The sequence below is a fragment of the Onychostruthus taczanowskii genome, unplaced genomic scaffold, assembly GCF_017590055.1.
Source record: "Onychostruthus taczanowskii isolate IOZ18803 unplaced genomic scaffold, ASM1759005v1 scaffold31, whole genome shotgun sequence".
In the NCBI taxonomy this organism is placed as follows: domain Eukaryota; kingdom Metazoa; phylum Chordata; class Aves; order Passeriformes; family Passeridae; genus Onychostruthus; species Onychostruthus taczanowskii.
The window spans coordinates 5,639,965-5,784,143 of record NW_024500461.1 but is presented as its reverse complement, the minus strand read 5'-3'; the positions used below and the strand labels follow the sequence as shown (position 1 = coordinate 5,784,143).

Genomic DNA, 144,179 nt, shown 5'->3' with positions numbered 1-144,179 from the left:
TTCAGCAATCAAGTTCATTAGTCAAATGTGCTGATTAGTTCTGTCACTTTGTTGTTGCCTGCTGTCCCTAGCAGCCATTTCAGTACCACCTCTCCTCACAGTGCTCTGTTGCTGAGGTTACTGGAGGGCCTTGGGCCTTCCCCTGCTCCCCCCACCCTTGCTGCATCTCCCTGAGAATTGTCTTTTTCAGGATTTCACAGTTGAACATGGGATATTACCCTACATGGGATGCCTTCATTCCTGGTCTAGTGCCAGGTGAGTTTGCCCTTGTCTCACAAGTCCAGTGAGGTGTTGTAAGGACGGACTGGTCTTCCTCCGCAGCAGTGACCTGGTTTTCAGGCTCGTACTGGCTCAGTCAGCCGCAGCAGGTGTCCCCAGCTGGAACCTTCTAGCAGTGCTGCAGATATGTCAAAGTGTTACACACAAAAAATTCCAGCCTGCTGTCTTTATCTGTGAGAGGATGGGAAGCAGATATTTTGGCAGTTGTCAGACACCCCTACACCTCCTCCTGCACTTGCCCATCAGCCGGCACAGAGTCAGAAACCACTGCTGCTACTGCCAAGATTGCACACCTCTCTTTCCAAGAGACAGCCATCACCATCACCACCAAGCTATGCATATTTGCCTGGTGTGGACTCACCATGCAGGAATGTGCCATCTCACTGGAGGTGATTGTACCACCTAAAATGTGCATTGGTCAAACGAGGTACCTGGGGGAAGTGTTAACTTTCTAACTGGAATGGCCAAGGTGGTCAAAAGGACAGGTAAGCAGAGAAAGAAATAACTCAAGGTCATACAGCATGTTAGTAGCAGAGCTGGGTGAGCATCCTCCATCCTAATTATCAGGCCTTTTTCCTTTCACCAGTCCTATTGTGGATTCATGTTTAGGTTCAGCGGGCTTACGTCTGCTTTGGATACATTTTTCCAGGAAAGCATTGTCTCTACTTACTTCAAACTGCATCACAGGGTTTGCACTTGTTGTGGCCACTCAGCATCTTGACTCTGGTGTTAAAACTGGCAGAGGCAGATAAAATTCTTTGTCAAAGCTGACGGATGGAAAAAGGTGGAAAGCCAGCACTGAATGCCAGCTCTGATAGGAGGCTGACACAAAAGAGGCTGAGGAATCATATAGGATTTCTGCCCTGGTTATATCACGGGGAATGTTTTTTGTAGATGCTGAAACTGACGTGCACTGTGTTTTGGCATATGTTTGTCAGTACCCTTATTTTATAGCCTGGCTGAAGGCTCATTGATGGATGACAATCAAGAGAGTGCTTTTTATAGGTGTCAATGTCCGACTCAGATGTAATTTCTGAAAGGAAAAGGTATTTGGGGTTGGAGGGATGTGATGCACTCCCAAAGCCTTTTGTAAAAGGTGCTTTAATGATTCTTTGTACTCTTCCAAAAGGGGAGGTATGTGACAGATGAATGAGGAACATCAGCTCTCATAGATTTAGAGTCAGCAGTGACTCCCGTAAGTGAACAGTAGTTATAAAGTGGAAGAACAAGAAAACAGAAATTTATATACTCTGTGTCCAGGGCTTGGGCAGTGCTTGTCTTACCTGGTGTTCTGGAGAATGATTTCTTGTCACAGCTTGACCAATTTCTTAGCTGGTCTAGACTGAGTGTGTTATAAGTGAACCCAAGTGTAGGCTCTCTATTACTCCTTAGTAGCATTCTCCTTTGTGGGACAGGGACCTCAGGGCTCATGGTCACTCCACTTCAGGCTGTGCCCTAACCAGTGGGGTGCTTTCCAATGATACCCAAACATGATGGGCATAGCTAGGTGCTGGTAACAGGTTCCATCAACACTCCTCCAAACTGGAGGAGTGATGACCCAGATCCAGGATTCATCCAGGGTATCCATATGGGAACACAAGGAGATGAGGCCAGAGACAGGGTTGGACACAAGACTGCAGTGTGAATCTGAAGTCCAGACAAGAGGCAGGGCTAGAGGCTGCACTCCTGTGGCATCTCTAGCTCAGGGATTGATGATTCTGGACTGAGTTGAAATGGAGTCCTAGACCCTGGGAAGGGTGGTGGGAGACGCCCCAGGTGAGTTTTATCAACACCAGTAAGGAATTTTGGTGCACCTAGGACCTTGACAAAAAAAAAAAAGTGTGCTTTTGCTACAGGTGGCCTCATGTGCAGTGACTGTCCAGGTTTACCAGAAGGAGGAAGTCATTAAATGCTTTCTTCAGGAGAAGTATCTGGATCTCAGTGTGGCTGCACTTTCTAGCTGTGGGGCTGAAGGATTTGCAGACTCTTGACTCTTTCCCACATTTTTGGGAGTCAGGACATGTCAGTTCAGCCATCTCCAGTTCTGAGTCTTCTGGTTGGCCTGTGCTCTCAGTAGCAGAGATTCAGGCTTCCAGTTGAGGTATCTGGGGACAAGACAACAGACAGGCTGAAAAACAAGCATAGGGATTTATTAAGCACAGGGACTTCACTCTTTACATGTATTAAGGAGCTGTACATATCTCTGAAAGAACACAGGTCCATGAAGTACCTTTTGTGGAAGTCTGTGGCAGAGACAAATATAGAATCCATTTATTCTTGGAAGTATTCAGCTGTGCACTGATCCTTTCTGTTCTGGAAGATATAAATCTACTTTACTACATGCTTTACAACTTCTGCAGAAGAAGAAGCAAGCCTGAGGAGCCAATAGTGCTCTCTGGAAGACATCTCTGTGTAAGATCTGGTGTGCATCAAATGAGGTACAGGGTCTTTGCAAACCAATGGTATGTATTCCTGCAGTATACGTACTGAAAGTTCCTGAAAAACTCTATTGTAAAGAAAAGATTGCAGGAGAAATGAAGATAGGGTGATGCAAACAACTGCATGATCTCCTTGTTCTTTTCTGCAGTCTCAGATTTTTTTTTTTGCTGTGACAGGTTTTTTGTGTGCCACTTCACAGGGCTTAAGAGGAATAGAAAATGTTTCATAGTATAAGCCCTACTTAATGAGATTTTTAAACACTAAGAAGCATCTGCACCAAGATGGCAATTATATGGATACCCTGTGTGAGCCATCTGAAGCCTTTAGGTTAACTGGACATGGACCCACCCTTCCTGTGTACCCTCTCCAGGGTGTAGGGAGGTTGTTTGCCTGTGTCGTGTTTGCTACAGCAGAATTGTGAGACGCCTGCTCTGAAGGGGACCACATCTTAGAGGGCTTTGATCCCTCTGCCTTGTGTAGACAGCTTTTTTCCTCTTTGCTCTGATCTTTTTACTCCTCCAAAACTCAGTCCTTAAGATTCCTGTCCCAGGCTACCCTCCTCCATGTTTCCTCTCCTCTCATGTATGTGAGGAAAAAATTCTCTTACACCAGGCTATTCCCTGTTAAGCTTCAAACTTCTGTCTCCAAATATGGAGATATAAAAGCTCCCAAAGAAAAAGTTAACCTTTGTTCTTTAACATGAGCAAAATGTGGGCAAAGCAGACTTTTATTTGGATTCATTTTTACACATTGTTGCTCCACATTATGACTGATACTGCCTCAGAGCAGATGTCCAGATGGAAAATTTAAGCTACAGAGATGGAGATCTGGTGAAGTATTCAGAACTAAAAAAAAACTACCATTGAATGGGAATTGTGAGACAATGCTAATTATAGGTGTGGCAAGCAGCTGTAACAACCAACATGGCAATTTCTGCTGTTTCTCTCAGTGTTTTGCAACCCTTTGCACTTACACTCTGTTGCCTATTTTAGAGCAAATGCACACCAGCAATTCACAACCAGGTAATGCTTGTAAACATCTGGAACAGAGATGATCCTAAAATGGGAAGTAGAAGAAACACTTTTCCATGTGGCTGGGATGCTGTCTGTTTCTGACCTCTCTAATGAATGGAATTTAGAGAAACCAATCATTAGAGGGAGGAGAGGAAGGAAACTCAGGGGAGAAGGTGGAGCAGGACAGAGTGCCAAAGTGTCAGAGCCAGGAGAATCAGTAAGTGCACAGACAAAAGTAGGACCAAAGATTTACAGTAAGCAAGAAGCAGAGCCAGTGTGTGAATACAAACCAGTATCAGGATAAGTAATGACTATGATTTGAGATTAATAAAACTACCAACAATCATGCTTGGTGGTTCTGTCCTGTTCAGAGAAGCTGCTTTCTATATCTGAAATTATGACAAGGAAAATCAGTTGTTATTTTTGAATGATAAGTATTTTCCCTAAATAGAAAGCAGGTGGAGGAAGTCTATCAATGAATAACTGGACTGAATCTATCCACGAAGTATTGAACTGAAATCTATGACTCTAACATAAAAAGAAGAAAACTAATTTACATTTTTTATCTTTGGATCTATTAGTGCATGAATCCTGCCAAGTATATTTGCTCAGCTCATCCCATCTACCTCTACTTTCTGTGTATGAAATCCCTGAGAAGGTTCTGAAGGTTTTTGGTGAGAAGAGGTTTCAGAACTCAAAGACACTGCGTGTAGCAGCTCATAAACCTTAGTTATGCAAGATTTACGATGTGGCAACAGGTAGTAATTTAATATAACTTCACTGGTTTTAGTATAGTTCTGTAATCAGAGCAGTATTATCAGACCGATGGCATGAACAATAAAGACAGGCATAGTTTTGTGTCAATTGTAATTAACAGTTGTTCATTCACTTTGTCGGAATATTCTGAGTTGGAAGGGACACAGAGATCCTCAAGTCCACCTCTTAAGTGAACTCACACCCATGGCATTATTAGCACTATGCTCTAACCACCTGACCTAATCTCAACCCACTTCCATATGTAGTAAAAATAGATTGTACTGCATCTGGATGGAGTAGGTAGCATGACAAAAACTTGTGTGGATGTGCTGTATGACAGTCACTCTTAAAAGAGTTTCACAGTTCATCACAGTAGTAAGGTAAAGAAAAAGTGGGATTAGGAGTGGTTTGGGGGGAGGAGAGCAGAGGAAAGGGAAAGGGAGGGGAAGGGAAAAGGGAAACAGAGTGATATATTGTAATGACAGTTACATTCCTTTCAGAAGCTACATTAAATTTTGTAGTTAATGTTTTTTCATGGCAGAAAGTAAAGTTTCTCTTGAATAGAAACCCTGTGAAAGTTATTTTTAAAATGTTCATATTCAGAGCAGAACAAGAAAAGAAATTAGGGAGGACTATGTGGGAAGGGAATCCACCCAGGTTAAGGGGCAGTTGTGGCCTTTGGGAGTCTTTAGCTGCCTCCGAAATGATGGAGTTATGCTTATAACTAGAGCAAACACAAAATTTAGAGCAGAAGTTTCTATGTCTCTCTTCATTAAAAAAGGATAAATTTCATCCTAGTGAAGAGCTGTGCATTATAGCACTGTTTTTGAAATCTGTCAAACAGGAATGTCTTACAAATCTGAAAGGGTTCTGAACAGTGGAGATCTTGGAAAGGGACAATACACAATTGGCTTGACTGCATTGTTACAAGAATCTTTTGCTGGCTTTGGTGTAATTCTTGCTCTGACAGTAAACCATGTTTAATATCCTGCTTGCACATAGCATTGATTTTCAATTCCAGGAAAAGAATTTAAATAATCTTCTATGATTCTGGAAAAAAAATAAATTTCTGATATTTAGGTTGGCTAAGCAAATGGAAATATTTTTAAAATGGTTTCAATAACTTTCTGTAAGATAACAGTTGGCTTTCAACTGATAAAGCTGGGTAATTAGTCAGTCATGACTGAGATCAGAATTATAGAGCTGAAAACTGTTGTTTAATTAACATTCTTCCACATCTGGAACTTTACTAAGACAGTAAATAGTTCTGATTCTTCCTGAAAAAATAATGGCTGAATACCTGTAAAATCCATTATGTAATAATAGAAGTGCTAGCATTACATTATAGCAATTGCATTAGCAGTTTTGGGGAGCTGGCTTTGCCAGTCCTTTTTGGACTTTCTTGGGAACTTTTCATCTCAGGCATCTCCAGCTGTGAATGTTTTGTATGCTTTTCCTCCCACAGTAAGTTGTAGTGGCTTCACTGAAATAAATTAAGTGCTGTTTTGAAGTGAAGGGCCTTCTATTCCTCAAATATTTTATTTTTGCAGAGCTTTGGACAGATTGTCTAGTATGTTTAGGGAGTTTTGATATTTTTTTCCTACTTCAGACACGTAAAAGGAACTCTACATTTCTTCCTTTACAGCTTAAGGTGCATCAAGACATCTCTCTGTAAGTGAAGCACACACACTCCTTTTCTGTGGACTGTGCTCCTGATTTGACAAAGAACAAAGGTACTTGGTGGCACACTTACCACTTCACCTTTCATGTCTTGAAATAAGGAAAGTATCTTTGGTTGTGATCTAAACAATTTTAAGAATTAGCTAGAATGTAATTTCCTAAATGCAGGAAAACTTTATGATCATGCAGTTCTGAATAATATTTTGCTGTGATAAGTCTCCGTGATTTCCAAAATCAATGTGTCTATCTTCCTCATGATTCCTTCTGGTGCAGTCTTGTTGCTGCTCCAGACACTAAAGCTGTTTTCTCAGAGCCATCATCATGCCATTGTTTCTGATAGTTGCTCAGCCTGATGTTGCAGGTGTAGAAGTTGTGATTTCTGTTATCTCATTTCAGGTAACTGGATTTGTGAGTCCCTTTTGATTTTTTTTTTTAAAGTAATTTCACAACTTAGGAATTATTCAATTGCTAGTAAAGATGTCATAATCAGAGAATACTTTGTGTTGGAAAGGCCAGATCATCTAGTTCCAAACCCACTGTTGTGGGCAGGGATACCTTCCATTAGACTGGGGTTCAACCCGGCCTTGAGCACTTCCAGGGATGAGCATCCACAGCTTCTCTGTGCAACCTGTTCCACATCCTCACAGTAAAAAATTTCTGCTTAATATCCAGTCTAAACATACCCTCTTTCAGTTTAAAGCCATTCCCCCTTCTCCTATCACTATGTGCCCTCATAAAAAGGTTGTGTGGACAGAAATTTAGTTATGTTTTTGCCTGTAACTTTGTAGAGTGATTAGTGCTTTAAAGATGTACAAAATCGTGGATAAGCACCATATTAAGGATTAATTTTATTGATTACTTCCTTGTACAGTTTTCTTACAAGGTGTAAATGGGAGCACCTACTGGACCACATTGTAATGCCCTCCCACTCTGCCTGCCTACATTCTCTTCTTATAACAGGATGAAAAATGAAGAGAAAGCAATTTGTACACCTTTCCTTCCTTGTAAGCTGGATGCCAACAAGTGGCTCTGGCTCTTTATACACCCCAGGTCAAGATAAGACATGCCAGATATGCCTACACCTGAGATTTACAAAACACTGCTGGTTCCCACAGTATAGACACAGCTTGAAAGAATTCTTTGAGCAGATTTCTGTGGTAGCAAAAGAGCCAGAAGCATAGGTATCTGGATTGAATAGGAGCAATCAAAGACTGGGGAAATAAAATTTATTTTACATTGAGTCTATTGTAATATCAGGCCCTCCTTCAGTTCCTTCCTTTTATCTATTTGGATCAAGGTTTCTGGAATAATTTCATGCCTTTTGTTTCACCACATGAGGAAAAATATGAAAAGAAGAATGCTCAGCTCAACTCTCTATCAAGGGCTTATGTTGAAGTCATTAAGATATGATTCAGAACACTTTGTGAAAAGTATACAGACCCTGAAATATAATGGAAGCAATACTTCTAAATTCTCAGCAAAGGCTGGGTTTATTTATGTCTTTTTCCAAGGTGTTGTGCAACTATACAAGTTTGCTGACAAATCTTCTGGTAGGGTTTTGCTTAGTTCTTAATTATCAAGAACAAAAATACTTACGCATGCTTACAAATGAGGCTTCTGGTGACCCTCACTTTCTGTTTTGTAATGTTTAAAATGCAGTTTGAATGTTTTGAATTTTTGCTTAGCAGGATAAGAGCTGCACCATAACTCTTTTAAAAATAGTCTTCATAGCTGAAATGTTAATTAAGGTTTCTATTTTGGATGTTGAGATTTAAATGCTTCCGAAATAGCTTTACATGGAGCAAAGTAAGAATTAGGACAACGTGAAATATGTCCTGGTGTTGCATCAAAATCAAAATATGGAGTGCTACCAAGCCTAGACTTGTGTGGGGTGTGTTGTATAGTATCCATGGGATAAGATAGGTTCCTTGCAAGGCAGGAGACAATTGAATAAAACCCACTTTCTCCCATATTAGCTATTTACTATTAGGAAACACTGCATATTGTTTTTCATAGCTACACTTTATGAAGTGCATATTATGATAATTGCCAAGTGCTGTGATACTTCTTCTTATTTGGTAAATCTTGTACATGTGGATGAGATATTATTTTTCCATGGATATGTTTATATGAATTCCAGCCAGTGCCTCTACCTAGAATACTATGTCAACGTAATGCAATGTTATGTAAGTTTTGTTTTGGTTCTTATATGCTGCACATCACAGGATTGAATGTCTTCCAGAAGTGCATTAACTGGTGGAATTGTCATCTGCTAGATATGTTTTTCTCTCATTCATTCTAAAGAGAAATTCTGTGCTCTCTTTATTTTTGGCCTCTTTTAAAATAGTTATATTATCTGTGGTTCTGTATGTGTGTGTGTGTGACTCACATTCAGAGTAGAAGATGGTGAGCTTTGTGCTGGAGATAATTCCAGTGGAAAACTCATCCAGAAATCTGAAACTGGTCTGAGAGAGCCCTGTTTTCTGCAGAGCTTTTCTTTGGAGAAGGATAATCATGGTGCACCTGCACAATGAAGCTACTGCATGTTTTTCCTCATCCTGTCTCTCTCTGCAGGCAGCCATTCAAATGAGTGTCTGGGGTCCCAAGCATCTGAATCCCTCAGGAAGAGGGATGTACTGAAAGCAACCCTGCAGATTAAAAACAGGTCTTAGACCTGTACCCATCCAGGAGTGGTTCTCACAGCAGCTGAATGTTGCCTTTGCACACTTGCATTGCTGTCTCTCTGCACCATAGAGTGGTGAGAGTGATGGCTGGACCTAGGGTAGAGTGCTCTCATGAGGAGCCCACGTTGGAAGCAGCATTTCTGTGGGATATCCCTCCTTTCCTTTCTTCCATTCTTTTTCAGGCTGAAGTCTAACACTGGGTCTTCAAATTCAGATGTTAAAGCTGAAGCAGTGGCTGATATTTATCACACAAATATAAGAGTAGCTCAAGCCCTTTTGACCAAGCATTACTGCTGTGTAATTTTTTATCTTTAGGATTTTTCCCCAGTTGGATATTGCTTTTGAATTTAAATAATCTGTGTTTCTCTTAGGAACTGAGCTGTCTGGAAAACATGTTGATCAAATTCCAACATAGTTTTTCCAAGAGTGTTTCTTTTGTCTTTTGCTAGCTGCTTCCTGCTGCTGTTTATCCAAAACCCCACCTGCTGTCAAGGGCAGTGGTGGCCGTGTGAAACATCTTCATAGCCATGAGGCAGCTGTACCTATTAGGCTTAATTTCTGCAATGAATTTCCAAGGGTATGTAATTTAAAACCCCCTCTTCTTCTCAGCCTTCCTACCGCCACCAGTCATCTCATTCTATCTGCAAGCAGTGATGGAACTAGGTTGCCAAGAACTTGTGAGGTTTGCTTTCTCTACACCAAGTTTAGCATAATGAATGTATGACTTGCATGAGAAGGATAGTTTTTCTGTTTACCTGACATATCACATAACCCTGGAATTCATCCTCTTCATGAATAGCAACAATAACTATTAATTTTTGTATATTTGAGGAAAAAGGTGGAAAAAAAGGGCAATGAAGACTAAGCTTGGGAGGGATGCAATAGGATGATACAATTCTTTAATAAATATTTCAAAATTCCAAGGCAGTCTGAAATTGGAAGTGACAAGCAAGAAAACTCATGATTTCCATATGCTGTGTATGTCCAGAAACCTGTATCAAAGGGAAACTGAGAATATAGTTTTGTATTACAGTACTCTGTGCTATATTTGCATCAAGCAATGAGAGAAGAAAAGTAAACTGAATTGTTTGAAGCTACAAGTGGAGGTCATAACCATTCCAGAAGTACTTTTTTTTGTTGTTTTTTTCAGGTCTTTTTTGTTCAGGAGATCCTCAAGTACTGTACTGTGGAAAAATAGAAGAGTGTCAATAATGGATTTGAACATAAGCTGCCAGCAAGCTGGATGAATGGTTTGCCTGTCATATTTGCTGAATGTCCTGAAGTATCCCTGACAAGGTTTTAATTTTCTGCTAGTGTAGACTAATTTTATTTTGAAAATTAGTCTACACTAATTTAGACATTACAAAAATTTTAGCCTCCAAACTGTATCCACAACTGAAAGGATCTGTGAGGACTAATGTAACAATTTGTTCCAAACAGCTTATGTACCTCTTTGTTTCTCTTGTCCAGCATCCATGAACAAATTTAAGCTTTAGAAAGCTTTGAAGCAGTCATTACAGTTGTATTTGGCCAATGGATTGCATGGACTGCTCACCATCTGTGATATGTGTTCAGTACAGGCAGCCCAGTCACTGTAAGGTTAAAAGTGTGGCCCTTCAAAGGATCCTGATACTGGCTTAAAAATCATGATACTGTGGAATTTAGGGGGCAGATTTTTTAAGTTGCATTTTTAAAGTCACACTGTCACTGTTTTCTGATCAAATGCAGTCATCTTTATCAACACATTTTTCTCCTTCCATTCATGTGTCCACATTCCTTTATCTCCTGTCAATCAAGTATTTGAAACTGTTTTTTGCAGCATTCTGTTAGAACAGGGTGTTGGGACTTGTGACATTTCTGAACAACTCGTAACTGAGAACTGTATTGAATTTAGTGAGTCTGTTTCAAGAAGGTTTTCATGTTATATCAACAGCTCCAACACTCGTTTACCTGGCTTTCCTGCAAAAAACACCTTTTTTTTTTTTTCTCCTGGGGTTACCACTAGATATCACATCTGGTGTCAAAGTCTGTGAGACTTGCGTAGGCCTGTGAAAGTTTCTCAACCTCACTTAAATAACATTTAACAAAAATATACATTTCATACTTGGCCCTGGAGAGATGCCATAGTTAGATGACAGAGCCAACCTATGAAAAGGGAGTCATGATGCATTCCCAAAGGACACATCTTGTTAAAATAAAACACAAGGAAAATGAGAACATATCAAGAATAGTCTCAGTATTTCAAAGGGAACATGGCATGCCAAGAAAAACATTGTAATCTTGCTTCTGTCTTGAAAGAAAACTTAGAAGCATTTTGAAAGCTTTTTACTTCAATTTGGTGCTGGTTTGGGTTTTCAGGCTTACAGAGCTTCTTTCTTTTTTTTTTTTTTTTTTTTTTTAAATCTAGATGCAATATAGAAAATACGGGATTAAGAAAAAGCATTCCTAATTGGAACAGTGTGAAAAGACAAAAAGCCAGGATGCCTTGGAAGAGAAAGAAGAATGTCCTAGAGAAGAATGTCCTAGAGAATGGATTAAAACCATGGAACATCTACATTGGGTGCATTTATATACAAAATCAGACAATCAAATTGGTATTGGTTGAAAAACTGAAAAAGAAATTAGTGTTCCTTGCAATAATGATGATAAGCTGGAGATGAAAACTCTTGTTTTAGTTACCTGAGTTCAGGAATAACAGTCTTAGCTGCAGTTTTGTCTGTAGCTGCTGTTCTCTCTTTAACAGAGAGCACTACACAGCAGCTTCTGCTGGGTACATACTGTATGTTCTGCTGAATATTTTTTCTTGGAGCAAGTATTAGTGGAATAGGAATGGCACAGAGTTGGAAAAATAGCAAATAAGAAGAAATGTTTTTTTCCAAACCACATTGTTATGAATAAGCGAAGAGTGCGTGATTGATAAGGAAATGGACATGAAGAGTAAAAGGGATAATGCTGTACAGGTTTAGGTGACATCCAGAAAATATAACTGCTTTGGGCAGGGTTGAACTATGAATGAGCCAAACTGAGCAGTGCTCAGAAAGGAATATCAGGGCTTGTATTTCTGGTCAGCCTTGTGTTGCCATCTGTCCTTGCTCTAAAGAGCATAGAAACTCTTAACCTTCATGTGTACCAGCTTAGGCCATTACCTGAGCATGTTTTGTTTTGCTGGACTTTGGTATTCCCACTAGTGAGCAGGAGTACAGAACTCTGGAAAGTGAGTCTGTATAAGTAAAAGTAACCTAACCCAGCTGTAAAGCAGGAGGGGAAGGAAGGACATTGTATTCTTACTGCTTCTGTTGCAACGTGCTGTCCACTCTGGTCCTCTTGGCCTCTCCAGTTTCCTATTCTTATCACCTTTGGCTCCATTTATTTGGTGGCAGCATGTTTTGTCTCTCTGTGTGTATAGTTTAAGCTGCAAACCTGAATATTATTGTATGGATTTGTTTCCATATAGTTCCAAAGATTAGAGGAATGGGTTTTAGATTTGGGTTTTAGATAGTGATGCTTGTGATGGTCTGGGAGTTAGAGCTGTATGCTCAGCCCCAGTGGAGCAGGCAGCCTAGGACACTCCAGACCAGCCATCTTCAGCACTGTGAGACTATCTTGTCCTATCTCCATCAGGGTTTTTCAATGTGCCAGACAAAACAACCAAACCTTTGGAAGAAGGCAGAAAATGGAATTTCAGTAAGAAGAGATATAACCAAATGAAAAGTTTCTGAAAAACAATGAGTTAAACACATGTCTGGAAATTACCTAGCTATTAAAAAAAAATAGACCTCAGATGTTATCTTGTTTTTCTAGAAAATGTCTGAAGTTTCTTAAGCTGCCTGATGGGAAGCAGTGACCACCTAGGATCCTGTAGGCTACTGTGTCAGGGGAAAATGTAACTGCCTTTTATGGATTTATTTCATTCTACTTTTCATATTACTAGACTGTTCTTTGCACTGGGCATGTTTAAATTACATTGGTCTTCAGAAAACACACAAACAAACCAAACAAAACTGGTTCATTAATTTCGAAACCATTTATTTGAGAAATAATGTATGAATAAAGGCTGTCAGATCAATGCAGTATTAGATAAGGAAGAAAAGACTTTTTTTACTTGCGTTAGATGCTTAGGGCAAGCATTCATGGTGTTTGAGGCAGCCCAGCTGATGAATCCTGTGGCCCCAGCCACAACATCAGCTAACCAGGCTGCCTAAACTTCTGTAGGTAGCAGAGAGTGAGAGCATGAACAAGGCAACCAAAACCACCTGAGTTAAGACAGTCCTGATCAGTGAAGGAACTTCTCCCTCTCTGCTGGATATGGTGAGAATTGCATCTGTATTGAGTGCCTAAAACTAGGTGATGCCGGTTATCCTTTCTGTATCGCTTTTTAAACAGCTAAGAGATTATCTTGAGTCTTCTATGAACTGCCATGAAAACACTTATTTTGTTTTGTTTTAATTTCCCCGGAGTATGTTTTTATTTCTTTCAGTTTCCTAAATTCTCCTTACCTAGTTTTTATGTGGCATTCCTTGCACCATGTTGTTAAGATCATCAGAACACTTCATGATTTATCATAGGTGCATCAAAACTGATGTACAGTGGGAAATATTGCTTGCTAAATTTAAACATCAAGGTGAATTGTTATTTATATGCAAGATAGCTTTATTGTTATGATCATTTATTTATTGCACTTCTAGTGTACTGGGAGCTTTGCAGCACATATTGCTAGGTGTGCTCTCTGCCCTTTGAATACTGCTATTTTGAAATTCACCTGAGGGTGTTTAATCTACTCTTGAAGCTTGACAGATTATATTCTTCTTTATCTTTTGAAAGTGAGAAAAAATGTAACCACCATTCTTTGCAAGCATCTGGAAAAATGTATATAGCAGGTGTGAGTAATTGCAATTTCCTTTCTCTGTTAATCACACTGTGTAGGAATATATACAGGTTTTATGATCTGATTGCCTTCTTCATGCAGTGTAATTCACCATCACAGAGATAAATACTGCAGGGAAGGTACTGTGAAAGGTAAAGTATACATTCTTCTTCAAGGTGGTGCACTTATCTGCTCAATAAACCTGGTTCACTGCTTCCAACAGCTATAGCCAGGCATGAATAATGTAATTTGTGTCAGTCTATAGGGACCTGGCAGCAGAGGAATTAGGACACCTGGCCACAGAGCCAGAGTCATGAGTACAGGCTGTGCTCCAAATGTGTACTGACAGTGGTTCCCAAGGGATCCTGCTTTAAATGAAGGCTTAGTCATGCAGGCTGGCAAGTGGAAGGTGGGCAGAGGTGGTGCCAACAGCCTCATGATGGTCCTTGCTGCTGCTGCATGTTTCTGGGCATGCTTTTAATTGTATTCACCCAGGACTCAGGAGAATGATGGATATGTTGTAGGCATATATCACTGCCCTCTTACAGATGGACTCAGTGGTAATCAGGAAAATATTCCTGAATGCCCCAGCAAGGTGTATGGTATGCTTCAGATTGAGAAAGTCTCTGTGTATCAAAGGGAGACAGCCTTAGCTCTCCCAGGGGTAAGATGTAAGAGCAGTGTGTGCTGTTACTCTGTTAACACAGTGATTATAATTTTCTGGAACATTATTCCAAAACTAACAACAATTCTTAATGTGGCGCTGGATGTTCTGTTGGGCCCCACTGGATGCAAAGGCATCTAGTCAACCAGTAATGTCTTTACTAAGTTCTACTGCACAGATCCAAAGCTTTCTCTTGCTGAAGATGGCCACTTGATACACCCTTATTTAAATGCACAGGCTGTCCTTGGAGCATGTTATGAAAGCAAAATAGATTAGGAAGATGATATTATTTGCAAACAAACTGAATAACAGTATCAAATCTGGTGGGGTAGCACTGTGCAGTCAATTGAAACCAAGACTTAATAAATTCTCTGATAAGGGAAAGAGGATATTCTCCTTAACTGGCAGTAAACTTCCCTGCCTATATTTTTGGTCTGCTACTGTTTCAGTCTTCTTTAAAAAATAATTATATCAAGCTCCAGCTCTATTTTATGTTTGTGAGCTCCTTGTCAATCTCTTGGGGTCTCTTGGAGCTCTGGTGCCTATGCTGGATGTGGCTTTGATCTCCACTCCTAGCAAAGAACAGCTGCTCCTTTTCTCTGTGCCTGGGCACCTGAGGTGTCCATCATTCAGGGGCAATTACATGCTATAGCTCCCAGTCTAGTGAATTATTGAAAAGGGAAGATCCTGCTGCTCTCCCATGCTCTTTTCATACTCTTCAAGCTGCATAGTTCCAGCTTCACTGTCTCTTCACTGTCCTCTTCACTGTCTCTAGATCTAACTGTATCTAGATCTAACCTGATTCAACTTGGCAACACTAAATAAAAAATAATTCCAAAACAAAAGCAAAGCATAGGGTTTTTACTGTTTAGGAAGTTGAATTGGCTTTATTGTGCCGATAGAGCATCATAAGTTACACAAGAGAGGAGCTGAAGCTGTGTGTGTGGGAAAGGGGAAACAAACAAGGAAGGGGGAGAAAGTGCTGGAGCGGGACTGTTTCATCTTAAAGCAACCAGCCGTTGCTTTAAGCAAACAAATCCTCTCCGTTACACCTCTGGCTATACTCATATCATCCCAACACCTCTCTGTCTCCAGGCTTCCTTCTGCCTTGCCCGTGATGTTCTGCTATTGCCATTTTACAGGAGAAGGCACAATCAGTGGGTCTCTTGACCTGGCAAGAAATTGAAGTCAGGTGGGTGACTAGAGGTGAGTTTCTGAATCACTGGCCATTCCCCCTTATCAGAAGGGGGAACCAATCTTTCATCCTTCCTCTTAATTCCTGCTCTTATATGGTAACTGTTGTTCTGCTTATGTGCACACAAGAGTGTTTTAACACTGCACTACAAAGCAGAGTTTTGGTATCTTTTGCCTGTCCTTTCATCCATGAACTATTACAAATAATCTGCTAGCCATGGGGCAGAATGAAGGTTGCCTTCATGTGTTGCTGCCCTGCTGTAATCTCTCTAGTTAGCTGCCAGAATTTTCTAATTTCTACGATAAATATGCTAGTACTTGGTTATCAAATTGCAAAACCCTGTTGAGCATATCCATATCCAGGAGTGCTCCTAACTGGGGTTTTTATTAAATTTTTCTTTGTATTCAGGACTACTAACATGAAAAGATATTATGCTGTTTGAAAGCTTCAAGCTAATATACACCAAAGATTAGCTTTCTTCTACATAATAATCATGTGGCACTTAAAAGTCACTGTGCAGACTGTACATGACACTCAGGGACATGTTTAAAAGCAGTGTAATCAGCTTTCAGTCTGGTCTTCCTCTTTGCATGCATTTAGAGTAGTCAGACAGAAATATTCTACTCACTGGTCTTGCAGAGTTCCCTTTAACTACCCACTTGTAGAATCTTGTTAGTGACATGGTACAAAGGCAGAAAACAGCCCATATGACATCTTTAAAATGAAGAAACACTGGAGTAGAATGCTTCTGAATGATGATATATTAACTGCATTTCAGATTAGTCCCAAATAATTTTTATTTATTTACATTTTGAGGTCAGTAACCTCTTCTTCTTGCGGAGTTTATGCAGACAGACTGCACTTTCCTTGTTCATATTCTGGGAGTATTTTTGTGGTATGGAATACTTGGTATCCATAATACAAGCTGTGCTATTTAGCTGTGATTAGTTACTTAAGACATTTGTTATTATTTCCATTACCTAATTGAAGGAGAATAATTTATAATTAGCAGGGTGAGTTTGGCTTTCTGAATAAGGCAGTAATTTGTGGGATGGGATTTAGCAGGAACTGGAATTAGGACATTTTCCCTTTCTGTGATTATACAGGTCTTGTCCTTAGAATCAGTGCTGGAAAGTGATGTAATTCTTAACACTTTAGGAAGGGAATAGCTAGATTTTACATACTGTATTCTATTTAAAAAGGAATGCAGCTCTGCAGTTGATATTTACTGTGAGAAGTATTGTCAGTACAATTTGGTTTATGTCAGGGTGTATACAACATGCGCATTGTGTCTATCGCATACTTGGATATCTTTGAACTCTGGGCTGTGGCTTTTCAAGTCGCCTGTCAATTTGAAACTGTAATCAGTGATAGAACTGTAGACAGAGGCTAAAGGTTTGGCACAGGGTTCTAGTTAAAGCCACTCCTTGCTCTTAAGGTGGCTTTTTGGTACCTTCTGTTCTATGGTACATGTGGGGAAATGAGTTGGGATTTTTGACAGTTAGGAGCCAGGAGCTTATTGCTACTTCCACTTTTGTTTGGACTGGAAGTGTTTATAAGGATACATTTAATGTTGAAGTCAGGGTGATGATGAGAGTCAGGACTAGTTGGAGGCTTCTGCTAAATCTATACAGGAATATTATACTCTGGGTAGGAGTATTATCTTTAACTCTGGACAAACCAATGTCATTATGTTGTTTAAAATATTATTTCAAGCTTCAGTTTTGGATTGATTTTAGTAAATTATTCTTTGATGTCTGAAGTTGTAGTTCAGTCTGTATTTGGCTTTCAAATTTCATTTTGAACTCTGACCAGTTCACAAATGCAATTTGACTGAGATTGAAATAAAAAGTGACAGGGCAGTGCATGGAGCCTCTCACTGGTCAGTGATGAGTGTGAGTGTTTGAGTATTGCTTGGAGGGCAGTTTCAACCTCCAATGAGCTTATACAGAAATGGTAAGTTGGATGTTGCAGTGAATTATCTTCAGCAGGTGCTTGCTACTCGTCATGCATTACACACAGGGACTATTGTGATCTGGTTTCTGTCTCAGGTGTCTGCATTAAATACCTGTTGCTAGATGGAATTAATCAGGTCTTTTCATTTTTTTTTTTGTGTTGGCAGTAGCACTAATGAGGATCAATTGCCTTAATTTTCAGCAATCTAGTCCTTGTCTGGAATTTCCTCAGATTGTTTTGGTCAGTGATTGATTGTCTTGTCAGTTATTTTAAATAATGTTTTGAGTCCTTTTGGCAAATATGAAGATACTGTGAAGAAGGGAAAGAAAACTGGAGTGAAGGTAGGTTAGTTCATTCCAGCTTTGTTCAGGCTTGATCTAATTCTGAAGCAAATGCCTTTCCACAAAATTTTGGGTGGAGACATCCCAGATTCTGTAGCCAAGCCAGTCTGGCTATTCCTGTTGGAAAATTTTATTTATTTCATTCTTCTGTTCAGGTCAACTTTCTGCTTGTTTCTACTTTCTGACACATGTACAGACTCACCTGGTTCCTATACATTTGATAGAATTTTCCCAACAAGTTCAGGTATGTGAAAATATTCAATAAGCAATACTTAATCACCCTGTCCCAACCCTGAAGAGGAAATTGTAGTGGTGGAGGGTCTTGAACAGGAATCGAATCTTGCTTATCTGAGGGTTGGTATTAACACAGAATTCATTAATCTGCAGCTCTGGTTCAGGCAAGCATTTTCATTGCTCTTTCCTCCTCCTTTTCCTTCATCCTCTTGGCTGCTTGTCCTTGTCTGGCTCTTCTTCCACAAAGGTTGTGAGTATGACTACTGAATATGTTGGACTGAGGAACTGTTCTGGATAGAAAAAATTATTATGACATTGGCAGTACAGATTATATTTCAGCTGATTCACTTTCTTAGGAGGCTACACAAATGTTTGTGCTGGGAGGACAGGATTGGAGGTGGAGTAGGAATGGCTTCAGCTGGCAAAAGCACCACTGCTGCCAAAGCCTCAGTCCCAGGAAAGTGCTGTGAAAGCAAAGGCAAAGCTGATCAAGTGACCAGATATGGTGTTGGCAGTAGATCTACTTGGAGCAGGGTGTTGGACTAGGTGAGCTCCAGAGGTCCTTTCCAACCTTAAATATTTTGTGGTTCTATGATTCAAGCTTAAATCCTGTTTCAGGCATCCTTTGACTCTGTCAGGCATTTGCACACATTTCATTCAGCACAAATACAAAGCTAATAACAAAACTGCTCAACAGAGGTAGAGGCCCTCTAAACATTTAGTATGTTCAACATAGTAAAAACTAGATCACATCCACACAATTTCTATTTATTGAGAAGAACTTTTATTTACTCTTTTCTGCCGTATCCTAAGTAAGGATTGCACTATGCAGGCTGTTGTATTTTGATTTGTTACAATTTATTAGTTGTAAATGTCCCCAGCTCTGTAAATGTTGTGAAAGCTGAAAGTGTGATATCTAGGTACAAACAGCAGGTAAACCTGTACCTTCACCTGTCAAATTTTCTGTGATACCTATGCCTGTTCTTACCATAGCCAATGACAAAGCAGGCAGTGCCTTCTGTGGTGTGGGACTATCCTTGAAAGCTCTGGTATCATCTCTCAGGATCAGGGCCACAGTGTAGTGGTAGCAGGCTGTATAGTGATGTTGAACATATGCCTGTTTCCTTCTTCCTTGCCATGAAGCTGTTGCTGAGAGCTCTTTTCCTTTCCAGGTGTGTGGCCTCATGTGTGAAATGCAGAGGGAGCAAAAGAGAAGGCAGGCCTACTCTAGCTGCAGTAATGCAGATATCAAAGAAAGTGCTGAAGTCCATGGTTCCCATCCATCTGGTGTGTCCCCCTGGTATTACAACTCTGTCAGCCCCTGCTATTTTCAAATGAGATGATGTCCAAAAAGACCGCAACATACTGCACAAAGAGATCCAAGGTCAAAAAAGGAGCTCTTTGTCCAAGGCTCAAAGTGATGTACCATGATTTTTCAGCAGCCTGCACAATATCAATTAAAAAAACTCCATAAAATTCTTTTTAGTATGCATGAAAGTAAAAACAGGACATCTAATGCTAAAATGTAAATATAATGTGTATTATTTTGCTGTGTGGTTTGCTTCCTCCTGTGGCTCTGCTTCCAGATGTTCATGGTGGGAGAAGATCACATGTCCTGACCAGCCCCTGTCTCCTCTGAGTGGGGTGACCAGGCTGTGGTCTCAGCACCTCCACTTGTCAGTGATGTCACTGGTGAGACAAAGCAATCCTGAAGGAGAACTTGCTCTTTTAAAGGAAGGCAGGGAGCCATTGCACGTTACATGTTGGCTTGATGCATACTGGTTATTTGAACTAGAGAGGGTAAAATACCTTAGGCCTGTTGCTCAGGCTTTATGAGTTTATTTGGGTATTGCTGATGGCTTGCTGTCCCCAGCTGTGTGCCTCACCCAGGATGTGCAAGGTGCCTCTGAGTCAGCTGCTGCATCACCTCAATTTACATCATGGTTGTGGTCTGGAGTATAATAGGGCTGATTCATGTCGATTCGTCAGCAGTTCAGATCTCTATACAGTCTATGCTAGACAGAAACCTGGGACATTATTTTTCTCCTTTTATCCTATCTGAGGTATTCCTACTCTTCACCACTTTTTGCCCTTAGCTAAGCTTGACTATGGGGGGATTCAGTGTTCTGCAGTAAATTGCTGGAAGTTCTTCCTTCCCCTGCCCCACCCTCACCTTCCCCTCATTTCAAGAGACTGTCTTCAGTTGCAGAAGCACAGTATCAGATGGGTCCTGCTGTGCTGCCAACCTGTGTGTGTCTGCAGGGGGCTGCCCCTTCAGTTCTTGATGGCCCATTGAGGCAAGTATTTGGCAATTTTCTTTGCCTTTTTCCCCCCCTCACTCAACTGGGGTCTAATTTGTTCTTGTTCTTTTTATGAAGAACAGTTCTTTTAGAACATTATGACACAACAACATTAAAAGTATTGCAAAATATTGCTGTATTTTCTGCACAGCAGCTTTGGACAAAGCTCACAAAATATTGTGTTATTATGAGATGCAGGGAAAAATAATGCCTGTTACACAGGTGGCTTCCTTGCTACTGTGAATGCTCCTTTCTGACCCCCTGCTGTTTTTTGCAGGGCAGAGGCACCCTAAACATTTCTCTAGCTCACCTAACCACTTTCCTCCTTCACCCTATATACAGCCTTTCATTCCCATCTCTGCTTCATCCTGCTGGCTTTGGCCCTGCAACTGTGTGCCAGGAAGTGGATTGAACCCAATCGCTGAAATGATCAAAACTGAAGGGAGCTCCATTTCTGAGGGTTATTTATACTCCTGATGGCTGCAGCAGGACAGCACCATCATCCAGTTATCAGGCAGTGCCTGGCAGAGACAGTTGCTCTGGCTGGATAGAAACGTTTCTGGTGGCTTTGCCTTGCAGAAGACTGTTTTGTGGAACTGCTCCTGCCTGACAGGGGCCTGTGAAAGGAGCTTCAGTGTAGTAAGAGTAGGGGATCCAGAGGATTGGCTCAATGAGGCCTTGAAGAGGTGGTGGGACAGGGTGAGAAGAATGGGAAGATAGGTGGAAATGAGGGTATGAAAACTCAGTGCATCCAGACAAGGCTGGGAGTGCTGTCAGAATGGAGACACGGTTAGAGGAGGCTTTACTGGGGAGGGAAAAAGCTGTGCACCAGATCAAGCAGAGGGGTGTTGAAGGGGAATGTCATATTTTCCTAGACAGGTATAGCTAGAAAAAGCTCTGGCACACTTCCAAGCACATTGACTTTCAGCGACATGCAGATGAGTTCATGTTCCTGAAAATCTGTCTGCTTCCTGTCCCTTTAATTTAATAAGAATAAGACCTGCCCTTACAAATATTGCTTTGGTCATATTTTCAGCCCATCACAGCTCCAAAAGCCACAGGAGTACAACCAGAAGTAGAGACAGAATGATGTGTAGAGAACTGGCAGTTAGCGGAAAAATTCAAAGACAATTCTTCTTGCCAACTTTCCTAAGGATATGTTAAAAACAGGCCTCTAACTTCCTTAAGCAGTCTCTGCCCAGCAGTAGATTTTATATTCTCTGGGCTCCCTAGAGTTCAAACACCTTCAATGTCTAAAAATGTTCACCTCACAGTTCTATAGCTGAGTCCCTCTTGGCTTTCATCAAAATTAGCAGAGCTATCAAAATAGTAGATATTATGAGAGTTAGTCCTTTTCTGTTACTTTTCTGCACATTTTCCCCTGATCTTTACTGCCTGATGCTAAATATGCCCACCATTTGTGTGAGAGCTCTGTCCCTGGACTTGCCGTGGCACAGACACTGTGTGGAGGAAGTCCCCTAGCCTATGGTAACACACAGCCCTTGTGTTTTGGGTTAGTTAAGGGTAAGCAATGGTATACAATTTCAGGGAGGATCACTGGTTTGCAATCTCTCCAGGAAATTGTAATGTTCACTTAGACACTATCCTTAGTCTGAATATGTTAAACCCCTGGTGAAAAGATAGCCACAATTTAAGTTAATTGTACAGTTACTGGAAACAATAAGAGTTCTCTTTGTAGTCAGTCCTCCCACTCATGGCATCAGCTGGTTTTGTTTCCCTGCTATCTCATACCACAAACTAGTGGGGAGAAAACAGTAATTCTGGACTCTTTCTTTTTTTTTTTTTTTTTTTTTTTTTTTTTTTTTTTTTTTTTGGTGGAGGAGGGAACATGTCTGCCTTCTGTGCAGCTTTATTCACCAGCAAGCTTGCACTTAACTCCAATTTTCAAGTGTCTCACAAAAGATTATCACATGGGTCCTGAGAAATATCAGCAGTGGAACTGCCACTTTGTTGTGAAGAAAACAAGACAAAAAAGAAGTGAAACTGAGGGAATTGGTGTCAGGACTTTCTGTCTCTAGTTTTAGGCTTAGTTTGTTAAAAACTGTTAAATGGGGAGGTGAGGTATGTTCAAAAGGCTTTTTGATAAAATGCTATCCAATGGTAATGCTTCCATATTTTTCTCTCCCATTTACACCACAGGGCTATGGAATAGGTAACAAGGTATCATTCTGTTACACCAGTCCTTAAATCTTGAGAAGGAGAAATAGGCTGTTTGCCTTTGAAGCGTTAACAGTTGACTCCAAAGGATCCTTGGGCTGGTCATTGATAGCAGAATGCTCTTCTTCAAATGGAAGGACGCTGTTTTGGACCTTAAGGACTTGGGCACCAATGCTGGCAAGAGTTAGATATTGCTGTGCAAAGAACTTCTCCCTGGGCATTCAGAAGGAATTTTCAATAGCTCTGCATGTTTACTCCCCAAAGCAAGAATTTCTATGGAATTTCTATGTGCTTTCTGTGGACAAATGCTGGTGAAAGCAAATGCCAAACCATGGCACCACATTAAGGCCAGAAAAACTGCTTAAAAAAACAGATCGTTCCTCTTCCTTTTTCTCAGTCAGTCATCCCTATTCTTATGGAAACCTTCTTACAACTGCAGCATAAGCATTTGTATGACTTTGTGGGGATCTATATTGCAAAAATTGCACATTTTTTCCCAGGGGCTGTTTTTCATCTGGATCAGTTCCTTGATCTGGTTAACCATGAAGCCACACAAATATTTGTGATGGCACAGTACAACAGATGATCTGGGAGAAATTGTGGGAGTGGGAGAAAGTGGGGAATGCTTTATTGGTAATCATGTTCACTTAAAAGAATACCAAACTGCAGCTTAAAGAAGTAAGGAATAGCAGTAGGATGACACATCTGAGAAGGGAGTTGAAGCATGTGCATTATTCTTCAGAAATGAAAACACAGCTTCAAATAACAAATGGTGTCATTACAGGGGGTGAATATCAGCTGACACAGCCATTTCCAAAAGTTGCAGTCTGCAGGCAGGGAGACTTTTCAGTATTTTGGTCGGTCTGAAACTTCACTTTTAGGGAGCTGGGAAGCAGAAGATGCAGATGGTGGATCCAAAGGGCTGAAAAAGCAGTGATCTGCATGTAGATGACCCTGTGCCTCCACGTGATCCACAAGATCTGAAGTGAGATGCTATGTGAGATTGTTTTGGATAAATATGCTGGTGTCTCTGTGTGTTTGTGTGTGCACAGATGGGTTCTTGCATGATGTTCTTCTCCTGAAGGTGCTTATTGTGGGTTTCTTTTGAACTGGTTTGTCACCAGGAGAGCATTGCACACAGATTTATTTACTGCTATTTTCTTAAGAAGCTGTGTTACTTGCAGCACTCTTCTGGGCCCTGCACTCTGCAGTGGCACAATAGCCTGTCCAAGTCCTCACAGAAAGATGAATGGCTCCTTGTTCCATGTTGCTGGTGTTCATCCTGACTTCTGTAACTTGGCACTTGGGCTTGTGTGGCTTTGGGAAAGGACCCTTTCTGTACGTGCCCATACCCACCAAAACTGACTTTGTTGAGCTTTTGATGGCCTCTGACATTTGCTTAAATATGTCTGAGTTCTATGCCAAAATATCCTAGTTCCAGTGCATTCACATTGAGAGGAGTGAAATTGAATAAATGTTGTTTCCTGCTTTCTGAAGTTCTACTGCGTTTTATAAAACCTTTCAGAGATTTCCAATCCAGAAGGGAGCTCACAACATGCTTCACCATTATTAAGCTAAAGCAGTTGCCAAGTCTATTCAGAGCCTTACAGCTGCATGTGTGCTGAAATGCCTTTCTGGACAGGGGTTCAAAATGCTGGGCTATGTCAATGCTGCAGTTTCAACTCCCAGTTTGTATCTTTTCTTTTTCTATAGGATCCAAGGTATAACTTAGACACATCCAAGCTAATTTTGGACATGTTAACTCAGTTGTGTACAGCAGTCTAGTTAAGGGAGCAAGGAGTTCATAAAGAATGTCCTGTCAACAAATCAAGGTAGATTAAGCAGCAATGAGCTCCATGGTGCTTCAGATTTATGATTGTCCCTGGTCCAAAAGACAAAAATTTGGTTCTTTCACATGGTTAAGTATTTTGGGGGCTGTCATACCTTTACGTTGTGAGGAGCTATGCTTTTTGAATACCGCTGAGATAAGTATTCCCTGTTTACACCTGCCTTTTAAGAGATTTTCTAGCCCACTGCTGCATAGTCTCATAGTTGTACACAAGGTAAGAGAAGGGGTTTGTGCTCTGTAGTCAGTGTTGTGGGAGGATGGACTATGTTCAAGTACTTTGATTCCAGACTAAATGCCAAGTCTGATTTAGCCTGGCATGTCTTGTGCTAGTGTTTCCAGGGACACATGAACCAGTTCCTTTCAGAAATGTTTTTTAATGAATGAAGTTCTGAATATCCAAGTGACACTTCATTATTCACACCTACTTTATTTCAGTAGATGCTGTTTCAGTCAGTATCTCCCTAGCTTTTAAGTGAATAACATCATTATACCTTCACTTTTTCAGAGGCTCTCAGGATCAAAGATGTCAACTACACTGTGATCTTCATTAGAAGGGAAAGACAACAGGGAGAGGGCTGGCTGATGCACTGAAAATATCTTTTAAAAGATCTTTGTCTCTTCAGACCATAATAATGGAATAATGACTCTCACTGGGTAATGGATGCAGGGTAAGAAGCAGAACAGGACTGAAATCAGACAATTTGGTAGTTTTCTTCTTTTGTGCATGGGGAAGGTGTTTTCCAGATCATTATAAATGCTTTGTTGCCCCTGCATTTAACTACATTGTAGGGAATTTGATGGGAAGAATGACCTTGGAATAGGTTCACAGTTCCAGCTGCTGCAAATTTAAGGGCAGGATTGTTGGCTTATAAAGCTATGAGTGAAAAATAAGCAAAAGTTAATCAATTGCAGGACCAGAAATATGAACCACTTTTTAGTACTAATGTTGCATCTCTGCATAACTATATCAGGGCTGAGGGCACCCCCATTTCTGACTAGCCTTGCCCAGCCCTCTGGGGCTCCCCCCACACTGCCTACAGCCCAGGATCCCATGTCAGCTCCCTGGGGCTGTTGGTCTCTGCCCTAGTGATGGGGCACAGCAGCAGAGGCACTCTCCATCTGCCCTGCTCAGCTGTGAGTGCCCCAGGCTAGGACCACCATAGGCCTATGTCCCCACAGAGTTACCCAGTGCCTGCGGCTGGGACTCTCTTGGCTTTCCTGGTGCCTCCCCAGCAGCTCTGTTTTGCCATCTCTCATGGGAAGACCTCAGCCTTTGCAGGGCCCTGACAGTCAGGTTGCTTTTGCTGGAATTCAGCCAGCACCTTTCTGAGTGCTTTTTTCCTGGTGCTCTGTCAGATGCATGAATACATCTGAGCTGACTAAAAATATTCTTATCTATTATTCAATAATCTCTTCATCTTTCACCTTGCTGCTGGGGTGCTTTGTAAAACTTTAACAATAAGCTCATTTGATTGAAGTGGAGATAAGGAGTCAACTCATAAGTGCAGATTTTTGCTGGAGAATGATCTGTGAAACCCATGTGTATTTGGCCTGTCTGCTTATTTCAAGACCTACAAATCCTACCATAGGTAGTGCCTTAAGAAGGGGGTGCTTGTTTATTTCCACAGACGTTTCAAGTATGTAACACAGGACAAACATGTTCATTAACCTTTATTTAAAAATATCTACTACAAAAGCACTGAGCTCTAAAATCCAGGAATAGCAAATGAGCTATTCACCAATATGAAGCAATGCTCTAAACAGAGTATTTTCATCAACATACTTTTTTTATTTGAATGATTCTTTTTTTATCAGAATATTTGGTGAATGTATTTGACAATGTTGCCTTAAAGAGTTTATGACAGCCACATGTTTGGGGCTGGAAGAGAGGGAGGAAGAGAAGGTTACTAACCTGAGAAGATATTGCAGACCACAACAACCTTTCCCTCTTGTCCTGCGTTGGCTATTATGACACAGTTCTGGTTTTGGAAATATGTGGTTTCTATTTATGCTCCTGAAAAGAAAAAGAAAGGAAATACATTTTTCAACAACATTGTGATAAGAAATGCCTAGTCTGCACATGTGTGTGCACTATGCACAGGTGGTGGGAGAATGTCTGTTTCATGAAGACTTCTTCAGAAGTGATAAGGGAAGCCTATCTCTAACCCAGGCCATGTGTGCTCTGAAACACTTGTCCTACCAACCTCAGAAAACTACAGATACTACTAAGTATCTGAGGGGTTTGCCCCAGTACAGATCTGTGGCCTTCTGCTTTTGCCATCAATATGATAGGTGTGATAGCAGTGGCTTTTCCATGCTTACTGGAGAATCTCTTTCACTTGATCTATCCCTCCAGGTTTCCTGTGTAAGCAGTGCTGAAAAATAATCTATCTATTTTCTCAGGACTTCCTGAAATCATGGTCCCAAAGGAAGGGAGGGTTAAAAGCATTTTTTAAAAAAGACTTGTTAATTAAAAATTAATTAAAATATCTTATTAAATCTCTTTGGCCTTAACTATACTGAGGAAATATACTGATCTAGTACATAACTTGCATAAACTACAGTTGTGTTTAACACTGTAAAAGCATGTCACAAATTTCTGTCCTTGCTCATTCCAAGGACAAAATTATGTTTAACATTGGGATAGTTAGAAAACAATTTTACCTCATATATTTTAACGCTGCATTTTTCCTGTATAGTGTTAAGCTTAGTTATTCTAATTTGTCTTCAGTAATGTGTTTCTAATTTTGTTGTTGTGGCTGTTGTTCCATAAGGGTATTTGGAAATGAGATTCAGCATTTAAAAAAAATGCTTAGATGTAACAGACTTCTAATAACGAAATCAATGAAAAGAGTATTTCTAACTATAAATCCTGAATATCATACGTAAAGTTGCTACTGTTTGTTGGGTACTGAGTTTTCCATTCCTGGTGCATGTAACCACTTATTTCTCCTGTGCGTATTCTGTGCACATCTGGAAATCTCCATTCAGAAGGGCCAGTTGACATGTTTTCCACAAAATGTATGTCAGAAGTGCTAGAATCCACAGGAAACTTTTTAAAACAAAAGGGCTATGTGGCCAGTACAGTGTTATGGCTTTATGACCAAGAAGCTGGTTTAATTTGGAAGCAACAGCAGAAATTTCCTTTGAGATAGAAATAAGTGCAATTTTTCTTTCACTTATCTGGAAAAGTTGGCTTACTCCAGATCTGGAAGGAGGGGAATGTATGGCTAGGCAGGATTCAGGAACTTTCCAACAGTGGCTGTTCTTCACCTATGTGCAAAGGTGATCCATATCTTGCTATGTATTTTGCCTTCTCGGGAGATGGATTTTTCTCCTGGGGAAGCTCTTCTCCATGCTTCCTTGTTGACAGCAGCTTGTCTGCTCTACCTGTCTCCCCAGCATTTTTATTTGAACCATTGAGGGTATCTGGAAGGAAAAGCAAAGTCCCAGACCAAGAACTTTGGAATGGCCAGTGCTCACTTTCCCTGATGGCCATAGCATCAGCAAAGAAGGATCAGCAAAGGTGTCATTGTGGCCTACACTTGCAGATTTTTTGATTTGCATACCTGTAGATTACTCAAATAGGATAATGTGTTTAAAAAAGGATTATCTTGCTGGATCTTGTTTTCCAAATATCAGCCCCCAGCAAATTTTACAGCTGATATACAATAGCCTGATAGAAATATTTATGGTGGAAACTCTGCCAGCTCTTTAATGCCAGCAACACCACGATCACTTAGTCACTGGAGGACTTTGTTGTCAGAATGACTCTTTCTTTTGCAAATGACAATATGTTTGGGCAATATTGCTTGGTGCTTCTAAGAGTAGAGGCTCTGTGCTTGTTGGTGGTTAGCCAAGCCCACAGGTCCTGGATGCCAATGTCCCCATGCAGCTCTGCCAGGAACAACAAGGGTAGTCTCTCGTGCAGCACTTTTCATCTTCAGGTGGGTTCACAGAGGCTGTGGGACTCACTGTGGGCTGCAGAGCTCCAGTGGCAGCTCTTCTGTGGCTCGAGGCAGGAATGATCCTGGTGGTACGTGGGACACATGCTGCTTGTCACTCCACATGTTTCTTGGAGAAAAAGCAGCATGTGCCCGAAGGCAGGACATGCAGCACAGCCCAGCTCAGGCACTCTCTGCTTGCCATGGCTGGCTACCACATCATGCCTGCCTGGAGACAGGACTTCTCTATCAGACTAGATAGGCAACGATATCTTTATTCAGATATTTTTAATGGAAACACACCCATGAAGCATAAGGCTTCCTAAATTCTTTTGACTACTCTGTGTGTGACTGTGGGGGATTTTCTACCTCCTTTGGTCTTGATTTAATTTTCCAGACTTGGAGCACTACTGGTAAAGAATGCCAAATATGTAAAATTATATCGTGTGTCTGAGTAGCATTTAGTGTCCTCATGGAAAAAGTGTTGACATGGCAAGCTCGTGACAGGGCACTCTGCCTTTATGAAGCTGCTGGACAACCTTTCTGTTGATATGCCCTTAGGAGATGTTCAGAAACAATGGTCTCACATGCTGGTATGGACAGAAACTGTCTAGAATTTGGATAAAAAGGCAAATAAATGTATTTACTGAGCCATTCTTGGTAACACAACAGCTTGCACAGTAATATATTTGTTATCATTGGCTTGATTTAGCAGCAGGTTATGTTCAGCACATAATGACTAAAAACCCATGAAAAATAATATTGTGATCTAAGACCACTGAGCTTTAGCTAACATGGTACATTGCCTGCTTTCAGTTAGGCTCAATTCAATGAAAATTAGTGCCAGTTGTGTTTCATTAGTACACCAGAAAGAGAGCTGTGTTTTTGTTTTCCAGAAAGCTGCTGAATCACATCACTGTGCAGAGTATATTCCTCAAATGGCCTTTCTCTAATGATGAAAAAAAAAAAGGCAAAAAAGAAAGCAGCAGCAAACCTGTATTAAAAGTCAAGCGATGAACCATATTATGAGGAAAAGTAATAGTATCCTTTTATTATATTTCTCATGCTGCATTGCCTTGGAATTGAAGGGCATAGTGTATTCCTTTTCTCGTTTACTGCTGCATGGCTTGTGCTTAACTATTTATGTTGCAGTGCTAAGACCTGCTCTTGTTCCCCAGGAGAAACACACTAAACTATTATTAGACCTAAGTGCATAGGAGGGAAAGCTTTTAGTACAATTTTTTATGTATAAATATTGCATACTTTATACCCATCCTTAGACGTTTACGAAAAGATAAGTTATCTGATAAACTGTGGATTGTTGTGATAAGGCACGAAATGATGACACAGACACTGCTGCTCTCGAGGGGAACAAAAAAGAAGAACCTTTATTTTCTGACTCCAACATTTATAGTTTTCCAAAGGTGACAGTGGATTGGAGGGTGACAGTGCCACCTCTCCAATGCCACTGGACAGACCAAGGGTCCATCAATTCTCTCCGCTTCCATGAAAGAATGCAAAACATAGGTTATTTACAGAACTGTGTGTGAGAAAGTTTGTTGAAAGAATGTAAACATCAGAAGGCTTAACAAAGTCTTACAAAATCAAGGCGACAGTGGATGGCCAGTCTTTCTACAAGAAGAACTCACAGGTGCAACATGGTGAAAAATGCATGTGTGTTTGCCATGTATTGTGCTCTGTTTTTTATTTCTGATTGTTATTTTTAATTTGAGAATGCATGTACTGCTTGGTCAAGCCTTGAACAGGTGTTTTTAGCTGCTAGTCCTTTGTCTCTAAGACTGAAACTGGGTTGCTTTAATAACACCAGTTATTAAAGTTTTTGTTAAGTTTTTTTTTCGTCACAGCTCCCTATGTGTTAGAAAAAGAAAAAGATCTTATCCTCTGGGGTTTTTTTTACTATAATAAACACAGTAAGGTAGAGGCTTTTGGTACAGATTTGCTCAGCAAACACAAACCTGTCTAGGATGAGCCTTCTGGGCTTTACAGCCATACAAATAACTACCAGCTTTCTGGACCTTCAATACAGGTATACATGGCTTAAAGAATTAAACATTTTTGTGTATGCACATATGATTTCAAATACACATAACATACAGTTCAGTCACATAGCCTCTACTGACAATAACTAACTATGGCATTTCTATGTACTCTGTCTTCTGAATTGGCTCTGCTTAATACTGCTTCTCTTATGTTGTCTGTGACATGGTTAGCCTTTTTTGAGTTTTTCTTTTTGTTCAACAGGAAATGCCAGGCTTTTCTGATTGCATCTTTTCTTGTCTTCTATTACTGCTCTATTACTCTGGCTGTTAATGTTGGAAGATGAAATTCTGCTCAACTCCCAGGCAAGCAAATCTCCATCCTGCAATGTGCAGAGAAGCTGCTGAAATGCTGGGACAGAGACTGGGGGAAACACTAAGAAATTCCTGACTCCCTGTAGGGTACAAAGTGTGAACACAAAGAAGAGGGAGGAGGAAGAAGGTAGGTGTGAACCTGCAGCTCTCTTGCCCATGCCCTGAGAGGCAGCTCTGGTGCTGCTCCCCCTGTTTGCAGGGCAACTGCTCTGGCCCTTGCATAGGGCTCTACTTAAGACATTTTCCTCCTCTACCTTTCTGTTTCCTTTCTCTCAGGGTCATCACTTAAGGTTGTAAACTCCTTTTGCTGAGGAAAAGAAGGCAGCCTGCTCCCTCTATAGGCTTCTCTGGTTGTTGCTTTCACGAACCAGCCATCCAGGGGATCAGAGCAGCATGCTTTTGAAGACTGTCAAAAACGCTCAAGTGAGATGTATTTTGCATTTATTTTAAATTTAGAGATGGTTTTTGTTGTGTAAATGTGTGTTAATATGCATCTGTGTGTGTATGCACATGTGTGTGTGTGTGTACATATGCCCACACACATTCTCTAACACCTGTCTATATAGCTACTTTTCCTGCAAAAGTCACATATGGAGCTGTTTTACTGTTTAATTGTAGTCTTTTTTTTAGAGCAAGTGCATGATCCTTTTTCTGTGAATTTGCTGTTTGCTAATGGTTTATGACAGCAACCTCCTGACTGCATCTTACCCTTATTAGTGGAAGAGACACCATCTGAGCCAGCAGTTCCATGAACTCAGGCATGCTTCCTCCCCAGTGTCCTCTATCCCAACTGCTTTTCTCTCCTCTTTGTCCCAGGACTTGGCCTTCTCAGTTGCACCAGCACTGCAATTTCTGGCATCGTTCTGGTAAGAAAAGCAACCTGTATTAAGAACAACTCTGTAAACAAAAAGCCTATTAGTAATTTGGATCAGCTCAGTGACCTGATTTACAGCACAAACCCAAAAACAGTTGCAGAGAAGCATGAGTGTGAAGAAGCAGCCAGAGGCAAGGCAGGGATGGGACACAGACGTTCCCAAGCTGTCCTTCAGCTGAAGTCCCCCTTTTGTATAACTACAGCTGCCAGTGTACCTTTGCTCTGGCACAGATATCAAAGGGAATTCCCCTGCACTGCCTGAAGTAACACTTTAGGGAAAAACTGACACATTGGTGAGTTATATATTAACCATTATAGAAAGTGGCAGCGTGACACGGCAGCGAGTTACTGATAAAAAAAAAATAGCAACATTTCCATTATGCAGAGCATGGGCAATAGGTCCTAGGAAAAAACGACTCAGCTCTTTCCACTAAATTATACTGTTTTCAATTCTTCCATATTTTCTGAAATGTGAATATATTGTTCAGATGTTTTCAATGCTAAATAAATGCCTCTGGCTGTTTCTTGTGGGTTGCTGAGGGGAGAAGGCAGGAAATGTTTTAGCTAAAATGATGCAGCTATTTCCAAGGAAGTGTCAGCAGAGTAGCATACAAGATTTCAGGAGTTACAGAAAAAAATTAATTGTAGCAGTCATTCAACACTGTGCTCAGTTTTGCTTCCCAAGGTCTGACCTTGCTCTATGTTCAGCATTATCAGAGATCTGCTGCAATGAAGTTTAGGTTCTTATGTCTCATAGGACACAAATTAATTGCTTTAACTTAAGTTTAAAAGCAGAACCTTGCCAGAGATGACAAATGGGAGTATTATATATCACCAGTTAAATGACTAATGTTTTATTTGTCTTTGAAGTTTCTGGTGGAAGCTGAAGCGTAATGGTGAAAGAAAAAATAATTCAAGTTACATAATACCTCACATATGGAATTGATAATGCTCTGTTTTTATATGGAATACATTACTCTTCAGTGGTTATATACATATATATGTATATATGTATATCTAATGAAGATTATTCCATTTGGTGTCCAAAATGTGCTGTGCATTTATTCAGGAGTCTCAGGAGATTTAAACTTTTTGACTGAAGATGAGATTTTTTTTTTTTTTTAATAGAAGATCCTTATTTTGATCAATGTATTCCAGTACTTAATGAAAAGAACCTGTCTGTGTTTCAAGTCAATTGTTTGGTTTTCAAGAGACATTTTTTGGCCTTCAAAACCACAAAAATGATTCTTGCTTTAGATCAAAATACCATCTTTTTGAATTGAAAAAAACCCCAAACCTAACCACTCCCACCCTTTATTTTCCTTTTTTTTTTTTTTTCCCCCTCAAAGCACTTATTTCAGGAGTAAAATATTTCTTTAAAGTTGTATGTTTGGAGTTGAATTGCATGGAATTTATGTAGCCGAGGCTTTAAGCACACTTACATAATGAATAATATAACCAAAATCCCTAAGGTCTTTTTATCAGGAGCCCAGCTAGACAGGCACTTAGAGAGACCCTTTTTCTATTCCCAGTCCTATGGGAAGTATACTCTGCACTTGACAAGGTGAAATAAAAGGGATTCAGATAACAAAAGGATGGTAATAAATACTAATGCATACAGGAGGGTTGAGAGTAGGCCATATTCAGGGCAGGATATTGCTCGAGTGTGTTTGGGAAGGGAAGTACTGACAGGGATTTCCTCTCCACCCCTTAGATCTGCTAACATCTTCATGTGGGTCAGGGTTGCCCTGGCATGTGGAGGCTACATCTCCTTTCACCCCACCCTGACCTCTTGAAGAAAACAGAGGCATGAGTTAGGGAAATTAATTATTTTGCTTAAATAGCTGGTGCTGGCTGCCAAGGAGGCAACCTGTGACAGAGGAGAAGAGCAGTAAAAGGCAAAAAAGGTAGTCAGGATTAGGTCAAAAGAAAGGCAAAGCCAAACCAGAGAAAGAAACATTTTGGCAAAGACTTAGCCTAGGGATGAGTGAAGCAGAGTTTTGGTGGGATTGATAAAATCCAGGATACAAGCGTCCTTAAGAATAGTGTGATTGTTTGGATGCAAGGGCACTGTATGTGTACTAGCACTGCAGATACTGACCATCTCTAGGCTGGTGCCAGAGGTCTGTCACATACACCAATTTGGAATTGCTGCCAGTTTTCTGAGTACAGCGTGTCCAGATGTTTATTACAAGTCTGCAGTAAGAAGCACACCAGTTATGCTTGTGTCTGATATTCAGACCCCAAGAAAAGGGCAAAGAAATGTAGGTCTTCTATGTGACGATTCTGATCTGTCTTATCAGAAAGAAAGAAAAGAAAAAGAAAAAGCTTTGTACTTGCCCATAAATGAAACACCTGTTGTGATTAAAATACAACAACCTCAATTTCTGCTTGTTGGAAATGTTTTGCATACAGTCTTTGGCAGCATCATTTCTCCTCACAGGAAGAAGACTGTAAGACAACCCAGCATTACTTTTCAGATGCCATCACACTACTGTATTGCACCATCAGGGTGTTGCAAAGAATGCCCAAACCTAACAAGGCTTGGGAGTGATATATTTGTTACTGTATGCATGACCTCATCTTCAAAGGAAGATTAGCATTAGCAAATTTTAGATGATGGAAAGGGAGGAGTTGGTTTAAAATTCATTTCAGCAATAGTAGGGTTGAATAAAAATAATAATTTAAAAAAATCCTTTATTGTCATTGTCCTCTTTGCCAGTTCTGCATGTAAGTGTTCATTTTATTTCAGCAGAGGCAATTGCCACAACAATCAGGACAGACTAATTTCTCATGTATGTGCCAAAGCAATGTCAGAACGTGGTGTGCAGAGCAGTTGGTGTGTCTGCTTGGGCTGCTCAGTGGGGCCATGAAGATCATGCTTTGGGCCTGGGGCAGGCACCTGTGACTGCAGGGCAGAGGAGTGAGCTGCCAGTAGCTGCCAGCAGCTCTGGTGTCAGACTCATGCAAAGCATGACTAAAACAATGCCACTTCTGAATACAAAATTCCCCAGTTACTTTCTTGCCCTAGTGAGAAGAGCTCTGCAGATGTGGAGACAGGGACAAAAGCAGCCAGTATTTCCTCTCTTTCTACATGCTAGTCAGCCCTGTTCATGGGGCACTAGCTCATCTCCCTGGCTTCTGAACTGAGAAAAGAAGATGCTCCTCTTCCAAGTAACTAATGAATCATCCCTTTTAGTACATAGCATGCATGACTGCATTGTTAAAAGCAGTCTTAATCACTCACTGAGAAAAATGTTATTGATCATTTCTCCCTTTTAGTTGTTAAGTGGAAGCCTTGGGAGTTGTGACTCACAGCCTGTGTGCTGTGGCAAGCCCAAAAAGACTTTAGTAGATTTTTAGATAATTGTAGGAGCCCTCTGCATCTTGTTCTTCATATCTTCCTAGTATAGCTATAATTTGGAAAAATGGTAGATTTCTTAGTTTTATATGATTCTACAAATCACTGCTTTGCAGATGGATTTGGCCTGAACTTTACACCAAAATTCAAGAGAAGGGTTTGTGGTAGGCAACTGTCTTGTAGCAGGGGATAGGGCAAAACAGCTCCTGGGCTGGAGGAAGCCCAACCTCCACCTCCTCCCACCGCCCCCCCCCATTTTGTCTTTAGCTCTGTAGTGGTGTTGGACATGCTGTGCATATAGCACTTCACCCTGGCTTATGAGCATAGGACTATGTCAACAGAACAGTGAAATAAGGAGAAAAAAAAAAAGCAGTAAGAGTAAATTGTAAGGTTCTTGACAGCTTCCTGGAAAGGGAATGGATTGGTTCGTCTGAGGTAAGAAATTAATGGTCTTGTTTACTTGGAATTGCCAATGGCAGAGAAAAGTGAATCGGTAAAATGTTTTCAATGTGATGTGGAAAAAAAATGTATCTATAGCTATTTTAAATGTAGACAGATATACTGATTGACATACTTGTGTATTAACTGCATAAAAATACTAGGGTGGAAGATTATTAGTAATGCCAAATGATAAAGTTTTCAACTGGTGCAGGATGCCATAGTTAAGACAGTCTATACCCTCTTAAATCAGTCTTTCTATGTTTGTATGTTTATTATATGAGTATAATATGGCTGCATTCTATTATTACATCCAACTTATTTAATTGAACCAGTTACTTGTTCATTCCTCCACAAAAGCAAAAGAAGCTACAGGGCCTCCATGAAGGATGAGGAGGAGTTAGACATGTAGGCATTATATTTCTAGTAGTGAGCGATTGAAGCATGTTTGTTGTTATCAGTTTTTTTTTTCTGTTATTTCTCCTAAATAACCTGTCTCATTCATTCTGAACAGAGAGTTTTCCCATGTGGCCCCCCGTGACACTACATGGCATATTGCTGGACAGCAGGTCCTCTGCTCTCCCACCACAGCCTTCCTTGGCTTCTGGAAAATGGAACCAACCCTGGCTGTGAGCAGACACTTGGGAGACAGGGGTAAGAGGGGTAAAAAAGCACCCAACTAGTGATTGATTGATTGTGTAATGATACTAAAACCCATGCATTACAAGACTTCATCATGACTGTAGCTGGGAATAAAGGTGATGTAAAATAATGTATGATAATAGTTTTCTTTCAGTGCCTTTGCCTAGCACCAGGTAAGTAGCTTTTTGTTTCTTGGGCTGTCATTGTTGGAAAAAGTATTGCCATCAGCTGTAGGTCTTAAAAATAACCTTTGATATATGCAAAGGAAATGAATTTATTTTGAGACAGAATCTTGCCCTCCTGGTGCATTGCTTGATGAATGTGGTCACTTGATGGAAGCATGCTGCCATGGGGGAACAGCCCTTGGGATCTGTCCCTGTGTCAGCTCAGCTCTCAGAGAATGACAGAAATCCTTGTGGAGGAAGCAGATGTTCCCAGTGGTCTCACAAAGAAAGAACAGACAAGAAGACATTTGGGAAGAAGGGCATACTAAAGACCATAGAAAAACTTCATCTGGCATCTTCAAGGGAGGGTTCAGTGAGAGTAGAGCTTTAGAGTAAGCCTTGCTGGGGGATAGCCCTGGAGAAAAGCTGAGAAGCTCCAGAGGCCTCCCCAGCCATCACAGGCTGTTGGTGAGCGTTCCTGTTTTGTGTGATGACCCTACAGATGCTGAGAAGTGTAACTTGTAGAGCTCAAATTTAGATCCTCTGAATAGGATCTAAAAGATCCTGAAAATTCAGGGAGAAGCAAATAATAACTGTACAAAATTCTAGCTTTTACATAATTTTGTCTTGGGAAGAAATAGCCTGGGCCTTGACAGCTGAAAGTGGACAGACCTGCTATAATCATCTGTAACAGTTTTTGTAATGGAAAGATGGTTATAGTAGTCAACACTTGTTCTTTGTGAGTAGCAGACATCAGGAAACCAATATCTTTAATAAGAAACAGCAATTTGAACTTCTGACTGTGACTTCAGTTTGAAGTCTCTTTAATACTCTTAAAATATATTTCAGTTTAATAACCTCATTCAGCATCAATTTTTGCTTGGATCGGAGAGCACCTTTTATTATCTGCTGTTTCTTACATTTATAAGAATAGCACTTAAACATCAAAGGAACCTTAAAAAAATAAGCTGTTTGGATCACTTCAGTAAATTGCTTATTGCTACTAATTGCCCACCACTTCATAAAATCTCTTTCTGTTTTACGGCTCTTCTCTGCAAAGCTCTGGTGAGACTGAGATAACTCCATATCTGGTGTCCTAATATTTAAAGTATAAGATTGTGACCCTCAGTTAATTTTTTTCCCTTCCTTTTCCCATGTATTTCTAAGTCTCAGGTCTCCTTGTGAAACTTTAGAGCCAGGCCATTGCATTGAGCATCTGGAGGATTCTCACTGGTTCCCATACTCAACCAAGTCTATGGTTATGGTCTCATACACCTCTCTGACAGGAACATCCACATGCTATCCCACCTTTCCATGTCAACAGAGCCTCAAGCTGTGTTTCTCCCTAACAGGAGAGTAACACCAGTCCTTAATGGGAATCAAAAGTCAGGATGACCAAAAAAAGCCCTGCTCAGTCATGAACCATGTGTAGTGGGTTTTCTCTTCCGTTAGTGTAGACTGGAATATTGATTTCGAAACCATACTGGGGTGAGGTCCAACTGTGTGCAAGAGAGCCAAGACTCCAATGTTCATGATTGGGAGATTTCTTTGAATGGCTTGAAACACTGAAACTCCTCATTTCGTTTTCTGCCTTGGGCCATGCAACAAAATGGATGTCCTGTACAGATTATTGTGATCATAATATTGCTGGGCAGCTGGGAAATGATGTAGAAGTAGATGATCCTCACCTTCTTCCTAAAGACAAAGGACATTTTTACCCTTATATTTTTGCTACTATACTGCCAGAATCTGGGAATACATTACACAAGCTTAAAAATTTAAGATTTTCATACAAATCAGTATTGTCCAATTGCCTACAAAAAAAAGGGCTTTATTATTACCTATGGGAAATCTCTGTATCTGACCAGAAATGTCTAATATGAATAAAATGCTCTAACTTCAAAGAGTTTCCATTTCTTGCCACCTGGCAAACTCATCAAGAGATTTTGGTGTGCTAAACACATATTCTAGCCCAGTAGTTAAATCACCACTGAGACATTTTTTAGGTTGGATGATTTTATTTGGTTCTGTAATATTAAATCTTAATCTTTATATGATGCTTTTCTTGCTTCTTTGGTTTTAAAACTTTTTGAGGCAGATGTGGTCCATGCTAAAACCTTCTACAATATATATCCAGTTTTAGGCGAGCCTTTCAGTGCCAAGCTGGAAGTTAGGAGTGGATATTTATTTTTGGAACAGATACATCACTGGCATTGCTCTTACCATTACAGCTAACACTCATCTAAGAAAAGAGAGCTATAGAGGCCAGGCTGGGGTTACATGGCTTGGCAAATAGGGCTTCAGAGTACTTAACTGTAGATCAGAAAAGCTACCAGCAAACAGCACAATTCAGGTGTTTTGCAAATTTATTCTACCTAACAAAATATATTAACATTATTTCAAAGCAGTTAATGTCTTCTGGCCAGCTTTATAATGAATTTAATGTGGAAGTTTTTTTGCCTGCAATCAACTTGCAGTCAACAGAAAGTATAAAACTGCTTTAATATTATAACCCACACTCTTCTTAGCTTAGATGATACAGAAATTCAGTGGTGCATGTGTATTTGCTCCAGATTAAATCTGTATTGTTAGCTGACCCAGTAATGCATCTAGCTGGCATTAATGGAAAGGAGCATCAGCTGTTGAATGGTTGATCCTTGATAACTGTGTAACCATGTGGCATTTCATCATGCCATAGGAAATGCATTTGTTACTTTTTCCTTCACTGATACCCAGTGCTTCTTTGCCCTAGGCTTTTGTACATGCATTTTATTTTCCATTAATAAATTAGATGGTTTGGGTTTTTTATTTTTTTGCTTCAGTATTTTGCGAAATTGCAAATTGTACCTGCTCTATACCAGAAGAACATGAGTGAAAGGTCCTGCTCTTTACTATTTTAGTACAAACATTTTAGCTCAAAAAAAAAAAAAAGCTTAACTGAGAAAGATTTTTAATCCTCCTTTGTTTATACCCAAGATCCTTCCTCGTGTCTAAGTCGTTACTACAATTGCTACATGGACAGGTTTGGCTAATACTGCAAGAAAATCAAGGGCTGGCCAGCCAGCATTTTGCAGTGTGCATGTAGTTGTACACCTTAAAAATATCATTTTGATTCCTAGATGCAGTACACTTTGAAATACAGATCTGGATGGCTTCGAGAGGTTAACTTTATAATAACAGATACCATTAAGCATTATGGGATTAGTGTAATGCTGTGGGTCTATTTGTTTACTGTTCTGAGAAAGCCTGTTAACATCCTTGTATCTGTAAAATTCAGCCTCTTTATTTAGCAGTCTGTATTCTGACAATTTAAAAGTGTTTAACTGAATTGCTGATGTAACACATGTACACAGTGACTCTCAATAAAGCCAACATTTATTGTATTTACTTATATACAAGGCCATGAACAAATAGTGCATTAATGTTCAGAGAGAGAGGACAGTGTTTGAAGCAGTGCTGTATTGACCTTACTATTTTTGAAAAAACCAACCAACCAAACAAAATAACCTGAGCAAAAGCTTGTTGTTGCACTTGGTTAGATTTGTGTTTGAAAAAAACCCAACCCATGTCAGACCTTCAGCATTTTTGGTAGTTAGTTATGCAGAAGGGTGACCAAAATGGTGCCCTTAACTATTAACATTAAATCTTCATACACTGGAAATTTATCTAATTTCTGCTTTCCTAGTTTCTACTGTAACTAAGAAAGCACTACTGAAGTTAATTTTAATAACCATTAATACTGACATGCCAATGATCTCTATTTCCCCTACTTCTTTCATTTGGCATTTAAATAATTTCACTTAAAAATCTTTGAAATAGTCTCAAATGTGCCTAGACTGATTGAGATGAATAAGTTTGTTTCTAAGAGGAGAGAAAGAGAAGATAGATATGTATATTAGCACATGCCAAGGTGAACACATAACACCAAAGAATCTGTTATTCAAAATATTTTAATTTTACTCTGCAATGAAATTCCACAAAGGTCCTTTCTTTTTCCTTTTGACCCATTTTCTCTGCCATTTACTGGAAAGTACTCAGGCAAATTGCCAACAATTCCTAATGTCTCTGGAGTAATGGGATCAGAATGGCCATGGTATCACCACAGCTTTTTATGGTGGAATTTGAAAATGTTTCTTTTGTGGCAGGCTTTCAACTTTAAGCAGAATAAATTCTTAGCTGAGGCATTTGGCAGAGAGTGCTCTGCATGACTCAGCAGCAGATCTTCTCCATCTCAGATTTTGGTTATATTAATATAAGGCTTATTTTTTACATGAACTTATACATATTTATGACTTAAGTTCCCTTGCATGCTGCTGGGCTTTCTCCAGTTCCAGTGCCTACCTCTCCAGCTACTCCAGCAAAGCCACATGATATATGCTACACAGAGATTCAGTATTGAGGTGGATGGAAAAGGAATCAGTGACTGAAGCAATTTTTTCATTGATAAAAGAGATAATTCTCCTTAATTAGGGTTTCTTAAGGGAGAGCTGTGCAAGTTTTCCAGCATTCAGGTTCTGTAATACTAGAATGAAGTCATGACTTGGAGCTCTTGGATTTGTTATTAATGCTAACCATGCAACCTTTATTAGGACACACACTCATTACTCATGCAAGCAATTGCACTGACTTGAAAGAGGCTCTCTGTAGCACAGGAACCAACTTTGAGGCATCAGCTCTTTGTTAGAGACATCACCACAGAGTCAGCCAGGTTCTACAGCAGCTGAGCAAACACACTCTCTCTAATACATGATGAGGGAAGTGCTCTGGCCAACCTCCTCAGTACCATGAGTGAAGAATTGGAGAGCTGTTATTTTTCCCTGTAGTGAGAAGGGAATGGATCGGGAACCATTGGTGATTAGTTCAAGCATAGAGTAGTTTCAGCCTATGTGCTACTAAATAGCCCTGCCTTCAACTGAAAATACATTTTTGCCCAAATCTGCACTTCATAAATCTTCCAAATTTCGTCATATACCTTTCATAGAGTCATTGAGGTTTGTAAAGACCTGCAAGATCATTAAGTCCAACCTTTGACCAAATATCACCATGTAAACTAAACCATATTCTTTAAACAAACTGTGTATTCAACATGAAAGGAGAGAGCTTCAGAAAAAGATATGGGTAAATTTGAAAACTACTTACTGAAAGTATATGGAACAGCACACAGTGACAGTCAAAAGTGTACAGTTGAAGAGCTAGGAAAAAGAAAACAAACCAAAGGCTGATATCTTTTATAAATAGGATACTTAAAAACAACATTTTGGAAAAAATGGGATACTTTTTCAGTGCAGCAAAGGAGCTTGTGACCATGTGACTTTGAGGTCAGGAATTTTACATGACTGAAAATAGTCATCTGTATGAACACTGAAAACACGTTGGACAATAAATAGCCCAGAAGCTTGTAGGCTGTATGTGCAAGCAAGCATATGTAGTGTGCATATACCACGTGTGTTCCTTGCCATTTTCTAGCAAAAGGCAGTGGCTCCTTGTAGCCCTCAGCTGGGGTAGAAGATTGTGTGAACACCAATTCTTGTGAGCCATGGTCCAGAAATCATTGCTTTTTATTTGACTATATGCATAGCCATTAAAAACAAACAACTCCCCGAAGTTCCAACAAAACCCTGCAGTTACCTATTGGAAGATCTGAGAAGTGCTGGTGCACACTGGGCCACCCTTAATACTGCTTGTACAGTCAAAAGACTGATTTCAGTTCTGTACTGACATAAAAAAATGCTGGCTTTGACAGATAGGCACGAGTTTGTTGTAGTTCAGACTCTCAGCCTTCAGCTTGTGTTTAAAGGAAAAGGTACCTGTTTCCAGCTGGTTTTGGAAAAATCTTTGCTGTGGTTGTGTTCTGAGACTTTCTACCAACAACTGACTCTTTAGGAAGGCACCTTCTAACCCTCTTGTCACCAAACCCTTAACAGAGCTTGGATGAAATGGAAGTTGACAGCTCCCATGCCTGAGGACACAGCCTATTTACCAGCAGCTGAAAATTCTATTGAATTTTAGGAGAGCACATGATATGAATTCATAGATATTACCATACACAAAATAATTAAAACCAAGGACTTCTGCTAGAAGTGGGAGAGATGGAAATTTTTTCCCCTAGATCTCTGCCCTAAGGGTGAGTTTTTATGTGCATTCTCTGGTATGTAAAAGCAGCCACACTGCAGTCTTTTCTTATGGCCAGGATTCAATAGGGTCACTCTTCTCTTTGGCTAACTATTTAAATTTGTAGGAACTTAATATCTTTGAGCCTTATCTGACTTTGTTGTATTTGAAATTGGCCCACAGATTAACAAGTTGGTGAGGGAATGATATTTGGACAGGGAGACAGATGCATGTGTTCTAGAATCCACACAGGGAAAGGAGCATGTATTTCCTTTCAAGTCTTGCTAAGAAAAGCCTCCTCTTATATAAGACTGTTAACTAGTGTCCTCCAATCACTATCACCTTCCTCTGAGCACTCAGGAATTGCTAACGTAGGAGAGTAAGAAACATTCTACAAAGATGGGTTGGTCAAGTTATTTGGGTCTGGCAAATCAAGCAGTCCGGCAGTTTGTTGTGTAGGCTGTTGCTCTTGTTGAAATATCTATAAAACTTGCAGTCATTTCTGGTTAGATTCAGAGTAAGTATCTATGGTCTGCCTAAATATTTAAAGATCTGTACAGCTGTACAAAACCAATCTTATTCCCATTTAAAAACACCTAATGGGTCATGCCATAAGGTCGTCTTTTCAGCTGAGGGCTTGAAGCAAGGAGCTGCTTCATCAGAATTAAACTTGAGGTTAATTATCCAAACAAGTTCACTTCAACAATCCTTCCTGAACGCGCATTTGTCAGTAATTTCCGTGCCGCACGAGTAACAAAGTAACACGGCGCTGCATTTGCGCTTTGCCTCCTCCAGTGAGCCCCCAGCTGCAAGCTCAAACTACAGCCCTTTTCCTTCTCTCGGCCGATGCCAGCAGCAAGGGGCCCACAGCTGTCGGGAGCCTGGGGCAGCCCCCGACAGGAGAACGGCCGGGGGCAGAGACACCGCCGCCCTCCGTTTACCCCGCCCTGCCCTCAGCAGCCAGGACGCCTCTCGGGCGGCGGAGACCCGGGCACAGCGCAGGGACGGACCGAGAGCTGCGGCGCTGGGCCCGGTGCGGCGGGAAGGAGCCGGGCCCGAGCCCCATCCCGTCCCGGGAGCAGCTCCCGGCGCGCTCCGCACCTCGCGGCCGGGCGGCGTCCGCAGCCCCTTCCCCGCGGGACCCACCCCTCCCCGGGGCGGAGCGCGGCGGCTGCCCCGCCTCCCCGGCCGCGGCGGCTGTCACGGGGCGAGCGGGCCGCACCGGGCTCCTGCGGGGCCCCGCGGTTTCCCTTCGGCCTGGCCGCGGCAGTCCGGCGGCATCCGCGCTCTACCACCATGCTCAGGCGGATTCTGCAGCGGGTAAGGCAGCGAGGCCCCCCCCAGCGGCGAGGGCGGTGTGCCGTGCCGGTGCCGCTTCCTGGTGCCGGCCGGGCTCAGAGCTGCGCTCCCCGCGGCAGAGCCCCAGCCACCGGCCCTGTCCGGCCCGTCCTGCGGCACAGGGTACGGGTTAGGGCCGTCGCGGCCCCGGAGGCCGTGAGTTTGTCCGCCCCCGCCCTCTCGCTGGGGGACGGCCCGAGCCCCGACGGGACGGGACGGGCCGGGCCCGCCGTCCCGGCTGGGGGCGGTGTCGTCCCCCGGGCTGGGCGGAGGTGCTGGCGGCGGGCGGTTCCCGCGGCCGGGCCTGTCGGAGGGGCGAGGGCCGGCCCTGGCCGGCGTGGCTCCCTTCCGTAGCGCGGCGGCGTCTCCGCCCGCCGCCTGCGCCCGTCGCCGCGGTTGCGGCCGCCCGCTCATAGGGCAGGATAAAGGGAAGCCCGGCCTGGGGAGAGCCGCCGCCGGGACCTGCGGTGATTTCTTCAGGGGCTGGCAGGCAGCAGGCTCTTAATGCCGGGAGCCAGCCCGGCAGCCGCCGTCCGGCCGCCTCCCGTGGTTTAAGGAACCGGCTTTTCCGGCAGCTCTGCCGGGCTTGGAAAGCCAAGTTGTGACACTGGTTTATGAAACCCTTCTCGCCTGCCCAGATCCCCGCGCCGGTGCCGGTCGCCTTGCAGCTGGCCTGCGGCTCGGCTGGGAGCTGCAGGAGGCGCTGGCGCAGGGCAGGTGCCGGCGTGGTCGCGGCTCCGTGCGGGCTCGGCAGGGGGATGCTCCCAAAAGGGTTGAGTCACGGCGGCGGTGGGCAGGCAGCGCTCCAGATCCCGCACCGCCGGAGAGCGGTGGCGCAGGAGGCGCTCACGGATAGAGGGAAAACCAGCTGCTCTCCCCGTTTTATCCGCTGTTGCTTCCAAAGCGTGCTGTCTGTGTAACACCTCTGCGAAAGAGTGTTTTATTGGAAACGCTGGCTTGCTCTCCTTGTCTGCCATGCAAAGAAGCGTTGCCATAAGAATGAGAGTTAGGGGAAATAAAGTAAGCGTGCCACCAACTTTTTCAGTGTAAAACATATCTCAGGTTATTTTTCGGTCATAGACCCTGAGCAGGTGAAGATCTTGGTCTATTTGGAGCTTCGTGTTTACAAGGAAGAACTTCCTTCCTGAAGCTTAATGGGAAGCCCTGCTAACAAGCGGGGAAACTTAGCACGGACCTAATTAAATATTGGCAGCAGTTAACTGGATGTTTATTGATTCTGAGTAACACCAGGCCGTCAAGAAAGGCTTCTGCAAAAGAGGAAATGCTTCATACAGTGCCAAAGGATATTTGCCCCTAAGTATGAATTCTGCTAAACACATCTTATAAACATCTAAAGTCAGTGCAAAAGTTTATGTGTGAGAAACAGACATCTTTTCCTAAAAGATTGAACAAATACTTCTCCAGTGGCTCCTGAAAGTTACGAGATTACAGGGGAGGTTATTGTCAAGAAAGGTGAAACAGACTTCTTCCTGCCTAAAAATTAAGTAGAGAAATGCCAGGATTTTTGAAGGTGTTAACCTTTAATTGCTGAAAATAACTAGGCTTTTAAAAATTCACCTCATACTAAAAGGGACTTTAGTAAAAATATTGATTGCATGCACAACCTCGTACATATGTACCATTTTGACTTGTGCTCTGGTTAGCAAAATGTGAAAAATACTTCTGCTGTACTTTGGTATTAAAAATGAATCTTAGGTTTATGTCAGTTATTTTAATAAAGAACATAATTCTTAATGTCTTTGATGTGTCTTGTGCAGTAATTTGAAGGATAAGGAACCTCTTCTTGACCATTTTATTGTCCATCATTTGTATAGCTGGCTTTCTGTCACTGAAACATAGCTTCTTGCATATCTGTTTGGTTTGTTACATGATTATAGGTGATGCCACCCTTTCTAGGCAGAGAGCTAAACATTATTGGTAGTATAACTGGAGTTATAAAAGTATGTTTTTTGAAAAAGGAATTCTTTATTACATTCATTTTTGTTGTAACTAGGCTGGCTGACAAGCTGCAAAGGAGGAAGACAACAGCTACAAAGATATGGTTTATAGTTTTTGATTCCTGAAGTTTCAAAGCATCAAATGTTTATTTTTTATACTACTTTTCTACCTTGATCACCTTTCTATTTCATCCATAGTTATAATTTCTGCTTTTAAGAGCATCTTCACTGTGAGCTTGAATGACATATTTTCAAAGTAGAAGGTATGATACAGTAAACATTACTTATTTAGTTTTCGAGGTTAGTATCTCCATGCTGTCCTCAACTAGCTTCTCATTTTACATCCTTTCCCTACAAGCTTGTAAATTTTTTCACAAGTTTCTAAATTTTATGTATGTTTTCAACATGACATCTCAGGGATCCACCTGTTTTGTATGTTTGCACCATAACCCCCCTTTTTGTATGTTGTTGCCACTTCCTGGTTTCAAGCATTGTTCATCATGTTGATCTAGAAAAAGGTAGTTTTTCCCAAAAGGAATCTCTGTGGAATGTCTGAGATGCACCTTTCCTGCTCCCATAGCTTGATTTTTGTTGTTGGATTCCTTGGAGAGCAGTCTTTTCTTTATTGTGTTCAACTTTGATGCCCTCTTTGGGCATTGTGTCATTTCCCCGTTGTTAATCCACTGTGGGGCAGTGGCAGTTGCCTCTGGCCTGTTAAAGCAGAGCTCATTTCTTGTGTTTGCAGGGAGGAGGCATTTATTTTCAGCTGGTAGAAAACTGATTACTTTGACCTCCTTCTGAGCCTTCTTCCCATTGCTTATGATTTTTTAGTGGGCAACTCATCTATTGGGCCAATGTGACTACTTTTACATTAGTTTTTGTCTCCATTATTTGTCTTTAACAGTCTACAACTGTTGGCTACTGTGCTGTGTGTGAGTGCTCTCTGTGCTCTTCTTTGCTTTCTGTTTCTAACTAATGCTTGAGTTTTTGGTCTTGAGATCTTGGTGTCTGGAGGAGAACAGGGCTTTGCAGGCATTTCTGTAGCTCAGGTAGTACAGTCACCTTTTCTCTTACTCCAGGCTCAGGCACAGAGGTGTTTACTTGTCTGAAATCATTGCATCTGACTTAGAATTTTCTTTACACATTTATAAGTGCAGATAGCATATTTGCTTGGATAGATGCTGAACTGCAGCTGTGCGTCTGCCCTCTCCTCAGAGCCAAAGGGAGCGTGTGTGCCTGTTCCTGGGCACAAAGTGTGCTTGTGTGAAACTGATGGCATGATGAGAAAGGAAAGTTTTATGCCCTCTGAAGTCAGGAGTCATTTCATTTTACAGAGTTACAAAGTAGCATCACACTGCTTTAGAAGTAAATGGTATTACTGTTCTGTATGGCAAAATACCCTGTTCCTAGCACTGAGAGTTCTTTGGCAACAAGGGCTTTGGCCCTCTTACCTTCTCAGTTTTGTGTCTTGTTTGTTGCTTCAGGATGTTTTTATGGTTGTAGTAGTACCCTTAGTAGTAGTATTTAAATCTGTGCTGGAAAAACTGTTAAATCTGTATCTTTTCACATTTTCTCAAAGCTTTACATATTTTTTCAGAGGTTTTAATTTATTCTGAATTTCAAATTGCTGAAAAGAGTCTTCTGACTGAAAGGAATGTAGCTATAGACAGATAAAAGACTATGCAAAAATGACACAGTAGTGGTCCATATTTATACTCCCTCATCTTAAAGCATTAACTCAACTCACTCATTATATAATTTTCAATTCCTTTTCAGAAGACAAGCTGCAGTCATTGTCAGAATTCTTGTTGGTTAATGATGTTTCTTTATATTAGCTTGCAGTTTTGAGAAAACATAGAGGATGGCATTATGGAGTTTAGTGTATTACTTCTACAACTCTAGGGCGAGCAGTAGAAATATAGGATTCTCTGCAAAGTAAACAAATGTAATTGACAGCTAGGAGAGAAGTATGCTGGATCAAAAACTAACTTTGTATTAGTCTTTCAACTCTGGGTATGCCTTCAGATGTCAAATGTTACTTTTGTAATTGTACATATACAGAAGCCTGTGTGGAAATTTTCTTTTTCTCTGGGGTTAGTAAGTCATTTATTTGCTCCCTTCTGTAGGCCATCTGAAAACAAAGAACATCATTCTGAGTCCTTTCGTAGATCACAAAGTCCAAATTGTTCAATGTGTTGTGATTCTTTTTTGTTTAATGGAATGTGATACGGCAGGGGTACGTGAGCATAGCATGACTGTGTGTGTGAACCGATTTGATGATGCAATGATCAATTAGAAAAGACACTTGCAGTGTCCCATTCTTTATTGGTAGGTGAAGGGTATTTAAATTACATTACGACCTTGAAAGATAAATTAATTTTGGTTTTGATCTTGGCTTCCTTAAAATTCTTCCAAATTTTTATTTTAAGTTTCTTATCTGTTTTGCAAATGGATACTATGAACTATAACTTGAAAGTTGCTTAATGACCTCTTTCCTTCTCACTCTTCTTTCCCGTGCATCGCACTCATCAGTAAATGTCACCATTTGTACTAGGCTTTCTAAATCTAGCTTGGAATTATGCTTTCTCTTTTCAAGAGCACACATTGATTTTTGAAAGGTTAAAAGGATTTTACCAGGTACTGTGTAATAATTTCTGTCATACAGTACATGCAATGAGACATGCCATCCAGTGCTTATTAGTGTGATTATGGCATGTCTGAAGTGTTTCATAAAGCAAGTACTTTGAGCAACCATGGAGTAATAACAGTGTACAGTGGAGTAATAACAGAAGAGCTTGCATCCTGGAGGTGGTAATAATCTCAAATTTGTAGTGCTAGAACTAGCAAAACTTAATATGCAAATCTCATTGCAAAATGGAGTCAACTCTGGGGTGAAATGGGATGGGCAATTGAAAGTGTACAGTAGTGTTGTATAAGGAGTTATGATAGGGGTGAAGAAAATGTTATGTTAATTCTTGCAGAAAATTCTTGGTTTTGGGACAAAATGATTCATTAGGTATGCTGAAAGTGTATATTCAAATATTGCAAAAGTGGAGGTAGATTCTGCCTGTCTAAAGATGCAGTTCGACCATCTCTTAGTGCCCCTGAAACATAAGATGCAGTATTCTAACTTACCTTGTCTTCCTGGGAGACCTAGCTTCAACTTACCATTTGTTTTAGATATTCTTCTGGCTGTCAATGGAACACAGTCCACATGTTCATCAATGGAGTTACCTAACTTGTATTTCAAAGCTTTCTTGTGGGATGTGTGTTTCTGTGGGCAGCACTTTTAACGCTGCTGAACAATTGGGGCAGGAAGGGAGCTCAGGAGCTCCCTAGTCTGAGCAGTGAGCAGGATCAGCTTGGAGGTCAAGAGCAAGTTGCTCAGGCCTATCTCATACTGGAAAAGCTGTTCTTTACATCCAGTAGGAATCTCTCCTTTCAGTTTTTGTGTCTGGTCTTCCCACTGTGTGCTGCTTAGACCACCTTGGCTTCCTCTGTTTGGTGGCCTCTTCATGAGTCGTGATGTGGCTGCTGTTTGGCACTCCCAAAGCTGTCTCTGCTTCCAGACTGAGCCAGCCCTGTTCCCTCAGCTTCTCACACAGGTCAGATGCTTCATCCCCAGATGTGTTGGTGGCCTTTTGCTAAACTTTTGCTGGTTTATCAGTGTTCTCCCTGGACTGGGAGAGCAGTATCTTGATGTGGTGCACTGGCTGCTGGCCAGTGGGGAATGATCACTTCCCTTGATTAGTTGGCTGGGCTCCTTGTTAACACAATCCACGCTTCTGGCAGCCATCTCTGCAGACAGGGCACTCTGCAGGCTCTTGTTCCATGTGCTGGCTGACACAAGGCCTCAGTCCTTTTCAGCAGAGAGACCTCTCTTACTGCCAGGAGTTTTCCTTCCCTGTCACAGGACTCTGCATTTGTGCCTGTTGAATTGCATAGGGTTCCCCTTGGCCTGTTTCTTCTGGCATTTCTAGGTCCCTCTGAGTGGCAGCCCCACCCTTGAGTGTATCACCTGGTCCTCCCAGTTTGATGTCATGTACAAACCTGAAGAGTGTGCGCCTGTGGTCCATGCTGGGATGTCCCTTGTTTAGTGTCTATATCAGTAACCCTGGGGAGAAGTACCAATGCCTTCACTTCGACATATTTTGCATGTGTGTAGTATCTCTGCTTACCCCCTTTTTTGCCTCTCCTGTTATTAACTTGCAGAGCTTGCATTGCCTTGCCTATTCCTTTTGTATGCTGTGCTAGAAGGAAGTGGTGTTCATATTTTCTTTACAAATACAATACAGCTGGAGTGAAAAAGACACGGAGTAGGAAAACCAGACTGTGTTGATCACATAACTGATGACTTCAGAGAGGGCTGGAATAAGGAGAGATGGTTGTCTTCTCTTACTGTCACCAGCCCCCATAGCTTAGTGCTTCACTTCTCACTTCCCTTTGGCCAATCTTCAGAGCCTTTCCAAAACTGAAATGTATTTCACTGGGAATTAAGTCCTTAACAGTAAACTTCACCTGTTAATGTAATATTTTTTAGATTTGATAAATAGTAAAAGGCTATTATCTTTGTTACCTTTATCTTTGTTATCTTAGTTATCTATGAAAGTTGAAAATAGAACATTCTTTTTAAAACAAAGCAGGAAAATATACTTAATATTCAAAGAATGGGAATCGTGTGCTGCAGATATCTTATAAGAGGTTATATAACTGATTTGTCATCAAAAAAAAAGGATCTATTTGAGAAAGAAAATTATTTTCTGGATAAGATTTTGGAGGCACCAAGATGAAGAAACTAAAATTCTGTCCCTCTCTCTGTAGGTTTCAATCTATATATTTAAATTCTTTATCCTCTTATATTAAGATATAAAATCCTTCATAGCATTACAAGTATTTCCAGATGGGCCAAAATACAGCAGTAGCATTACTTTATCCCATTTGAGATTGTCATACTGGAGCTAGGTAATGAACTTTTTGTTCTTTGTTGAAACTAGGATTGCATATACATGTTGAGATAATTTTTTAATGATGTTTCCTTTGAGAATGCTTACTCTTCTGCCATCAGTTAAGCAATGACATTCTGGAGATAAGTAAGAGAAGTTAAATCAACATTAAATCAAAGTTTTAGTTGAACAAGGATTATAAGATACAATCCATCTACCCAGATTTTGAATCATGCAGTATTTAAAGTTTATTTGCTTATTTTATCTAAGTATGTAATTTAAAATCAATACTGTTTTGTTTTTCAGCATATTCAGAGAAGTATATCTTTACAGAATATCTTTACTGATTAGCATGTTTTAACTTTACTACAGCCTTGATTATTATTTTTAATTTTTTCCAATCAAGATGGTGTACTGTTTGTGTGCTTGTTAGATCAGCAAGGTTCTCAAACTTCAGTTTTCTGTCTTTCATATATTTAAGGACTTGTCCAGAATGTAGAAAAGTTATCAAAAAAGTAGGATGATACTAGTTCACTACTAATGAAACTTTTTAGGTTGTTATTTCTACTGTTTTCCTATAGCATAGAGCAACCTAATTGAACATCACCAAGAGTGATACAAGGGCAGAGTTTAGCCAAAGTTTTTGTTTTGTGGTGAGCATTCATGAGAGGAAGTGGTTTAAAATCCTGGCCTTTGCTTCTGGTATCTGCTTGGTATTTTGTGGATGGAGAGTGTTGGATAGAAACTTTTGTTGAAGTGTTGTGCTGAAATTTATATAATTACTTGTCAACCTGTTCACTTCTTGTGGAGGGAAAATACCTCTGTATTCCAACAAGTAGAAGAGAAGCCTTGCATAGGATATGTAGTGTGCTTTATTAAATATTTATTAAATATTAAAATGTAGACTCTCACTTTTGTCTTCCCCATCTATTTCAGACTCCAGGTAGAGGTGGGTCTCAGAGCTCGGATTCGGATTCCTCTGCCACACCTGGAAATGCCGTGGACGTGAACTACGAAGGCTCCTCCGAGGTACTGTGCACCATTCACGGGACTGGTGGCTTAAATCTTGGATGCTGGTTCTCTGATCTGTGGGGCTGTTGGAGTAACTTTTGATGCCCTTCTTAAACCTCAACTAAACAAATTCTAAAAATTGTTTGTTATTTAAATAAGAAAAGAAGACTAGGCCGTGTTTATATGTAACTATTAATTAGGCTTATCTATCCAAGTAGTCACAAGCAATTCTTCCTGTAGTTCTAGAGATGAATTATTAAAATCAAAGCAATGAGATGCAAACTTAGGACTCCTTGTTAATAAATCTTTCATGAGAGCTGCAAAAAACAAGGATTGACACTTTATCATGCTTGTACTTCAGTTTCACCTTGTTTCTGCTAAGCTGGAAACCTCTTCCTTCATATGAAGTATCAAATATAATGGGTTTTATTTGGTAGATAAATATATTTGGAGTATAAATCCTATCAGTGTTTCATGTGCTGCATGCCATACTTAATCAGCAGAATAAGTTGTTATTGCTGCAATCCTATATTTTAATGTCTTTGTATTTACAGTGATGTCTGACATTAACTCTGAAAAATGCAAACTGACTTCACTGGCTGTTGAAGCTCATTTGTGCTAATGTAGCCTGATTACCTATCTTGAAAATGTTTTGAGCTTAACATACATACACAGTGCAGGGTTAATTATCCCTATTGCAACATTAAATGGAGCAAAGTGCCCTTTCTTACACTGAATAAAGTGTGTGATGATTCAAATAGTCCAGTGTGTGATACAAGATAAGAGAAACTTTCACTGTGCTGTTTAAAATCCTGTCTGTGCATCTGCTTGTTTCTACTTTCTTAATGCCTTATTTCAGTCAGTGTAATCAGACATTCCATAATATTTTGCTACATGTTCTACATATCACACATTTTTGAGTCCTAATCTGTTTTGTGTGCATATTTAACAATCCCTGAAGCAAATAAATAGTCTTAAATTGCAGACTAAAATTTTATTAGTTTTGTATTTGATTAAGGCATAAAAACATGCAATGAGATGTTTCTAAAGTTTGGTTAAAATGATCCAGTTCTGTTAATATGAGTGCAACATTGCTGACTGCACAGCTTGTGGGTGCCATAAGGTACCTCAGTACTAATGGAATGGAATTTTCTTGATGTGGGATGAGCTTTCAGTGTGGTGATGTGCCTGCACTATTGTCCCATTGGCTGTTCTTTCAACTGAGTTGAAACTGCGTCAGACCAAAGGCTGACTTGTCGCTCTTGACATGCATGTGTTACATAAAAAAAGTGTCTCTTAATTCTCCGTAATTCCATCATTTCTTGCATTGGTATTATCCGTAGTGTAGAATTTCAAAGTCTATTTGAAACTGAGCTCTGAACCTGGTGATGGGATTTTAGATTCACATGTAATGCTGTTCAAATCTGTTAGCCTTCCTTTTCCCTCACAGCTTCCCTGAGGTCTTGTCTCTCCTGGAGCTTCTCTTCAGGTGCACCATGGTTGGTCTCTGCCGAATGTTTGCTGTTTGTTTTATCATGATATTCCTATCTGGTTCCCCATTATTGTGCAGTCAGAAGTCCATTAACTTCTTTTCACTCCAGTTTCTTGGCTAGATTTTCTAATTTGTATTGTTGCAAGATTCAAATGGAGAATAATTATGAAATCTGTGCAGATTTTTATGTTTCCTTTCTCCTCAAGCCTGGTTGAAATAAATCCTGATTTTTGAGAATTGTCATATGAAACAGAAGGAGTGGGAAAGTCTGAATTCAGACTGCTCAAACTGCTCAAGAAGAGGTAAAAAATTTGCTCATATTCTGTCTGTGACCATATCAGCACTTCAGGTCACAAGTAGCCCTATAATGAATCTGCCCCAGGAGGAAATATTTGAGTCTCTCTTTTTTACCTTTGCAGCTTAGGTCCCAGTGTAACTGTCAGCAGTACAGGGTTGCTAAATATTCCATGCTTGCAGTGAGTCTACCAGTGAGATGGTGCTTTCCTTAGTATAATGTAACTGTGTCAGCTAGACAGGTTTGCCTCAGCCTCTCCTGCTGCTGTTGCAAACTTGCTTACTAATTTATAGAGGCATTTCTGCAATCTCACTGCACCAGTCCTCCCTCTTTGTCTGAAACATCTGAGCACCCTTATGGGAAACCTTGCGATGGATGTGACATAATGCCTTGTAACGCTCCATTCATGTTTTTTTTATGGAGCTTGTTCCTCTGTCACACGAAAGGGGCATCAAGAGTGTATGGAAAACATAGCAGTATGCAGCATGGTCCTAGTTTTTAAGGCATGTTTTAGATTTATTTATTTTCATGTCCTTAATAACTCTTCCTTCTTGCTTTCTGTATGGTATTACTATGGTTTGTAAAAGTTCTCTCTCCAGAAGGAAAACAGACTTTGCTTTTGTGATTATAGAGAGCTTTCAGCATAAGAATTCAAACTTTTGATTTCAGATCTGCATTTTTTTGTCTTTATTAGTTTCTTAAAAACAAATATGCATTTCACAGGGCTTCATCTGTCCATTGTGTATGAAAGTGTGTGTAACTCCCACTGATCTGTCTGAACATTACCAGAGTGAGCACACTGGGACAGAAGGAAGACAGGAGCTTCGTGACCTCCCAGCTGTTAGTGTGGGTCTTGTTTATTTTGTTTGAATAGCTTTGGTGATGGGCTGCTTTAAATTAATGACATACTTTCCTGGTGTCAGCCTTTTAAATAGTTTCTTTTGATTCCTTGCTTAAACACAGTTTCATCTCATATGCATGATTCCAAAGTATACAGTCAGCAGAAGAATTAATTCATGTCTAGTTTTCTGGTTTGCAGTTAATCGATGGATGTGACATAATGCCTTGTAACGCTCCATTCATGTTTTTTTTATGGAGCTTGTTCCTCTGTCACACGAAAGGGGCATCAAGAGTGTATGGAAAACATAGCAGTATGCAGCATGGTCCTAGTTTTTAAGGCATGTTTTAGATTTATTTATTTTCATGTCCTTAATAACTCTTCCTTCTTGCTTTCTGTATGGTATTACTATGGTTTGTAAAAGTTCTCTCTCCAGAAGGAAAACAGACTTTGCTTTTGTGATTATAGAGAGCTTTCAGCATAAGAATTCAAACTTTTGATTTCAGATCTGCATTTTTTTGTCTTTATTAGTTTCTTAAAAACAAATATGCATTTCACAGGGCTTCATCTGTCCATTGTGTATGAAAGTGTGTGTAACTCCCACTGATCTGTCTGAACATTACCAGAGTGAGCACACTGGGACAGAAGGAAGACAGGAGCTTCGTGACCTCCCAGCTGTTAGTGTGGGTCTTGTTTATTTTGTTTGAATAGCTTTGGTGATGGGCTGCTTTAAATTAATGACATACTTTCCTGGTGTCAGCCTTTTAAATAGTTTCTTTTGATTCCTTGCTTAAACACAGTTTCATCTCATATGCATGATTCCAAAGTATACAGTCAGCAGAAGAATTAATTCATGTCTAGTTTTCTGGTTTGCAGTTAATTCATGTCTAGTTTTCTGGTTTGCAGTTGTCTGTCACGTGAAACATTTGCAGTATTGGAAGACTTGCAGTCACTGATACATACACTTCTTTTAAACTGCTTTTGCTTGATTTTCTTATAAAAAAGACTGTTTCCTTATTTGATTGTCTTCACATCAGACTCAGTATCATGATAAACATGGTGTTGAATTGGGCACATCCTTTGTGAAAAGAAGTGTTTTGAGCTTTTATTAGGTAACTTTTTAAAAGTGGATTTCTAGTGCAAGATAAGTACATTGGGTAAAGGGAACAGAGGGTGGTAATATAAAAAACTCAGAAACTTCTCTTTTTGAACATGTTTAAGAGCTTATGTATTGCAGCAACATTATAAAAAAATTAGGAAAAAAAATTAATAGATAATCTTACTGGATTTTTTAATACCCCCAAGAAAATGCAAAGGCTGTTTCAGTTAATAGATGTAAATTGTAGTGCATTTCTAAATTCTTCCAGTTTTGCAGTGTAAAACTACACACTTAAAACAAAATGCATGGTTTTGTACTCCAGAACTAGAAGAATTTAGATTCTGGAAGTTAACAACTGCCAGCTGCACAAGGCTGTCTGATTCTTTTTGCTGCAAACCTTGAGAGAGTAGATTGACTTCTTGGGGTAGGCAGCTTGCTGTGCACCGAATGGGTTTGTACAGAGGTGAAGTTTTACATTGCTTCTGCCAGTGTTACTTTTGCTGAGTTTTGAAATCTAAGAGGTTGTTCTAGGATGTGTGTGTGTGATGTGATTTTATTTGGTTTGTTGTTATATTTGCTAGGTAGTGCCTTTTATCTTCCTTATACTTGATGTGTATTTATGCTGTTATTTTGAGGGGAAAACTTCAAATTGTTGGATGTTATTCCCAAAAATGATGGAAAGAATCAATACACTGATTATTCTAGAGATAACTTGAGATGTCATTTTGAGTGTGAAGTGTCACCTAATAAAGTGAGGAAGATCTGTGGTAAGACTGACCTGTGCTGCTCTCTTGGAGTGGTGTGGGACCTCTCAGAGCCAGAGTAACTTGAATATGGCTTTTGATGAACTCCTCACTGCCTCTTGTTGAAGCAGAGGCTATCAGTAATGCTCTGTTGTGGTCAAGTCAACTTCTTATTTTCTTTATTATCTGGTCATGATGCAAGTGCTGCACTTGAATAAGCTGTGGCATTCCTGATGTGATGGTGCCAGTAGGTTGTGGCATGTGAGCTATCAGATGTGGTTTGATTACCTGAAGAAGTTACTGTTTGATTTAAGCTGGTTGTGCTTAGCATATTTTATGGAGTTGACTGCAGGGTTTTTGCCCACTTTGACTTTTTGTTTTTCCACTGACTTTTTGTCAGTTCCTTGGTCAGTGCTGTTCCCTTGTCAAGAGCTGATGACAGCTTTTAACTTGATAAACCTATGTATTGAGTGTAGCACTTGAAATACAAATTCACTTGTTTATAGCTGTTGCTGTTTCTTGTTACTAAAGCTGTGTTTCTTTGTACTGTGGTTCAATAAATATCTGTAAGAGATGAGAAACAAAGAAAGTAAATACATGTGTGGGGTTTTTTTTCAGTTTGATCTTTGGTTATGTGAGAATGCCTAGAAGCATTGAAAAAGTGGGGAATTCTGTTAATAACTATAGTCAATACCAGTATGAAAAGTTTAACATGTTTGACAACTGAGAAGTCAACAAGCAGGCTGATTATTAGCTGATGAAAAGAATAGTTTGCATTTGTAGCAAACAGCATTGAGACACAGCCCGAATGAGGCTGTCACACCTCATTCAATCTCTGCCGTTTCTGGGACAGCATTATAACAATGATAGAATGTTGTCAGTGTCACCTTATGTAGCAGACATGAAACATCGCTCAGTTTGCCGTATTTAAACTGTTAATGTTTAGTGGTATTGCTTGTGATTAGTACTACTGTGGATAGTACATAGTACTGGGAAGAGTTCAAATACCTTTTGTTGGAAAGAATGCTGAAGAAGTTTGTGAGTTCAGGATTTTTACTAGTGAATTCTCCTTAAACAAGGAAATAGGATGTATTGCAAGGCCAGTGTTTAGTTACACTTTGTGAGACCTGAAAAATTGTTACTTGGTTAACAAAAGCCTTGGTACCTTGCTTTAGATTTGACATGTTTCTTTGCTAGTCGTCCTTCCACTGATACACCTATCAGCTGATGAAAACTTCAGCAAGTGCCCCTCTGTTCTCCTTGCTTTTCCTTCCTCTCTGTCCTCCATGCAGTGAGAGTTGGTCTTTGTTTTTCAGTAACAAGCATTCTCACCTGCAGTGTCCTGTTGTGGAAGGGTTTCTTGCCACTCGCCTATAGCCTGATTTATGGCCATCTTCTTGAGCAGCTCTCTGCAGCCCTCTTTTTCAAACTGGGGGTTGAAACCTATGATAACTGGTGAAAATGTCAGTGTAATACTTCCCCTGCCCACCGAGGTGTGATGAAGCCTTGCTTTTAAATACAATGACCTATTCAGCTGCAGGAATAACCACCAAAATGTTGGCAAATATCTGTCCATGTATAGCCACCTTAACCAAACCAAATGCTGTATGAAAGTCAACACGCATTGCCAAGTTCCTAAACATTGTTTCCCAACTTCCATGTATACAGTGGTGTCCCTAACAAAAGCTGTATGGTGGCTTCCATTTTGTTTTCTTTTCTTTGAAAGGAATGATACATTTCTAAGTTGTGTTCTGAATTTCCTGACAGTCTCTGTTGGATGTTCAGAACATCTAAACAGTGAGTCAGTACAGAGGCATAGTTTGAGACCTCCTGTGCTGTTTTTATCTGAGGCATCCAAAGCAACCACTGAATGATACCCCTGCAGCATTTAGAATATAGCAGCTGTTAATATCTGTTGTCTTACCCACCATTGGGCTAAATCTAAGGCAATTTTCAGTCAGTTCTTTTGAATAGTCTTCATAAATTTCCAGACTTCCAGTAAGAATGTGCTTCTTAGCTAATACAAGTAAAATATGACCTTGATGTTGTCTGAATAGGCTTTTCGTAACAGAATTACAGAGAATGTAAATTGGCATAGTAGTTATGCAAATATGTGTGGTTTTTAAGTCAGTCTTTTAAAAGACCACATTCTTTATTTTTTTCCCCCCAATTGTAGATACAGTCGATTGAATCTTCTGTTTCTGTGCATGCCCTTGGAATGTTGCAGAGTGTTATTGCACAGAACATCATGTCAATGCTTTAAAGCTGATATTTTATTCTCTTTCAGTTTCTTCTCAAATTAGGCTGTAGGTTTTCACCTCAACAAGTACTTGCCTGCTTTGCACACAAACAAAAATTATTGATTGAGTTACATTAGTATTATTAACTTCCTTCAACATCTGAACAGTACTAAGATAATGAAGAGTTAGAGATACTGATTTGATTTGACATGGCCATGGGATATGACTTTTCTTTAAGAAATAGAGATCCCACCATATTAGCATTTCTAACAGATGACAGAGTTGTAGTCCTGTAGGTTGTGACACACTTTTAGTCTTACTCATCAATAGCAGCAAAAACATAAGACAACTGAACTAGAAATTATGTTGGTTCTATTCTTCTCGGGAAGAATCCAGCGTCTTTTCTAGGAAGAAGTCAATTCTACATTCTGGTATAAAATACTATATAAATACATCTTTGCTCTCTTTGTCCAGAAATTTAAATACTTGTAAAATTGAAGTGGACTGCAGGTCTTAATTATACTGAACATGACCTTTTACCCTACTTGTCTAATGATTAAAAGAGATGTTATCTGAGAAAGCCTGTCATCTTACTGTTTACATAAACACAGAGGAGAGGGTTTTATCTGGTGAAAGACATGAAAAATGTCAACTGCATTTTCTTTTTAGCAATATACAAAAGGAGTGACCTAATTTTTTTATTCTTTGACTTAAAATATGTCATGATGTTTTAAATCAATATGTAAGCCTTCTGAAATAAATTATGAAATGTAGTCTTGCCCTTGCTGTCTAGGCAGACTGTTTAATCTGCTTCTGAGAACTTCCTGAGGATTCAGTTAATTGCTTTGATATATATTTGGAAAATACAATCTAGAAGCTACTTGATGCATCTTTCAGCTCTGAAATATCACTTATGTTTCTTTCCGCTAGCCCAAAATATATAGTTTCTGATCTTCCATCATGTAAAATGTTTCAGCCTTTAAATCACTGTGTAACTGGAGAATATCTGGGTTTTAGCTTGGACTTACTGTTTGAGTGCTGGTGAAGATGTGTATCTTGTATTGAGGAAAACTGTGGAGGTTCACCTGCAGTGGAAGAAATATGAATGGTGAGCTTACTTTCAGTTTTCTAAACATGCTGGACTTTATTCACAGCGTGCAGCTTATTGTACCAGTACAGCTGTGTGAGAGTCAGTCTGTATTCTGAGAGATGGACAAACATAGGTCATGGCCAGAAGGTGTTACAGCCCTGGGCTTCAGTCACTGCTATTGGCTTTTTGTTCACGAGCTCACTGGAAACAGGCTGTAGCTGGGAGTGCTGGCCTGGTATTTCTGGAAGGCCAATGGTGAAACTTAGATACTCAAATCTATTTAAACTTAACCTAGTCGTGTGAATGCCAAGCGTGTTAAAGTGCATCCTGGTTTTTGGTTTGGGCTAAGCTCTCCTATAGCATGTATATAGTAGAATAGTCATGAGTGTTTTCCATATGGTGAAGTGCCAGTTACCCTGAAATGGTTCTCTGTGGTTGTGAGGTTGAGGTTTTTTGTTGTTGTTGTTGTTGTTGTTTTTTTGGGTTTTTTTGGTGTGGTTTTTTTTTTTCTGTTTTGTTTTGTTTACCATAGTTCTTAAATATTTTCCAAGAATGGAAAACAGTGAAGCAGTGAAGTTCCATGGTTCTGTAAGGTTGAATCATGTTGTAAGTGCTGGAATAAAAATACAAGATGTTGCAGAAGCTTTGTTTGTATTAGTAAATGCAGCTCTGTGCTATATGAAGCTATTTGTGCTATATGGCTCTCTACCACACGCAGCTGTGGATCAGCAGCAATCATAGCATCCTAAATGGGACCACTCATTCAATTCTATGTAGTTAAAATGGGATTGACTGCACTATCATCAGATATTGCTAGAAGGTGCTAAGGAAGCTGAGTTGCTATGGCTGTGACTTTAAAGCTTAAATAAGGTGCCTTATTTCTTGGATTCTAAGGACCTGAGCACAGCTGAATTCCATCCTGTAAAAACTGTTTTGCCCATGGGACTGTCCTTCAACTGTCCTCCAGTTTTAATTTGTGAAAAAGGAACTTTGAGTAGAGTAAGCTGTGCTCTCACTCATTAACTAATTAAGGCAAGATTTCATACTAGCTCTAAAAAACCATTTCATTAAAGCTGAGGGCAAAAGGAGAGCAGTTGGCAGAAGAAGGGAGATTGAATGCATCTATATGTAGGTGTCTGAGGTTCCAGTTACTGATGATGGAGCCCTGGGAGTTGTTATGCTGACCCTACCTAAGGTACACACATCTGTTCAGTCAGGTGACTAGTTTCTTGCTCCATTAACTGTGTTGAATAGCTCTGCATTGGTAGTGATTGGGGAGTAGATATCTACATGCAGGTTTTGGGTTTTTATAAAACCTCAGTTGGGAGCCTTCAGCTGATGAAAAAAAAAATCATTAAAAGTAAGACAATATTTTGAAAAGGCTGAAATTTTCAAAATACTTCTTTACACAGCCAACCCCATCACCCCTAGTCCTACAGAGTAGTATAAGGACAAGACAGAAACCCAGAAACCCTTCAGTCCTACATATTCATTTTCCCGTTACATGATTTTAAACTGGGAATAGTTTATGTGAGGATTAGGAGGACTCTGTGGTAGCCTGCAGTTGCTCTGGTTGTGCACTTGTCTGCCTGTGGGTCTGTGCCCTGCTTTTGCTGGGCATTGTGTTTCAATGTTGTAGGCCAAAGTTCTTCCAATAGTTAATAGCTCTGTAAATTATTTTAGTACAAAAAAACCCTCAAATCCCATGCTGTTTTTTGTAGTGAGATTTTCTTCTAGTGTTGCTTTTAATATCCTGGCATACTTCCCAAAAATGCTGTCTTAATGATTCATACAAATATTAATGTTACCAGAAAGAAATAATTTACCTTGAATGGCTTTAAGTAGGTAGAGCACTGAGAAGCTTAACATTACCAAGCCTGAAAACAAATCTCAACTATTAGAGGAGATAAGTAGTTTTTTGTTCTTTGGGCTTATTTGTAAGTCTGTCTTGAGAAAGGTAAATAAAAAAATCTTCTGGTGCTTTCATGGAGTTCAAGATCTTTAGTGAAATTTGGCATTATAACTCAAGCTGAGGCAAGATGCTTTCCTAAAAAACTTCTACGTAGCAGTTTCTCTTTTGCTGTGAGCGAAACCCATGTGTTTTGGAGTCTTTGCACTGAGGAAGGCCTGTCCCACTGCAAACATCATGGTACTCTGGTGGTGCTTGATGCTTGGCATGGCCCATGGGCCTCCTGAAAGAAGAATGTTTCCCTTGGGATTAGAAGATTGGGATTTGAAGTTTAGCATCTCACTCATTCTCATTGGAGTGCCTGGACTATTGGGTCAGGGGCTGTTTTGAGCTGTAAATTGTGTGCTGTCCCTAGTTGTTTGTTTGTGCGTGTATATTGGGGTTTGGTTTGAATGCCTTTTTAAAAAATTGTTCTTACTGTGCATGGCTTCAGAAATTCTGTGGTGATCTCAAGAACTTTTCCTGATAAAAACTAGTGCATGTAGTTGTTGTGGTTTATTTTTTATTCTGTGAAACTGGCAGGCATCTGCAAAAATCATTGAATTCAATAAATTCTTGGTGAGAAGATACAAAAACAAACCCAGGTAATCATCATTGAACTTCTTTTAGGCTCTTTTCTTTCTGTGTAAAGTGAAAGATAAACTCAACTAGAAACATCAGCTAGAGACTCATGAGTTACGGTGCAGCATTAAAGGGGCTGTAAGTGATGTCCCTGCTTTTATTAAATGAAGAATGTGAAATACCTTTTGCTTCTCTGTGGCTGTTCTTTATGTAAAGTAATCCCTAAGTACATGTTAAAAGGAAACCAAAATTCAAGATACTCTCACACTTGTTTCTTCTGTAAAGGAGTCTGTTAGTTAAGGTATCCATCCAGGTGCAGGCTTACTGGGAAGGATGCCTCAGCTCCTCCCCCAGGCTCTGATGACACCTCTTGGTTGTAGCTATGCCGTCTCCTTTTTATCCAAGACAGGTTTGGTCCTGATGTAGGATATAAATTCCTGCAAACTGACAGAAATGTTCACTAAATTTAAGCATCTCAGACCATCAGGTTTCTTCCCTTTTTCTTACATGCTTGTCTTTAGAATAGTAAAATACACTTTTGAAAATATTTACAAAGTTCATCTCAAGATGATACTGAGAGATATTTTTTATTTGGCTGTATTTAATTTTAAATTTTTTAAAGAGAAAATTAGTGATCCACCAACCCAGTTTCCCAAACAAGGTTGTCACTGAGGCTGATAGTTACAGATCCAGGAAACTTACACACTTCTACCTGTTACTGCCTGCTGCCAGAAGGATCCTGATGATTCTGATTTTCCTGCTGTAAAGGCAACTGAATTAGTGCTGCTGACATCAGAGTTGACATTGGATATGATCAGTGTGTGAGGTGCAGCTGGTTCCTGGGTTCATGCAGTTTGAGGCTCTGATGTATGAGTGCAAGTTGCCTGTGTCTGTAGGGGCTAGTGTTCCTGCCCACCTCTGTACAGGAATGATGACATTTCTCATGGCAAGGACACCTTGTTGCTGAAGGGTGATGGCTCACTCTCTTAGAGCCTGTATGTCAGACCTTCAGCAAAAGCTGCATTAGAGTAAGGGCGCATGTGAGAGCTGACTCCAGCAGTGCCAGGTCCCCCAAAATTGAGGCCAGCCACAATCATGACAGTGCTGGTGGAGAGCCTGAGATTGGTGGGTGATGCTTGCTTTATCTCTGCTTGTATGAGAGGAAGAGGAGGAGGTTTTGTCCATGTTTCCCATCTGCCAGTGGCAGTATGCCTGCCGCCCCAGAGCTCCCATCCACCCTGCAGGGTCACAACTGCAGCACATTCCCTTTGCTCAGCAGCTCTGCTCTGCCTCTGGCCACTTGTCCTTGTGGACCTTGCCTTCAATTCTGCCTCCCTGCCTGCCTGGGAAATCTTGGCTGGCTTTGCCCAATAATTTAGATGAACGATTGCTGTCCCCCTGTGCTAATTGCTCATGTGATCTATTCTTTCCTCTTCTCTAGGGCTCCTATTTGCATAGAATAAACACCAAGCACAATAAAACCACAAAAAAACCCCAAAAAAACCACGAAACCCCCCCCACCCCAAAAAACCAAACCCAAGCAAAAAACAGATTTTGCTGTTTAAATGAAAAGAGATAAAGGGTAAAAGAAAGGAGAGGCCTGAGCAATTTTCTGCACTTATTCTTTCTAGATGCACTTACTGGAACTATGAGGAACACATGCTTTTCTCTATGAACAGCTTTTCTCTATGAACAGCAGACCTTCCCATCACTGGAAAACTAAACGCAGCACTGAGAAACTAAACACAACATTGAACTGCTTAGTAGAGTTTCATCCTGAAAGGATGCTGTTGCACTGTCATTGTATGAAATTGACTTCTTTCTGTATAGAACCTAATCCCATATTTTGTGATCCTCTATGGTTCATTGCCATTTGCTGTGTGCCTGGCAACTCCTTCTGGTTCTTGCACTCAGAGTGACTCTCACTGGCATCCTATGCTAATTGTATCAGATAAACATTACTGGGAACATAGTAGCTGAACAAATTTTCTGTAGGTATACTTATGTATTAGTTAACTTGGTTTAATATGGAGTGAAACTGTGCTGCTCAGCTCTGCAAATAAATAAATGGTTGGTAAGGTTGGATTCCTGCGTAGGAAAGAGTACTCTGTTTTGTTTGGCCTAGTTGTGACAAAACTAGTTTTCCATATGATATGTGGCAGACTTGACAAGCAACCGTATTTAGTAATTAACTTCTGAAACACTAAATGAATAATAGAAGTTATGAAGGCTCTGTTTAGAGCTTTGGTTGCATTTGAGTAGCTGAACATGGTAGTTTTCCTGGGTAAAAACCATGTAAATATTGTTGAATTCTTAGTGACTCGTGAAACAAAATACTATGAATGCCAAATTAATAAATTAGTGCTATTTGTGGTTATCAACATACACATTCATTATGTTCACTTCGTCCTAATATTTAAATCAGTTAGCATCCAGATGCAAAGTTAAGAGCAGAAAAGTCCCAAAAGTCTTCATGTGTCCTCCATAACTCATATGTGAGCCTGTGCTAGGTGAAGTGTGATAATCCCATTTAGAGGAGTGCTCTCATCTTGGATACTGGAGAGCCTTGATTTAATGTTGGAGTACACTACAGTTTGTAGTGGTGTAAGAAACTTAAGGATAACATATAAATGTAAAAATACATATTTGAGATGAATTAAAGGGACAGAGGGCCTTAAAAATGTTACATGAGGTCCCTTTGGCACTGCTTGGAATTATGGGGAGTCTTAAATGTGAGACGAGATTTTTAGCTCTTGCTCTGGGAAAGTCTCAGTGTCGCTACTGTTGTGTGCTAGAGTGTGGATGGGAATTGGGCTCAGAGTTGGCATGATAACCACATGAGTGAGGAGCCAGATTGTAGTCCAGCAGTCAACACCAGCTGTAATAAACTGTGAGAAATTAGGTGGATGGTACTTCTGGTAAGTGGCAGCTTGAATCTCTAAGCATGAATGTTTAGAGATACATAAAGAGGAACATAACACTATTTTCATTTATGGGTTAATGGGTAGAATGAGGGCATTGATCTGCCAAATTTCCATTCTGGTAAGCTTGTAGTATGTATGCTGGAAAGAAAATGGATGATTTCTGATTCTTAAGGCTGTAGAGATCTGATTTTCTTGATGTGGTATTTATCTGAATGGCATTTACCAATTAATTATACAAAAGGTAAAAAGTGGTTCTTAGTTGTCGGGCCCATATTAAAATCAGTAGCTTCAGTATGGAGATAATCAGTTTATGAATAACTGTGCTTTAGAGTGGGTCTGTATATCTCCTTTTTAAAGACCAAAGTCTAGGTGCTACCTTCTATTTGGAGTAAGAATGTGATTTTATGAGAAGTTGTATGGAAAATTATTTTGTTGGGAAGGGAGAAGGAATTGCAGAACAGTCCTTTTTGTTTTGCTAAATAAAATTTTGTTGCTAGTATGTAATATTGTTGGGTAAAAAACTCACTGAATAATGGAATGTGCCTTTTGCAGGCATTTTCTAACATTTTAATTGCAAAAACTCTTATTAGAGCATGAAAGAATTAGTATGAATCGTCGAAATTGCATTGACTACTTCTTAAGTGTGCAAACAAAATATACAGTTCTGTATAAAAATAAGATGGAAAAGAAATGCATTTCATATTTTCCTTTGTTTGCTTTTCCTTTTTGTAATAGGGCTTTATTTGTCCTCTCTGTATGAAGTCTCATGGATCAGCGGAGGAGCTGTTCAAGCACTATGAAGCAGTTCATAATTCTGGCATTGATTCAACTCACGGAGGGAAAGGTCATCTGTCACCGGAAAGGTGAAACAGAACTCATTTGTGCATGTGCTTTTCTGCTGGTGTTGAGCTGCTTCTAGTTGCACTGAAGGTTTTATTAATTTGAACTTAGGCAGTCAAGTATTTAAATGTTCATGTCCCATTTCCAACTAGAATTAAAAGGCAGCTTGTAACTAAAGTTGTCTGATACTGATCTGACAGTAAGTGAAAAGCAAATACATGTGTTTATGATATTAAGGCACCTGTTTCTGATTCAGCAGACAATGCAGCATTGCAGACCAGAATGATTTTTGAAAGTGTGGCAGGAAAAATATGGGTTTCTCCTAATTTCTGACATAGAGCTGAAATGTTATCATTGGAGAGTAGAGAGGACAACCCTAAAGATAGAGAAGAAACCCAATTTTGTCCCTAGTTAATTAGGGTACTTCCTGGGTAATTACAATATCAATATCAGTATTTGCCTAAATAGCTTCCCTTATTACCTAGTTATTTGCAAATCTGAGATGTTTCTATGTGTGCCAGTAATTATCCTTCTGTGTTTCAGAAAATCCAGGCTGATCTTCAGAAATCTTAACTAGTTTATTTAATTTTTTTTTTTGGTCAAAACTGTATTTTTAAATGCATCCCTAGGAAGAATATCAGGTTGTTTCATTTTTGAGACCAGTGGTATGCAGCAGGAATCGATAATGTGAAACTTTCTCTAGAAATACTTAACTGAGTAGTCTGATTGCTTTGGGAAGGTTTTTCTTGGGGGTAAAATTTATATAGGTTTCCTCTTGCTTCCTGCTAATTCTTTTTCTGTTCAGTGCTTGTTTTGTGCTGCTGGAAATGGCAGTCCATGCTGCTTTTTTGTCACATTCCCCCACACTCCCCTGGTTTGTACACAGGAGATTGAGAGAGAGCAGCACGGAGGTACACAGCACATCACCTCACCCTGTGGCTTCTGCTGATCATGGGAAGTAAAGAGTTCAAATGTGTTGGCACAAGCAGAAATATGGCCCAAAAAGTCAAATAATTACGTTGAAAGAAATAAATATATTTATGTAACTAGCTCAAGAGAGGGTGACTCTTTGGTGAGGAAAGAGTGTGAAAGATAACATGTTTCAGTTGTTGCCCAAATGCAGATCTGTATCTGATCTGAGCAAAGCTGGCAAGCCAGTAGGAGCCGGCATTAGCAGAGGTTTTGGATGACTCCTTCCTTGTGGATAGCTGCCTTCGCTCTCAGCTGCTGCATCAAAAGAAATCAAAATTGGGGCTTTATACAGGATAAAGTGATAGGGTATTAATGAAGTCATATTTGGCTTTGGATGTGCACATTTATTCAATAATGACTATTCTTTTTATGCCTGATTTAAGTATTTTTGGAGTAATTCAACTTGGATTTGAAGTGATACTTTTGTAGGATAATAGCATTCACATGGGGAAATTATTGGTCATAACTATATTGTTTATATAGTTTATGAAATACTTGTTTTTATGCCTGCAAATTTCCAGAGTCAGCCAGATGTTGACTGGTGAAATTTAGTTATTTTTCCCTGGCTCCTGACAGTTTAAGGACAAATAGTTTTGTTTTCTCTCACATAATTGAAAAAGTGGACAAGGTCAAGGAGTTTAGATGGAATAAAGGGAGTCTGGTGAGAGCCATTGTGTAACACATGAGCTATATTTTCCTGTTAGTGTGGTGTTCTTTAATGTTACTCATTTGCATGTTTGCTTGAGAAAATCTCATTCAACATAAATATGTTCTTCCAAACCTTGGAATTCTGTAGTAAAGAAATATTGTAGCCTGCAGCAGGGAGCCACTCCACTTGCTCTCCATGTATGAAGCTTATATGCAATTCTTAGGACCAAGATTGGGAGGTGAAATTCCATATGTAGTCAATAGGAAAAGTTAACTACAGTTTCCTCTTCCTCCTACTCCCCAGTAAACTATGATGAATAAGTTTCAAGAATAAATCATGTATCTCCCCCCCCAGTGTGATTCAGCAATGCCATCAGTGCTCAGTACTAGGGTTGAGGCACTGGCTTTACAAGTGTGAAACTGAGTGGACCATAATGAAAAGGCACTAAGGATTTTCTAGTTGGTAGGCTCAGATGTGCTGAGAGGAGGAAGGGATTGTCACAGCACTAGCAGAAAAGGAGATTTGGTGAGGATTTGGATGATGGGAAAAAAAGCAAAGTTACAGTGCCTGTAGCGATCCCTTACACTAATTCCCCTCAACTCCCCCCTCTCCTGCCATGCATTTTCCACTGGTTAAACTAAATTCAGGTTTCATTTTAAAATAGTTGAGCAAAATTTTGTTTGGGATATTAAGGCAACTGCTGTAGAAGGCTCCTTACATTGCAGACTCATTCATTTTTCCTCCCCTCCACCTTATCTCTACTATAAGCTAGCTTTTTACAACTCAAACCCTTCAATGTATTATGAAGACCAGAGCATATTAAATGCTTTGGTATTGCAGGTCTGGTGTATGTTGAGTCCAACTTCAATACAGCTGGCCATTCCACCTGCTTTTTTATTTAAAATCTGAGAACTGAATCTTAGCTCATTTACTTGTACTGATGAGAAAGTAGCTTCCCTCTGCTCCACCCACAACCAATGTGCAGGTTTTGGAATGCAGCTACACCTGCCTCAGTAAAGTTGTATTTGCAAACCTCCAGTAAATGTATCACACAGGCAGAATAATGTGTACATAACAAAATTTTCCTCTGAAAAAAGTAAATCTCCCAATATCCCATGTTTGTTTTGTCATTAAAATTGGTCCACCTTGGAATTCTTGCTCCACTGCTTCAAATGCATGTTTCACTTGCTACTTGATGACCCTGACCTGATGTTAATATGGTAATGTAGATTGAATTTTTTCCTTACCAGTTTAGCTAAGGAATAACTTGCTTTGGTGGTTTCTTTTCTCCTAAGTAGGAGATAATTTGAAAGAACGTTTTTGGAGGAGGGGATAATGCACACCAGCAGCAATAAAATTGTATGGTTTAAAACTGAGTGGATTTGTTGGCACTGGTACCCTCACGTATATATTCTGTGTAACCCTTAGCGTTGCCACTGTACAAACAATAAGAAAGAGTATTTTTGCATTATTTTAATGACCCTTGTAGTCTTGATTTGGAGTGGCTATATCTCAGTAATGCAACATTATCCTTGTGTGTATAGTTGTGCAACTCTGTAAGGAGATCTGTGATTTTGAAGGGTGCTGTGTGAATCAATACTAACAGTTATAGCCTTGTGTGTTCTTGCGTGGCTGGAGGCTTGAGCATGAAATTTGAGAATTTAAAATTCTAAGGCTTTAAATATTCAGACCATTAAGTGAATATGTCTGTGGGGCATACCAAATTTCTGTGTGGATGAAAAATTATGGAACTGCGTATTTCAGGAGTAAGATAGCATGCTGTTGCTTAGCAGTGTTCCTTTACGTGATATGGGAAGTGAAGAAGATGAAACCTGTCCTTTTGGTACAGAGGCATGCCAACCAGTTAAATGTTCCAATGCATAGCTTTGTCATTCTGAACTCATGTGGTTGAGCTGATGCGTTGATTTAGGTTTACATTCTGTTTTCGGGAGACTTTTTTTCGTATCTATTTCTTTACTTATCCATTTAATATGTTTAGCATTTTTCAGGGGATGTACAAAGTGATATTAATCTTGTTTCTTCAAAGTTTAAAAAAAACCCTAAAAAGAAATATTTATAATTATGTAAGTTATATTTACATAGTACATGGCTATCAGTCCAATTACGTAACACACATTACAACTTGTATGTAATTGACAAACTATAACCACTGTGTATTTATTTTCGCCACTCTGTGGATATATTTATTCAGAGATGAAGTATCACTGCTCCGACAAGAAGTCCAAGACTTGCAAGCTTCGCTGAAGGTTGGAAATGTATTTTACTTGCACTTGGTTCTTTGTTTCAAATTGAAGTGTCTTAAGCAACCAAATTTATAGTCTCTCTTCCCATCTTTTTTTTTTTTTTTTTTTGGTTATAATTTTCCCCCTCAGGAGGAGAGATGGTATTCAGAAGAGCTGAAGAAAGAACTAGAGAAATTGCAGGGGCAGCGGCAGCAAGTAATTGCTTTAAAATACTTGAAGCAGGTTTATCGTCAGCATTGACATTGAAGATTAAAACCTTTTTTGTAAGGCACGTGGCCTGATTTAGTTAGTTCTGTAATTTAAATATTGACATGTTCTTGCAAGCAAAGCTAGTTATCTCTACACAGTGTAACTGTATATATATAAATGTAAAGAACACAGAATAGATAACGATTCTTCCATACTACTCACTACAAGTTCAGTCCAGACTTTTCCTTCTGTTGAGCTTATTCAGAACTCAGTTTATTAAAGAAAGTAACTTGAATGTGGTGTTTCATCTTTTATGAGAAAAGGCTATATAGTCTTTCTTGTAAGAACTTTTGGAAAACAGCAGTGGTATTTCATAGGTATCCAGCTGAGCTCAAAAAATAGTGCAAGGCAAATTGTGGTGTGTTGTGCCCTAAAGGAAACTCTTGCTTTTTTATTACTATGAGCTGCTTAGATGCGGGTTAGTTACAAACCTCAGAAACTGCTTTCTGTCAAAGCTCCCTCTCAGGATGTACTTGATGTCTGTAACCTCTGTTTGTAGGACAGATTTCTATATTGAGGAAAGGGAGGGGGAGGTTATTCTTAATGGAGCCTTATGAGAGGAAACCTTAATAGTGTAGTGATATATGAAATGAAAAGTCATTTTGGCCTTTTCCAGTCTTCCAAATGCAGCTGTTTGAATTCAGGTATTTTTATACTGCTGTGCAGTATTTGAGCACAGAAGTCTTTGTTTCCCTGTGTTTTCCAAAAAATGGATGAACTTTGGAAGTAGTAGTTTTTATTCCTACTGTCTAATGGTGCATTTATTCTGTTTTCTTAAGGAATCTAAATCTGATGGATTGACAACAGCTACATCTACAGGTGGCTAACATTTTATTATATTAATTTCTGCGCTGCTTTGGAATTTAGTTTGGTTTAGCTTTTAGGTAAATTAGCACTTTTGGTAAATTAAAGAACTAGAAAGCTGAAATTTCACAATTAATGGCAAAAAAAGTTAATTGTGATATCTATTAAGAGCTATTTATGTTAAGCAATAGTCTGGGGAAATGTTCCAGGGGCTCAGGGTTTGAAATTTTTAGAAGCAAAATCGGAGTTCTGAATCTGAAAGCAGTTCTTATGAGGCATCTTGAACACTTCTTTAATAATGTCATATATTCAAGCAGTCAGATATGTACTGTAGCACAATCCTATATAAACTATAGCATATTTCAGTGATGGTTTTATGTTGTGTTTTTCTCTGCTCATCACTAGCAAAGAAAACAGAAAACAGTGAATTTTTTATTGTTTTGAAGACCCATAATTTTTGCTCAGTTTTTCTCCATGAGGCTCTCATGAAATAAAATTTTCCCTATTTGTACATAAACTATCTGACTGATATTGATTAAAGCTTTTAATTACAGTTCAGGGCTTGGACTTCAACATCATGTTTCAGTGCTCTGCAGGGCTATTTGTGAGCAATGAAAACCAATATGTACTTAATCCTGCAGAGTACTCAATCATGCTTGCAGATATTTAGCTTCAGTAAAGTGTTTCACTTTGCTAAGATGATTGGCTGTTAAGGGATTTTGGATTACATATTCACCTCTCATGGTTAGTTATGAAGAGCTGTATGAGGAACTGTATTGTCCTAATTCTTCTAGAAAATAATGCTGTTTTTTTTTTTTTTTTTAATGGAAATAGAATCATTAGAACGGCAACTAGAAGAGATCCAAGTAGAAAATTTTAACATTAAGCAAATGAAAGACTTATTTGAGCAAAAAGCAGCACAACTGGCCACTGAAATTGTGGGTAAGTCTATTAGCATGAGATCTGATTCTCTTTACTTGTGCAATTTGTGAAAGGGATCATTTATTCAACTTCTTTCTTGTTAGATCTTAAATCAAAGTATGATGAAGAAATCAGCCTTCGGGAAGGTGCAGAACAGAAAGTGACGAACCTGAGACAAGAACTGCAGAAAGAAAGAAGTACAGTAGAAGACTTAAAGACAGAGCTGGTATTCACATCACATTAATGTTTTGTTGTTTTCAAGTCAAGGGAGGGGTTTATTTAAATGCTTGCAAACACAGTTTTAAAGCAGTGAAACTCTTTACATTGAAATTGAACTTGAAGATGTATGCTTGTGGGGTGAAAAAAATCAGAGTACCATTGTTTTTGATCTGCATTTTCAGTGTTTTTCCAGTGAGAAATTATAAGTTGTTTCTGACATATATTAAAATTCACCCTGAATTATGTTATAGTCTTCTCATTTGATGCTCTGCCCTTCAGCAATTCTGCAGTGTGTTACACATATAGATGTGCTGCACAGACCTGAACTTGGAGCATGCCATTGCTGACTTCCACAGCTATCTTTAGGTCACTCTTTTTCCATGAGGTGTTATGCTCTGACTGTCCTTGGGCAGATGGATTTTTAGGAAGTGCTCAGAGAGCTGTTTTGTGACATGGTGGCTGAAAATCTGGCAGCTGTCATCATCATGCCTATGTTAATCTTGTCCCTCTTGCACTTGGCTGATAGTACCAATGTGTGTGTATTCCAGGATTTGGGCTCCTGATGACTTTTATATTCAGCCATGGCTCCAGGGAGCAATCCCAGTGACTCAGCAAGTTGGGCCACTTCTAAAGCAGTAATGCAAGGAATTTCCTAGTTTCTCACACTCAGCTTAGACTCTGGAGGAAAGTAGGACTTGTTTATCCCCCTTCTTCCCTGTAGCTGATTGCCCTCAAGGGCCTGTTGGCCTTGCCCAAATGCTGGATCTATCCATTCCTCCCTGTTCAGTTGCTTCTTGTTTTGGCTTTTCCTTATCATTTATTCTGTTCCTTTTCTCTTCTAAAGATGGCAACACTCCTTTTCTCTGCTTTCTTTATTGCTCCTAGTTGCCACCCCTCTCCTTTCCCTCCATACTGTTTCATGCTGAGGAATGTCATGGTGCAATTACCAACAGATTTTACTTGTGGGTTTGGTATGAGCCATATCTGATAGTATCTTCAAGATGCTGCCTTCAGCTGCCCTCTTGTTTTGTCTGTGGTGATTTTCTGAAATAAATCTTGAAGACAGGCACAGTATCCTGTATCTAGCCATCTACCTATGTAAAAGTCACAAAAATTAAATCTTTGAGACAATTTTCCTGTTGTCAGATTTGGTTGAAATCAATCAGCAAGTTCAAAATTTAGCAGACAAAACCTAAAAACTAGCCTTTAAATCCTTGGGAATTATAAGCACTTTGGGAAACACTTCTTTGGGAAAATTATAACACATTTTCTTTGGGAATTACAAGCACTTCTCTGTGGTTTTGGGGTTTTTTGGGGGAGGCTTTTTTCTCTTTTTTTTTTTTTTTTTTTTTTTTTTTTTTTAATTAAGCCTAGCTGTAATACTGTATATGTTACCTTGTCTATAAATGGATGATTTGATAGATTTTTAGAAATGACATTGACTCTGGAAGCATGTCTGCCATTGTGATGTTGCTCACTGCTTACAACTTTTCAGCTACAAAGGCCTGGTGTGGAAGATGTGGCTGTCCTGAAAAGGGAGCTGGTCCAAGTTCAAACACTGATGGATAAAATGACCCTGGAACGTGAAAGAGAATCTGAAAAGCTGAAAGATGAGTGCAAGCACTTGCAGGCAGAGCAGGCCAACTCTGAGGTATAATAATCATGCCTAATAATAATAATCATACATAAAGATGTGTGTTCTAGCTTTGCCGTGATTATCATATGAAAATGGAAAATAGTAATTAATCACAATGAAAAAGCATTTAATTGAATCTTCTCACTTCTTCAAAAGTTTTGGATATTCTGCTTTTCTATCAGTTATGACTTCCACTTCCATACAAGCAGAAGAAAAGGAATGCAGCATCTCAGATTTGGATCTTTACTCCTCAAACTGTCTAAAACAGCTCCTGGCTAAGACACAATTTTGCTAAGTGTTACTCATAAGAAAACAAGAACTGGAAGTCCTTAGTGGACGCATTGGCTGCAGTGCTTGACATAAATGTATGGCTATGTTTCATCTCAGCTTTTTTCTTTAAGACCACATCAAGGACTGAAAGTTTAAAGTGGTTTTTACACCATCCTTGGCTGGTTTTACAAGCTGGTTGAGGATACACATATTAAAATTGGTTTTCAAAGTGCATATCTTTAAAATAAGGTAAATGCTCAGTATGGGTGAAAATAACAAAAATCGTATTAATGCTATATTCAAATAGCATCTTCAAATACTGCAGGAGAGGGATGTGAAGAATAGTACAGTCTACAATTGTCACCTAAATCTGTGACACATTTTTTCAGAGCTCTATCTGAAACTGGCATCTACATCTTTACATGAATATTTATACTGAGCGGTCTCTTTCATCTTTAGTTTTTCACTATAGTTGCTCCTGCATAGTGAATGTGTTATGAACACAGCTGCACTGCTTTGGAACTAAACATTGCTATGAATCTCTGCTTATTAGGATTTGTTTCAGTATCTTATAAATCTTTAATAAATGAAGCTGCTAGGCTTGATTGTTGACTTGAGTGCCCAAAGAAGTAAACAAAATTAGTAGCCTAAATTGAGGGTAAATTTAATAAAGCCAGGACTAGTGGTTTTTTTGTGTTTGGGTTTTTTTTCCCCCTCCTACTAAGCAAAGGCATTAGAAACACTGGAGTATTTATAAAATGAATTCGAGGAAGTGTGCCTACTACAGCTTTTGCAACTGCTTCTTTTCATCTTTCATCCATTCATTTTATCCTTTTGCTTTCTAATAGAGATACTTAAATTTGAGGTAAATTTTTTTCAAAAGCATTTAATTTTCATAGCAAATTTCTGTCATATCAAGACAATTTCAAGATGTTATTAAACAGATGCATTCCTGTTTTTTTAGTTGTTCATTATTCATACAGACACATCAGCAATAAAATACCAGGACTGAATATTTGCCCAGGATGTGTTTCCCTGTTAAGAAAGAAGTGCAGGATAGTCTTACTGAATTGTGAACAAGAAATGGATCTTTATGCATTTAAATTATGATTCTAGTTGGAAAGGCTGCAGTGCTGTCCTTTGTAAGCTACCTGCACATTTTCTGCATTATATTCTCCCAGTATGAAATAACCATACTGTTTTCTGATAACATCTTGGAATCTTTGGCCAAAAAAGACTGATCCTAGGATGTGTTTTAGCTAACAGCTCTGCTATGAGACAGCGTTGTGAAGCACAGCGTTACAGAAAGCCAGTGAACTATATGCAGTCATATACTGTGTCCTTATGTTCTCTTTGGTGTTCCTTTTTGTGTAGGAAGGGTGTAAATTGGATGGTCATCGTCTATTATTTCTGTTCTGCTTTAGTTCACTTTTGAATTCAGTATTTATGCATTTGTGCTGAAATCTCTGCTTATGAGAACGATAGGAAAGAAGACTTCTTTTTGAAAGGTCACTGCTATATACTGTATTTGAAATGAGTGCATTAATACACAACATGTTTTAGGGCAGCCATGCCCTCAAGTGCTTTTCTTGTTTTCTTCCATTACTGTATTCAAATACTGTGCAGTCATTGATATATTCTGTTCTGTACTGATCCTGTTTAATGGGTAGTGTTGTTCCTCTGATTATGCTTACCTGCAGGGTTGATGTGTCCAAAAGTCACACACCAAGTTTGCATCAAATGCCAGACTTGCTTCTAGAGCCTTTTCCAGCACAATTCCCTTCCTAGAGCAGCGAAAGTTTTGGCCTTGTAACTGCAATGACTTGGATAGGTTTCACCTTTGGCTAGAACTGTGATAATTATCAATGGATAATCTGTTATGATTTTCATCTGCTTTGGGTTCCACTTGGCATTTGCTACTGGATTGAGTCAGATTTTTGTCTTCCAGAATGGAACATAAATGAAACTCAGCTGGGAAATTACGCTCAGTGATACTTATGATGGTGTTCTGAGCTTAGTTTACAGTGATTTTTTCCCTAGGCTTTTTATTTATAAAGAAAATGTATTTTTATTTTGCTACCAGCCTTCTTCCTTTTGTTGGATTATGCATGGAAAGCTTTGTTTTAAATGTGGATTTTTCTGTTTGTCTTTCCAGGCTACCATTAACCAGTTAAGAGCTGAACTTGCCAAAGGACCTCAGGAGGTAGCTGTATATGTTCAGGAGCTGCAAAAACTTCAAAGTTCAGTCCAAGAGCTAGAACAGAAGAATCAGGTGAGAATGCTGTTATTTCCTATGCTTGTCAGTTCACATTAAAATGGAAACACATCACACAGTGCCTTTGGGAGCACTGAAGACTAACTTCTTGCAGAAGCTGAGAATTCCTTTGCCATTTTGTTTAACAATTGGACTGTTATAATGCACAAGCAAACACCATATTTTAATGATCATCATAACCTGCAACTGAAATTCTTTAGGTTGCTATGATTGCAAATTTTTAATAGATGTAGTTTATGCTTACCTATCATTAAGCAGAATTGCCATCTCACACATTAAAAGTAGTATCCCTGGAAATAATACATTTGCCTAAAAATCATAATTTCAAAGATATTCTGAGTTCTCTTTGTTGGTTTTCCAGTTTCTTAGCTTTTAGATTATACTTTTGTCATATTTTTCAGGCCATTTGCTGGCATTACGAATGGTAGAAAATGGAAATTAATTCCAGAAACTTCTCAACTTACATTCTTTGAGAGCTGTTACCAGAGCTCTTTGACCTTGCTGCATTTTGTATTTGTGTTTAGTCATGTATTGTGGGGGTAAAAATGGAAATAAAGGGGGACAGGAAACAAGGACAAAGATGTGTACTGCTTTATGTTGTATGTAACACTGGATATGTGAAGTGTCAGTGAGCTACATTTCCTCTTGCAGTTTTAGTGACTTAAAGCAGTTTACAGCCATCTCTTTATGCAGCTTTTTATAAGGTGGTATCCATAAGACTTATATGCTAGCTAAGGAATTTTGACCCTGGAGGAATTAGACCTAGAAATGGAAAAGGTAAGACTGCCTTCCAATAAGAGAAATTGCTTCCACTTTGAACAGTGTGTCATCATTGAAAAATCTGTCAGGGAGGAGCCATTAATTCACGACAGAATACGTTATATGTAGAATATATAGAATATAATACATTTGATATGAACATTGATTTATAATCCAGTTGCAATGTGGGAAGATACTTCTGTGCATTGATGCAAAGGTTTTCAAGCTCATGTACAAGTTCAAACAAGAAAGCTGTTTCTTCTATTTTCAGGAGCTATACTGAAGAACAGAGGTACAAGTTTATAGCATCAGTTTTCTGAGATCAGCTGGAACTCCATCTTTGTCATTTTTAAAGCACAGTAATTATGGGGCTTGGCTTGTCTTGCAAAGGCCAGTAAGGGCCTGTAGCCCAGAACACAGCTAGCATGAAAAACTTTTCAACTTTTTCCCAAGCAATTGCAGTTGTAATTTAGTTGATTGGAACATTCAGGGAAAACGAAGTCGTTTTCAGGACATGGAAATAGAGTTTGTGTGGTGTTCTCAGTATGAGGAAGTGGATTTATGTGAGAATATGAAAAACAGTATTTCCAGTTGAAACTGTGTGCTGTATGGGCTCCAGAACCAACATGTGTAATACAAGATACAGGTTAATATTTTCTTTAATAATGTTTTTGAACAAGTTGTTCACTATTCAGCATCAACACTTAGAAAGAAATTTGAATAATATGTTGAACAGCTGCAAGCAAAATTGTACTTGAATTGCTATCTAACTCTCTTCACAGAGTCTGACTGAGAAGCTGCTGAAGAAAGAACAGGACTACACCCAGCTGGAAGAAAAACACAATGAAGTATCTGTGAGTAAGAAGAATGTGCAGGCAAGTTTTCACCAGAAGGACCTGGACTGCCAACAGCTTCAGGCAAAGCTGTCTGCATCTGAAGCCTCGATACAGAGATTGCAGACAGAGCTAGGTGAGAAGGCAGAAGCAAGCCAGAAGCTTAAAGAAGAGTTGTCCGAAGTAGAGACAAAGTACCAGCATCTCAAGGCAGAATGTAAACAGCTCCAGCAGCAGAGGGAGGAAAAAGAGCAGCATGGCCTGCAACTCCAAAGTGAGCTCAGTCAGGTAAGTTTCCTTAAGCCTCCTAGAACATCCTGCTTGAATGGTTCCTTAAAACCATCCCATAAGTTTAAAAAACTGCACATGCATATTTCTTATGAATGTGCATTTACATTTCCTTATTTGAGAGAGAGTAATGAACCAGCACTTGTACTTTACTACTCTGTAGGAAATTTGAGAAAAGTGAGTCTTGGTTTTACATTAGAACTGAACAGTGCTTGATTTGCTTTAAGTCTGAGTAGTGAATATAGTAGGGAATATCTAGTGTGAAAAGCCATGATAATGTGAAATCTTGATGTTGCTTCCTTAGTGATTCTCTCCAAACATCATCTTCTCTTTATGCTGGTGATAGCTGGGAGGGCACCCAGAGCATACATTCCCCTCCACCAGAACCTATTATTCTGCTGAGTCACATGACTTAGAGGAGTTTCATATAACATTGAGCATTTTGAAACCTGAGGTTGGTTGAATTCAGTTTATCTTTTTTTTGGAGAGTAATGTGTTAGACTGCAGAAATATTTGTGTATTAGTAATCATGTCCAGACATGAGATGTAAAAAAATATATATTTATTTGTTAGTATGACATACTTAATTTTAATCTTGCTAAAGCTTATTTATTTTAAAGTGAGTGTTTCTGAGTTTTCAACCCTTTGTAAAATCTGAAACATATCCAGTTGCAAGCTCCCTATGTATAGTTTATCTTGGAAGAACCGTATTTTGGTTGAACCACATTTATGTGTGTATTACATCCCCAGAATGTCTTTCCTTCTCCCATCAGTCTTCTGTCAGGGTGAGAGGAGATAAGTTATGTTAGTTATCTGCGTTTGGTGAAACTGCCTGGGCAACAGAATCATAGCCAAGAGGTTGAGCTGAAATCTGTCTTCAGCCTCAGAGGGCATTTTCAAGAAGGATTTTTGGGGTGGGAAAATTAAGGAGGAGGATGCTGAATTAATTTCTGTGAAAGGAAGTGGAGGAATGACACATTCTCTGGTGATACCATTGGGAAGGAAGACAGCCTAACAAGCCACTGAACTTCAGGATGTATTTTAGAATTGTATAGTAAAAGAATAGTGCAGGAAAAAACCCCTTTGTACCTGGTATAAAAGAAAAGAAAAGCCAAGCATAAACATATTTTCCTTTCTCTTCCTGCAAAGAAGAGTTCCTTTACTATTGTAAAGAAAAGAGTAAATTCCTCATATTTATTCACTGGGTACTTCACTGGAATTAGCTTTTTATGCAAGTAGTCCATTAGCTATGAATTCTCTTTATGGAGGTATATGTATAGTGTTTAGTCAAATGACATTTTTTAAGAATCCTTGTCATCTTCTCAAAATTCATTTGAATGAGTGCATGTCTGGTTAAGTTTGTACATTTTAGAATTTGGGTGATGGAGAAGAAGTGATCATAATGGAAGAAACTTCAGTTATAGTGTTGGTTCCAGCACGGTAGTAAGGAGGAGGGTGTGGACAAGAGAGTCTGGACTCCTTCAGTTTTGAAGAAATGTTAATTGCTAATAAATTCTGTTCAGAAAACATGAATCTACTTGATTGTATCTTTCAAAGTCTAGATATTATGTCATGATTTTTTTTTTTTGCATTCTGTAGCATAGGTTAATCCTGGATTTTGTGGTCCTGTTTCCTTAAATGTCATCTTAAAGTTCTTCAAAAATACTTAACCATACCTGTAATAAAAGTAACTAGTGTAAAATATTGTTTACTGATTTCCCTCTTTCCAAACATTTTCTCCCAGTATCAGCATAGCCATGAATAATTAAGTTATCTTTTTTCTCCCTTTCTTCAATAGATTTTTTTTCTACAGTTCTTGTTTGTATTTTTAGTGAGGAAGAAATAATTTGGTGATCCTGCAAGAAAAGGCAAATGTTCTTAGTTACTGGAGGAGAGATTATGGTCTCTTTCCTCACCCTGTCCTCCCTCTTCTCCTACCTCTTTCTTAACTGTACAGTCACCGTTAGCGGTCAGCATCTTGGCCACATGCCAAACAGCTTTTCACTCATGATTTTTGTGGTTGTGGGCAGATAATTTAGCTTGATTTTTTAAGAAGGTAAGTCATGGATACATTTTATTTCCCTAATAATTTCCCCATTTATTTCCCTGTATCCAAAGCCTTTAATTATTTTCCCTAATAATTTTCCCATTTATTTCTCCGTCTCCAAACTCTTTAAACTTTTGTATTTTTTGATAACTTGAGCTAAATTTTGACACATGGCATAAAGGACTTCAGTGTTAAGTTCTTCAGTGTTAAATTCTTTGGGAAACAGACAGCAGGAGTGAGGCTTCACCCCACCTTAACATCTGGGTGGAAAGTGTAATGGTATCACAATCACTGTTCCTTTTTCTGCTCTGCTGGGCAGCCAGTTGGTCAAACAGTGTTTGCTTGCAGTGAACAGTAAAATTGGGCTGCCTTTTGCATAGGTATTAATAGGGATTTAAGGGAAGCATGAGGAAGCTTTAGGGGTATTGAAGGGAGGACCAGGAGTTAAAAGGTGAATGGTTCTAGGGCCTTGGACATAAATGCATAGGGGAACAAGCTTCATTCATAGCTTTCCCACAACCTATGGGAAGTTCTTGCTGTGCTGCAAGGTCTGATCCTTTCTCTGGTTTTGCACTGAGTTAACAGGTCACTGTGTCCTTGATCGTGTTCATGTAGAAGTAGGCAGGAGGCAACCCAGGACCTATAGAGGCAGTTTCACACAGAGTAAGCTGATTTTATGAAAAGAGCTTTTTAGAACAGTGAATTGTAAAAGGCCATCCTTGCACTTTGAAGATGGTGAAGGACTGCTTTTGATGACTGATAAAATCATGAAGCAGGTTTGTGTCCAGCTGGAAGAGCACATCCACCTACTTACTCTTTGCTGCTGGAAGGTACTGGACTATAAGCTACCAAAGTTGTCATGTACCCTACACTGACTGTTCATGTATCTCTTCTCTGCAGAGAATGAATGCCATTGATGTAGCTAGCTCAAGCTAAAAATTACACTCTCAGTATTCTAGCAGAACAGTGTGGAGCAGGTAAAGGTAGGGTGCTTCAGCCTCTGGATTTAAAGGAGTCAGCTGGTGAACTGGATAAGCCAAGATGGCTCAAAGCATCATTATTTTACATGATAGCCCTTATGCTTTTGAAGGACCACCCTCTTTCTGTTAAATCTCTGTAACTTGTTTTGAAGGGCTCTTGTAGATAAATGAGGATGTTTCTGGGTCCTTCCAACCCACTTTTTTGAATATCTCTTCTTGACTGTGCGTTGATGCTGTTTCTTAACATGATTTTTGTTTCTGAGGTGTATGTGGTACATACAAGACTTCGAGAGGTCATGGACTTCTTTTGGTCTGGGTTAGAACTTCACATAAACATTGCATGAAATGAGTCTATATGACTGTTGGCTAAGGAATGAAATGAAATGAAATTAATGAAAAAGTGGGTGACTCTTTTTTGCAGCTGCACAGTAAACTCCTAGAAACAGAGCGCCAGTTAGGGGAAGCGCATGGGCGGCTCAAGGAACAGAGGCAGCTGTCTAGTGAGAAACTGATGGACAAAGAGCAGCAGGTGGCTGACCTACAGTTAAAACTTTCTCGTGCTGAAGAGCAGGTAGGGGTTTTTATGCAGATTCTGTAGTTTGTATGTCTGTACACACACTTGTGGTGATACTGCAGTTTATAAAGTTTGTTTTCATGGGAATTTGTTTTGACTAATACAGTAAAATTATCAAAATCTGCTTTGTCTAAGGGTCTTATGAAAAAAGTAATAAGGTGTACATAGACCCATATGGGTAGCTTTGTATGTAGATATTTTTTTAAGATAAAGCCCTACATTAAGAAAAAGTCAACATGGCACAGCCATGATAGTTGATAATTGATAGTTAATAGTGTGGGGTGGATGGGCAGAAAGCACTTGTTTTATTATTAATTTTTGTTTTAATGAATATCTTGTATATATTGCTGATTTTCTGCTGGCTGTAGGGGGAATTGGCCAAATATTTGAGTGGTATGTTGTCAAAGCTTTAAACTTTTCTGTAGCTAATTTGCAAAGCCTTGAGTAGTATAGAAGTGGAGAGACTGCTAAACTGAGGTTGCTACTAAAATAATGACTGATAGTTGCTACTGAAATTGAAAAAAAAGTAATAATAATGTTGTTTTACAGGTATCTTTATTATCAGTCATGTTACATCTTAACAACTATTGCAAAAAACATACTAAAAATGTCTTATGTTTTAGATTATTTGAGAGCTAAATTACATGTGTCTGATAATTCTTTTATCATTCTCGCTTGTGATATAGAATCTCACCGATTAATTGTAATGAATGCTTTGATTAGATTTTGATCTAGCATTACAGATTTTTGTTTTTATACAAGTTTTTAAATATCCATGTTTACACTAAAATATTTTATAGTTAGAGTGAACATTGAGTATAATTAGCTTACTGAATGGTGCTTTTTTCCCACTTATTAGTCTGGTTTGTTTGGTATTTGGTTTTGGGGTTTTTTTTCAGCTAAAGGAAAAAGCAGCAAATTCCACAGAATTGCAACATCAATTAGAAAAGGCAAAGCAGCAGCACCAGGAGCAGCAGACGCTTCAGCAAAACACAACAGCAAAACTACGAGAAGCCCAGGTAATGTAGTTATGTATGCTCATGTGAAAGTGGGTTCCAGGGTTTCATTATGCTAAATACTTCTTTCTAAAAGTGACTTGCAGGAATTACATTAGTTTCAAGAAATTAATTTATAAATCTGGAACAGGGTTTATGGAAAGTGTTTGATAAATTTATCCAGTATTTTATGCATTAGGCCCAACTTTTAAGGTCCTTATAATTAAACACTATTATCTTCTTGTCTAGAATGATCTGGAGCAAGTACTACGACAAATTGGAGATAAGGACCAAAAAATTCAAAATCTTGAGGCTTTGCTTCAAAAAAGTAAGGACAACATATCTCTGCTAGAAAAGGAAAGGGAAGACTTATATGCAAAAATTCAAGCTGGTGAAGGAGAAACTGCGGTTCTTAACCAGCTACAAGAGAAAAACCATGCATTACAAATACAGGTGAGAACTTCAAGATCTGTTTTTTTTCATGCATTCTCATTTTTGAACCTTGTTCCCTTTTTTTTTCCTATCTCATCAGATATGACACTAATCTTTTCTGTACTATTCCATTTCTTTAAACTTGCTTTAAAGATCTTACTGTAAATTTCACACGACTTGTGTTTTGGTGACTTCCATGCTATCAGCATAGGGAAAGGAATTCCTAGATATTTCATTTGTACATATGCTTGTAATATGTACTTAAAAATAGTTATACACATAACTTCATATATGTATTTGTATATGTTTATACTTGTAAACAACAATAAATATAGTTTAACTATAGATAAATAAATAAAATATATACACTTGTTTCACTCATTTTAAAAAGAGGTTGGATTCCTGCTTTCAACACCAGAATTCAGCTTAGCCTGCATCTGTTGTCTCCTTAGTATTTTGTTTCTGTTACATTAAGGCCAATTTGACAATTCTCTTTTGCTTCTACTTTCAGCTGGTAACCTATTTAAACTCTGGTGTTGTGAACAATATAGCTTTACTGTAATGGTTCAGGAAAAGAAATGTGATAGCATTGAGTCTCCAGAGCCATAATAAGACACACTAAAATTAAGTTTTTATTTCCTTGGACATGCTGTCCCAGCCTTCTCACATTGTTTCTTTTTTTCCACTGCAGGTAACTCAGCTGACAGAAAAGCTGAAAAATCAATCAGAAAGTCATAAACAAGCCCAAGAGAATTTGCATGAACAAGTGCAGGAACAAAAGGCACACCTAAGAGCTGCTCAAGATCGTGTGCTCTCCCTGGAAACAAACATCACTGAACTAACCAGTCAGTTGAATGAAAGTAAGGAGAAAGTGTCACAACTTGATGTGCAGGTAATGGATCTCTGTATCTTATGGTGATGAAAAATTCTGGTTGTGATTTCCCATTTGGGAAAAAGTGTATGTATTTCCTTGTAGAAAAATGCACCAACACATGAATATTGCTGATTTTACTATTAAACTTACTGATGGCTATCAAAAAATTAGAATGAGCTATGGTAAAACAGATGTTTTAGTGAAGTACAATTTATCTTTCAGGTAAAAGCAAAGACTGAATTACTACTCTCAGCAGAAGCATCAAAAGCTGCTCAGAGAGCTGATCTACAGAACCATCTGGACACTGCCCAGAATGCCCTGCAAGATAAACAACAGGTATTAACTGACACATAAATTTTCTGTGTTACCTAAAAACTGCTTAGAAGCCTCAGGATAGTCTGTTTACCAACTCAGTGAACATATGAATAAGCATTGGGAAATGATAATTTAGGATATTTTAACCATGTAGTATGCATTCAATTCCTTTTGCTGCTCCAGAGCAGATATATTTCACAGTGCAGGGAATTTATTTGGGAGTCCACTCCTTGCTGTAGGGTTATTCTTCAGAATCGAGGCTTTCCTTAGGTATTCTGGAGGTATTTTTCAATTCCTATGTGTATGCTGTGAAGAAAAGACTGTAGAATGCACTCAGCAGAAGCAAAAACTCCTAACTCTTACTGCTGACTCAGATAAATTTCCTATCAGCTGCTGGTATTCAGAAATAATTCTCTGTGGGCCAGCTGACATAAAAAAATCAAAAGGCTGGTGATAAAATTACATGTTTTTTAATGTCTTTTAATCCTAGTGAAGCATTTTACCCTCTGTTGAATCAAATATTTGCATAGTTAAAATCAGTGCTGCTGTGGTCTTCGTGGGAACATCCAGCAGATGTTAATATGGCACCACTTTGTAGCATGGGAATGTAATTAGTCTCTGTAAACAGGAGACAACTTTTTGCAGCCATTAAATAATTAATTAATAACTAAATACATCAGCTTGGTTGGAGAACAGTGAACTTTGATGTAGCTGTCGTTATAGTGGTTACTAGGTGAATGTGTTCATGTCTTTTGTAGAATTTATTTGTTTTGTATTGAACAAAACGTTTTGAAATCAACTCTGGTATTTGAAGAACTCTGTCCTCTTTGATGGTTGATTTCATGACAAACAAAGACATCAAAAATTTTATCTAGGTTTTTTAATGTAATTTTCTAGTTACTGCTGTACTAACTTGAGGACCTAGCACCTTTATTACCTACAGTTCCTCTTGATTTAACAACTTCAAACACCTTTGTTAACATTTAGCCCAGAGCCTGTAAGGTTTGAGAGAATATTGAGGCTTTAAAATATTTTTTTTCAGTGAAACAGAGGGAATTTGTGCATGTGTTTGTGTTTCTCCTTTCAATATCATTATTTTCCTTTTTAATTTGAACATGTTAGATCATTTAAAGCACATATGACATTAGTAATTTTTGAAGTTACTGAAAAAGTAAAAAGCTTTGTATTTTTGTTTTACCCAGGAGTTAAATAAGGTCAGTGCTCAGTTGGATCAGGTTACAGCTAAGCTGAATGACAAGCAGGAATACTGTACTCAGCTGGAAGCCAGTCTTAAAGAGTACAAAGAAAAATGCCTTTCTTTAGAACAGAAAACTGAAGAACTAGAGGCACAGCTCAAGGTTTGTATTGAACACAGAATCTGGACTTACAGAAACTGATCTCTTCTGTTAGACAGCATGTGGTAAAAGCTGTGCTCAAATTAGGGGGGAAGGATTATATCAATATCACTATTGTGGGTTTTCTTTCTCACTAATGTTTCCTGATTCACCATTTAATCCTGTTCTCCTGTGCTAGTATATCACATTAAATAGATAGGCCTATGACACTGCCACTATTGTGTCATTTTCCTCTGTGTGTGCTTCTGCCAACCTTCCTGCTACCTGGAAATTGTTATGTGAGGGTCCCAAAATTAGAGTTTTCAAGTTGAACTTACACACTTTACAAGTAGTAGCAGGGAATATGTGTTACATTGCCTAGCCTTGCTTAGCACTGCCTGTCTGGTTTAATTTATTTCTGAAGCCTTTCAGTGGGCTTTTTAGCAAGATTTATTTATCACTCTTCCATCTCTTAACTTGATCTGGAGTTTTGCATTCCATTTCTGAAATCAGTTTTTATTTTGAAGTCCACATAATGCTGGCAGAAGGTTTGCAGAACTTCCTGGTGTTTTGATATACTATTATTTACAGTTAAGGATATGGATTAGTCCTAATGCTTGAGAGCTTTAAAACTTAGGCTTTGACCTTTGTTCACTATTTAAAAAAATACCACTTGGTAGTCAAAATTCATAACACACAAAAGCATATGATTCAGGGATCATGGGAGCAATGCAGAACTGGTTTTGCAGTGTTGTCTGTCTGTTCTGAGGGAGGTTAGTAATCTTTTTGCTCAAGACTGAGTAGGGTCTTTTTCCTAGCTTTTGTGCTCTACAGAAGAGAATGAAGATTGTTTTCCCTGTATGAAATTTTAAACCCAATGCTAGTAAAAATTAAAACTGTCATGCATTTCATTATCAGCATAATTATTTTGTTCTTCCATCTCATCTTTTGGACACTGGGTCTTTTTTCTTGCCTACTTTGATTTGTGTTTTTAGTTTTCATTCTTTTGCTGTAATTTCACAAGTAGCCAATGGACACAAATGCTTGGGATAAATACAGAGCGTGCTTGGGTATGATTTTATGAGGTTCCTGGTAGCTGAAGTGTGAAACTGAGCAGGGTTGTTGATGTTGTCAACAGGAATGCAATTCTATGTAAAATCTTGGCATCATCACCATTCTTTGAGATTATTCCAGTTTAATATGTGGCATTTAAAAAAAAATTAAAAAAAATAGAAAACAAAAAGCCCTCAGGAAATTTTTTTGAGAAACTTGGCCACTTTGTTTTGTGGCCTCTGTGTGAAAGCAGAAGTGCCTGTAAAACACTCAGTATGTTGAAGAGTCTAAACAATGCCCATTTGCTGAAGGCTCCTGTGTTCTTTATATTCCATGTGAGTGAAAAAGTAGCTTTGGAAAAAAACAGAAGAAAAACCTCTTCCAGGCAAGCATAGAATTTCTTCACCACTTCAGTTTTTGTCTTTGCTTCTGCTGTAAAGCTTTTTGTCTATTACTTTGTATTACTTTGCAGAAAAATGCCTGCTTGGCCTTTTATTTAGAGATGCTTTTAGAATGTGTTACTAAAGTACTTCAGTTCAGGAGGAGCAGGTGATTAGCTGGAACTAAATTGTGAAAGATAAATTGCAAAGTAATGAAACAGATGATATGTGAGAATTGTGACTGCTTTCTACAGTTAATGCTACTCACAGGCTATATGACTTTGCTTTTTATTGCTATTTTTATTTTGTTGATTGTTTTGTGATGGCTCTGTCTTTTTATTTTTCTCTCTCAGAAACTTGAAGGTGACATTCTTGATGCTAGAGCAAGCAAAGACCAAGCTCTTCAGGAGTTACAGCAACAGCGACATCAGAACAAAGAATTAGAGCTCCGGACAGCAGAACTGAGTAAACAACTTCAAGCAGCAAGAGAAGCGTATGCATTTCCTGTGTTATAGTACTTTTCAAAGTCAGACATAAAACCAGGGCAGTTTGGAGTAGAGTTGAAATTTTCTGCTTGTCTCCTGTGATTTCATGAAGTTGTAAATAAGTGCTGTGTCCCCTCTGCTAGAAGAACCGTGTTGTATCCCACCTGTTGTCTTTCACTCCATCTGCCATGTTGTCTCACAGGAGTCACTGACTGCTGTGATTCACTACACTTCTTTTTTTTATTCACTGTGCTTGTTGCCAGCTAAATGTCTGAACAGTTAGATGTAGTAAGGTCCATCTTTAAATATCTATAGCTCTGTAACCTTTACAAATTTGCAATTCATGCATAAGCACCAAAGGGGTAGTTTCTGTTCATTATAGTTGAGGAAGAAAGAACCACCTCAAAACTATTTTCTGAAATTGCTGCTTTGTCTTAACTGGGGAGATGTAATGGCCATGGATGAAAGTAGAGACTTTTAAGGATACAAAAGAACCTGTGGAAAAGAACTTTAAAAAAATATGTTTTATCCTTTTGTATTTGCAGGATGTCTAATGCTCAGCTGGATTTGCAGAAGAAATCTGAGGCCCTTGACCAAGCAAACCAACAAATTACAAAGCAGGAGGCAGAAAAGGCCAGTCTCAAACAAAACCTTGAGAAATCAAATCAAGACACAAGTAAACAGCTCAAGGAACTTGATTGTAAAATGCAAGCAGCCACATCAGAGCTGCAACAAGTGAAGTTAGAGAAGGACACTCTATTAAAGGACCTTACAGATACCAAAGATAAGCTCTCAAAAAGCTCTGAATCCTTCAAAAAAAGAAAGGAGGAATTAGAAAAAGAAATTAAAAAAGGAAAAGCAGCTATGGCAGAAATGGTTAGTAGATTCTTTAGTTAGGCACTAATTTTGGTATATACATTCTGATAAAATGACTTTGCTTTCTGTTTTAAAACAGTGTACATATGATGAAAATTCATGAATATTTAGTACTGTAAGGAAAACCAAATTGTGTTTTTTAGTAGTTCATACTAGTTTCCCACCTTAAATTTTTGCCTACATATTTACAGTAGTAAACATCAGTCATACCACATAACAGGATACTTTCTTCTTGCTGCACTCCTTTAACATAATGAAGAAACTAAATGGAGATGACAAGTGGTGAAACTGTTTGATGGCAAATGTCCCCCTTTTAAAAAACACATCAACTATATTATAACAACACAAAGTTTTGGAACCTTTGCTAAAATGCTATTGTATTGAAGAAGTTATTTTTCTGAGGCCATTTTAATTCCCTTTCTGAAGTCTTTATATATATAACTTCCTGTGTGTTTGTGCGGACATGCTGGAAAGCTGCATACTGCAGGCAGAGAGAGTAACATCATCTGTCATTTGGGGAATGAGCTTAAGGTATTATTGGAGTACTAGAACTATTTGAATTTCAGAAGGGTCTTACAAGTGACAGTATAACAAGTACTTGACCACCAGAGCAACCTATTATGGTAAAGAAAGTAAACTATTACGAGGGTTAAGATACACCTTTTTCTTACCTCTTCTGCCTTGGTGATATTAATGGGCACTATATGAACACAGTTGTTCTGACACCCTTGTCTCAAACGTGGCAAGGGGTGTCTTTCTCATACTCTTCTCATCTTTCATGTCACCATTTTCCAGAACCCATTCAGAGACACTTTTAATCTGATCTAAAAAAAAATATGCTCCTAGTTAAAAAGAACATTTTTCTTTTACTCATTCACCTTTTGAAGAAAAGCTCTTTTGTTTGCTTTTCTTTGTTACTGCTATTTAAAGATTTGTTTCTCCTAAAAACTTGAAGGATTTTCTCTTCAGTTTAAAGGTAGTAGTCCAGATTCTGCTTCTAGTTCTGTAGTCTTCTTGAGACTCTCCACTGTCTTAAATATGTAGTATTTGGACTTAACATATGGTTGCATTTGCATGGAGGTCTGCAAATTTACTTGCTTGTGAGTTTTAGAACATGAGGGAATTTTAGATCCTGAGCAAGACTAGTGAGCCTACTAACTTCATCAAGAAGGAGAAGGGGTGCCAACCACAGCTTCAAACAGGGAGACTATCCCTAATCAGAAAAGCTCTGGCACCTGGTTGAGTTTATCAGTACAGGGCATCTAACGTGTGGCTTAGATTTTACTCTTAAAGTTTTGAGAGGTTTTGAGCTGAAGATATCTGCAGTTGAGAAGGTAAGATTTTTCATTAAAAATGAAAGCGGTATTTTTAAGGATTTGGAACTCCTGCAGAAATACTCCATACATGGTCTTAGAAGGAATATATAGTAATAATATGAATATTTCCTTGTCTTATGTTTTATAGGAAAAATCTTACCAAGAATTAAAACACCAACTTCAGATACAAACAGAGTCTGTAGCTAAAGAGAGGAATGAATTGAAAAACTCACTGGAGAAAAAGGAGGGGGTAAGTTGTCTGCTTAGTTTCAGAAATCTAAAAACCAATAAAAATAAATGTTTAAAAGATTGATTTTCAGTCTTACCTGCTGGGACTGATGAGACATAAAGATGTTTCAATTCTCAAATTGTAAACTATCTTTGGCACTGAAATAAGGTGATACTAAAACTTTCTTAGAGGGTAATGTGAAGCGTTAAAATGCAGGTTTTAGTCATAGTTTTCTGTGCTCCACATACTGTAGCAGGGGATTTTAGCCCTTTAATGAAATGGTATTACTGTGTCCTCGTTTTTTTTTTTTGTATTGCCATACAATAAAAGTTGTTATTTCATATCCTTAGATCTAGTTTATTCTCAGGCTTATTCAGTATGTTCTCAGTGTAGTTGGCAGGACATTTTCAGATATCCTTCAAGGACTGAATTGCTTTTTTTAAACTTGTGTAAGTCGCTTGTGACTACATAAGGACCAAATGTACTTCTTTTTCAAAGATGAGCATTCAGACCATACAGTGCAGCTGGCAGCCTGAAGGACATGTCTGCTTTCATGCATTTCTTTACCCAAGGCATCTTCTGTTCCCTAAAGGAATCAGAAAAGATTTGATCAATGGACATAGTTTGATAGACTGTGATGGACACTTACTGTCTGAAAGTGGTTTGGGGGTGTGCAGGTGTGATGGGAATTGCTCTGTGACTATTGCTGCTGCTTCCCTGGCTCCCCACTCATTCAGCTGAAGTGCTGTGGTGCTCAGTGGAAAGTGCAGAAGGATGAGCTTGGTGTATGCTGCAGTTGGCAGCAGGAGAGCCCAAACCACTGCTGGTGTGAGAAGACTTGCCTGATCTTAATTTAGAATAGATAAAAAAGACTGCTGTTGATCTCTGGGTAGTAAATTTGGAATAACAGACTATTTTAATGTGTTATGGTAGTTCTTAAAATCTGCTTGCCAGTGTTCAACCACTTAGCTATGAAACAGCAGTGGCACTGTGGGATGGTCTGGTTCTATGAACAGCATGTACAAAAAGTGATTTAAATTTAAATTATATACAGTTACTTAATATTTTTGAATGTAGATTTCTAAGCAGTTGTCTATAGACCTTGATTCAGCAAGAGCACAAGTACTGGAAATCCAGGGTCTTCTGAAGGAAAAAGAAAAAAGTGAGCAACATCTCCAGGGAAAGCTGAGAGAGTTAAAGGAATCTTTTGAGCAGAAGAAAAAACATAGTGAAACACTGCAAGCTGAATTAAAAACTGCCCTTTTAGAAAAGGTAAGACTGTCCTTTCTTACTCTTAGAAGAAAATGAATGTAAATTCCTCTGATAAATATTGAAGCTTTTATGTCAATAACTTTGTGATAAACTCTGTTTGCTGTAGTCTTGTTGGAAATGATAAGGTCAGGATGTGGAAGTGAGGTCTTCAGATGTTGTTGGAGATAAAAACAACAACATCAACAGCAATAATGAAAAGAACCAATGCTGAAATATAAATTCCATAGGAAGTGAGTTTTAATAAAGGGATAAAATAACCTAGATTGAATGTGGGTTTTTTGCTTCAGGAGCAAAGCAAGAGCTGCCATTTTCTCATAAAGCAGTAGAATGTCGTGAGAGTATTTCTAGACAAACTCTGCAGTGTTTCAAAATGTCCATGGCAGTTTTAAACTGAGTCTTCTCATATTATACCAAAATTATCTGAGTGACAGTATAAAACTCATAAACCATACTGGGAAGAGTTCAAATGTCTTACAGCATTAGGGAATGTTGTGCTGTGTGCCATGCACTGTTAAATGTGGCTTCAGCTTTGGCTGCCCAATGCTACATGTTCATATTTGTGCTTTAGACAGCCTGTGGAAACATTAAGCCTTGGTGTTGTGGTTTAACCCAGCCATCAACTCAGCTCAACAGAGCTGCTCAGTGCTTGGGAAGACAAACACTCCAAACTCCCTCCCCTTTCTTCTTCTGCTAGCCCCATAAGCTGGGCATGATGTCCTATGGTATGGAATTTCCCTTTGGTCAGTGGGATCAGCTGTCCTGGCTGTGCCCTCTCCAGACTCCAGACTCTTGAGCACCTCCAGATTTCTTGCTCACAGGGTGGTGTGAGAAGCAGGAAAGGCCTTGGCTCTGGGTGAGCACTGCTAAGCAGTAGCTAAAACATCCCTGTGACAACAACACTGTTCTCACCACAGATCCAAAACACAGTCCCCATACTAACTACTGTGAAGAAAATTCTACCTCAGCCAAAACCAGCACACTCAGAAACATTATTCCAATTTTTATTGTTTAGTCTTAATGTGTTTCACTTTGTCTTTTGTAGCGAATTAAATTTTGTTATTAAATTAGTTATAAAATGTTACTGTAAAATCACAAATATCAAGTTACTGAACTGTTATTCCATAAGAACAAAATTCTCTTCTTACAGTAGAAATACATTTTATTGAAATGCTTAATTCTTCTTACAGTAGAAATACATTTTATTGAAATGCTTAATTCTTCTTACAGTAGAAATACATTTTATTGAAATGCTTAAGCTAACTTTACTGTCTGTAACTTTAACTACAACTTTCTATGCTTATGTTTCAGGCAGAGCTGGAGAATAAACTGCAACAGCAGTGTATTTTGTCAGCACAGGAACTTAAAGCAGAGAAAGGCAAGCTAGCAGACTTGCAGAAGGCCCATGATAAACATAAAGAAAACATGGAGAAGCTGCAGCTGGATCTTTATGGGAAAGAGTCTGAGCTGCTGGCAACCAGGCAAGACCTTAAGGTACTTGCAGTCATTTTAATGTCATATGTGACTTAGCAGGTGTTAATATCCATTTTGAAGACCAAGAAACAATGCAATAACTGTATAAGTGAAAAAAAAATCTTCTCCTGTATATAGAATTTAGTGCTGTTTAATCCTTTTCCGTTTCCATGAGACAAAAGAAATTCTGAAACTAATTTAAATGCAAACAGATTTGCCAGTTTACCTGAAATACCCTTGCATTTCTGCAGCAGCAAAGTGAAAGGCGATTTGGTTTCATATTCATTAGAATTATTTTTTAATGTTGCTTTTTCATGTTATATACTGTAGCTTTCAGCTAATTTAAATAGCATAGCTAATTAGGGCAAGGTCTGCCAGCATGTAACTGCTGTCTTCCAGATGACTTAACTAGAATATTCCTGTTGATGGTAGATATTAAGAGATGTCAAACTTAGAGAAACAGTAGGCTTTCAGACCTACCTGGAATACAAGTGCTAGAATTTCGTCCTTGAAGTTTTTGCTATTCCTAAAGTGAAGTTACCTGGTTTTGTATTAGTGTGCAGTGCCTTCAAAGAGGTATTGCTGAGAGTTGAGCCAGTCAGCAAAGGTGTTTTTTGGCCCTTTTTTCTGGCCTTCTGCTTCATGTCAGTACTAAGCCAATGTTTCAGTTAGTCCCAAGGACATTCTGTGCCACAGAGACTGAATGCCAGGTTCAGGTTATTTTAAGAAACAGAGAAATACCTCCTTTACATATAGGCCACTGCAGTTTTATTAGACTTACTCCTCTGTAGTGATAAATTACCTGCCATGTTTCCCTGCAGCTTATTGAAGCTTTACGTTCAGTGCACCATGGTTGAATTGCTACATTAAGTTGTGGAGAACTTCTGCATGATTAACAAGCTGTGGTGGCTTAAGCATATTCTTTCTTTCAGTTTTTTACTATTGCACATATACATCTGTGAGTTTCTTTCCTGCAATGCATTTAAATCACCTTTTGGTAGTGGAGTGACCTGTAGAAGCATTTGATTTGTTCAGTAACTTGGGGTTTTTTTTAGTAGAGTTTTTATTAAAGTATCACTTACTGCAAAATAGCTGTGAGTAAGTATTATTAAAGCAGTTTGATGACTTCTAGTTCTGGCAGAAAAAATAGGACCGTGTGTGTCTCACATGTATTTAGACCCGATGGGGATGGTAGCAAGAGAGAGGGAGAGTTCTATGCTAAAAGGTAGAATAAGGTGAAGGCAATGGGGAAACAAGATTTTTAAGGTGAGCAATCTGGTAACTTGATTTATGATGTAAGTTTCTGTGGAGCCTAGAGAACCTGAAGAAGATTTGGGTTCCTAAGTACTGTAGTGGTGTACCAATTTGGAGGCTGTTTGCTTGATTTAAAAATTTTGCAAAAATCATATATTAATTAGGGTTAGTGAGGTCTGATTGATGCTACTTTTTTTTTTTTCCTTTTCTTTTTTTTTTTTTTTTTTCCTGGAAGGGGGAAAAGGTGTGGAGCTGAACTTTAATCATGGCTGTGCTACCTCAGTACAACTTTAAATTAAAGAAGCAGTGATAACTTGTCTTAGAAGACCCCAAAAGAAAAAAGCACATTCAGACAGCCTCAGAGTGACAATGTTAGTCTTGAGAGATGAATATCAAAATGCCACTGAAGAACTTTATGGTAGAATTTCACAACCTGTTCAAAATCAGTTGTCTGCATGATGTTTTGCCTTGAGCAAGTTATTAAAAGTAGCTCATTTGAGCCAGAGCTGTGTGTTTTTTGTGAAGTTTGGAATGAAAGCTGATGGGCAGACTGAGCTTTAATTGGCCTCAATCTTCTTAGTAGGCAGTGGTAGAAGATTTTAAACTGTCCGTGTGTAGAGTCAGCTTGGGTGCCTTTCGGTGCAGGATTTTTAGCAGAGTTGGGAACTCCGTGCAGAGCTGTGTTGAGTCAGCACTGTCAGGAGCCCAGCACTGTCCAGAAGAGGCATGGCCAGAGCAGCAGTGCTAGATTTAACTGGACAGCCGAACGTGCTCGCTCCCGCGGTGTGGCAGCTCGCTGGTGGCGGGCCCGAGGCTCCAGGCTGCTGAGGCGGTGGGTACGGGCGTGGGGCGCTCCGCTGCTGGCAGGGCTGTGCACAGAGCACCATCTGCCGGCATCGCTCGGGAAAGGCCCAGCCGGACCGCAGGCTGGGCTCCGGCTGGGGCCGGGTGAGCCCCGCCGAGGGGCGGAACGCTGCGGGGCGGCTCTGCCGCTGCACACCCGGCGGCTCGGCCCGAGCCGGGCTGCGGGGCAGGGCGCCGGGGAGCCCGCCGCACAGCGCCGAGCAGTGCCGCTGAGGCCGGGTGCGAACCCTGGAGCTCAGTCCTGCAGAGGACACGGGACAAGTGTTGTGATACAATTAAAAAAAAAAAAATCAAACCAGAAGTGAAAATGTAGTTATAATTATAATTTTATGATAATATTTTCTGCAAATTTCCTTTGGATTAAAAATGTCTCTAACAGTAACTTTCACACGTTTTCCATCTTTGTTAATGGAAAAAGAAAGAGGATTTGAGTGTTTGTTAAAGCTAGTTTTTGATAAAAAAGGATATATATAATTAAAAAAGAATACCACTTAAACAATTTTTGTATACACACACACATATTTATACAAGTATCTGTGTGTGACTATTGTGAAAAATGCATATTTTATGATTGGCTTTTCACAAATATTAGGATGAATATTATATGTATTATGTTAGAAAGTTACGCTGTATTAATTTTCTAAAGTCATATGTTAAATATAGTTTTAGGTTATAACATAATGTTAAAGTAGGAATTATGTATGTGGGATTTTTTTTTTTTAAAGAAAGGAATGAGGTACTCGCACCAGATAGCAGCCACAGGACACCTAAATCTTTCAGAGAAAGAGAATTTATTGCTCTTTTATCAAAAGAAACTAACTTCTTCCCACCTTGCTCAGCCATGAAGATGCTGTGAGGATTAAGAGGAAGAAGTTGATGATTACCAGACATAATCCTTTGTTTGCATGAAATTTATGCATCATGTATGAATTGTATGAATATGAAACAGGCTGTTGTTTTTAAGGCTTAATCCTCTGTTAACATGTGTCCTTTTTCAGGCTTATTTTGCCCAGAAAAAGGTACCCGGTCTTCTGTAACTCTTTGTTTTTTTTTTTGTTGTCTCATATTGTCCTAATCCAAATTGTTCAAATTTTTATTTTTCTAATTATATTACTATTTTTATAACCATTTTATTACTATTAAGGTTTTAAAATCCTAAAAACAAGTGATTGGCATTTTTCACACATATTCACACTTTTTTTAGTGTGAAAAAGGCATTTTTTATATAGAAGAATTAATAAAAATGTACAAACTGTTATATTTGCCTGATTTTGACTTAGTGTGAGAATACTTTCTGTGAATCTGATCTCCTGAGCTCTGCCAAATATTCTTCAGTTTTGGCATTTGTGCTTTTTGTAGTCAGTCCTGGTTTCTTCTGTGTTTTCAAAATAATGTTTCTTTGTCTCCAGTGTTGGCATTGCTGTCAGCATATATTCAGTGAATATTCTGGAACAAAATTCATACTTGCCAGACCTCGGTCGTGTAAGTCAGGAGCCTAACTTGCATGCAGTCAGTCAAACTGTTTTTCTTAGGGAATGAAGAGAGATCAGGTTAGCATCTAATTTAATGAATAATTTAATGTTGATCCTTGTGGACTGGGATCAGGGAGCACACAGACTCAGATGCTTGTTTGTGCACTTCATGTAGGTAGAATGAATTTAGATCTACCTTCCTGCTAGGACCAGTTGTGGAGCTGGCACTGTGATTTGCACTGGCGCAGCTCAAGCTGTAGTGAATCAAACTGTAATTTTAAAATATTTTGATTTATTTAAACTCTGTACCATTCAGCCTAGTGCTTCTCTTTATTTACACAAATAAGTACTGATTAACCTCTTTTGTTCAGTGCCTGCTCCTTGTCTCAGCTTCGGAGTAGACACGATGGGATAACCTGTACAGTGCAGACACTTTGAGGTATGGGTTGAGAGAGAAGCACCCACTGTGTCACTGTCCACTTCATCAAATTTCAGCATCTGATGTTAGCAAATTTGATGTAACCACATCTCTTCTACTGAAAACAAAACTGAATTGAAGTTGTGGCTTTATTATGTTTCTTTCTAAGACTTCAGAGACTGTTGGGTTTTCCTGTGAAAATGTTATATGATGGTGCTAGACTTCCTATCCTCCCTCAGTTTTTTGGAAAATATGGTACTCCACTGCACACAGTGGAACAGAGTGAGATAATTTTGCTTTCTGAAATACCCACCCTACTGAAACCTTGAAACTGCAAAAGCATCTTGTATTTTTTTACAAAAAATTCCGAGTCAACACTTTTCAAAGTATTAAGTAGTAAACTCTCAGAAAGAAAGTGAAGTAATTTGTCTGAAAATTACTTTTAAAGCTGGTGTGAGATTTTTAAGAGTCATGGGGATTCTTGAAAATGCTCTTGAATCAGCAGTGTTCCATCACTGCTGTTTCAAATTAAATGTGACTCTACAAGCAAAATTCTTCAGATATTACAAAGGAGGGTCATGAGGCATAGAAATGAATTAGCTTTTAAATCAATATGGGAGCGACTAAAGCATATGCATAATTGAATGAAGTGAAAATTCTGCTTATAGTTCCTCTTAAAACCACTAACCTTCAACAAGAGGTTTGATTAATATTTAAGCAAGAACTTCAAAAAGAATTGAGTTTGTCTTGAAAGAATTTAAATCCTTACTGCTGCACTGAAGGCAATAAACTTATTAGTAATAATAAATCTCGGCTCACCTTCTGTATCGTAGCATCAAAAGTTTGCATAAAATACCAGTATTTTGGAGAAGTGGAGGATGAGTTTGTTTAGTTGTTTTTTTTTCTCATTGGTTTCAAGTGGAACTAGTCTTTACCTAAGCTAGAAGATTTAAAAACCTTCAGAATATTAACTCAAAAAAACCCCCCAAAGTTAGACTTTGTTGTGGGCAAACAGAATGTCCTTGGCTCTGGGTGCAAGTTTTGTATTGTTTCTTAGGATTTTGTGGCCTTTTTCAGACAGATAAATCAAAGTTCTTTTTCTAGCTAATGGTGAGAATTAGAAGCAAATAAAGTATCATTTCTGGATTTTGAATAAAAGTTTAAACTTATTGTTTACAATGCTTATGCAGCAGAAACTGTGAAACACTTTATCCTGATATTAGCATTTTTATCTTATACATTTCACTTCAGAATTTGAAAGAATCATGATTTTTCTAGCACTGAATTTATTAAGTCATTGGTGAAAAATAGCATTGAATGATTTTTGAAATCTTCAAAGTATAGCTTCACTGCTTCATAAGTAACAGCTGTCTAGAGTTATAGAACAGTTGATTTACCTAGGTAATAAAATGAATTTATGTGAGCAAATTCAAGTGTATTCTCTTTTTGGCAGTTACCTTTTGTTCTTTGCCCTTCTGCATGTTATCACCTTTTGTCTGTGTAAGGATGCAGGCTGGAATATATACAGTAAGTTTTTGTTCCTGGAAATTACGCTGGCATAGTTTCTTTTTACTTAGGGTAACCTTGTAAACTAGAAGTTTCTGTAATTATGCTCTGTCGACATTTGAAGCTAAATGTTGCACACTAGGTAGCAGTTTTTCTACTTGGAAAATGTTTGTGGCAGTTTAGTGTGTGAAACTTTTATACTGATGGATAACTTAGAACTCTCTTTGTAATTAGTCCGCAGAAGAAAAACTTGCTCTAGCTCAAGAAGGATTAGTTTCCAGCAGGAATCAAATTGCTAGCAATAATCAACAGATTCAGGAGCTGAAGAAAGCTAAGTCTACACTGGAGCAGGATGCATCAAAGAAAGAGCAGCAGCTGGGTGAGAAGACCAAAATGCTACAAGATCTTCAGAATGACAGGGTAAATGCCTCTGCCTTTTGAATTCTCCACACAGGAGATTTCACATCCACTCCATGCAGGCACCCTTTACTATTTTGTATTACATCCCTAATTTGAGAGCATAACATTGTTATAGTGCATAACGATAACAGTTTTACTGAAGCTCTGGTGAAAAGACTTAAAAAAGAGACAGTTGTACTGAATTTGGTTCAGAATATGCTCTCATTTTTTCTAGACAGGTTGTGTCTAGACAGGTGGGAAAACATTATTAGTTTTAAATCTAAAACTGCAATCATGCTGCTAATTGCATTACAAACTGTGGATAGATATATGGCAGTTGTTTCCCCATAGTTACAAAGTCACCAAGTAGTTTTTGGGCCCTGGATGTTTGGGTTTTTTATTTTGTGAATTTGGAAGAGGTAACTTTTCTAGCACTTCTATTTCTCTTCAAGATTTTGAAAGAAAAAGATTTGGCTAATGAAAAATGTAAAACGGCGGAGCTCCAGGAAATAAGGAATAGACTTGAAAAAGAAAGTGCCAAGCTGGGTGAAGAGCTTAGAGCCTGCAAGCAAGAATTTGAGAAGGTACATTGCGACAAAGTTTTCTTCATGTGTTTGGTTATCTGATGAGAAATACGTGTCGACTCAGTAGATGTTGTCTGGAATGGTTTTGCAAAGATGGTTACTGTAAATATTGGTAGTACAGGTAGGGGAACCAAAGCCCAGATTCTATTGAGCTCCCTCAGCAATGATGTCTTGTGTGGTGATGATCCTTGAGCCTAGTGAGCCTATCACCAGGACCACGTGAGTCAGGTGGGCTGCATAACTTGTCTTAGCTTCAGGATGGGTTCTATGTCCTGCCTTTTCTTCAGTTCCACTGTAAATTCACTCTGCATACCCCTGCTTGACTATTCTGAAATGAAAAGCTGTCCAAAAAAGTCACAATGGTGAAGTTTTCCACATATTCTAGACACATCTGGGACTTCTCAAGGATGCATGGTAGAGTTGAAACTCTCTTACTGTTGTATCTTAAAATGTCTTAAAAAGTCACAGTTGGGGAAACCTCATAAAAGGCAAATGCCAGGAGCTTCGTAAAAGACAATCTCTCTTCCAAAACCATAACAATCAGTTGAGCTCTCAAAAGGGTAAAGGTTGGGAGGGTTTAATGAAATAATTTTTAGTCTTCAGTGAAACTAATTGTTTCTTGCCACACTCTACATATTCTGTTTTTTTAGTCTCTATAAAAACTAACACTCCTAAAAGGCTGCAGTTTGTGTTTTCCATAATGTATTATTAGCAGTTATATTTGCATCTGTTAAGCACACTTAGTTTAAATTATTGCACAAGTATAAATACAGGTACAATTCCCTATACACTAATAAATAGAAAATAACATGATAGCTTACAACCTTCAGATGTTCTTTTGTTCTTCTTTGTTTAGAAAATGGTCTGTAATTTTTAGGTATAATTCTGTATTTGTTTCTCTTGAGCACTCTGTGCTTGGGGAAAGGTATTCTAATTCTTGTTGTTCCTCAAATCTCTATTCTAAAGAATAAAATTTATGAATATGTAAAAGGTGTGCACACCAATATCAGCTTAATAGTCATGTCTTCGTTTCCCTACAAACAGTCAGACTGAAAGTGTCCTAAAGACTTAAATTCTGTTTCCCATGTCCTAGCAAGGACTGGATGTATATGTATCTCTAGGGCATCTTCTTGTTCTGAAGGTATGTTCTTTTCACTGTCCTTTGTTTGGTTTTAACTTGTATTGTGAATTTTGATTTATGGAAAATGGTGCACCCCTATTAGTCTGTTAGTCCCTATATCCTTGGCTGTGTAATTTTAAGGAAAATTATTTCTATAAATTAAATGAACTGTTCTACTTGAGTTCAGTTACAGAGGAACAAGTAAAGCCATTATTTATCCCACTTGCTTAAAACAGAGTAATTTTTATACACTGAAGACTAATAGAAACTAGCTTTCTTCCATCAACATTCACTTTTATATTGTCATTACAACGTTTTTAACCTCATTATTGCAGAGAACAATGTGAAGTAAATTTTAGAGCAGTACCTATAAAATGACAATGGATACATCTTTTCAAGGAGTGGTAGAAAACAATTCAACAGACCTTCCTCTCTACTTTAGTAGAAGCATACATTAAAATTATTTCTAAAATTGAATGTCGATCATAATAGAAGTTTAAAGTCTTTGATCATGAAAATCACTGGTACTGTACAAAATCATCCTTTCTTCTAGTGATAAAACTAAAAATTATTGCTGTCCTCTCCTAGGAAAGAATTACAGTATTTTTGAATTTTAATCCATTTACACTTTCAGAGTTGCTACTTTAACTTTGAACTCTGTATCCTAACAGGAGGTGACAAATCTCAAGGATGGAAACCAGCTATTGATTCAACAGAAATTAGAACTGCAGGGCAAAATAGATAATGCGAATTCAACTCTAGAACAGGAGAAACAAAAACATCAAGCTGTCAAAGATCAGCTGAAAAAGAGAGAAGAGGAGCTGAAGAAAGAATGTGCTGAAATTGAAGCCAAACTGGTTAGTATGTTAGAGAGAATGAGACTGCTGTTTTGTGAGCATGCCTTTAGATTTTTCCAGGGACAGAAAGGAAGCAATGTGTTGACTTTAGTTTTACTTTACATCAGCTTTTAAATGACAAGATCAAAAATCTTTGAGGCATTTAATGGTATAGGAAAATTCACTGAGGTGACAGCCTTGTCTAATAGAATATGTTGATTAAAAGTAGTGATTCTGTTACAGTAAGATTTTTTGGCTCAATTAAATGTAGGGAATAGGGAAAGAATGCTTGGAAGCTTATTCTTCATTTTTCCATTGTTTTTATAGCACACAGAGAAAAAAGACAAAGAAGAAGAAAAACGGAAACATGAGGAAAAAGAGACCAAGCTCACCATGCAGGTCACAGCCCTGAATGAAAACCTGGCCACCATGAAGAAAGAGTGGCAAAGCAGTCAAAGACGAGTGAGCGAGCTGGAGAAACAGACAGATGATTTACGTGGGGACAACGCTGTCCTGGAAGCAACAGTCCAGAATAACCAGGATGAGAGAAGAGCATTGCTGGAGAGGTAAGCTGTGGTCATGATGATGAGGAAGTGTAGTTTGAGAATTTAAATGAACTGAGGGTGAAAACTTGTTTGAGTTGATTTGGGATTCTGTAGTCTTGCTTTATTTAAATCGGTATTTGTTTTTAGTGCCTGGGCTGTGGGTACAGTTTCCAGGGTGCAAACCCCTGCCATCCCTGCCAAAGCACAGCAAGAGGTTTTGGAAACCAACTGTGCTCTTTGTGATGATTCTGTAGAAAACAGGGCAGGCGTATCAGGCTCTTTACTTATCACCAAAGCCACAGCTTTGTGCTTGCTGTCAAGGATTTATGTCCGTCTGTAAGGCCCTTCTAAATCCACTGGTCTTCTCTGAGATTTCAGGTGTATAGGCTGTGGCTTCTCATCTGTTGTGTCAACTTTGTGGGGCCTGGCAGAGAGGACTTCTCTTACCTGAGCTAACTGTCATTCTCCATCACTCTGAGGCTCCCATGCCTTGATTCAGTTTGAATACATGCCCTAGTCATCCAGAAGCCTGGAAGAGACCCCTTAAGTAACACAGAATTTGCATAGGAGCTCCCAGGTGTGCCAACTACTCTGTGTTAGGAGACTGAATGTGTAATTAGATTAGATAGACTAAAGCTCACAAAGGAGGCATTTTCTTCCTCCTGAAAAGCTGCAGTCTTATTTTCTCCCATCTTGCTGTTGTCTCTACAACATATTTAAGTCAAAGGTAAGCAGAGTGCTTTTCCTTCAGGCAGCAGGAGGCCTTGCAAGCAGCAGAAGCTACTTGAATGCAGTGATTTCCAGGGTAGAAGCAACACCTGTGAGACAGGAAGCTTTCTTTGTCCTTATTTCCTGACATGTTTGGTGAAAGTAGAGGGGAAAACTTTTGTTGGTACTGTCAAGCTTGGTGGTTTGACTTTTGAGCAGTAGACCTTGGAAAGGGATGGGATCAATTCAAGTGAGATCCTCTTTCTTTGCCAATCCCTTCCTGTACTGTGTTGAACTCATCCAGTAGCTGTTTACAGCTTGGCAGAAAAATACCCTTTGAAATTTGGCTTTGAGCAGCTAACTGAGTTTCAACTGATGGAAAGCAGACTTGATAGAAGAAAAAGGTTTCTTCTCTGCTCTGTTGCCTGACCTGATCTGGAGCAGATGGTTTGTGAGAGTGTCCCATTGCACAGGGATATTTATCAGGACTTGCTGTTGAGGGACTGCATTCAGCACTGTCCCTGGTTTGGGGTGTAACACCAGGTATTGATAAGCTGCAGATACTTAGGAGCAATGCCAGTATAATCTTGAATTGATTGTTACAACAGAATGTTTTCCTAGTTAAGGCATCCAAGAACTTTTCAGAGTAAGGATTTTTTTGGCTGGATTTTATCTGGGTAAGTTCTCAGACTGACAACCGACCCAAAGCACACGCAGTGTACATTGTCTTAAATGCTTTGAGCTGACTGTTTATTATTTTGCCTCAGGTGTATAAAAAGTGAGGGAGAAATTGAAAAGCTTCAGGCCAAACTTGTAGAAATGAAGAAAAAGCTGGACAATACAACCGCTGCAATGCAGGAACTTGGCCGAGAAAACCAGTCACTGCAGGTATAATTTGATTTGAAGCTATAAAACCTGTTGATTCTCTGTTTGGGACCTTAGGAGAATTTCAAATTTGTGTCAGTTTGGTGGTGGATTGCCTTTTTAGAGTGAATTAAGGTGTTAGGTTTGTGGTGTGTGAGGGTCATACTTCTGTGTGTGTGTGATTAAATCTGCTTATAGTTTTGAAGCTTGGAACGTTTCCTCTCTGAACAGCCATAAGCCCTGAGTACCATGATAGAATTGGTGCATTTATTTTGCAATAGATAGTGCTTGCCGTGGAAACAGAGGATATTAGAGGGAATAGACATGCATTTTTTAAAAAGCCTGATGCTTTTTTTACATCTTCTGTATAGATCAAACATACACAAGCTCTCAACAGGAAGTGGGCAGAAGACAATGAGGTACAGAATTGTATGGCCTGTGGAAAAGGCTTTTCGGTGACAGTAAGAAGGGTAGGTGTGTTTTACTCTGTGTCTATGGTGATTTTCAGTTTTTGTTGTTTTCAAACTCTTGGATTGGAAACAGACTTCAGAAAATGGCCTGAATAGTACTGTGATTCTCAAGACATCTCAGAATGCAGTTATTGTTTGAAATGCCTTAACATATTAAAAATAATGGCTGTGGAGCTTGCTTTATTCATGGGTTTTTTTTTTCCATTTTAACAGCATCAATTTATAAACAGTGTTAAAATGCTTCAATCCCCAAAGCAAGCAGGCAAAATTACACTGTTGCAAGCATATTTACAGAAAATATATTTATAACTGATCTGAATTAGATTTATGGTATAAAAGGAATGTAAATTGGTTGAAATTAGGTATGTGTGAAAATATGAGGCATCACCATGATTTGGTGCTTTGTGACTATATATTTGTAAACATAGAACAGAAGAAACATCTGAATGTGTTTTAGGTCTGGAGTCAGACCTTGTTTGAAAAACTGCTGTGGTCAGCCAAGATGTTAGCATCAATTTGCAGGTTTGCCGTTCATCCAGAGATGAGCACCCCTCCAACAAGTGACTTGGCAATGAAATAGATCAGGGATATTTGTGAGGTTCATTTTTGCAGACCTTCCTGATACAGTCCTAGGTGATTCCCCCTGGCCTGCACTATTTTGGTGATGTTCTTGGGTAGTCTTTGAACAGAGGCTGCAAGGGTACTTCTCACTGTGAAAGTTAGTAATTACATATAAGAAGAATGTATTTCATGTGACCAGAACAAACTCAAGAGAACTAATTCAAAAGGAGGATGAACTTAACCATCTATTTTCTGAAAATGGTATATTCTCTTGACTCAATTAAGCACTTCTGAATATTTTACTCATATACATTTTAGAAAATATTTACTCAAATGACCTTCTCTGTGCTGTGTAACTGCCAATTAAAAATTAAGACTAATTTTTGAAAGATGAGGGTTGATTTGGCTGAGAGTTGACGTGACATGATAGTGATCTCTATTAGTGATCACTGCTCTGCCACTGATGTTCAGCATGTGTGTTTCTTCTCTTTTGCAGCATCACTGTAGACAGTGTGGAAATATCTTTTGTGCTGAGTGCTCAGCAAAGAATGCCTTAACTCCTTCTTCCAAGAAGCCTGTCCGAGTCTGTGATACTTGCTTTAATGATTTGCAAGGATAACTGGCTATCGTGAGTGACAAAGAAATGTTACACTAAAATTTACTATTTCTGTTGATGCACTTCATTCAGCACTCAGACTACTATTCAGTTTGGACAATGATTGTAATACTTGGCAAAATCTAGTATATTTTAAAATGTTTATTGATACCAAGCAAAACTATTGTATTTTTTTGTGAGACACGGCCTCAGATCATTCATAGCTTACTGACATTCATCATGGAAAGAGCTTTTATGTCTAGATTAGAAATATCCAGTTATTTGTAAATAAAGTTTAAACAGAGGAGTAACAATGTATTTTTTTATCTTTTATTTTTTTTGTTCAAGAGAAACAGCATTTATGTGATATTGAAGTTTATTCTTGTTTCCTTCAAAGAAAAAGGAAGATGCAAAAACTTGTGAGGATTTTATGTATCAAATGTTGCTGTAAAAACATAACTAATTGTTGCATTTGATTGTGTATCTGATGGTCTTTATAACCCCCTGTGATTTTGGGTTTTTTTCCTATCTCTCTGGTTCTTGCATTGTTCTCTCTGAAATTTGAACTCCACAATGAGGGTAATGGCTGGACTCAACTTCAACTCAGTTTTATTTGCCCTCTTGTAGTATCAGCACCCAAGTCCTTATCTAATACAGCACTTGGGTGCTGGAACATCTTTACACAAACTGTATTGCATAGTTGGTGTGTGAGTGCATCTGTCTTTCTGAGAGAGTATGTGTGAACAAATGATGAGACAAAGTTTATCTGGCATTGTAGCAGTATTATATTATACATTACAATATTTCATCCCATAGTGATTGATTTCACTTTTACAAATTTGGTTGACACATTTTAATATTCAAGAAACCCTTACATCATGTGGGTTTTAAAAAGCAAACAAACAATGCTGGTAGAAGCCTGTAGCACATCTCTGCCCCTGCCCATTCTCTGGAAGCACTGAGAGATCACTGCTCTTCTAAAGGACATCCAGACCTTCCAAGCCAGGCATCCAACTAAGAGCAAGTATTTTTTGAGACAGCTGTAGTTTTTCTGGCCTTTTCTTCTGTCCCTTCCCTCAGCTTTTGGTGAAAGAAGCTGAACTCCTGTAACACCTAACAAACCTCACTTTTCCAATTCTCCATCTGACCCCCATTACTAGGGGCTCTGAAGTGTTGTGTTAGTTATGTGATTTAGTCTGCTTAGAATGGAGAACTGGCTTTGTTGTAAGCCAAACAGCTCTAACTAAGAGGCCAATATATATGACTATGAATATTTATTCATGCTTTCTGTACTGGGAACAGCAGTTTCTTGGACAGTTCATGTAAGCTCCATACTTCTTTTTTGTTGTGATTTTGTTTGCACCTCTTCATTTTTGCTTGCCTGTCTCTAACTTTTCTTCCCTTTTTATCTGGTATTTCAAAATCCTTAGGATTATTTTTTCTAAGCAGGGGCTATGCCTTCCAATATATAGGAATTTTTTGTCTTAAATACCCTAATAAATTCTCCACCCCTCAAATGCTCCGGTATCTTACCAAGTTTTGCCAGCTGTACAGAAAAAAGGTTGTGTCCTGAATTCCTCTACTTCTTTTCTGAGGCAAGGAATCAAATTCTGTCCCAATTATGATATCTTAGTCATGATTAGGAAGATTTGTTTGCTTTTATCTAGTTACAGCTCTATATGTGAATGAAAAAGTGTCTTTATAAAAAATGTCTTGATTAACTGTCAAGTGAAGAAACTTCATCCTTCTACTCCAGAAGTAGTGGAGTACTCCTCTTTTAACTTACCCAGCAAATTCTACATTTGCACTGTCAAGGTGTTTCCTTAAAATTCAATTCTTATTTCCCAGAAGCCAGCTGAATGATGTGACTTGTTCTTATCATTGTAAAAGGGTTTGGGTTGCAACAGACCTGCTTTTCTAGTTTGAACTTGAGTTGCTTGCTAAAAAAAAAAAAAACCAAACCAAAAAAACCAACTGCCACAACAATTCCATATGAACAGAGCCTCTGGACTCCCTGTTTTTCCTCATCAGTGTAACTTCCTGGCATAAGAATCTTTTGAATAGAAAATATGAACAGAATCTCTGCCTCTGGGGAATTTTTCTATTTATTTGTTTACTGAGAGAAACCAAAAAAAATAAAATTGCTTTAGAGTCTTTGTCTGACTTTAGAAATGTGGGAAAAGTAGAGACAAGACAGTTGTGCTCCAACCTAGATGCGTTCTGCCCTTTTGTGTAACACACAAGAGCCTTGTGCTGTTGTTTGGGTGAAGGACAGCCACATAGAACAGAAGGGATTTTGAGCAGGAAAGGGGGAAACTTCCCACAGCTGCCTAAGATCAAAAAACTTGAGGCAGGGGAAGATGGAGATCTTTCAGGGGAGCTAGGAAAGTGGTTAGAAGATCCAGTTGTGTTTAGGCGTTTTGCTTTTGATTGGGAACATGTGAAAGCTCAATGCTTTTGATTGGGAACATGTGCACTGGTAAAAGTTCTGGAAGGGTTGTTTTTAATTCAGCCTTTTAGGATGCCATTGTGTAAAGACAAGCAGAGACCTTTCTCAGCAGGCTGCTGAAGCAGTGCAGTTGGTTGACTGCAGATCACACCTTAATGTGGAGCTCTTCAGCTTCAGGGGCAGTACAAGCTTGATTTTTGTAAGTTGCTTTTTGCTGGCCAGTTTGTATAAGCAGCTTTTTGAGGGGATGGAAATGCTTTTTGAGTGTGCATTTGTAGAAAGAAGGATTGTTAAAATCTGGAGGAGCAGTGGGGGTAGAAAATTTCATGTTTGAGCTTTGATTCTGCAGCAATAGATCATGATTTCTACAGCTTTTCACAGTAAGAAGTGAATTTATGATTCCATTGCTGAGTCTTATGCTCCTTCTTTTGTACTTGTAATTCTTACTGCCGGTCTGTATTTGTTGACAAAGTGATGGTAGACTGACTCTATAATACTTGGCTTTACTGCCAGGTTGGAAGCTGTGTTCAAGCTCAAGAAAATATCCCATAATGTGAGAAACTGGAAGGTGAAAAGCTGTGTATTTACAAATATGCTTGCAGAGTCTTACTGTTTTGATGGGCATGTTTCAGTAGGAATGTGGGCTTTTTGTTCCACTGCCTTAAAATCTAAGTAACTGGAAAACCAAGTAAAAAGCCTGGTGACTTTTACCACAGTAAAATAAAGGATTCCAGGCAAAACAGTTTAATTCACTGATTTTTCAGACTGCAGACACAGGAACAGAGGGGAAAACTAATAAAATGGCAGAAGAGACTGACTCTTGGAACTGGAGGATGCATAGTTATGTGTTTTTACAGCTTCTAGCAATAGGCAGATTGCTCTGATTCCCCAAGGAGTGGCCATTATAGAGGAAGAGTGAAAATGATGGCAAAACCAGCACTCAAACGAGTAGGTTTGTGGGATCCTCAAGCAGCCTTTGATTACTAGTCATTACTAGGGCACCAGGAATGGGATAGTGAAGTGTGGACTTTGTTCTTGAAACTGTCCCATCTGCAGGAAATTCTATCCACATTCAGAATTGCTGCAATAGCAGAATGTGAGACCAGCTGCTTCACGGGCAGAGACAAGCTACAAAAGCTTTTGTAAATGTCTAAAGGATGGTCTTGCCCAAGGGTGGGGAGAGGTTCTTTTAACTTCCTGGAGACAACACCTCACTTCCCACTCAGAGACCCACAGTCCCTTGCATTTTTGCCCCACAAATGCCAAATCCTGCTGTTCTACTCTGGCTCATGTCAGCAGTACATCATACTGGAGACAGGTAGCGTTGCAGAGGTCAGTGGCAGGCTTTTGGTCTTAGCTGGCTCTGCTTCACTGTTATTTATTTCTTCTCCCCATGTATTCCCTAATGTAATCTTCCCCCTTCTGGAAAGGTTGAATGAAGAGGATAAAAGTAATGAGTCACAGTAGGAAAAGTTGCTGTCTGGAGATGAAGAGACAAAAGGAATTTTTTTGCTGCAGCTTCCAACAGAGGCAAGAGGTTTAGAGGGATCTCATTTTTCAGCTGGCTTCACTCTCTGGCACAAGAGTCCAAGACTGTAGGGTGAAATGTGGGGTTTTGCCTCTGTTTTTGGAAGGTGTCAAGTAACCAAGTTGCCATGGAGTGTGGAGCACAAGGTACACAAGAACAATGAGAACTTTTGTTGGCTTTGGGACCATTAGGGTTGTTTGTGAATCCTCACTGGAAAAGCTTTCTTACTAGTGAAGCAAGAAGGCATTTGAGAGCAGAAGCATGAAGTAACCTCTCTGTGTTTGTATTACATGAGCCAGAACAATTTAGCTTCTCATGCTAGATGTAAGAGAAGTGACATTCATAAAGGAACCTGGAAAACTCAGCTGATTTTCTGGATTGTTATGTGTCAGTTCACCATTGAGTGGAAACAAATGCTTGTTGCAAAACTTAAAAAAATTTATGGCCAGTACTCAGTGATGGACAGAAAAATCCTGGAGCTATTTATAATCTAAACTATGCCAAGAAGAATGATATCATGGTTTGAGCATGTAGAAACTGATAAATTTCTCTTCCAGGTACCACCTCTCCTGCTCTCATAGTCTCAGAGAACTAGGAAACAACACTGTCACTTGCACTGTGCACTTTTTGCTGTCTAAGAGAATCTATAGTAAGTGGAATGGCATCATGTGCATTGCATGTGTTAGCTGTAGTCATTGGACAGCAGGTTTATAATCAGCTGGATTTTTCACTGTATAAATTTGGCCCTAAGGAGAACTGCACTTACAGTTCCTTTTACCAAAAACAGAATCATTATCTGAGAGCACATATAACAAAAACCATGTTAGTCACACATGGTTTGTGGCTTTGTAGAACCTAATTTTAATATTTTATGTCTTTGTAGAACTTAATTTTAACATTATAAAGTGAGAAAAAAAAAAAAAGAATTTTATGTACTTTCAAGGATCTTGCCAGTTGTCTGTTTCTTTGGTTTTGAAGTGTTGACCTCAGCATCCATTTTAGAATGAGTTTAAAACTATTGTCCAAATGTAGCCTCTCCAAAAGGACTAATTGATGTACTTTTCAAAACCAGCTACAATTGCATGTAAGTCCTGCCACGGAAATTTGGTTTTTGTGGTATTTTTTTCTGTTTCTTTTAAAATGGACACTGAATAAAAAACTTTGCATGTTTAGAGAGAATATTAGACCCCACTTAAGTTCCCAATAATGAAGAGTGTAGGTACTAGGTTATGTAACAAACTCTGCCTATTGTCTGTAGCTCTCCACATACTACACACTCACTGTGCAGCGGATAGAGAAGCGTCTGTGCATTTAAAGATTGATGAAGCCCTGCCAGCCCTTTGGATCAATGTTGTACGAAAGCAGGAGCCTGGAAGGCACATTTTCCAATTTTCCCTCCCCCTGTGACTGAAACGTAACACTAAAACCAAATTTGTCTGTATTTCGTGCTTTTTTTTTGGGATAAAGAGGGCTGGGAAAGGATGTTCGTTTGTTATATGTCAACAGGTCAGTGCTGGCAGGTCCAGGCTGCTGCTGTTGGCTTTATGGCAAAGTCCTCCACTGTATCACGCTGGAGCTTGATTCCTGGCATGAAAGGGATGTTTGAAGGAACATCTCGCTGGGTTAGCAAATACCAGAACTTTTTATAGTAATATGTCCAAAATGCTGCTTGTAGAGAAATAGTCACTTTTGTAAGAAAAGAAAAAAAGTCACAAAAAAAGGTCATATCCTCCACCCCCCATTTGATGCCATTACATAAGATTTAATTTAAGCTACCTCTCAACGTGAAATTCAAACATTAGGTAAGTTTAATTAGGCTTTCTCATGGTCGTGTTATGTAAAAGTTATAGTGGATGCCAAACTTGCAAAAATATATCACCAAAAAAGGAAAATAGTTGGTTTTTTTAAATGTGTATTTGAAATAATCCAACAGTTTTGAGTTATTGTGAATTATCTTAAATTCTTTTAACTTCTGTAGTTTCAACCTTGCAAACTCCAGCTGCTGGACAGGAAATAAATGATAACCACAAGCTTTCATAGTTAAGGTCTGCTGGTTAAAACCAATTTTGTATGGAGCTTTGTCCTTTGGTTACAGATAGCCTCAGTCACCACATGTACCGTTCACTTGGTCGTGTTTTTTTCTTCAGTACTCGAGATGTGAACTTGATGAATGGTGTTCTGTAATGGATGCGTGCCACAAATTACATGGTCTCATTTGCCTCTTTTCTGACTTTCAATGATCAGTTTATTTTTGCAGATGTGAATATTGTTCATACAGCTTAATTTCTGTATAATTGTATAAAATATAAATGGAAAAAATATAAATTTTTACTTGGTATTTAGAAGTAATGTATTATAAAAGACTTATGTTGCAGTTTTACTTACAGAGTACTGTACTTCTAAACTGGATCATACCATCTTGGTAGGTGTAGATAGATTTTTTGCATGAGTCTGTTTTGGTTTTATTTCTTTTTAATTGAAGTTTCATTCTCCTAAGTTCTGCTTTCAGTGTTTGTGTTTACTACTTGTGATCATGTAGTTGTGCCTTACATTGTGAAAGAATTTAGTCCAGTGTGCACTGTAATTCTTAAACTCTGTGATCTGGAAGGTGGCTGTGGATTTGAATGGGAAGGTGACACCATGCATCAACGGGTTCTGTATAAACTATGATGAATTGTTGCTAAAATGTCATTTTTGTTTTCTGATATGTTAAAGGAATGACTATTAATAATAATAAAAAAATTAGACCTTTCTAATAGACCAGGTTATATCATTCAAAACTATCTTGCCCTGTTTCAGACAGCAAAGCTACTTTGAAATGGTGGATATATAGTTTTACAAATGTAGATGTGTGGGAACTCAACACATCACTCTGGATGTCCAGAGACACCGGGGGAGCCCTTGTGGGGCTCGAAAACCCTGGAATGTTGCCAGAAGTGTCTGGTGGCTTGACTTTGATCCATCTAAAGAGGAAAAATTTGTGTGTGGGAAAATGAGAGCTTCTTGGGTGTGAATAGTATATTTACAGGATGAAATATAGATTTTAGAAAAATAGGGACAGGGGGGGTCATGAAGACAAGATGGAGGATTCAGGGCGTGGTCCTGTGTTCTTCTTTCTTCTTCATGTCTTCCATTTTGTGTGATGATGTTGGCACTTTTGGATTGGTTCATGGTGAAGGTACACTTGTCTATAAGGGTGAAAAGTATTGGGAATTAAAGGTAAATATGATACACGTAATTTTCACTATAAAGGACACAGCCGCCCTGTGGGCGGGGGAGAGTGCACTTGACTGTCCTGCTGAGCGGACCTCGGCTGGGCAGAAAGAAAAGCATTGTAGATAAGAATTAATAAACAAGATTGAAGACTGAAAACCTGAGCGTCCAGACTCATCCTTTGAAATCGCGGTCACCCGGAACCGCTTTTCCCGTGTCTGGGCAGAGACAAATAACAGCGAACCCCAACATAGATGAACTGTTCTTACATACATGTAAGAACAAGCTAAATGTTCCACTTGTAGGGAGCTGCAACAAAGGCTTTCACATTCCTGAGGACATAGTAATAATGACTGTTTTTCAAATCTCTTCTTTTCACAGGTTAAATTCAGAGTAGTCTTTTCATTCCCCATAGCTGTGCAAGGCTGCCGCGTATGCCACATTTGGTGAAAGTTCTTCTGTCACTGTCTGTGTTCTGATATCACAGTCAATGCAGCTGGACAATGGCATAACTGCAAGACTCGAAAAGTAGCACTTGTTTCATTTTTTAGACCAATAAAGGTCTCAGTTGTGAAATGGAGAGCTCTTTCAGGGTGGAACTGTGTTGCAGAGAGAAGCCAGATGGTTTATGTGGGAGATCAGTCCTGTGACAAAGCCACTGTTGAATTATGGAGGCACAACCAAACAACCCATGTTTAGCTATTGAAGCAGGGGCTCTGTGTAGATATGGAGAAAGATGGAGAAGGGAGGTCTCTTCTGAAAGGCAGTTTGAATTGGGAAGTCACTTTTTGCCTCAACAGCTTCCTGAGGTATCGTTCTCTTGACACCACAGAAGAGCCTATTGAGCTTGCATCTCTGTGAAGATAAGCCTGTGTGTAAATACTTCCTTCCCCTGGGCTGTCCTCCTTGGAGACATGCTGGCCAGGAATGACTGCTTGTCTGGTAAAGTGAGTAGATCTGGCTAAAGGCCATTTTGTGAAAAAGTATGCAAAGTGAAATACCCTCTCCCTTATGCCAGCACACAGAGCACACACCTTAGTCTGTCAGGTGTGACTCCTCTGGGCTGAAATATCTTTGTGTTGTCAGCAGTGGTTTCAGGATGCTGGGAGGTTCTGGTGAGCCCTCGGTGTGATCCATGTGCAGCTGAGCATGGGATTGAGATGGAGCACAGCTGTGTCAGCCACGTTGTGGCAAGGCCTTGGCAGCTTGTGCGATGCCCTGGTGCAGATCTGTCTGCACTCTGTTCTGCCCTCCTGCTTCACACATTCACCACTTGGCATGGAACCTGATGGCTGCTCCTTTCCCAGGAAGGAAAAAACTTGCCCATGATAGACACGGGAAGAGCAGGAGTTTGTGTATCACAGTGGCCAGGCTGTATCTGGAGAGCGCTGGACCAGGTAAGTGCATACATACATATACATATATACACACGCTCAGTATTAATTCAAAAAACATCTTGGGATATTATAGGTTACTGTGTAGAGACACATAAATACCAGAAGCTATGGCTACACAATTCTAATTTAATGAAATTTATTAATACAGTTTGAATGATGCAATAACCCATCTAAACTTCTCTGGTGAATGAGTTGTCCTTACCAACATAGGGGTTTTTCCCCTGTCATGCTTTCTAGGAAATGACAAGCTCTATTAAAGCTTCCTTGGGTGGCAAGAACCTTCCCTAGGTGAAGCAAAGAAGCATCTAGGAGCAATACATTTGTTGCATTGCTCATTCCCCTCCTCCAATATACTCCTACATGGTGTGGTTTATGTGCCCTATTTTTGTCAAGTCAGAAATCTGTTCGCTTCAGAGACCTAAGGTATTATATTTATATTATAAAATAACTATATTGTCACCACAATAGTCTTCCAGTGGCTCTGGCAGTGCGATGCTGACATTATTAAATTTCAGAGGATTCAACAGGGAAGCAGAAAGCAGTGCTTTTCTTGGTTTCACGTTGTGTGGTGTAATTGGAGATTGCTGTTTCTATCTGTGACATCCATGCTTTCTGTAACAAGAAAAAATTTGTAAACCAAGACAACCTAAAAAAATTTCAGTACGTTAGATGCATAAACATCCAGAGCCTTTCGTTTCATTTAGCCTCTCTTCAGGCTTTTGCTCATAATTGCTGAAGGAAACATAAATTATCCCACTTGTTCAGGCCACTACATGCTGCTGGAATCTGTGTCTGGGGCCAGGTATTTCCAGCAGATGTTTCCATTTTCGGTTGGAATGCTCTGTTTGTAATGGTGAAGTTTGTTGCAGGCTATTTCACCCCTTTCTGTGTGATGTTTATTCATTAGCTTAATGCTGTCCCTGTAGTTTGGGTTCCTCATTTTTCTGATTAAGACAGCTCCAGTCCTATCAGCATCACAAGTTCTGTCCCCCTCCAAGATCTGCTATGTGCTGCCAACTGAATTTCAGTTTCTGTTATCATGCTGATAGCATTCAGGTCTATGTTTGCTGTCATCCAGGTGTGAGGACAAGGAATGAAGGAGAGAGAATTTCAAATATGTAACTTCCTTCTCTCTGCTAGTCCAGATAGTCTGATGACAGAAGTTGAGTTGTCTCTGAATTGCTATGATTAGACATTGGACTACCCTAAAAGAATTTATCCTTTGGGCTAAAAGCTTTAAAGGGTGCTTTCAACCCAAACTATTCTGTGATTCTATGACATTGAGAAGATGGTAACCCTGGTATGAAGGCAGTTTTGGAGGAGGAAGGTCGTGTTTCAGTAACAGGAGAATCTAATGACTTCTTGAGTGGATAGCTATTCCAAGTACCAGCCAATGACTTGAAAATGGAAAGCATTCACTCAGTGTTTCTCTTAGAACAAGTCTACCACCATTTACGTGTAAGAATTAGTATTTGTGGTGATCAAATTTGTGTGCATTAGGTATTAGAGAGGGAAATTCAACTTACATGAGAAAGCAAAATACTGTGAAGTGCCTGACACACTTTCAGATGTTATACACAGTGCTGTTACTAGAAATGTGACATGGTGTGAAAATGGGGGGTAAATTTATGTAACAGTGGAATTAATCATGCCATCTGTTCAGTCTGAAATTGCAAAATGCATGTTGTGAATAGCTGAGCATGAGACAGTTTTCTGATCTGAGTACTACTGCATGTGAGTTGGGTGTGGGGGGGTTGTTTTGTTATTGACTTCTCTGGAGGGGCTGACCATCTTCTATGACACAAGAAATGGATTTTTTTTTCTTTTGCAATCAGAATTGATGTTTTTCAACAAGAATATGACCTGCTATCAACGCTGATAGAAAACTGGAACATGTTCAGCAGTGAAAATTCTCTAACAAATATGTGAGCCAGAGCACTGGAGTGTTATTTTGTTTTGTTTTAGTTTTGGTCAAGTGTCACAACTGTAAGAGATTCTTATCACAGCATGACCACTTTTAGGCTGCCAGCCTCCTTTAGAGAAAGCATATTTGTGTAATTAAAGAAGAAAAAAAAGATGTGTTACCTACCTTGGCAGTCTCTGTCTGAGCTTGTAGCAAGAAGACTGCTATGCACTGCCGATACCTGTTCTCATGCTGAATTAGAAAAGCATTTCGCAGGCTGAAGACTGTGGAAAATGTAAAGAAGTGATATAAATGCACCTCGTACAACTGTCAGTCCAATTCTATATCACATTGATTATGATCAAATAAATGATATATGTAAGCATCTTTTCTGATTTCTAAAAGGGCAATTGCACCCTCATAGGGTGAGTTAATTTTGTTGTGTAGGAAGCTTTCTTAGTTCAAAACTTTAATTCTACTTGCATTTGTTTTCTTTTAATTGCTTCATTATGGTGCAGCTAAGGTGGTTTTGAGTCTACCTGAGGATCATTAGGAAATATTTCCCTTCAAAGTGGCCTAAATCATAACTGAAGTTAGAGAAAAATATCAAAAATTAAAAAGAGAGGTCCCATTTTATTTAAGTAAGTCTGTATGATGGCTGGCACATGGGGAAGTGGCTGCACTCAGACTACTGCTGCCTTTGGGTTCTCCCTGGGCCTGGGCGTGAGCTGGTGCTCCTGGGAATGCCCTGGTTGGCTGTCAGCAGCCAGGCATGTTGCCTCTGTTTCCTGCCAGACTTTTGTTCCTGTTCCATGACTGTGAGCATCATGTAGTGCCTTTCTCTGCAAGGGGACAAAGTGACACCAATGTCACACCTCTAGAATAAAGGTTTTCTAATCAGAAAGTATGTTGCTGCTTACAACCTTCAGAGCTGGGTTCCTACTATTATATTTACATGTGAAGTTATATCTCTTGTCATGGTGTTTGCAGGTAGTTCTGCTTTTAGGGTACCTTCCTGGTGTTATGAACACACCATTTTATCTTCTATCCCTTCACTAATGCATAGAAGGCTTTGGACAAGAATTATCGTACATAATTATCAGCCTCCTGCCTGCTGCCAAAAGGGTATTCCTAGAATATTGCAACATATATTTTTTTTTCCAGTACTTGCATTGAGCTTTGTTTATTTTCAAAGAGATGTCAACCTTCAGCAAACTAACAGAAGCAAAAGTACTTGCTAGATCAAAAATCAGGATTTCATTTTTGATTAATGTGATGGATCACATGACCTTTCTGAGAACATGCTAACTAATCTTTTAGTGCCACCACTAATAAAAGTGTCTTTGAGAGTGCAGATATATTGGCAACATTCCCCAAGGTCACACATTCCAGACAATGTGAAATATTTTTCTTTCTCCTGCAATGGGACATTTTCTGTTGACATTGGAATGTTTGCTTGTTGTTTCACACAGAATGGTGGGAATCTGAACTGCAATCTCCCTATAGTAATTTTTCTCACTGTTTTTATTGCACCTCACCCCAAGGGGTCCTGTCTTAGGATGGGACTTCCAAGGTGTTATGAGACTACAAGTGAGTAACAGAGACTGCCGTGGCTACAGCTGTAATAAAGCTGGTAAGAATATATGGGAGAGAAGTCAAGCAATGAGGCCCCGGGTGCAGGGAAGGGTCATAACCAGTGCACAGAACCTAGGCTGCAGTGCAAAAGGCAGTGTTTTCTGTTCTGATGATTGCAGCTGGATCACAGAGATAGAAAGACTCTGGTTAGGAATCTATGGGAAATGCTGGCTTGGGAAAAAAAAATCCAAAAATATTATTTCCATCTCCATTATGGTTTTTATAGCCGATCTGGAGGGTGGCTGCATTGCCTTCTCCAGCACCCAGGAGCTGTTGGCCTTCCATTCAGCCTGGGCTTACATGGGATGTGGGGCTGCCCTCCCCTCCACCCTGCAGGCAAGAGGGGGCTGGTACATTTGCTCCATTTCTGCTGTTTTGGTAGGCAGAATTTTGCTAATTAGGCAGGCAGACAGTGCCTGGAACATGTTTTAAAAAAGGTTATTCTTTGTGTTGTTCCCCTTATCTTGTCTTTAGTAGTTTGCCTTTTATTGCCTGCCTTTATATCCTCTCGGCATTGATGCTGAATGCTAAGTAGTCTGGGTGAATGTATTTCAAAGTTATCGTAAATATTACAGACTCTAGGTTTATTTTCCTTATCTATTGCTTTCCCACAGAGCACTGTAGCTCCCTAAGCTTTTACTCTCAGTCTTTAGGATTAGGATGACCCTGGAGCCTAGAGATTTGTATTTCTTTTCATTCTCTTTGATATAGGAGGCTCCTGTGATCTTGGCAGTATTAGACTGAATCAATGAATCCTTAAGGCTGGAAAAGACTTCCAAAATCATTGGAGGTCCAACCTGTGACTGAACACCACCATGTCAGCTAGACCACAGCACTAAGTGCCACCTCCAGTCATTTCTTGAACACTTCAGCACAGGGTGCTGACTCCATCACCTCCCTGGGCAGCCTGTTCCAATCCTTAACCATCCTTTCTGTGAAAATAGCCTGATGTCCAACCTGAACCTCTCCTGGTGCAGCTTAAGGCCATTTCCTTTTGTGCCATTGCTGCTTGCCTGGGAGTAGAGGCTGTCTCCCATCTGGCTACAGCCTCTTTTCAGGCGGTTGTGGGGAGTGATGATGTCACCCCTTTTCTCCAGGCTAAACATCCCCAGATTCCTCAGCCACTCCTTTTAGGACTTACTCTTGAGACGCTTCCCAAGCTTCACTGCTCCTCTCCGGACACACTCTGGATTTTCAGTGTACTTTTTCTAGAGAGTGGCCTGGAACTGGACACAGTGTGGTCTCACCAGTGCCAGGTACAGATCTCTTCCCTAGTCCTGTTGGCCACATTGTTGCCCATACAGGCCGATGCCCTTGGGCTGCTTGGCCACCTGGGCACACACACCAGCTCATGTTCAGCTGGCTGTCACCCAGTGCCCCCAAGTCCTCCTTCTGTGGGCTGCTTTCCAGCCACTCTTCCTGAAGCTCATAATGCTGCATGGTGGTGCTTGACTGAAGTGCAGCACACGGTACTTCACCTTATTGAATCTCCTGCAGTTTGCCTCAGCCCATTGATGCAGCCTGTTTAGATCCCTCTGCAGAGCCTTCCTATTTCCCAGTGGATCAACACTCCCACCCAGATTAATGCCATCTATGGCTTTAGGCTTCCTTCTCTCCCCTCATCCAGGTCTTTTATGAAGGTGGTAAACAGGACGAGTACCAACAACCCTGGGAGCATCACTAGTGACTGGTCACCAACTGGATGTGGCACCGCTCACCACCAGGGTGGGGTGTGTGGGAGCCCACTGCGTCAGTGGCTCAGACCAGGGGAGGCCTGATGGTTCATGCCTGTTCCCCACCCAAAATCTGATTTTGGTGACTTCGGGAACCTTGTTTTAGCAGGGTAAGGCTGGTCACTCTCTGTGGCAGTCAGCCCTCCTTCACTCCACACCCAACTGCACAGCAGCAGGGATGGGAGGCATATTCCCCAGTGATGCATTTGGATTTCTGAGAGCAAGGAAGCATTGATGTCTGCTGTGTGATTTCCATCCTCTCAAGAGCTGGTGGAGATGTGAGTAGGAGCAGTAGCAGGAGGTAAAACTCCTCTCCAGCCTCCTTGAGAATGGCTGCTGTGTATGTGGGAGGATACCCAGGAGAACAATGTAGTGGTACAGCTGAAAAAATGCTGCATAACTTGTATGGAACTGAAAATGTTGGGGTGAAAGGAAAGACTCCTGGAGTTGGAGAGAGCATATTAGGACAGTTATGACAAGGGAAGGCTTGTGAGAAAGAAGTCATTGGAATCTTGATACCTCCTTTGGAGTGCATGGATGGTGTGTGACAGTGACTGGTGTGTCGTGAGTCACTGCTGGCAGTGGGGCTGTGGAGTCGGAGGCAGCAGCTCAGCCTCCCAGCAGGAGCAGAGCTGCGAAGCCAGGCAGGGCTGAGGCAGCAGTGTTTGCACTCCAGGCGTCTGGGGGTGGTTTGTGGGCAAACAGCAGCTTGTCCTTATGCTGCCACACACACAGTGCATTGACATGGTGTTTATGTGCATGCAGGCACATACCTGTAACTTGGACGGGTTCAACATTTTTCAGTACGAGTCTGTCTAGTGGGATGGGCTGGTCCAGGACTGTGCAAAATCCCCCCTCTCTTATGAAGGACTGCAGCTCAGGAGTGAGGGAAGGACAGACGGGGATTAAGCTGGTGTCTGAGCCTCCATATTTCTGGGAATAGAAAATGAAGTTGGTTAGCAGGTTGTCTGCCATCTGCTCATGAGGTATAGGTACTAAACAACTCTAAATTATGTTTTTCTCTTATCAAAGATAGACAGAGAGCTTATTTGCCTGAGGAATCTTAAAAAAAACTGATTGGTACCTGGAGATCTCCTGCAAGGTTACACTTTGCATAAAAAAGCTACAAAAGAAACACAATACAACTCCACAAGCAGAAGGCAGTTATAGGCATTCCAAAAGTATTTCCCCCCCTTTCCCTCCTTATTTTAATAGCAGGGTTTTTTTCTCCTTTCCTTGGGGTAAGTTTCCCTATCTCCCCTCATGCATATGCACAAGACAGAATTCCTGGAGCTCCAAATGAGTTACAGCCCTTCACAGAATGTTCACCAATACATGTCCCTGGGACAACTCTCAAAGAGATTTGCCTGAGGGTACCAGGTCCCTTGAATTTCTGCTTCCTTCACCAACCCCGTTGCTAAGGGATGGTACTGTGAGTCAAAAACCTCTCACTGCATGCTTTCTCTATCTACTTTCTCTCTAAAGCAGAACACTGCTTCTTAAAAAAACAAAACAAAACAAAACCAAAAAACGTAGGAGATTATCACAGGTTCACTTAGACTCAGTTTACATCAGTTTCATAAACTTAATTAGCTAAACGCACTCCTACACTGAAGGTTTAGGAATTTCAGGTCATCCAGTTCTTCTGTTGGTGTCTAAATACAAATATTTATCATCTATAGAACTCTATAGCATCATCCATCAATAAACGTTTTCTTAAAAACAGTCATTATATCTCAATTTTAAACTTGGGAAAATCAAGGCAAAGAAAGGACAACAAGCAATATAGCCAGTCTTCCATCATTTTAGCCTTTCTCTGGGTTTTTTCCTTTTATTTTTTTTCTTCTTTCCAGCAGTTCTGATATCTCTGGGATAAAAAATTCTCAGGTTGCAGGGACCATTAAAAAAAGTCTTACATTCCTGAAACTTTTCTGAGCTTTAGGAGTCCAGCACATCAGAACAACATCAGGAAGATATTAAGGTCTTGTAATGTAAATTCTGCCAGTAATAGTGTTCCTGTACCATACTGAGCCTAGAAGCAGGCTTTTGAATCAGTGTTATGGTTTGCTAGTCACATGAGGAAGTATCAGCTGTTCTTCATGCTGATTAGTCATCTTGTATTTTTATAATTAGATCAATCTTCCAAAGTACATTCAAAAGCCATCCAAAAGTTTAAAAATGTAACAACTGCGACCATGTATATCTCTAGACGTTATTACCTTTTTGTTACGTTTAATTTTGGTAATTAGTAGGAAATCATCAAATAAAAAGAGGTAGACATCAAGGAGTCTTGTGCTTTCTGAGAAGGAAAACAAAAAATCAGTTTTATGGTTTGAATATTTTAAGGAATTGCTACTTCTAAGACGAGGCACATCTATGAATCACTGCACCTTACAGAATTCTTTTAACAAAGAAACCTTGTTTCCAGTATAGTTCACAACTATTTGTCCTTCAGTCTGCGTTCTCAAATGCACTAAGTCATATGTCTCAGTTATTTTGGCTACCTCATTCTGATATAAAACTACTTGCTTGCCAGGATAAAGGACAAAAACCAATCATACAGACTATCATTCTATTGGCACCCTGGCTGTATCTCAGTCTCTCTCTGATAAACTATACAGTTGCTTTTTCTTTCCTGCACCTGCCCAAATGCTGTTGCAGAGGTTCATTCTGGACCTGCCATAACAATGTATAATTCTGCTAAGCTATCTCTGGACACCAGGAGATTCAGGGACTTTACCTGCTAGCATCAGCTTCCCTTCATGAAGGAGAAGTCTGTTTGCTGAAGACAAAATGTTTTCACTGCTGTTTTCTTTTAAGTTTTGCTTCAAACACTTGACCCAAAAAAAAAAGAGAGAGAGAGAGAATGGGGGAGCCATGCATAATGGATGATGAACAGGGAAGCAACCAGCAGCTACACAAGATGAGTGTTTGTGTGCTCCTATCTCAGGCTAAGTACATCACTGAGCATGCCTGTGTTTCTTCAGCAGTGCTATTACTCAAATGTATTTATGCTTTTGAAATGTTAAGCTGGGTTTTATTTTTCCAAACTGAGTTTAATAGTGTTTGCAGCCCTGTATGTGAACAGACATAATCCTTGAGATGAGACCCACTTGATGATGTTACCATAGTGCTGCTTAAAGTCTGTCTGGGTAAAGGGGTAGCTACAGCAAAAATGTGCACATCCAGGTATGCTGTGTGATTTTTTGTAATGCATTTTAAGTGTAAATGGGAAGTTCTTTGGCTCAGCTTGAGAAGTGAAAGAGGCAAATCATTTCTACTTTACTGAATGCTGGTAATACTTACATCTATCCCATTTCATTCTGTCCCCTAAAAGCCAGTGTGATAGAGTCCTCCTGGACTGTGTAATTGCCCTCTCTTGGGTGCTGAGAGCTGCCATCCAAGACACACTGTGTGTGTTCAGCTCAGCACTTGCAGTGCCCAGGCTGCAGCTGCTCCTGCTAGAGCAGAGCCATCCCCAAAACTAGAATACAGACAACCAGCCAACTTTAGACCACACTGTGAGACAGACAGGAAACTAAACCCTCCTGTAGAAAAAAAAAAAGCACCCTTTAAAGTCTGCTTACCTCTGGGACAAAGAACCTTTTGTCACGATCCCAGACCTGAGGCCAAATTGTGACCTCTTGCAGCTGCCTGAACTTCTGAAAGTTGTCCAACCACTTGACTTTACCTTCCAGATCCCCTGAAATGTGTGAAACACCAGTTAGTGCCAGGGCTGGCAAAAGCAGTCCTATTTCTAGAAGATGCTGAATACTGATTTTCTCCAGTGAAAGCTGAAGTACCTCACATGTGAGGCCCCAGATGAAATCTTGATCTCATTGTAAAAAATGCCTAAACTCTACTTAGATCATCAGGGACAGAATTTCAACTCATGCATTCAAAGATGCTTAAATTCACTGCTAAATGGAAAGGTTGTGTTTACTAATCTGTCTGGGGAACAGGAAATCATATAAAACTCAATTAAACTGCGATCTTAAAAATATCTTCAAAAAAAGTCCTGTCATTCTAAACTGTCTGGTATAGTGAGAGAAAAATAATTGTTATTATATAGAGCCTGATAAAAAACTGTTGAAATTAATGAGAATTAATTTCAGAGGAAGTGTTGCCAGAAGTGATTGAGGTGGGGGTCCCCCAAAATGTAAAAAATGGGGACTGTGTCTTTGCTGATTCAAGTCCATTATGGGCAAAGCTTTAATGGACCTGCAACTGAAATTTCAGGCTTTTGGGTGGAGTGCAGTGGAAGGTCTGAAACCATTGCAGATAATGGTTTCAGACACATACCTCCCCACCAGAAGGGGAGTGTTTGCACTACAACTGTTCTTTATGTTACTGGTTCACTGATCAAAAATGAAGGCAGATCTTTGTCAGGTGTCTGTGAGTAAAGACAGGTCACCCTTCTGTCTTTAGTTTTCTTCATCCAGAGGTGTCTAATTTCTGGAAGGGCGTATTTATTCTGCCAGTAGTACTCTCCAGACATCCTGTGGTCTTTTGGGGCCACACCTAAATCTGCTGTCCTTATATGTTAAATATATAAATATTACATATTTTGAAAAAATTAATATCTGGACCAGCCTCTTGTTTTATGCAATAGCTAGAGAAAATCTGTAGCTGGGACAACTTTAGGTAGTAGGACCCTGTCATTAGTGAAAGGTCACGGACATAATGTTCCCTTGTGAGTGCAAATTCATCCTATTAAGGATCAGCCCTAAAAAATCCTCCTTAGACATAAATCCAGCTGAAAGACTTCTTTGTTTGGGATCTTTCTTGATATGGTCCAATTTGAGATCTGCTTTTAATTTTTTGCCTGTCACTGCAGATGATTCTAAGAAAATACAAGTGACTCACTGATTTGGGAGTCCTGTGACATTGCTCAGAGAGGTTTTGACAGCACAAGTTGGCCCAAATCATTCCCTACAGCATTGTAGGAAGGCACACACATCCTTGTTGCTTTTCTGTGGGGACACTTGACCAGTTCACACTTCAAAGGACGTGCACAAAAAAGCCATGTAACTTTCTAATTTGTAACTGCACACTTGGCTTTTAACCTTTGCTACTTACTTATAGACTTTTCCACCTTCTCTTTAAGTGACTGGATAAAACTTTTCTCTGTTTCGTCAGTGCTCCTCTTCCAGATGTTGTTGAGGAGGAGGGGATATCGTGTCAGTCGATGCAGAGGAGCAACCAGCAGCTCTGGCAGATGCAACCTCTTGCACTGTTCATTTTGTTCACACCACTGCTGAAGACAAAGAAAATGTGCCTTGGGCTTCAGCTTCCTCCTGGCTAGGAGGTAGCAAACAGTTTTCTGCATCATTAGCTGACTGTAATGAGACAGGGACTAATGAAAGATGAGTTTCTCACTCAGTGAGAACGAGGGCAGTATAAACTCTCTTGTCATAGTTTAACCCAGCAAGTATCTAAACCACACAGCCACTCATTCACTCTTCTCTCCCTCCTGTGGGATGGCGAAGAGAAATAGGAAATAAAAAATAAAGTTTGTAGTTTGAGATAAAGGTAGTTTAATAGAATAGAAACAGAAGGGTAAAAAAATAACAGAATATACAAAACAAGTGGTGCACAATGCTCACCACCCACTGGTCCATGCCCAGCCAGTCCCAGAGCAGAGGCCCCTCCAGCCAGCTTTCCCTCTAGTTAATGTACTGAGCATGACACCATATGGTATGGAATACCCCTTGGGTCAGCTGGGGTCACCTGTTGTGGCTGTGTCCCCTGCCACCTCCTTGTGCCCACCAGACTCCTCGCTGGTGGTGGTGAGAGACAGAAAAGTCCTGGACTTAATGCAAACTGTCTAGCAACAAGTAAACATCAGTGTGTTATCAAAATTACACTCATCTTAAATGCAAACCGCAACGCTATTCCAGCTACTAGGAACAAAATTAACAGTATCCCAGCCAAGCCAAGGACAGCTCTCCACTGGGGGAATTGCATTGCCCCTCCAGATTCACATTCTGCATTGCTGCTTACCATTCCAGATGCTGTGGCCATGCTGTCATAGCCAGTAGGGCTCTTATTTATCTGCTGTTTTAATTTTCTCAGAAAGACCTCAGAAAATTAATCTGAGTTTGAAAGCCACCTTATATTTTGGGATCACTACTTGCCACTGGGGAACACTTTTCCTAGGTGTGAATGTATGAGATCATCAGCAGGGAGCAAGCAATGTGAAACTCCAAGGCCTAAGCTGCAGAGCTTGCCTGCCACAAAAAGATGTCCTTCCAGTTTTGGGCTGCCTGTGAGAAAAACCCACTACTTTAGGTTTCTCTATCTAAACCGGTAACATTGAAGACTAATCTTAAGTGTTTACAGGACACACTGGTCTGTAGTGATGTCAGAAAGAGCAGAACCTGAGACCCCACCACTGCACTGACTGGGGTCAGCAAAGACAAAACCGGCTGTAGTGCTGCAACTCGATAAAGAGTCCACTGATTGCTCTTTTCACCCTTAGAGGGAGGTAAATTCTCCCTTACTGGTAGTGTTTTGATGCCAAAGTAAAACATTTGAAATTGATTTATGTGTCTTTCTTTTTTTGTTTTGTTTTCCTGTAACCATTTCACTTTGTTAAGGTGGAGGTCACTGAGCCAAGAAATTAAGTGCAAAACCAAAGAAAGAGTTTGTAGGCAGGTATACTCTGCCTGCAAAAAGGCAGCCCAGCTCTTCCCCCCTTATCTGCTCTAAATTAGAAGTGGGGACTTTCACACATGCAGGTACACTCAGGAGGGTGGCTTCCAATCAGTGATAGGCTCTGCAGTTCAAGAAATCCATGTGAAATGCTATCTACGCAGTTTTGCTTCTAATGAGCATTCCTAGTTTGCTGTTAAAATCCTGTCATAAGGTAGGAAGGCTGAAGGTGACAACAGCCATAACAACCTTTACCTTCAGATAGATGCCAAAATCTTCTCTCTGTCTCAGTTTTTCCAAGTAGAAGACAGCAGAGGTATAATTAAGGCAGTAAATCTGGTGTGTCTGGCAGAGGTCACCTTGGAAAAACTGCAGAAAAGGTTTGGAAATTTATCAAGAAAGAAAAATATCATGACAAAGGGAGAAACAAGTGTTTTGGGTTTGTAATTTGCATTTTATATGAGATTTCCTTGCATCTAGGAAAATGGAAAAAGAGGGAATTAAAAAAGTAAAGGGCAGTTTAAACAGCAATTAAACTGTAAAGTAGTAAAAAATACCACAACAATGCTTCATAATGCATGGGAGTAGAGTTTTAACAGATCTGCAGAGGTGTGACACATTCTTAGATTTTGTTCTCATCAGAAATAAATGATGTGAAATTCCTATGGAAGTTGAAGATCAAACCCACTATTTCTGAAACAGCTTTGATGACTTCATGTAGCATGGTATCTTATATCTGAGTATGCTCCTAGAAAAAACAGGATAGCCTCATTTATGTTGGATATGTTGATTGTCATGCATGATAAAATGCAGCATTATCTGGGATTTTGTCTGTCTACACAAACATTGTCAATAAGAATGCCTGAAGTCAGAGGTCACAGGGGCAAGAAACCAAACTCTAGCCTGAATTTCTCTGTTAAAAATCTTTTCACTGAGGTAGGGTCTTCTGGTATTTCCCAGAAGTTTTCTAATGGCCTGTACTGCTAGGGAAGGTTCCATCAATCAATTGATTTTCTATCTTCATTAATATTTCCAATTTATAGGCATTAGAAATTTGAGCAGGAATTAGAGCTCCTGTAGACTGCTGTTCAGACAGCTGCCTTGTTTACCACACTGACTGACCAAAAGGGTCACAGGGAAGGCAGGACAGCTGTGGCTGCATCTCTCTCTTGCTTGACAGGCCAAAGTGTAATCTCAGTGTCAATGAGCTCTTAATTAAGCAATTATGAACACTTGTGGGTCTGGTTCGTGGAGGAAAGGAGGATCAATGTGAAGGAGTGGAAGCAGGCACTGATGGAGCTGGGATCTGGTTTCAGGGAAACATCTTCCATAGGGTGGGAAGATTGCCTCTGCCAGTGGAAGAGTCTTCTCAGAGTCTGGGCTGCTGTTCCCCAGGAAGGGAAAATCTTTCCACACTTGATTCCAGATACAGAGCACCTTTCCATGACTGCTTCAAACATGCCAATGAATAGAAATAAAAACATCTTTCTGACAGGACCAGCCTGAGGCTGAGACCAAACTGCCTGTGACAGATGGCATGGACTTGGCTGACCTGATTGCTCTGGAGCACATGTATGCCCTGATAAATGGTTTGCTGCTCGTTTCATAAGCAAGAACACTTCTAATTATGTTACCGTTCTGAGTACAGAGCTGAAATCCATAGGAGAGTCTGACTTGCTGACGTGCTTCTTCACAGTTTCAAAAAACATTTTCAGAAAACTGAGACTTATCTAAGTAAGAGATAAAAAAAAATAAAGAAAAATTAGCATCAGTGTGTGGTGGGATAGAATATAAGAAAACAAAGATAGTGCAGAAAGTAATCTCACCCCTAAAGAGTTGCAGCTGGGCCTATTACCAGAGACTAGGAACAGGCCTGACTTTAGAAGGCCACAGCTGTGACCAAGGAGAAGAAGAGTGCTATAAAAGAGTGGGTTGGGCCCTTGAGAAGGAACTGGACTCAGCTGGCTACTTTGTGAAGAAGTCAGTGCTCTGAAGAGCTGCCCACGAAACCACACCAAAAAGATATGAAACTTTTGTGATAAGGAGAGAGCAGTATGGAGCTTTTGCGAATTATATGATAACATCAGTGATCTGAAGTTAAGATTAAAGCAGTTTTATTTCCCATCCCTGGCCTCTCTAAAGGCTCCAAGTGTAATGGGTGCCTATACCTATCTCTGCTATTGTCAGAATTGTCTTCAGAATTATGCCTAGAATCCTGAAATTAGTCAGAAACTAAGACAAATCTATACAAATACTTATGTTGTGATAATCCCTGGTGACAAAAGCTTTGAAACAAGATTAGTTAGTCCATTAAACTTGTCTTAGGGTAGCAGCTGTATTTAACATGGATTGACATAAAAAATGACAACGGATGAATGGTATCTGCTGGAAAACGATGATGGTGCTGACAGAGCTGTGACAGTTAAAGAGGTCTTCATCTAAGAAGAACCATCTTTCATGGTTTGCGTTTTTTCATACAATTGAAGGTGAAGGAAGTATCTATAAAATACTACAGAAACTCACATATTCCCCATAAGTTAACTCTACATGTTTGTATTGGATTCAAAATGCCTGCCTTATCAGCCAGATGGGCCTGCAAGCTTGCTCCTAAGCCCACACTTTCATCCTGAGCACACTATTTTCACACAAATTCATGACTGGGCTAAATTGTTGGCCAAACATTAGGCCAGAAGGGCACATCAGTCTGCTGTGATACTGCTACAGACTGTAGTAGCAGCAGACTGCTTTGTTTGGTGCATTTTTGGGGGCAAGAATGCTTATAGGATGATGTCCATTCTTTAATTTTGACCTTTACAATTTTAAAGCATACATTTTTTCATTGATTCAGTCTGCTGGCAAGAGGATATGCATACTGTAAAATGTATGAAAAAACGCACCATAGGCATCAAGAGCAGCTTCTTTCTCCTACATTTAATCAATACTTAAAGTATGCATAACAGATGATCATTTATTATCCTCATCAATAAGGACAACAAAATTAGAAATTAAAGCAGGACGTTTTTTAAAGATAATTCTCTCAAGACAGGATCAAGCTCCAGCCAAGCTCAAAGCTAAGTGAAACACAGCAATGTATCCCACTCCCTTCTCTGAACAAGAACAAGGCAATCAACAACCACACATCTGCTGATCTCTACCAGTTGCCTGTGTGTACAGTCTGAATCCACAGTGAGCCAAAGGGGAAATCTGTCGGCTAAAAATCTTTTCCCTTCTATCTCCAAACCTGCTGGTTGGTCACTCAGCAGCTCACCAGGTGTGAGGTCTGTGACTGAGCAGCACTACCGTGCTCATGTGTTTGAGTTCTGGCTAATTGTCCCTGCTTTGAAGACCTTCCCCAGTATTCTTGTTTTGGCTAAAAAGGGAGACATTCAATATTAAGGCAAGGGAATTACAGTAAGGGAAATAAATGGAATCCAGCAGCTGATTTAGGGCATGTGATGTGATTGTGAGTAGTTTTTCAATTAAGGCAGCTGCAGAGTTCTTTCCAAAATTCTCTTTCCAGTAAAGGGTGAGGTGTCCTGTAAAAGGACCCTTAAGCTAAGAAAAATTGTTTTATTTCCAAAGTAATGTAAAAGCTATTTTTGTCTTAGGGGTTTTTAACTTTCAGGAGCTGAAAATGGTCTCCCAGCAACTGGCCAAAAGCAGCAAAGAGCTGGAGCACATCACAGCCAAGCCTTGTGGCCTCCCTCCTCCTGGACAGTGCAGAGTGAGTAGCACATGAGCACACAGCATCCAGGCTCTGTGGGAGAGATCCTTACACACTGCCAAGGGAAACCAAGTTGGAGAGAGGGGATCAGAATTTTGTTTTAACTTGCTCTTTTGGAGTGGAGTAATAGACAGCAAAGTCTTTGTGCCCATCTGCTTGCAAAAGGGGACTTGCTATGTAGTTATTTTGCCATGCTTTCTGTTCTGGTGTAAGGATTGGGTAGTAGTTTATCTTCATCTCTTTTAAAAGGTCACTGCTTATGAGAATTAGTCTCAAACTTGTGTTTACTTCAGACACAACTGCCAAATGAGCTCTCTCCCATGTTTAAAATGCTGTGTACCTTTGGCTAGAGATACAAGAGGATGATTTGCACTGGTGGTATTTGACTCTCACTGATATACCACATAGAAAAGAGGAAAAGGTGGATTATTTGAACAAAGTTCCAAATGTGAACATTGAAACTAAATAGAAGCTTTTGGTTTGTTGTGTTCTTTTACTGGGCTGATTGATTTCTGATCTGAGTAACACTTCTCTTACTCCACTCACCTTGTTTAACTCCTCTAAGTTTGCAAAAAGTCTCCATAAATCCACATCCAAGAGAAATTCATTACTCTGGAGGTATTTTAGAGTGTTCATAAATATCTTTAAAACCAAAACAAATCCATGTTAATTACTGTTTGTGCCAATTCAATACATTTTTATTCCCCCCAGAAATAACATTTTAACTTAAATTAATGAAAGGATTATTTAATTTAGGGAGGGCAGAAAACGGCATTGTGAGAAAAGTTTCCTGATCTACCCGAAGGTTAAATATTGGGTTTTGTGAAGAAGAGGGTATGAGTGATGTCTCTGGGGTTTCTCTGTGGTTACCATGGAGGCAGCTGTGTCCCTGCTGTGCCCTTGGGCAAATGAGCCCCCTGCAGATCCCTGGTGAAGGACTCAGTGACATCAGTCACAGTTACAGATTTCTATGACCTTTCTAAATGCTTTCCTTCCTACCCCATGCAACTCCTGCCATCTAAATTGTTAAGAGTTATCATAAGGAAAAAAGATATTCTTGGATTAAGGTAAGTAGCAGTCCTGTGGAGGTTTTTCATCTCTTTGGATTGTTTTATTAACCTGTATTCAGTGAAAACTGCATGTGTATTTATTGGCTGTTTAAGATTTTATATTTTTTAAGCTTATTGAGCTGTACTGAATCTGACCTAAATCTGAAAAAGTCTTAAAATTTGTAGGTTACTGAGTAGATTTTTTAATTTATGTGTATAAAGCATCATGAAAAAAACGTGTCACCCAGGTGCCAAGACCGAATAACTAGTGAGAGTGCTTGCTGAGCCTTGTGTAATTCTTTAGTTACCATGACCTGGTTGTCCTGAGAGCTTAAAGGGTATTTATGGTGGTCTAAAAGATTCCTGTGGAGATTCATTAAAATCAGTGGAATATTTCTATACTTGGGAGTAACCAGGTATCTTTAAAACTGGTTACCCAAATGCAGTGGGTTCTTTCTTTAGCAGGAGAGTTTGGGAAGCTGGCATGGACAGAATAGCTCATCATTCATGGGCCGTGCAGGGCTGGCTAAGGCTTGTCTGTGGGTTCCTGCATCAGACTCACAGGGAGCCTGCATGCCTGCTGTTATCACCATTCTTCCCAGAATTCACCACTTTTTAAACTTTTCAGATTTCTGAGCAAAGTGTATAGAAAGAAGGACGCTCTTCTCCTGCCTTGAACCAAAGCTGGTCCCGCTATCCTGTTTTCTGTCCCTTCCTGTTCTGCCCCACCAAGGAGGAATTCAGCCCACTCATCTATTCCTTTCCTTTGCTTTGCAGTAGTTCTTCTATTGTCCAGGATAACTTTTCAGCAACACGAAAAATGATTTGCAAATCTCTTTCCTTTGACTTAATAAGAAATCAGAAATTGTCTGTGCTGAGTAAGAGAAACATGATAAGAAAATGTTTGTGGAAGCTTCCATCCTTTTGAATGGATACATTAACTTTTGATGTGTGGTGAATGTAAATAGTGCAGCTATTCTTGTAACAGTCTGTAATATTGCTGTCCATATTTCAAGCTCTTAAAATTCACTGTATTGGAGGTAATACAGAGTTTTTGGGAGAGGAGTTGTTGTCAGTATACTTGTTTTCATGTAACAGTAAAACTGCAGAATTCTGAGGTTTTCATACTGCAGTCAGGACAATCTAACCACAGCTCTATATGAAGTTAAATGACAAATATAATGTTGCACACTAGCAACATTAGCAATTGGAATAGTCCAGTACAGAAATAACTGATTGCAGCATGGCTTCAGTACAGTATTTGCAAGAGGACTAATGGAATATCAGTTGAATATCCCGGAAGGCTCTGCAGTCAGATGCTAATTGCAAAGCACTAGATTGCATCCCTCAAAAGCAATGTTTAGAAGAGATATCATCATAAACACAGAAAAAGGAGCTATGGAAGCAGGATGAGCAGGAAAGGTGGGAGGAAAACCAGGTGTGTAAGTCCTTCCCCCACAGACCTCTAATGAGAGGTTTCAGGAGGCTCTATGTCCATCACAGCAGAACAAATAATGTTTCCTTATTTTTGTGAAGTGAAATCTGACATTACCATCTTGAGAACCAGCAAATGATCCAGAAAGTAAGTGCATTCGCTTGTGAAAAGTTCCCACACTGCTTCTTCTTTTTTCATTTCTAACTGGCTGTTGACATATTTCTGCTCAGTCTGTTGCTCACTTATAAATTCATGCCAAGATTTACTCTATTGATTGAGAAGAAAGAAAAAATTGTTGCATCAACTGCTTCAGACCTTATGAAAAGAATCTGTGTCCTATTTACTGTGTAAATTTCATCTACCAGTATTAGCTATTTTTCTTCTGAAAGCTTAAAAGTACCTTTAAAATATTTTAAACCCCACCATTCTGCTCTAAAATACTTACAATATAAACACACTGAATTTGGAAGCAACACAATGTGGTAGTCTATGTTTAGGTGTGTTGTATCAAAAATGAGTGAGTAGCTTGCAAATGCTAAGGAATTTGATCTGTTGTGCTGCTCCTGGGTGGATGATAAAATGAAAGTACCAAAGGACTAGGTCTTTACAGTCACTTGGAAATTGTTTTGTATAGTCCTAAGGTGGCCATTGTCACATTATGGCCCTGCTCCAAAGTCAGGTGTCCATGTATGAATTAGGCACTGGCAGAAGCCCTCAGCAACTGTGTGTGGGGAGCTGCAGATAACAGCCTGCTGTGAGAAGCAAAAGGTTTGCTTCAGAGAGGGGATGGTGTTAGGTGCCTGGGGCCCAGAAGCCTTGTTTGTCTGGCAGACAGTTTTGGTGCCTTTCTGGAGCCAAACCTTGGTGCTGGCCCTGACCTGCCTGTGGCTGCCTCTGAACACAGCAGTGGGGGTGGCTGTGTCCCATTTGGCCTCTCTCTGATGCTCTAGGTTCTTTGCTCTGCTTTTCTAGCACCTGTAGGTGCTGCTGAGAGGGTTGCTTGAGACCTTTTTCTGAAGGTGGTACCTCCCTGGTCTAGGGCAGTCTGGATCCTTGCCAATATCCAGATGATTTTGAGGGCCCTTGCTAAGCTACTCTGACCTTCAGTTTCCCCTCCATATGCCATTTTGATAAAAATATGCCATATACTTATACATTAATTTGACAGAAAGGTCTCATGTCCAGATTAATGAACTGAAAAATATTCGCTTATAAAGAATACAAAATTCCTCCTTCTAGCCTTAAGTATCCTTGATACAGTATACTGAGAATTTTGATACCTTAAAGCAGAAAAGTTCATCTGTGCAGTGGTCTATGATCTTAACAGTAGAAAGACAACTTTCCAGATCACTTGCTTGCTTCTGTTTGTCTTTACCCTGTTGAATGACAAGAAACCTGATTCATAGAGTGTTTTAAAGATTGTTAAGAAATTTACCCCTCTTGCCCTAATCCTTTAGGAGTTTGCCCTTAAATGAGTGATTTCTCTATCTTTCCAGACTCTTCTACACAGAGACAAGGCAGTGATGGCAAGTTTCTTTGTAGCTGTGGGTGTGGTGTGTAAATACCTCAGGTTTGGATGTGTAAGACATTGGTAACAGGCAATGGGCTACCCTTGGAAAACAGAACAAATGAAATGCTTTGCGTCCCTTAGCACTGTCAGAGACAGGGGACAACAGATTCATAGTTGAAATCCTGTCATAGCTATACAAATTTATGTTTTTTTGTTTTTTTTTTTTTTTTTTGAGCTATGTATGGAAATAGGTCCCTTTGTCATCTGCAGAGTAGTGTCTGTAAAATGAGCTTTCAGAAAGTTGAAAGAAGAGCAGTAGTTTGTGTGAGGGACCATGAAATAAAAACAATTGCTTTTGTTTCAGCTTTGTTTATTCAGGCCTTGTAAAAAATTTAAGCAACTCTAATTTAGTGCTGTGGGCACAGACTTTTAAGGTGTTTGCCTAAGTTTTATCTGTCCTCTACAACTGTATATTCCCACTTCATGGATTTCTATTGTTTGAACTTTAGGCACTGAACTCAAGCAAATTTTGAAATATGTGTTTGATTATAATATGTGAAACTTAAACCCTAAGTTCAGCAACTAATTTTGAATGATAGATTGAAATGGGGCAGAAAAAATAATGCCATTAATATATATGCACACTGAACCAGTGTACCAGCAAATGAATCTTCATTAATTAAATATTATGGCATTTAATAGTCTCAGAAATCACTTTTATCTGAATATCAAGTACTTTTTATTGCAAATTTAAAATATTTTCCTGAATCTAAAAATCCTCAGGTAAAAATCCTTTAGTTCATGTTCCTTCAAATGCTATGAAACTACTATCAAATGAAGAGAGAGTTCTTATACATATAAACCTGAGTACTTGCACTGGTTCTGTGTGCACAGAACAAATTGGTTCTGTATTCTTTCATAAAATGCAAAAAAAGTTGCATTAGGAAGGGACTGTTCTTAATTACATGCTTAGGGAGAAAAAGTTAAGACACTTGTAAATAATTTTTTGAATGCTGAACAGTACACAGAAAGGAAATTCAGATACCTTAGTAAGTGAAAATTTTGATAAATGGAAAAGATAAGGAATTATGTTAGACAAGATAAAATTCACTGAATTGTGCTTTCACTGGTGAGTGAGAGGACACCCATGAGGAGAGGAAAGGCCTAAGAAAGTGTCCTGGAATGCTGCTTTTACAGGTAAAGCTTAGAATCCTTGCATGTGAGTGGCAGTTCATTGCATGCTCCAAAGCCCTAGGGCACACAGGAAATGCAGGATATACATGGTCCAGGCAACAATGCAGCTGATTTGTCACCGTGTGCTGCCTTACCCTAGGGAGAGGCTCTGGGCCTGCTGCCAGCCCTGAATGAGAGCCCCTGCTGTCATTGCCACTCTGCCCTCCTGGTGCTACGGACACCTCTCTGGTGATGGGAGCAGTGGCCCTGACTGCGCTCTCGTGCGCATCCCATGCAGTGGCTGCACTGGAGCCACCCAGTGCAGCCTCATTGCAGGTTAATGTGCAGGCAGTCCCAGGGAGGGCTGAGACCCTCTGAGTTCAGCTCACCTGCTGGCTGCCCTTCTTCAAGGGCAAGAAAGTAAAGAAGATATTTTTACCTAGGTTAGTTGTGGGAAAAGGCAAGGTCAGCGCAAGGAGAAATAAAATGGTAAAAATACTCACAACTCCTCTTTTGGCAAATGGCCACCTTGACTTTTTGGATTCTAATGGGTAAAACAAGCATTACCAGTAAGGAAACAAATAGATAAAAAAGAAAACTATTATTTGTATATACAGCTTGATAAACTATATTCTACTTGGCTCATATTTAATACTTGAGTTTAGGCAGTTTGTACACCAAACTTAAAACCCATGAATCTTGTTGGGCTCCTCCCAGCAAGAATTATGACTATCTGTGGTGGGATGGTGCTGAACACTCCTACTTGTTGCAGGTGATCACAATGTGATTGCCAATTCTTTACCTGGGAAAACCATCATACCGCAAGGCAATTTTTGAAGATGTTGTTTTAAAACAAGAATTGGTCTATGCCTTCTCATCATGATAAATTGGAATTATGCAGGTATTTAAATCTCCAGTGAATAAACAATCCTACTAGCCCTGGGCCTCAGATCTGTCATGAGGCTGGCACAGTGAGGCAGAGTGTAATTTGTGGTCCTTGGTGAGGCACAGGGAAAGCTGGGGATCTAGATTTAGGAATGCACTGGTGACCTGTGAGGAACTACTGTGTTCAGCAAGAAATTTAAAAAGGTTTTCTTTATGTGGCACCCATCTTCAGGTGTGTGTAACAGGGAATCACAGTCAAAAGTTTGTGTTTCTGTATTTTGAAGGTCATAGCCATTCTGGGAACGGCTGGCTTATTTGCTGTCATGAAAATGCTGGTTGTGACCTTGGCTGACTTGTTTTTTTAGAAACTTTTGATCTCTGGCCACCAGCATCTCTGTCAATCACACCACACTATATTCTACAATAGCCATTTGTGGCTTGTAGGTCTGCATTTGAGCTTTGGAATGTCTTGTGAGAAACCTCTAGCCATGAGTTGGGTTTGCTGCCCTTGTGGTCAGAACACCACTGCAAAGGGCAGCATGGGCCACTTTTCTCTCTGCTTGAAGCTGTGGAGGTAGGAAATTGTACCTCCGTTGCTTCCAGATGGAGATCCTGGCCTGGGCTCTGGTTGCTTCTAGCCTGTGGAGGAGCAATGTGATCTGTGTCCTGCCTTCTCATCTGCTTGCATTTTGCATTCAACAGTAAAATGCAGGGGAAAAAAACAGGGGGAAAACAAATTGTATACATCCTCCCTCCCATCCCACACGCACGCGTGTTCCAGCCCCGCTTTTGCTGGGCTCGGAGGAGCAAACCCACCCTGTATCTGACCTGCACTGAGCAGGAAAGATGAGCAGGGCAGGTGGTCCATGGCACTGTCTGACACCAGGAGGTCTCCAGGGAACACCTCGAGGCCTGGCAGACTCACCACCAGGGAGCTGCGCCTGCGCTCGGCTGATCTGTGAGACACAACAACAATAACAACACGAGTCATCTCTGTCCTCTGGAGGCTGCAGGGACCTTCTGAAGGGCTCCTTGCTGATCCAGGAGGGAATCAGATAAAAATCCAAATCACAGGAGCTGTGACATAATGTGTTAAAAGAACAACGAGCAGAGAATTTCAGTGACTGACAGCAAACACCTAGTTGAGTTTCAAACTCCACGTTGTTGCTGAGATCAAGGTTGTTATGGTCATAGCTTGCCTCAGATAATAAGTAATTAGAGCATTTAAACATTGAAAATTCCTGGTTTCCTCTTGAGGTTAGACAAAAAGTGAGTGGGTGTGGATGCCATAGGACAGAGAGAGAGAGAAACGGCAAGTGTTTCTCACAGTGGCTTGTGAGAAATTTTAGGGAGCTGGAAAGATGTGATAATTTGTTAAGTATAAAGAATTTGCAGGTAGTGTTTTTCTATTTGTTTTCCTGTTCTTTTCAAGAACAGTGTGCAAAGATATTTTTGTTAGTTAGCCAATCAAAGAACCTATCGTATCACTCTATAAAAAGCACGTGGTTCTCTTAAACAAAACCTTTACCTTTTCTACAATCCTGCCTCTTGCCTGTTCCTGTGTAATTCTCAGCGCAAGAGTGACAAGTGGGGGATTTTAGAATCTATATTTTGGCAGTGGAGTTTAATGGAGAAATTAAATACTGTTTTTAGCTGACATGTGTCTTGTTAGCCTTCCTGTAACTCAGGTGATTTCAAGAAAAGACAGCATGCTAGCGAAGCAGTTAAAGTGTTGGGTTTTAAAAAAATTATTTAACATTTTGGCTAGTTTGTACTATTTTTTTCTAAGTATTTTTGATTTTTTTCTGCTATTTAAAATATTTTGAATGTAATATGACTCAGTGGCCTTACTGATCAAAAAAAGTCTCTTTCCAGCTATTGTTGTTCCTAATGGAGAACACTGTCCAGGATTTAGATCCATGAAGAAAAGTGACACAGGCATTCTGTATCCAGCAGCATCTTTGTGCCACAGGCTGCTTACATTCACATACAGAAACTGTTGGTCCATGTCAACAACCTTGTTGTATTTTGGTAATAAATCACACAGATAGCTAATGAGTTGTGTTAGTACATGCTGCAGAGGGGCTGTTGTGTGCAGCTGCTGTTGTGCTGCCTTCAGTACATGAATACTGCATTAGAGCTCAAAGGGTCAGAAATTCAGTAGCTGAGGGAGGAGGCACAAAGTACATGCATGTTAATAAAAATTCTGTTTTTCAGTCACCACTTATTGTGTATGGTATTTTTGGTCAGTTAAGCTTGGTTCTTACTGAGATCTTTTTTGTCTAGGCAGTTATCTTACTGTAAATACCTAGTCATCTGCCACACTTGGTGTAAAACCTGGCAGGTATATTTTTTCCTTTAAGTGCATGAATAGCTACTTGACAGCTTATCAACTGACAGATGAGCTCTGAGGTGGAGAGCTGGGATTTGATATGTATGGTAAGACATGGAGATGTGCCTTTTTTATGACCTGACAGTGACACTGCTTGTAATTGCCTTAGCTAAACAATTGAATGGTCTAGATGAAAGTGCTTCTAACAAGAGAGGGGTCTGCAGGCTATCAGAAAGGCCAGGCCTGGGCCTTTAACACTTGAGCCATGGACATATCAGGGCTTAAAAACCACATCTTGAGGAGGTTACAATGTGAAATGCAGGAGTTCTTTGAAAGTTTTTCTGCTAGTCCTACTGAATGGAGAATATAGGATTTATTTATTTGGCTTTAGGGTTTACAATGGAACTTTGGCTTCTCATGACATTGAACTTTCAGTAAGTGGTTTGAGAGCTTTAATGGATAGGGGGGTCTCTTCCTTGGCTGTCTGCAAATCCCTGCCACTGCAAGGGAGAGGAGTGCTCCTCTCAGGAGTGCCTTCCTGAGACGTGCACTCTGTGCTACCAACTGCAAATTTTCAGTGTTGATAATGATTGTATTAAGATGCCACTGAATCCTCTAGTGATTCCATGGTGCAATCTTTTGGGCAGCTGGGTTATTATACAAGTCACGTGCTGCAATATAGTACAAGGATAATCCTCAAGGTGTTATTACTGTATTAGGAAATTCAAGACATTTATTTCAGGTTGGCTTCACCGTAAAAATTTGCCAATATATTATTGATTTTTAAAGCATCTAGCCTACTACTATTTTCACAATATATTTGAAGCTGCAGGCTAATGGCTTATGAAGACTAATAATGGAAGCACAGAGTCACTATAACTGAGTTAAATGACATTATTTACCCAGCTCAAAAAGGCCTTGAACTTCAGGCACACATGGCTAAATCTGCTCTTCACATAAGAGCCTGTGAAATGTGGGAGCACGGCAGCACCCCTTGGGTGTCTGTGTACAATATTCCTTTGCAGTCTGATGAGCCTGGGCTGGTTAATTGCTTACATGTCTAAATTATACACTCATGCTTCAGAGATGGAAGCACAGATATCTGGTTTCCTGGCCTACTGCCTGTAGACATATTAGATACATCAGGTGCTTCTGTTGTTTTTTTTTTCCTGGACAAATTAAATTGCTGAAGTTCTGTGTAGTAAAATCTACTAGGTTTTAAGTCTGCAATATCTTAGCACCTTCTCATGCCTTCAGACTCTGTAGCTTTTCCTATTTCTTTATTTTTTGTTTGTTTCACTTACTGGGGGCAGAGGACTACAGTGGTGGAATGAAATTCTTGTGCTTTAGGGGCAAACTCAGGCATCTGAGGAGAAATCATCTGTAATAATTCATTCTTAAAATTCACTTAGTTTTTGAAACATGATGATGTCATAGATTTACATGGAAAAGTTAAGGAAAATTATTAAAGACATTGAAACAGGTCATGGTCTGGTAAAATAAATATCTTGTGTATATATTTCTAAGACACAGAAAGTGTCTTCATATGTCCCTAATCTTAGCCTAACTAGCTATCCCAGGGAACAGACATCTATATAGATCACCTGACTTCAACAGCAGATATATTACTTCAAGGACTGTCCACTAGATGTGAATAAAAGCAACAGAGGATGTTACTGAGGTAAATATTGTAGGGTGCTCACAGTACTGAGATCACTGCCAGGCAGGGACACTGTTTCTCGAGCTGCTCAGGGAGGGAGTTTGGACACCCTGATTCAAAAAGTTAGTATGGAAAATGACCTATTGTCAAAAGTAAAATGATTCCTGTGATTGCATAAGGAGTTAGGTTTAGGGTAATTGATACTCCTCCTGCTGTGCAATGTGCTCCAGCATGACCCTGCTTGAGCAGAGAGGTTGTAACAGAGAAGCCTCAGTGGTCCTTCCCAACCTTACCCACTCTGTGATTCTGTGAAGTCATGACACTTTACAGCTGTGTGAGTCATTAAAAGAGGAAAGGGAGTATTTCAAGCTAGATGAGCCTCTTCAAGGCATTGAATAGGAGCTGTCTTGGCAGTTTCTGTGAAGGCTCTTCATTAGCTGATTTGCTGTAGGAAATAGTGCAATGCAGTTTTCCACCCAGTCTCTGATACTGCTGAATGGTGCAAGGAGAAAAGGAGATCAGAGTAAACTTGAGATTTTGTTTTATCAATGTTTTCTTCCATGACAGTGTTGATTTGGCATCTCACCTTCTCTCCACCACATATACATCTATCTGTGCTGCCCCTCTTTCCCTTTTTGTTTATTTCTTTTGGATGATTCTGTGTAAACAGCATCACTTCAGCCAGTTGCCATGCTGACAGGGATGTGCTGGCATTCTTGACTGAGGACTGTGTGGGAGAAGGCTGTTCAAAATGAGTATGAGCACATTAAAGAAGTTTTTAGAAAGTACAGCTTGGCAGCATGGAGATGTTCATTAAAACTGAAGGACAGAGGTATGATTTTACCCAGGCTAATACGTAAGTCACTCTTGGAGAAGAGTTGCCAACTGTCCTAATGTGCTTCTAGATGGAGAGAATAATCTGACATGTGAACAGTTTTTACTGGCTGTGATAAGAAGGGATTAGCTGTTAAGAAGTTAGACTAATGATCTTAATGAAGGGGGAGCTGAATACAGGCTTAACCCAAACCTTAGGCCAAATTAGATTTGACAAAAAATGTTTAAAGCAGAAACTGATGCATTTTAAAATATATTTTTGCACATTCTAATATTTATCTAGATACAATTCATAATACATTATCCCAACCACCTTTTGACAAATTTTCCAGCTGGTGCTTATGGAAAAAATTTTGGGTTGTGGTTTCTTGATTTAAAAGGTGTGTGGATAGAAGTCCAAAGCAATACCCTAGGTGGCAAATAGTTACTTCCCTCCTGAAGCCACTATAGGCAAGCAGCACCAAGAGAAGCTGTGTACACTAAATGTTCTGTGTTCTCCTGTTAAACCATCTGCCTTCAGTATCTTCAATTTCTCCCCTGAAGTTTGTTGCACATCATGCAATTCTTCATGCTGACAGAGAGATATGTTTATGTATTCCAATTTTGTGTTGGATCAGACCAGACTCTTCCCAAAAAAGGTACAGATCACTTGTTTTCACATCCAGATGAAAAGATCTTTCCCTCCCCTTCTCTCTCCATCTCCATTGTAAATTCAAATGCCAAAGGGTGGGTTGGAAATTGCAGCAGTTCAGAATATCCAGGAGGCCTCTTCTTCAGTGAACATGTAATTTCAAATGCATGCACACATCTCTTGAATCTCCTCTAGGGAACTACATTGTGTAAGGAGTCCTAGACTATTTCAGTCTACTCCAAACCACCCAGTCCCAAACATCCTTGAGGGCACCTTGCAGTAAACAGAGCACTACTCCATCAATGAGAGAGGGGTCATTATTAATGGAGGTGCTATCTCCTGCTTCATTGCTGTGTGGGGAGAAAATAAAACTTTCCTTCCCTTCTGTAAACATTTGAACATCTTAAAGAAACATATCTTAATCAAAATGATTTCTAATAGCACTTTTACTTTCTGGTAATTGTTTTGAAACCTTGACACAATTCACTGCACAGGTATATGGTATGCAACACTCTATCTTGTCTGTCCTAAGTTATAAAATCTGCATATTCTATCTATTCTTCTTAGTTTGTAGGATTAATAATCCCCCTCTCCAGTAGCAGTCCTAGATCTTCTTTGCTTATATATATATATATATAAGAAAAATATTGAGCTGTTCTGCTGCTCCTTTGCTCCTTTCCCCCTTTCACAAACTTTTGAAGAATGTCGCTCAAGATTATGAGATATTTCACATTCTTCAAGCTGAAGTTTGGCCCTGTTAAGCCAAACAAGCGGACCTTTGGGCAGTGAGCTCCTAACGCAAAGCTCCCCGATGATCCGGATGAAATATTGCGTGAAATGTAGCTAAACGTGCTAGGGAGAGGGCCACCTTTGAAAGAAAATCTCATTAGAAAGTTTAGTGAGCTGCTGACAAGCATTTCACATAGCAAATCTACAAATTGAGGTTGAGTTATGTATATATGACTCAATGTTCAGTTTTGTCTTAGAGTGAAGCAAATTTATTAAAAATGTAGGAGAGTCAAACTTAGAATGAAATAAAATAAATGTGTGCATACCTTTGCATGGGCAGTCCACTCTCCTGAAAGAAAGTGAATATTCTTAGTTAGTTGGTCAGAAAGCAAGCAAGCAATCTGACTTTTTCTGAAAAAAGAGCTCATTTGTAAAGGGAAATGTACTAATAATAGTGTAATAGGCTTGGGCATAGGATAATTAATTTCACTGTTGTGGAGCAAGGAGAACTCGTTTGATATCCAGAATGTTTTCTATATTTGAAGGGGTTGGGGAGGAGGAAAAATAGCTTTTGGTTTGTAGTGCAAAGTTACCTGGCTAGTGAAAAACTCTACACCTACCTTGAGCAAAGTGTGTAGGCGGTTTGCATAAGGACAGAGCTGAGCATGTGTGTGACTTTAACTGCACACAGGGGAAGGTCTTTGAGAGCAGATCTAGCAGCACACCTGGCTTGTACAGAAAGCCTCTCCTTTTCTCCTTGTGGAGAGCTGAATTGAAATTTCCTGCCCTTGAAAGACGCAGGGTTGGCTCCTCCCTTGCTTATTTCTCTTCACTGATTCTGACACTCACTGGACCAGGGTTTCTTTTTTTTCAGAAGAGATTGCACAATTGCTTCTTTGTTTATGGAACTGGACATAAAAAGGAAGGGGTGCCAGTGAGTGGTGGAGGTAGGTAAGTTGAAATAAATACAGGGAATTTTACCTCTTCCTTTGGTAGCAGCAGACCTTAAAATTTGACTCAACAAACTTAATTCTTGGTTTTATTAGGGTTAGTAATGCCATTCAGTAAAACAGAATAGAGAACTTCCTTGTCTTAGGAATAATCCTGCTGAATGGTTAAAGAGTGGGTCAAAATAAAATAGTCTTCTAAAACCCAATCCTCAAGAGGATCAATTACTTAGTCTTATTCTTCCATATCCCCACCAGCAGTTGTACTGGCCCGCCAGGGTGGATGGACAGAGATGGGAAACAGTGGCCTGTACAGGAGTGGAGTAAGCTAACCTGGTCACCAAGAGGCAAGGCTGGAACTGCTGTCTCTTGCTGATCTGGAAAGAAAAATCTCCCTTCCTGTTAAGTGTAGAAACCGGTCTGCTGTGTGAAAAGGATCACGGCCCAACATGCAGTTCAGGTTGAGAACTGGGGCTTTATTTGTGCACTGGCCCATGATGGACCAACAGTGAATATGAAAGACTGAAAAAGAGGTTGCATGCTCCTGTTCCTCTTACCTGGACACCTGCCCAAAGTGTAGGGATCGGGCGGGGGAGTCTCGTAGGAAGCGTAGCAGAGTTTGCTCTCCAAGAGCTTCTGGGTTGCTCATTGGGACTGTCATTGCTGAGAGGATCCTCTTTGCTTGGAAGCTTTGATCTGGGTAGGTCAGACTCTGGAACTGCTATAGTTCTCTCAGACTTGGCTTTGGATGATGATAATTTTGCATGGACACAAGAAGGCAGCGACAATGAAGATGTTGTAATGCAGCGAGGTGGACTTTTACAAATGTGGTGGAGAGAGCCAGTGTATTCCTTTTGATTCCCCAGCTGAGCTGTGCCAGACCAGTCCTGAAATGACAGTGCTTGTGAGGCAGAGGCCATCCTTAGGCGCCTTAAAGTTGGAGAAGTGGAAATTCTGGCCCGAGCATGGCGGTCGAACTGGAAAGGCGCATGGTGGATCCCAATGCACTCCTCTGCAGGAAGCCTCAGAAGTGAAGACTCTGTGTAACCTCGTTGGAGAATGTAGTCCCCAGGAGGCAAGGTGGTGTCCATACAAACTGGTACTGTCTGCATTTCAGAGGAACTGAAGACACCTTCTGGACTGCTGCTTTCAGACAAAGCAGCATTTTCCTTATGGAGATCAGCTTCCCTGTCTAGAGGTTCCACGCTGGTGCATGTTTCTTTGACCAGGTCTGGAGAATAATCAGAGCTTGGTTGTTGCATTCTTAATTTGCAGCACAAAGATTTATATCTATGTGTACCTAGGAAACATGATCAGAAACAGTCCTTACAAACTTGCCGTATGAATTTTTAATTGGGAAAATATGCAAATGGAAAAAATATCCAAACAAAACAAGGCAGGTATGTGTGCTAGCACAGAAACTATTACCTTTGCATTGAATCCTGCTGGAATGCAAGTTTTGAGAGGTTCAGGACCCAATTTTGGCAAGCTGTTTAAACAGCTGCTAACTTTGAGTGTGCCAGCGGTTCCCCCCCTTCTTGTCTTGATTCATTAGGCTGATCTAACTATTAACTGTTCATCTTTCATGGAAGTATAATAGTTGTCTATCCCTTGTTTATATTATTTATGATTAGTTTTTAATTTTAACAAGTGTGGTAACTGGTTAAGTAATTTTGAACACAGATTTTAGTACTAGACTATTTGAGAATTCATGCAAACATTGATAATTCATTGTTTTGTTGTATTGTAGAACTGATTGGAAAATACCAGAATTGATTAAGGCATTTTTTTGTTTATATGAATTGAAAGGGAAACCTGGGAAAATATGATTTAGTTGATAGATAACTTGTGAGGAAGCAAAAAGGTCTACAAATGTTTAACTCCATGTAATTAAGGCACATTTTCAGAGGGTTGAGTGAACTTGAAAATATTTGCTTGAAAATGCAGGCAACCTTTGCAGTACAATGCTTTCATTTTCTGTAAAGGTTTTTTGTTGAAACTCATCCACAACCCAATTCAAGATACCCCTAAGCTGGTGTAAGTGCCTTTGATTTTGCATAGCACTGGATGTGACTGTGGATTGAGGGACGATTATTCTGAGAAACACTCAAA

General features: G+C 39.6%; 2 protein-coding genes and 1 long non-coding RNA gene across 6 annotated transcripts; 2 read left to right on the top strand and 1 right to left on the bottom strand.

Moving 5' to 3' along the window:
* Positions 1-31,032: 31,032 nt before the first annotated feature.
* On the top strand, positions 31,033-36,060 carry LOC121338680. Its single transcript, XR_005953067.1, has 3 exons — positions 31,033-31,171; positions 31,565-31,614; positions 35,936-36,060. It is a non-coding gene; the product is annotated as an uncharacterized LOC121338680 (long non-coding RNA).
* A 7,460-nt stretch (positions 36,061-43,520) lies between these two features.
* Positions 43,521-111,375, top strand: EEA1 (early endosome antigen 1). 4 transcript variants are annotated; one of them, XM_041409733.1, is made up of 29 exons: positions 43,521-43,658; positions 51,514-51,606; positions 65,575-65,702; positions 69,513-69,567; positions 69,694-69,759; positions 70,593-70,632; positions 71,452-71,559; positions 71,643-71,764; positions 73,253-73,408; positions 75,819-75,935; positions 77,480-77,818; positions 81,267-81,416; positions 82,319-82,438; positions 82,664-82,867; positions 83,538-83,738; positions 83,943-84,056; positions 85,238-85,393; positions 87,156-87,295; positions 87,833-88,163; positions 89,628-89,729; positions 90,786-90,980; positions 92,289-92,471; positions 98,199-98,384; positions 98,816-98,947; positions 100,739-100,924; positions 101,231-101,469; positions 102,924-103,044; positions 103,392-103,490; positions 104,548-111,375. In XM_041409733.1, the coding sequence occupies exons 1-29, from the start codon at positions 43,635-43,637 to the stop codon at positions 104,668-104,670; spliced, it is 4,230 nt and encodes a 1,409-aa protein (XP_041265667.1). In that variant the 5' UTR covers positions 43,521-43,634; the 3' UTR covers positions 104,671-111,375. The 4 variants fall into 4 exon arrangements, with proteins under 4 accessions (XP_041265667.1, XP_041265668.1, XP_041265670.1 ...); XM_041409734.1 differs by lacking the exons at positions 43,521-43,658; positions 51,514-51,606; positions 70,593-70,632 and having other exon boundaries at positions 65,618-65,702; XM_041409735.1 differs by lacking the exons at positions 43,521-43,658; positions 51,514-51,606; positions 65,575-65,702; positions 69,513-69,567 and having other exon boundaries at positions 69,732-69,832.
* A 2,362-nt stretch (positions 111,376-113,737) lies between these two features.
* Positions 113,738-143,329, bottom strand: PLEKHG7 (pleckstrin homology and RhoGEF domain containing G7). The gene is made up of 16 exons (XM_041409742.1): positions 142,625-143,329; positions 141,447-141,469; positions 135,763-135,890; positions 134,553-134,593; positions 132,647-132,742; positions 131,484-131,633; positions 129,429-129,524; positions 126,793-126,888; positions 125,414-125,527; positions 123,584-123,758; positions 122,092-122,207; positions 121,245-121,338; positions 120,724-120,803; positions 119,278-119,437; positions 115,323-115,420; positions 113,738-113,845 (listed from the first exon to the last, which is right to left on the bottom strand). The coding sequence occupies exons 1-16, from the start codon at positions 143,327-143,329 to the stop codon at positions 113,738-113,740; spliced, it is 2,280 nt and encodes a 759-aa protein (XP_041265676.1).
* Between the last annotated feature and the right edge of the window lie 850 nt (positions 143,330-144,179).

Coding starts and splice junctions, on each gene's coding strand:
- EEA1 (XM_041409733.1), top strand. CDS start 43,635: ATGCTCAGGCGGATTCTGCAGCGG. Junction 43,659..51,513: donor TCAGGCGGATTCTGCAGCGG/GTAAGGCAGCGA, acceptor CATCTATTTCAG/ACTCCAGGTAGAGGTGGGTC. Junction 100,925..101,230: donor CTGAAATTGAAGCCAAACTG/GTTAGTATGTTA, acceptor TTGTTTTTATAG/CACACAGAGAAAAAAGACAA.
- PLEKHG7 (XM_041409742.1), bottom strand. CDS start 143,329: ATGCAACAACCAAGCTCTGATTATTCTCCAGACCTGGTCAAAGAAACA. Junction 141,470..142,624: donor CACTTTGGGCAGGTGTCCAG/GTAAGAGGAACA, acceptor ACTTTCTTTCAG/GAGAGTGGACTGCCCATGCA. Junction 129,525..131,483: donor ATTTGCTGGTTCTCAAGATG/GTAATGTCAGAT, acceptor TTGGTTTTAAAG/ATATTTATGAACACTCTAAA.